The sequence below is a fragment of the Salmo salar genome, chromosome ssa28 (assembly GCF_905237065.1).
Source record: "Salmo salar chromosome ssa28, Ssal_v3.1, whole genome shotgun sequence".
NCBI lineage: Eukaryota > Metazoa > Chordata > Actinopteri > Salmoniformes > Salmonidae > Salmo > Salmo salar.
Window position 1 is genome coordinate 13,377,355 of NC_059469.1, and position 144,179 is coordinate 13,521,533.

Genomic DNA, 144,179 nt, shown 5'->3' on the forward strand with positions numbered 1-144,179 from the left:
AACTAGACTCGTTACGTATAGAGCTGGTCAGATCAAGACCCGGGCAGATCAGAGCTAACCGCAATTTTTAAAGCACGAGGGAGAGGAGGTAGAGAGGTGACTCTCTGGCAGGGGCCGTGCTGTGTGTGTAGGCTGTGTGTGAGTGTGAACGAGTGACATAGGGAGCAGGGAGGAGGGAGAGGCGTGAGACAGCAACCAACCAAGCAGTGTCTCGACACAATCCTGTCTCGGGGCTCAACGGACAATTCCTTCGACCTCATGGCTTGGTTTTTGCTCTGACATGCACTGTCGAATATAGACAGGTGTGTGCCTTTCCAAATCATGTCCAATCAATTGAATTTACCACAGGTGGACTCCAATCAAGTTGTAGAAACATCTCAAGGATGATCAATGGAAACAGGATGCACCTGAGCTCAAATTCGAGTCTCACAGCAAAGAGTCTGAATACTTACGTAAATAAGATGTAGATTGATGTGGAAAAATCCAAGGGGTCTGAATACTTTCCGAATGCACTGTAGGTGTGGTGTTAGTTGGTGCAATTCTTTCCTTTCCACCTTCTTTTTGACTTTTATATTACAAAATGTAACGTGATCGACCACACACTCCTGCACATTAGGTGGCAGCATGCACAAACAAAATGTGCCAACATCATGATACCAAAGAAGAAAAAGAAAAAGAAGAAGACGTGGTCAATCAATCCATGTAGCCTATCATGTCTGCCAGTAGCTCTCGAACTCTCTAGGTCGGCATTCTGCCTTCTCCCTTCAGCTTTCGGCCATTAGCTTAGCCCACAACTACCTCGTGTGAACTACAATCCTGACGCTGTGCTTTAAACAATCCTGACGCTGTCTTTTAAAGTTTAGAAACCTCAATAACCATCACTTGTGATACAGCTTATCTTTCATCAGTGAGAAAGAATCCTTAAAATAAAAAACATACACTTACTGTAGCAGTTTTGAACAGATCCATACAACTATGTTATGGGTGCTTCCATCTGACAAAACTACATTTACGTTACACTTCCCAAGTTACGCTTACACACAGGTGTTTGGAGCATGCTAGATAGCTAATTAGCATAGGTGGTCGCCTCTTGTAACATGGAGATATGGCCATGTGGGAATACTAAACCTATCAATGTGTGTATCAATTTTACTTTTTGTTTTTTGATTTTTGAAAAATGATTTCACGCTGATATAAAATATAAGCTCCTTATGTTTCCAAAACAGTACCGCAAGCGATGCGTGTTAATGTTCAGACCGAACTTCAAAAAGCCCCCCTTAAAAAAGATACTATCGTCAATAGGCGCTAAAGCAGTTAGCATCTATGAATGGGGTAGTCTGTCAGCAGCAATCGTGATAAAACAGTCTTTAAAAAAAAAATTGAAAAGGGGATAATGTTAGCTACAGTAACTTCACTAGGTAGGCCTACGCTGGTTGGAGAAAAAAACTACATTAGGTCTACTTACCACTATGTTTAGCCAACTGTACAAAGTTTCTATCGGCAAATGCGCCCTTCTGCTGCTTGACTGGCAGAGCCGAAAAAAGGGGGGAAGTTAACCTAAACCACTATAGTTATTTTTGTATATATACTGCTCAAAAAAATAAAGGGAACACTTAAACAACACAATGTAACTCCAAGTCAATCACACTTCTGTGAAATCAAACTGTCCACTGATTGACAATAAATTTCACATGCTGTTGTGCAAATGGAATAGACAACAGGTGGAAATTATAGGCAATTAGCAAGACACCCCCAATAAAGGAGTGGTTCTGCAGGTGGCAACCACAGACCACTTTTCAGTTCCTATGCTTCCTGGCTGATGTTTTGGTCACTTTTGAATGCTGGCGGTGCTTTCACTCTAGTGGTAGCATGAGACGGAGTCTACAACCCACACAAGTGGCTCAGGTAGTGCAGCTCATCCAGGATGGCACATCAATGCGAGCTGTGGCAAGAAGGTTTGCTGTGTCTGTCAGCGTAGTGTCCAGAGCATGGAGGCGCTACCAGGAGACAGGCCAGTACATCAGGAGACGTGGAGGAGGCCGTAGGAAGGCAACAACCCAGCAGCAGGACCGCTACCTCCGCCTTTGTGCAAGGAGGAGCAGGAGGAGCACTGCCAGAGCCCTGCAAAATGACCTCCAGCAGGCCACAAATGTGCATGTGTCTACTCAAACGGTCAGAAACAGACTCCATGAGGGTGGTATGAGGGCCCGACGTCCACAGGTGGGGGTTGTGCTTACAGCCCAACACCGTGCAGGACGTTTGGCATTTGCCAGAGAACACCAAGATTGGCAAATTCGCCACTGGCGCCCTGTACTCTTCACAGATGAAAGCAGGTTCACACTGAGCACATGTGACAGACGTGACAGAGTCTGGAGACGCCGTGGAGAACGTTCTGCTGCCTGCAACATCCTCCAGCATGACCGGTTTGGCGGTGGGTCAGTCATGGTGTGGGGTGGCATTTCTTTGGGGGGCCGCACAGCCCTCCATGTGCTCGCCAGAGGTAGCCTGACTGCCATTAGGTACCGAGATGAGATCCTCAGACCCCTTGTGAGACCATATGCTGGTGCGGTTGGCCCTGGGTTCCTCCTAATGCAAGACAATGCTAGACCTCATGTGGCTGGAGTGTGTCAGCAGTTCCTGCAAGAGGAAGGCATTGATGCTATGGACTGGCCCGCCCATTCCCCAGACCTGAATCCAATTGAGCACATCTGGGACATCATGTCTTGCTCCATCCACCAACGCCACGTTGCACCACAGACTGTCCAGGAGTTGGCGGATGCTTTAGTCCAGGTCTGGGAGGAGATACCTCAGGACACCATCCGCCACCTCATTAGGAGCATGCCCAGGCGTTGTAGGGAGGTCATACAGGCACGTTGAGGCCACACACACTACTGAGCCTCATTTTGACTTGTTTTAAGGACATTACATCAAAGTTGGATCAGCCTGTAGTGTGGTTTTCCACTTTAATTTTGAGTGTGACTCTAAATCCAGACCTCCATGGGTTGATAAATTGGATTTCCATTGATTATTTTTGTGTGATTTTGTTGTCAGCACATTCAACTATGTAAAGAAAAAAGTATTTAATAAGATTATTTCATTCATTCAGATCTAGGATGTGTTATTTTAGTATTCCCTTTATTTTTTTGAGCAGTGTATATATATATATATTTTTTTTTTTTATTTGTCAGGTATAGTTAACTTTTATTTTATTTCAAATGGTCCGAGTTGCTCGCCTCCTAAAAAAAACACTCAACCCCTCTGACGTCAGAAATTACAGACCAGTATCCCTTTTTTATTTTCTTTCCAAAACACCTGACCAACTATCTCGCTCTCTCTCTCTTGACCCTAACCAGTCCGGCTTCACAGCGGGTCACCCAACCGAGACTGCTCTTCTCTGTCACAGAGTCTCTCCGCACAGCAAAAGCTGATTCTCTCTCCTCTGCTCTCATTCTCTGAGATCTATTCGCTGCCTTCGACACCGTGAACTATCAGATTCCCCTCTCCACCCTCTCACGGCTGGGTGTCTCATGCTCTGCACATTCTTGGATTGCATCCTACCTGGCAGGCCGCTCCTACCAGGTGACGTGGAGAGGATCTGTGTCTGCATCACGTACTCTCACTACTGGTGTCCCCCAGGGCACAGTCATAGGTACTCTCCTCTTCTCCATATTCACCAAGTCACTCGGCTCCGTCATATCCTCACATGGTTTCTCCTATCATTGCTTTGCGGTTGACACTTTCTCCTTCCCCTCTTCTGACACCCAGGTGGCAACATGCATCTCTAAGTGCCTGGCAGATATCCCAGCTTGGATGTCTACCCTCAAGCTCAACGTCAACAAGATGGAGCTGTTCTTCCTCCCGGGGAGGGCCTTCCCGCTTCAAGACCTCTCCATCACGGTTGACATCTCCATGGTGTCCCTCTCCCAGAGTGCTAAGAACCTTGGTGTGACGCTGGACATCACCCCGTAGTTTTCTGCAAACAACAAAGAAGTGACTCGCTTCTGCAGGTTCATGTTCTACACAACAACCGTAAAGTACAACCCTACCCCACAAAGGAAGTGGCGCATGTCCTAATCCAGGCACTTGTCATCTCCAGTCTAGACTATTGCAACTCACTGTTGGCTGGTATCCCCGCGTGTGCAATCAAACCCCTGCAAGTTATCCAGAACGCTGCAGCCCACCTAGTGTTCAACCTTCCCAAGTTCTCCCACGTCACCCCGCTCCACTGGCTTCCAGTCAAAGCTCACATCCACTACAAGACTATGTTACATGCCTACGGTGCAGCAAGAGGAACTGTCCCTCCCTACTTTTAGGCTATGCTCAATCCTACACTTCAACCTCTGGTCTCTTAGCCCAGTCCAAGCTCTTTTCTGTCCTGGCACCCCAATGGTGGAACCAGCTTCCCCCTGAAACTAGAACAGCATAGTCCTTGCCTATGTTCTGAAAACATCTGAAAGCCTACCCTTTCAAAGAGAATCGTAAATAATCCCACAGCACCCCCCCCCCCAAAAAAAAAATTGCCTTTTGTGAACTGAACACTCATATATGACTCTTATTACCCCCTTACTAGCTCTGACTTTACTGATAGCTACTTTATTGAGGAAAATTGTACTTACTATGACATGTGATTGTTTTTATTACCTTTATTTAACTAGGCAAGTCAGTTAAGAACAAATTCTTATTTTCAATGACAGCCTAGGAACAGTGGGTTAACCTTGTTCAGGGACGCACAACAGATTTGTATCTTGTCAGCTCAGGGATTCAAACTTGCAACCTTTTGGTTGTTAGCCCAACGCTCTAACCACTAGGCTACCCTGCCTTAAGATTAATGTACTAAGTGTAAATTGCTCTGGATAAGTGTGTCTGCTAAATTACTAAATGTAAATATCACTCAAATATGCAATTAATGGTGGTTAATATTGAGCAATATCGAGAGGCTACCATCACGTATCTGAAATTATATCCTCAATTGATGTTTACCGATCATGAAAATCATGCAGTTACGTGCTGTATAACTCTGATGGTAGAGCTAAATGTGCAAAATTGTTTTTCATGGAATAATTGGGCATTTGTAGTTCTGACTATGTGTAATGGGGTGGCAGGTAGCCTAGAGGTTAGAGCATTGGGCCAGTAACCGAAAGGTTGCTTGATCGAATCCCCAATCTGAAAAGGTGAAAATCAGTTGTTCTGCCCCTGAACAAGGCAGTTAACCCACTATTCCTAGGCCGTCATTATAAATAAGAATTTGTTCTTAAGCCTAGTTAATAAAAAAATAAAAATGTATACACTGAGAAGCAGGTACAGAAGGTGAGTTTAAGAACAAGGCAGATTAACTAAACAGTAGAATGTTTTGTGTACTGAACGTGACCAAAACCAATACTGCCTGATGACTGAGGCTACTGAGGGCTAAATAAAGGGAGAGTAATAAAGGTGATGATGAAGTTGAGGTGTACGTAACGATGGGGAGCAGGTGTGTGTAATGATGGTTGCCTGGACTGGTGGTTAGTAGACCGGTGACGTTGAACGCTGGAGCGAGTGTGGGAGTAGGCATGACAATATGCTCTTCAAGAACTGATGATATCACAACCAAATATATATTTATTTAACAATCCCTTGAAAGCGGTATGCAGTTGTCAATGGTTTTAGCGGAGCTAGGGGTCTCCTTGCCCCCCAGCAGGCAAATCAAACTCTTTGCACCTTATTGTGACGTTTTATTGATAACAATCTATTGCCGTTTGATGACATTTTTTATTTGATTTATTTAACCTTTATTTAACTAGGCAAGTCAGAACAAATTCTCATTTACAATGATGACATATGATTGGCCAAAAATAAGCTACACACGCCACTCTCGTGAAAAGCAAGAGCAGAAGCATCATACTGTCGTGGTTCCTCCTGGCACAAGAGGGACGGCAATAAAAGTCCTAGAGACTTTTATTGGACTGTATGTGTCTTATTATTTCATGGTTGTGTCCCTGTTAAAAGAGGTGTGTTTTCTGTGGTCCTTTGCAGAAACTTGAATTGTTTACTGTGTGCTTCGTTTTTTCAAGTGTACTGTGGTGCTGCGGCTACCGTATCTTAGTGAAGTATTTTGTTTATTCTTAACCACTGATTCCACGTCTGGTCTCTTCTCTGAACCTGGGTCCAACCTTACCACATCACAGCAAGCTTCTGCCACAACATGGACCCAGCAGAGATCACCCAGATCCGGAATGTGGTAGCCCACCAAGGAGCAATGTTAGGATGGCAGCAACAGCAGCTCTCCCAAATCTCCGGGACCCGTCGGGCACTTACCAAGTTCCTCCAACCACGACACGCCCCAGGAGGAGCCAACGCCCAGGTCTCATCGCCCAGTGCTACAGATGTTGCCGTGGTCCCTCAAGGGAACCTGTACCGGGAACCCAAGATCCCAGCCCCCGAGCGGTATGACGGCCACCCGGGAGGATGCAAGGGGTTCCTCACTCAGTGTTCTCTGGTGTTCGAGCTACAGTCCTCCTCGTTCCACACCGATCGGCCATGATCGCCTACATCCTCTCTCTACTCTCGGGCAAGGCCCCGGCGTGGGCAATGGCAGTGTTGGAACAGCAGCCACCATCTTGCAGATCCATAGTAGCCTTCACTGACGAGCTGCGGCGAGTCTTCGACCACCCAGTCGGCGGACGAGAAGCAGCCAGCCAATTGTTCAACCTCCACCAAGGGGCCAGACCAGTGCCTGACTTAGCCATTGATTTCCGCACCCTCGCCATCCAAGAGTGGGTGGAATACGGAGGCACTGGTTACTACTTTCCACCATGGTCTGTCTAACTCCATCAAAGATGAACTGACCACACAGAAACTGGGAGAGGACCTCGAGTCCCTGATAATGCTGGCAATCAGGTTGGACAACCGCATCTGGGAACGGATGAGACAGTGCCCTTTTGACACCACTCCAGCATTCTGGTTTCCTGAGCACCCCAAGCCCACCGAGCCCAGCATGGAGGATCCCATGCAGCTGCGTTGCACACGTCTGAGCCCACAGGAGCGTGCCAGGCAAATGAGCGAAGGCTGCTGCCTCTATGGCGGAGGTCTCGGCCATCTGCTTGCTACCTGACGGGAAACGCCAGGGCTCGCCAGGACAGAAGGAGACTCTGACGAGCTGTGCAGTTACCTCCTGGCTACCCAGTCACCATCTCTTACTACCAGCAACCCTCCACTGGGACAACCGTCAGCATGAGATTCAAGCCATTGTGGACTCCGGGGCTGCAGATAATTTCATTGATCAATACTTCGCAGGAGAGTTACAGATCCCCTTGCTTGAAATGTCCCATCCCGCTACAGATTCAAGCCCTCGATGGATGCTCCATTGGCTCCGGTCAGGTGGAATATCCGACCAAGCCCATTCTACTGCAGGCTGGGCTGAACCACTCAGAGACTTAGTTTTCAGTTGATAGTTTTCTTATCCTAGGGTACCCCTGGCTAGCGCTACATAACCCACTAGTTTCCTGGTCCATGGGACACCTACTAGACTGGGGTAAGGACTGCCAGCCTAAATGTCTGAGACCCCCACCAAGAGCCTCGCCATGTCCTCCTTCATCCCTTGAAGACCAAGACTTTTCTGCTCTCCCTCCCGAAGACTTCGACCTCCGGGAGGCCTTCAGTAAGAGGCTGGAGGCAGGGTTCATTCACCCCTCTACATCCCCTGCTGGTGCAGGCTTCTTCTGTTGTGGGTAAGAAGGATGGAGGCCTGCGTCCCTGCATCGACTACAGGGATATATTGAATCGGTTCATCTTTGTTTACCTCAACGACATCTTGATCTTCTCCAAGACCCTTCTGGAACACATACTGCACATCCGCCAAGTCCTGAGATGCCTCCTGCAGAGTCAAGATAGAGAAGTGTGAGTTCCACGTATCCCAGGTTTCCTTCCTGGGTCGCATTACCTCTACCACAGGCATCCAGATGGACCCCGTAAAGATGCGATCGCTGACTGACCCCGTCCCACCTAAAGCAAGCAGGTCCAGCAGTTCCTCGGGTTTGCCCATTTTTACAGGCGTTTAATAAGCAACTTTTGTGCAGTGTCAGCACCTCTCATGGTCCTAACCTGCAAGTCCCAAACCTGTTTTTGCTGGACCCCCGAGGCTGAAAGGGCATTCATGGAGCTCAAGGGATGTTTCACTTCTGGACCCATCCTCGTTCATCCTGATCCAACTCATCCCTTTGTGAGGGAGGTGGACGCCTCGTGGATGCCTCGGACACCGGAGCAGGGGCAGTCCTTTCACAGCAGAATGAGGAGGACAAGAAACTGCGCCCGTGCGCCTTTCTCTCCAAGCGGTTCTCGCCAGCGGAATGCAACTACGATGTAGGCAACCTGGAGCTCTTGTCAGTTAAGTGGGCTGTTGAGGGGTGGAGACACTGGTTGGAGGGGGCACCTCATCCTTTCATGATCTGGGCGGCCCGTGAGAACTTGGTGGCCACTGTGATATGGAGTATTGAGACTACGACCCGACAATCACAGACCCGAGAACCTGACCCTGAGTACTACAATGAGGACACTCCTCTAAATTAACTGGGCGTCCAGGTGGAAATTCTGGTGGTCCAACATGATGGAGGATGTGAGATCCTTTGTTGTGGCCTGTTCCATCTGTGCCCAAAGCAAGTCTTCACGTCAGCGACCGGCTGGGTTGCTCCAACCTCTGCCCATCCCCAGCCGGCCCTGGTCTCATCTGTCTGTAGACTTTATCACAGGGTTAACTCCATCTTAAGGGCTTACCACTATCCTGGTGGTCGTCGATCGGTTCTCCAAGGCAGCCCATTTCATAGCCTTACCCAAGTTTTCTTCAGCGAAGGAGACCGCTGATCTAATGATTATCCATGTCTTTCGACTACACAAACTTCCCCAGGAAGTCCTTGCTCTGCTCCTCTGCCCGACACCAACATTAGGCAAACCGGCACCGAAGAGCTCTTCAACTCCTCCTACCAGGTCAATGGGTGTGGCTGTCCACCCGTGATCTTCCCTTAAAGGTGGACTCGTGGAAGCTCACTCCTCGCTACATAGGACCATTCAAGATCCTGAGTCGCATCAACCCGGTCACCTATCATCTCCAGCTTCCCAGGTCCATGAGGGTCTGTTTGTCCTTTCATGTCTCCCATCTCAAGCTGGTCCATTTTCTCCCCCCACACCTGCTCCTCCGCCCCCTCGACTTGTGGATGGTCTGTCGGAGGCTTGTCATGTCCAAGGAACCCAGCAGTACCAGGTGGACTGGGAGGGCTACAGTCCCGAGGAGCGGGTGCCTGCCCGGGACATCCTGGATCCGGGTCTTGTTAGAGACTTCAAACAACAACGTGGTGGTTGGCTGGAGCCGCTCCAAGGGGGGAGTGGCTGTCATGGTTCCTCCTGGCCCCAGAGGGCGGCAGAGACTGCCCTAGAGACTTTTTATTATTTAATGATTGTGTCCCTGTTAAAAGAGGTGTGTTTTCTGTGGTCCTTTGCAGAAGCGTGAATTGTTTATGGTGTTTACGGTGAATTGTTAGTGTTTGTTGTTTTTTCAAGTGTACTGTGATCCTGGTTTTTCGTATCTTAGTAAAGTATTATGTTTATCCTTACCCACGGATTCCTCGTCTGGTCTCTTCTCTGCACCTGGGTCCAACCTTACCACATCACACATACCATTTATATCTCTCTCTCTCTACTGCAGCAGTCATATTCAGATCTGTACAGCTCCTTTCGGACTAGTCAGTTAAAATTACACATACTCGAAACAATCCTATCAGATCCATCCCAGTCCCATGACATTATTTAGAATTCTGGATCTGGACCCGCTTGGATACAGATCAGGTCTCGGTATTCTAGTACAGATGGATCCGTGAAGAGCTTAAGTTCATTGCTCCCTCCTTGTGAATGTAAAAAAAAGTAAAATAGGGGGTGCTTATATTTGTATGTAACCTGTACAGTGTAGTGATTTTACATATCCCACTCCCCCTCAGAGAGTGGGGTTACTGCAAACGTACTGTATTTAATGGTTCTATTTCTCGTAATTTTTCACTACCTTTAATAGTTGACCTTCCCCCTTGCCCCACCCAGACCAGAAAATAAAGTGCCTGTCAGATGTCTCGCTTTCTCTACTGTCTCTGGTATTACTCCCTAAGCTGTATAATAAACATGAATAATAACACAATTCTTATTTTAGATGACAACTATTGACCGTTGTTATTTTGCAAAGGGATCTTCTATTGCAGTGTTTTTCCTATTAGTGTTTTTCAGACCTCAGTCTTTTTATAGGCAGGTGGTCTGGAGAATCCTGGCCTCAGCAGCGGTCTACTTGCTGAACCTGGTCTCTTTAACCGACAATAGACGTCTAGTGACATGATAAAAAGCTGGTGAACATCAACAAACTCAACCGATCCTGCAGGAGGCAGGAGCCCATTTTTAGCAAGCCCTGTACACAGAATCATACGAACTTAAATGATAACAATCATCACCAATGTTTGATTTTTCCGACAATTTTCCAGAGAACATTCCTTCCATCCAGAACCATTTATCGAATGGCCCAGGAACACCTTACTGTATCTCTTCAACATTTCTGTCTGAGTCAATATTTCCTCACTATTTCATCACAATTGATTGCCTGTGACATTTGAGTGAGACAAAGAACAAAGTATGCCTTTGTGTTTCTTATTTACACAACAACTGAGTATGAACCCTGAGTGAGAGTACGATTCCTTGCTGGAGAAACAGTCTGTACAGTATAGTGATGAATGCTCCAGACAATAATGAGAATATGATTGATCACTGGAAAAGTAATTGAAATGGATTAATAATTTGTGTTTGGAACTTAATCCTTTCAGTCCCTTCGAGTTATTGTGTGTGTGTGAGTTTGTGCGTGTGTGTGTGTGAGTTATAGAAGTGATAGGGAGCCCAATTGTGAGAGCGAGGTAATAACATTCTGAATATCAGCCATGCACAAGGCCCTATGATCTTGCTGTGATCAATACCACTACAAAGCTCTCCACATCCAATGATTTGATGGGAAACGTGTTGCTATCCTACCAATCCACCAACAGATACCTTCAACACATCCCAACACTAAGGAAAAATCTGAATTCACACATTGGTTGTTTTAAATTGTTGTTTGAGTGTCACTTATTTGTGTGTTTTTCCCATCATAGAAACCTGACACATTGCAGAGCATCATGCAGCAGAGTACAGGCCTACCATCCCAGAGCTCTAAGGCTTACAGTCCTTCTGTTGCTCCACTTAGCTGTTCTGATATTAGGCAGGCACACTTTTACCATAAAGATAAATACTTCCCAATTTGGCGGCAGCTGGAGAATCTCTTTAACCTTCAGCTGGTATCATATTTGCTTCAAGAGATGTACAATTCAAGGAGATAGTGGGAGAGTGTATGTGGATGTGCATGTGTGGGTCCATGTACAAGTGTTAGAGAGATAAAAAAAAGGGAGACAGACACTGGTTTACAGGATGTAATATAGAGATATCATTTCCTCTGTCAGGTTAGTGAGACACAGTGACTATGCTTTGTCATCATACATAGACCCCGACAGCATGTTTCTCTTACATGTGTCCCGCTGCCTTTTCAAACTCTGTTAACACCAGGGATGTTTTTGAGATAAATATAATGTAACATGACTCACAGAGCATAAAGCCGCTGTACTATGTGGTTTAAAATATAGTAAACATTATACCGTTTACAGCCTTCTCACCCTTGCCTGTTCTTTTGATACCCAAAAAGTATTGTACTGGTAAGCTCAGTAAGGCGTGGAATGTAGACTATCTAGGATATTGTCAGAACTAACTGTTGGTAAACAACAATGCTGTTGCCAAGGCAGTTACAGACCAATGGAGGCTGCTGAGAGGAGGACGGCTCATGATAATGGCTGGAACGGAGCGAATAGAATGGCATAAAACACATAGAAACCATGTTTTTGATGTATTTGATACAATTCCACTTATTCCACTCCCACCATTACCACAAGCCCGTTCTCCCCAATTAAGGAGCCACCAACCGACCAATCTGCTCTGTCAAATATTGATCAACAACGAGTGGAGTCAGAAATGTGACAGGACCATGTTAGGACTTTCAGAATGAGAAATGAAATGCCAACCTGTCTCTCTTTCGCTTGCTTTTTTTGCAACTTGTCCTTCAAATGCTGCTATGCTAGAAAGAACGAATGCAGTTCCAGAGATTATTTCACAAAAGACACATTGAGGATTAGATCGCAAAGATGTCGGACATATGATCCAGCCTACAGATCAGGCTGTAGATGGCGTAGTCGGCAGTGTGATGTGACTCAGTGGCCAGTGCCCCCCTGACCCAGATGTCCCCCACCTTGCTGACACTGCTTGGCTTTAGAAGTAGGTCAGAGTAATTTTGAGGCCAACAGATGATCCACCTTCAGACCCTGAACCTCCTGAATGACCCCTAACCCCGTGACATGACAGTCACCTATTGAGAAACCTCTATATGTCTGACCTACATATAAAAAAATTGTTAAACTGTCAGCTTGTGCATACATGTGTGTGTGAATGCGTGAGTTTGTTTGTTTACAAAACAACTCTGTGCTGTTAATTGAGCTGTCAGCAGCCGTTTCCAAACAAGCTCTTTCGGACAAGCAAAAATAATTTGCAATTAAGAGGCACCTTACAGCAGGGGTAGGCAAGGAGATTCAGCCGCGGGCTGATTTTTGTCGAAGCGGATGGTCGGGGGGGTCCGGTCGGGGGGGTCCGGAACATAATTATAATAATTTGTACACTGGAAATGAATCACAACTAAGGCCAAAAATAGATTGTATTTGAAAAGAACAATCATTTCAGACCTTGAATCACACGAACACATATGTCTCTAGCGAATAGATGTCCTAAATTAAACACATTCTTAGCTGAATTCCTGGTGATTTTACAGTCTTTTTTTACCCCAACAAAAAATTAAAATGTAGATTTTTTATTTAATTTGGAAGGGAAGGGGGGAGGGTGGGGTTGGGTCAAAACAAATCACTTGCGGTCCTGTTACCGATCCCTGTTGCCACCCCTGCCTTATAGGCACAAACATACCCACACCTGTATTCGTAAACACCCACATCATCAAGGAGGCATTATATGAACTATAAAAGACTTACATTATCATATGAATTGAAACCATAAGAGATTAATTAATGCACCATTGTGCTTTCAACCATTTTCCTCTTTTCTTTTCTCTTACATCCGTGAGCTGAAGGACCTCTCAATATCTCCATCTCTTTTTCTCTCTGTGTGTGAGATAAAAGGATGAAAGGATGTGGATGAAGAAAGGGAGCGACTGCTATTCCTGGTCCACTAGAGAAGTGTACGTCTCAATTAAAGACCAGAGACGTGCATCACAGGTGTGTGTGTGTGTGTGTGTGTGTGTGTGTGTGTGTGTGTGTGTGTGTGTGTGTGTGTGTGTGTGTGTGTGTGTGTGTGTGTGTGTGTGTGTGTAAATGTGAGAGATTTGACTTAGTTTTTCTTTTTTTTCTCGTCATTAGTATAACAAGTGCACTGTAATTGAACTAACCTTCCTCTAAGGAAGAAGAGAGAGAGGGAGAGAGAAGAGAGAGCAGGAGAGAAAGAGGGTGGAGAGAGAGGGACGGAGAGAAAGAGATGGTGAGAGAAAAGAGAGAGTTACAGTAGAGAAAGAGAGTGAGGAAGAGAGAAAAGAGAGAGGCAGGGGAGCGAGGTAAATGCGAACATTAATCATCTGTGAGATATACGGCCTGTAAACAGAATTATCCTCTGAATCTCACCATCAGCAACTTAGCATGGCCAGTGGTCATAGCAATACGATTATGGTGGCTGAGATACTATACTGTATTAAAATCTATCTCTGCTACTGATGACTCCTTAGATTGCCTGATGGAAAACAGAGAGAGGGAGAGGGTGGGAGAAAGAGAGAGAGAGAGAGAGAGGGCATTAGTATTGACCTCCAAGTCTGCAGTATTCTAAAAGAGAGAAAGAGGGAAGGAAGAGAGACAAGCCTGAGAGTAGGACAAGTCTGTACAGTATGGACACTGAACAAAAATATAAACGCATCATGCAACAATTTCAAACATTTGACTGAGTTACAGTTCATATAAGGAAATCAGTCAATTTAAATACATTCATTAGGCCCCAATCTATGAATTTCACGACTGGGAATACAGATATGCATCTCTCTGTCACAGACACCTTCAAAAAAAAAGTAGAGGCATGGATCAGAAAACCAATCAGTATCTGGGTCGGGTGACCACCAATTTTGCTTCAAGCAGTGCGACACATCTCCTTCACATAGATTTGATCAGGCTGTGGAATGTTGTCCTACTCTTCAATGGCTGTACGAAGTTGCTGGATATTGGAGGAAACTGGAACACGCTGTCTTACAAGTCGATCCAGAGCATCCAAAACATGCTCAATGGTCGACATGTCTGGTGAGTATGCAGGTCATGGAAGAACTGGGACATTTTCAGCATCCAGGAATTGTGTACAGATCCTTGCAACATGGGGCCGTAAATTATCATGCTGAAACATGAGGTGATGGCGACGGATGAATGGCACAACAATGGGCAGTTATGCCTGCCCATACCATAACCCCACTGCCACCACGGGGCACTGTTCACAACGTTGACATCAGCAAATCTGCCCGGTACAGTTGAAACCAGGATTCATCCATGAAGAGGACACTTCTCCAGCGTGCCAGTGGCAAGTCAAAGAGGAGCATTTGCCCACTGAAGTCAGTTACAACGCTGATCTGCAGTCAGGTCAGGACCCTAGAGAGGACAATGAGCATGCAGATGAGCAGACGTTTCTGACAGTTTGTGCAGAAATTCTTCGGTTGTGCAAACCCACAGTTTCATCAGCTGTCCGGGTGGCTGGTCTCATACGATCCCGCAGGTGAAGAAGCTGGATGTGGAGGTCCTGGTCTGGCATGGTTACACGTGGTCTGTGGTTGTGAGGTCGGTTGGACATACTGCCAAATTCTCTAAAACAACGTTGGAGGTGGCTTATGGTAGAGAAATTAACATTCAATTCTTTGGCAACAGCTCTGGTGGACATTCCTGCAGTCATCATGCCAATTGGACGCTCCCTCAAAACTTGAGACATCTGTGGCATTGTGTTGTGTGACAAAACTAGACATTTTAGAGCGGCCTTTCATTGCCCCCAGCACAAGGTGCACCTGTGTAATGATCATGCTGTTTAATCAGCTTTATATGGCACATCTGTCAGGTGGATGGATTATCTTGGCGAAGGAGAAATGCTCGCTAACAGGGACAGAAACTAATTTGTGCACACGATTTGAAAGAAATAAGCTTTTTGTGCGTATAGAACATTTCTGGGATCTTTTATTTCAGCTCATGTAACATGGAACTAACACTTTACATGTTACGTTTATATTTTTGTTCAGTGTAAGTATCCAAACTACAGGAATTAACTTGTTATGGATAGGGGGCAGTATTTTCACGGCCGGATAAAAAACGTACCCGATTAAATCTGATTATTACTCCTGCCCATAAACTAGAATATGCATATAATTATTAGCTTTGGATAGAAAACACTCCAAAGTTTCTAAAACTGTTTGAATGGTGTCTGTGAGTATAACAGAACTCATTTGGCAGGCCAAAACCTGAGAAGATTCCAAACAGGAAGCGCCCTCTCTGACTATTTCTTGGCCTTCTTGATCATCTCTATCCAAAACAGGGGATCTCTGCTGTAACGTGACATTTTCTAACGCTCCCATAGGCTCTCAGAAGGCGCCAGAACGTTGAATGATGACTTTGCAGGCCATGGCTGAAAAACAGTAGCGCATTTGGATTGTGGTCGATCTGAGAACAATGAGACTGGGGGCGCGTGCAAGAAGACTCCATGTTTTTATTTTTCGTCTTTGAACGAAAACAGGGTTTCCCGGTCGGAATATTATCGCTTTTTTACGAGAAAAATCTCATAAAAATTGATTTTAAACAGCGTTTGACATGCTTCGAAGTACGGTAATGGAATATTTTGAAATTGTTTGTCACGAAACGCGCCGGGCGCGTCACCCTTCTTTACCCTTCGGATAGTGTCTTGAACGCACGAACAAAACGCCGCTATTTGGATATAACTATGGATTATTTGGAACCAAACCAACATTTGTTATTGAAGTAGAAGTCCTGGGAGTGCATTCTGACGAAGAACAGCAAAGGTAATCCAATTTTTCTTATAGTAAATCTGAGTTTGGTGAGGGCCAAACTTGGTGGGTGTTAAAATAGCTAGCCCGTGATGCCGGGCTATCTACTCAGAATATTGCAAAATGTGCTTTCACCGAAAAGCTATTTTAAAATCAGACACCGCGATTGCATAAAGGAGTTCTGTATCTATAATTCTTAAAATAATTGTTATGTTTTTTGTGAACGTTTATCGTGAGTAATTTAGTAAATTCACCGGAAGTGTTCGGTGGGAATGCTAGTTCTAAACGTCACATGCTAATGTAAAAAGCTGGTTTTTGATATAAATATGAACTTGATTGAACAAAACATGCATGTATTGTATAACATAATGTCCTAGGAGTGTCATCTGATGAAGATCATCAAAGGTTAGTGCTGCATTTAGCTGTGGTTTTGTTTTTTGTGACATTATATGCTAGCTTGAAAAATGGGTGTCTGATTATTTCTGTCTGGGTACTCTGCTGACATAATCTAATGTTTTGCTTTCGCTGTAAAGCCTTTTTGAAATCGGACAGTGTGGTTAGATAAAGGAGAGTCTTGTCTTTAAAATGGTGTAAAATAGTCATATGTTTGAAAAATGGAAGTTTTCGGATTTTCGAGGACTTTGTATTTCGCGCCACGCCCATCATTGGATATTGGAGCAGGTGTTCCGCTAGCGGAACATCTAGATGTAAGATTAAAGTACTGCTGTTAGGGCTTGGAGCAGAGAGAGTAGTGTTATCGTAATCCTCTGGCAAGAAAACATTGCCCAAGGGTTGTGTAAGAGATATAGAAACACACAGACACACTCAGACACACACAGTCCGTCATTCAGAGGGACAGCAGGTGGACCAAAGGGCATAGAAAGGTAAGCCAAGGACAGCAAAGCTTCAACCACTCTGAAGGCCAGGATTCAATCAGATCAGCAGTAACCCGTATTGGCCAACATAATGCATAGATTTTCATTGCTTTTGTTTAGGCTGCGAGCGGCTGCTATTGTGGTTATTGTCACGAAATAACACCCCTCCTTTTATCCCACTGGGGTGAGAAGTTCAGAACAGGAAAGTCTAGGCTATATTGAAATTATGACCAATTAATTGTTTTATCATAAACAAAATAATAGTGCTTTATATCACCCTAATCGAGGTGTAAATTACATCACATTCCAGGGTTTGAACTTGTAATGCGGCTGCATGGGATATTTACTGTGACTCGACAAGAAAATGGCCTGCGAATTCTGAAACATTGTAGGGTAGGCTACAAAAAAAAGCAATTGCAATACAGTTGTTACAGTTATATTTCTTGTGTGTTTTTGTTCTACTCAACTTAAAAAATATATATATTATAGTACTACTGATATTCATTACTGCATTGTTGGGAAAGAGCAAGCAAGAAAAGCATTTCACTGTAGGCCTACTTGTGCAAGTGACAAAATCAAATTGAAACATGATACATAGACCTACTTCAACGTAAAAGATCAGCTGTTAAATTCGACTGTACACTGAGTATACAAAACATTAAGGACACCTGCTCTTTCCATGACATAGACTGACCATGTGAAAGCTATGATCCCTTATTTATGTCACTTGTTAAATCCACTTCAATCAGTGTAGATGAAGGGGAGGAGACAGGTTAAATAATGATTTTTAAGCCTTGAGACAATTGAGAGATGGATTGTGTATGTGAATGGTGAATGGGAAAGACAAATATTTAAGTGCCTTTGAACGGGGTATGGTAGTAGGTGCCAGGCGCACCGGTGTCAAGAACTGCACCGCTGCTGGGTTTTTTATGCTCAACAGGTTCGCGTGTGTATCAAGAATGGTCCACCACCCAAAGGACATCCAGCTAACTTGACACAACAGTGGGAAGCATTGGAGTCAACACGGGCCAGTATCCCTGTGGAACGCTTTTGAACCCTTGTATTTTTTGGTATTTGATTAGGATCCCCATTAACTGTTGCTAAAGCAGCAGCTACTTTTCCTGGGGTCCACACAAAACATATGACATGACATAATACAGAACATTACAAGAACAGCTCAAGGACAGAACTACATACATTTAAAAACAGCACATATAGTCAACATATCAGTACATACACACAAAATATGTAGGTCCAATAAGGGAGAGGTGTTGTGCCGTGAGACGTTGCATTATCTCTTTTTTGAAACCAGGTCTGCTGTTAATTTGAGCGTTTGCGATGGAAGTGAGTTCAATGCAATAATGGCTCTATATAATACTGTACGCATTCTTGAATTTATTCTGGATTTGGGGACTGTGAAAAGACCCCTGGTGGTATGTCTGGTGGGGTAAGTGTGTATGTCAGAGCTGTGTGTAAGTTGACCTGTAGAATCCACGATCCCGATTAATTGTGGTTGTTCTGAGGGCAAAATGGTGGGGTGCAACTCAATATTAGGAATGTGTTCCTAGTGTTTGGTATACTCAGTGTATACTGGTATTATAATCCACGTTACCTATGATATTGCAATACTTGAAATACATAGCCTGTAGGCTATCTATTTGGGCCTACTAGGCTACTAGGTCTAATTAAATGAGAGATGCGCATGGAATTTGTTGTATGGCTCCTTCGTGAATATGAACCCATAATGGCCAGAAAAGGTGAGGAATATATTCTGCAATGGTTATGAAAGTAAAACAGGAAAAATAAAATAATGTATTTAATGTATAAAATGTACCTATGTCTAATTATAAGATTCCTATGTCTAATTGTTTTAGATTTTAAAAAAATAAAACACAGATTTTCTCTCTTCTCACTAATGGCAAATCGTTTCTTTCTTGTTAATATGTTTTTCGTTTTTTTATGAATAAGCTTTTCATCACATCCCCATTTGCACAAAATACTTACTTGACAGCTTGCAATACAATATCTAGCAACTAGCAGATGTGTGTCCGCATGGTCTGAAGTTTGCTGGGAGGTGAGCACATTCTCACTTCAAGTACATTTTTTATAAATGCTAACTTTTGCATGAAAACTGGCGCTTACACATTTTGGGCTATATTTGTAAGTAAGCACAGTTTATTAATGAGGCCCCAGGAGCCGCTTGTGGATTTGGCAGCTCTAACACAGTTATACCTCTGACACAGCCTAAACAAAAGCAATGAAAAGCTCTGCGTTTTTATCGACTATCGTGTTAGCACTAATTTGATTGAATCCTGGCCTAACAGTACCTTAGACCAGGGCCAGAGAGGCTCTACCACTATATCACTAGGGTGGTAATGCGCTGAGCCTCTTACACACACACACACACAGAGACACACACAAACACACAAACAGATGAGGTGTCTTCACACTGGGAGCTAAGTCACAGATCTACCCAGAGAATGAGGGAGAGGCACGCACACACACACTCGCACGCACGCAACACACACACACTGAGAGGGGAAATGCTTACAGGTTTTCCTGAGGCAGCTGAGATTGGCAGGGGCAGGGGAGAAGAGGTGACGAAAGCGGAGGAGAGAAGAGAAGAGGAGTAGGAGAAGGTGAGGGGGGTCAGGTGGGGGCCTCCATCAAAGGGCAAAGTTTAGAGAGATGTCCCGAACTGTGCAACACCCAGCCCAACCCCCACCCTCTGACCACTCCCCCCAACAGCTGTGTGTCATAAACAAGCACACGATCTCTCCTGAACCTCTCCACTCCTCTCTCTCCAAGATCAGAGCAAAGGGTGCAGAGCCAAAAACAGGAGGTAATGTAACACATATTTATTTCAAATCTTAATTACAACTGTGTTTTTCCATGAGACTGGACTGTGGGGGTGATTGAACTATGGTAGAACATGATGCGTGTGTGTGTGTGTTTGTGTGTGTGTGTCAGCTTAGTGCCCTTGTTGTTGTGCAACCATGGTGTCACTCTGGTGTCACAGTGCCCTGTATGGACAACATTTCTCAGTGTGCAGAAAGGCACACAACACCGTGGAGGATGCGGTGACAGGGGCAGTGACCTCTCAACATGATTCCATGTTCCTCCGCTCACTTCAATCCGTGGCTGTAACATTTTATAATGATAGGACCATATGATAGGAAAAGACTACGCTCGCATGAACCTTGTCTGAGATCTGAAGACTGACTTGTGTTAGCTTCTTGAGCTAATGCCTAGGGAGTCTTGAGTTGTGCAACCCAAGTTTGAAAAAGTGATCGGTAACATCTGAGGGTGCAGGTCCTACTTTTAAAATTGGGAAATAATGTGAAGGAGAGATGGCAGTATCTGCAGGTAGAAGTCACTAGGGTTGCAACATTCTGGAAACTTTCAATAAATTCCCAGTTTTTTCCAGAAATCCTATTCTTTTTTTGCACATTTATTTAAAAAAACTACAGAAATATCACATCTCCTTAAGTATTCAGACCCTTTACTCAGTACTTTGTTGAAGCACCTTTGGCAGCGATTACAGCCTCGAGTCTTCTTGGGTATGACGCTACAAGCTTGGCACACCTGTATTTGGGGAGTTTCTCACATTATTTTCTGCAGATCCTCTCAAGCTGTGTCAGGTTGGAAGGGGAGCGTCGCTGCACAGCTATTTTCAGGTCTCTCCAGATATGTTAGATCGGACTCAAGTCCGGGCTCTGACTGGGCCACTCAAGGATATTCAGAGACTTGCCCCGAAGCCACTCCTGCGTTGTCTTGGCTGTGTGCTTAGGGTTGTTGTCCTGTTGGAAGGTGAACCTTCACCCCAGTCTGAGGTCCTAAGCACTCTGGAGCAGGTTTTCATCAAGGATAATGTAACAAAATGTGGAAAAAATGGAAGAGGTCTGAATACTTTCCGAATGCACTAATGGACAATATGGACACAGATATAACAAATGTATACAATTACCATTTGTTATATCTGTGTCCATATTGTCCATTCGTTTCTAGAGATAGTTTAAGAGAAAATAGCCAAATTAATGAAAAAAACATCTAATGTCACACCCTGATCTGTTTCACCTGTCCTTGTGCTTGTCTCCACCCCCCTCCAGGTGTTGCCCATCTTCGCCATTATCCCCTGTGTATTTATACCTGTGTTTTCTGTCTGTCTGTGCCAGTTCATCTTATTTGCCAAGTCAACCAGCGTTTTTTCTCTTAGCGCCTGTTTTTTCCAAGTGTCTGGTTTTCTCTTCCTCCTGGTTCTGACCCTTGCCTGTCCTGACTCTGAGCCCACCTGCCTGACCATTCTGCCTGCCTCTGACCTCGAACCTGCCTGCTGCCCTCTACCGTTTTGGACTCTGACCTGGTTATGAACTGAACTCTTGCCTGTCCCCGACTTGCCTTTTTCCTACTCCTTGGATTATAATAAATATCAGAGCTCAAACCACCTGCCTCCCGTGTCTGCATCTTGGTCTTGCCTTGTGTCCTTATATCTAATTAACAATGACATTCTTTTCAATTAACTCTGCAACTCTTCCAATGATTGACAAAACATTGACAAAAAAGACATATTGACAGTAAAATAAATAAAAGTATGTAAATATATATAAAGGATATTTCATGCTGCTGAAACATTCATATTAAACACCAATAGTATTCACTAAATTTCTGGTTTATATTTAAGATGTTTTACAGCTTTGGCATTCTATTTATTTTTTAAATCATCTTATTTTATTAGTTCATATATTTTACATGTGATTATGCCACACAGAGGGCCAGAGATAATTACAGACACCTGTGATCATCAGAAGTACCCAAAAGGGCCACTAAAATGCATTGTGATGTATTACATCAAATCCTTGATAATTACCAAAATTCTGGTAGTTTACTGATAAAATGTGAAAGATTCAAGTAATACAGTGAGGGAAAAAAGTATTTGATCCCCTGCTGATTTTGTACGTTTGCCCACTGACAAAGAAATGATCAGTCTACAATTTTAATGGTAGGTTTATTTGAACAGTGAGAGACAGAATAACAACAACAAAAATCCAGAAAAACGCATGTCAAAAATGTTATAAATTGATTTGCATTTTAATGAGGGAAATAAGTATTTGACCCCCTCTCAATCATTTACATTTTAGTCATTTAGCAGACACTCTTATCCAGAGTGACTTAGAGTAGTGAATGCATACATTTCATAATTATTTTTTTTCTGTACTGGTCCCCCGTGGGAATTGAACCTACAACCCTGGCGTTGCAAACGCCATGCTCTACCAATTGAGCCACACAGTACCTAATCAGAATCAGAAAGATTTCTGGCTCCCAAATGTGTTTTATACAGGTAACGAGCTAGGATTAGGAGCACACTCTTAAAGGGAGTGCTCCTAATCTCAGTTTGTTACCTGTATAAAAGACACCTGTCCACAGAAGCAATCAATCAATCAGATTACAAACTCTTCACCATGGCCAAGACCAAAGAGCTCTCCAAGGATGTCAGGGACAAGATTGTAGACCTACACAAGGCTGGAATGGGCTACAAGACCATCGCCAAGCAGCTTGGTGAGAAGGTGACAACATTTGGTGCGATTATTCGCAAATGGAAGAAACACAAAAGAACTGTCAATCTCCCTCGGCCTGGGGCTCCATGCAAGATCTCACCTCGTAGAGTTGCAATGATCATGAGAACGGTGAGGAATCAGCCCAGAACTACACGGGAGGATCTTGTCAATGATCTCAAGGTAGCTGGGACCATAGTCACCAAGAAAACAATTGGTAACACACTACGCCGTGAAGGACTGAAATCCTGCAGCGCCCGCAAGGTCCCCCTGCTCAAGAAAGCACATATACATGCCCGTCTGAAGTTTGCCAATGAACATCTGAATGATTCAGAGGACAACTGGGTGAAAGTGTTGTGGTCAGATGAGACCAAAATGGAGCTCTTTGGCATCAACTCAACTCGCCGTGTTTGGAGGAGGAGGAATGCTGCCTATGACCCCAAGAACACCATCCCAACCGTCAAACATGGAGGTGGAAACATTATTCTTTGGGGGTGTTTTTCTGCTAAGGGGACAGGACAACTTCCCCGCATCAAAGGGACGATGGACTGGGCCATGTGCCATCAAATCTTGGGTGAGAACCTCCTTCCCTCAGCCAGGGCATTGAAAATGGGTCGTGGATGAGTATTCCAGCATGACAATGACCCAAAACACACGGCCAAGGCAACAAAGGAGTGGCTCAAGAAGAAGCACATTAAGGTCCTGGAGTGGCCTAGCCAGTTTCCAGACCTTAATCACATAGAAAATCTGTGGAGGGAGCTGAAGGTTCGAGTTGCCAAACGTCAGCCTCGAAACCTTAATGACTTGGAGAAGATCTGCAAAGAGGAGTGGGACAAAATCCCTCCTGAGATGTGTGCAAACCTGGTGGCCAACTACAAGAAACGTCTGACCTCTGTGATTGCCAACTAGGGTTTTGCCACCAAGTACTAAGTCATGTTTTGCAGAGGGGTCAAATACTTATTTCCCTCATTAAAATGCAAATCATTTTATAACATTTTTGACATGCGTTTTTCTGGATTTTTTTGTTGTTATTCTGTCTCTCACTGTTCAAATAAACCTACCATTAAAATTATAGACTGATCAATTCTTTATCAGTGGGCAAACGTACAAAATCAGCAGGGGATCAAATACTTTTCCCCTCACTGTATACACTCCCTTCGCAACCCTAGTTGCTGATGAAGACCGGTATTTCTGTAAATATCGGCTGGTGAGGCTATAAATCAGTTGTGTTAATGGGTCTGATCAGCGAGAGAGAGAGCGGAAGACATACATAACATACAGTGACATAAGCTTGTTAGTGTAGAGGCTTCCCTTTCTGTATGGGAACATATGGTCCCATTGAGGATCAATGGCATATATAGGCCAGTCTTAGCACAGAGTCTAACACGGCTAATCGGCTAACTTTCTAAGATGTCCTCGCTGCAACAGGCACACACACATGCATACACAGAGAATAAATCTGCTACACACACACACACACACACACACACACACACACACACACACACACACACACACACACACACACACACACGCACACATGCACCTATATCAATGGCAGATATAGACCAGTCTTAGCCTAGTAGCTAATCTTCTTTCTAAGATGTTCTCTCTGTTACACACACACACACACACACACACACACACACACACACACACACACACACACACACACACACACACACACACACACACACACACACACACACACACACACACACACACACACACACACACACACACTAAACTGACCCCAATCCTCCTGCTCTGGGCCGATGGGTCAGTGAACACTCTAACAGTGTGTAAATTTGTGCGTGCGTCTATTTTCAGTAATGTCTGGCACATTAGTACAACTATTAATACAGCAGCCAATATTTTCCTCTTGCTGCAAATCCATATGGCCAATATACCACGGCTAAGGGCTGTTTTTATGCACGACGCGAAGCAGAGTGCCTGACTACAGCCCTTAGCCGTGGTATATTGGCCATATACCAAAAAACCCTGAGGTGTCTTATTGCATTTCTTGGAGATTGCATTTCTAAATTGCAACCTTGTCACTTAGGTTGGAGAGGCAGACAGCAAGGTTCATACGAACCTCTTGCTTTTTAAGTATTTGTCCAGTAGGTTTCCTCAGGAGTGGGTGGGTCAAACAGGAGTGGGTCAAACTCCAGGATCACGTTTCTCTAGCCCCTTCTCCCACTCCATCTCTCTCTTTTTCTCTTTCTCTCTCTCTCTCTCTCTCTCTCTCTCTCCAGTGATCTCTGCAGCATCAGAAGACTCCTCTGGATTCTTACCAACGCAGGAATGTGGCAGCACCTATAGTCAGTTCTAACCTCATCCTTCAATGACTCTCTTCTCTCTGGCCCCCTGTATTCCTATAGGCCTAATCACTTCCTCAATCTCTCCACAACCTCCCTCCCTCCTTCCTTCGATTCCTCTACCCCTCCTCTCCTACCTTCATCACTCTTTCTCTCTCTGGGAAAGGTGAAGAGCAGACAGAAGTGGCTTAGGGAGAACCTGATCAGGAGAGAGAGAGTTACTCCTCACTATTCCTTACTCTGCCTACTTGTGGGGGTCAGGACCTCAGGCCTGTTAGAGGGACTAGCAGCCTTTGACTCGGAAACAGCCATCACTGTCAGTGTTGCTCCTAACCATGCCTACCTACTCCGATGTGGTTGAATATACAGTTGTTGGTTGATGGTGGTTGGTTGATCAAAAGCATCTTATTCACACACGGGTATCATTATCAAACGGTGACCATCTGGCTACTTTTAGGGTTTCGATGGTATTTTTTGGATGGTTTGTATTCTGTTATGAACCATTACCCCCAGCAGTAAACGTAGTTTGAAATTCTACTACATATCACCATGAGTGTGCTAAATGCCTCGCTATCTGTGCTCACTGGTTCATTTTAGGAAGTAAACAACTTTCACAACACTGTCTGGGGAAATCCCATGAAGAAAGTTTCAAGGAGTCTTGGTTCACTTTCGGTAAACCTTGTTGTGTTAATAGGCTTAATATGTTGTTCTAACTCACTATGGGTTGCATGTTTCCTCACAATATTGTTTTGAACATTAGTTTTAGGACTGAGCATTCTACTCAATGCCTTCTCAATGAGCACTGATGAAGATTTCATAAAAAGTGCAACACAGTGGCTTGGACATTTCAAAAGGAGGCTAATAATTAGTAAGAAAAACCTTTTGTCATCATTTTGATGTCGCCAGATTGACATTAGATGCAGTATAACGTTAGCTAGCTGGCTAAGATTGAGAGGAGACCACTGGATTTAGCATGGTTAACTATTTTTGATTAACTTTGCTAGCTAATGTCAACATTGCCATTTGTCTAACGTAAATTTGACCACATGATAATGATGGCAAAGTTGTTTCTTACTAAATATTTGCCTACTTTAGCAATGTCATGGTTATTCCAGTCCACTATAGTGTAAATCAGACGAAACAGTCATTAGCCTGCCTTCACAGAATGACTGGGTTTATCACATAGAGATAGAGGACTCATCTTTATATCAGTGCCGTTATAGCATCTGTGACAGCACAGGCATCACCACTGAGGCTACAATCCATAGGAATCCCCACCCAGTTGACGTCTTTGATTACTTTAAAATGACAGAAGCATAGTGGGAGCCCTCAATGGTGCTGCCCATGCTAAAACTGCCAAGAGGCCTCTATCATTCAAATCAAATCAAATCCAACTTTGTCGCATGCGCCGAATACAACAAGTGTAGACCTTACCATGAAATGCTTACTTACAAGCCCTTACTTACAAACAGTGCAGTTCAAGAAAGAGTTAAGAAAATAATTATCAAATTAACGAAAGTTTAAAAAAATGATAAAAAGTGACACAATAAAGTAACATTAAAGAGGCTACATACATTCTCTGTGGTTATCACGACTTTTGGGCACCACAATGGCAGAGGGCAGCTGGAGAACGTTCATAACAACGGCATGACGCTACCGAGTGACGGAGGTGTGTTTCTCTGTAATCGTGAGGTCATTGCAAACCCTAGATTTGCTATCTAATGGTCAATGAGAGGCTTTGAAGCCACCGGCTGCCATATTGGTACTCCTCAGAAGGAGCAGTACTCCATAGTAATGAATGGAATATTACATTATTTCAATAAAATGTTTCAATGACAAAATTACATGTATTTAAGTATGTATTTGTTTTAGTGGGGCAGTAGCATTGGTACTCTACAAAAATACTTTAAGGAATATGTTTTATATATTTGTTGATGTTCAGTTCACATTATATAATTTAAAAGTAAGCATTTAGTGGTAATAGGATATACTTGTCAAAAACGAATGTAGACATTAATAAATTCAATTATATAGCTACCAAAATCTTATTTATTTATTTATTGTTTACTATGGAGGAATACCAAAATATACATATATTGGGTCATTGTGACTCAGCAGCACAAGTGGCAAAGCATTCTGAACATTTATTCTCAACTTTTGAAAGAGCTGTTCTGGAACATTTTCTCCTCAAGCGTAATTGTTTGCATGGATTAAATTACATGAAATCGAAGCAATTTATCTTCAAGCTTCCTTATCTGATCATTGAATTTATGCAGATTATGTTTTCATGCTAATTTCCCCTAGTTATATGCTACTGAAAATAGTAGCTGCACGCATGAAAAACACAAAAACAAACATACCTAAAGTTCTATTATGAATAGTATCTAGCTTCTAGTCTCATTCAATGGTCCTTGTGGTACCTAGAGATCTAAGCAAATTCTTTCCATGATACCTTTTTTACAAATCCCTTGGAACATCTTTGAAGTGATTAATCAAAGACAGCATATTTGACTGTTACAGCCTTCTGCATAGTTACAGGGTCTGAAATTACACCTCCAACCTCGTGGCTATCTTCTCAGCTACTGTATCAGGGAAAACATCTATTTTTAGAGTTTTAAACTTATTTGCTCAAGGGCAGGGCAGCGTAAAAGACCTTGAAATAAGGACATGACAGCTGAAATTGGATACTGACTTCAGATGTTAGCATTATCTCAAACCACTGTGCAGCTTTGAGTGGCTTTAGGAGCCTCTTTCACAAATATCTGAGTGTATGGAAGAGAGGGTATTCTATTTCACAAAGCCAGCAGAAGCAAATGGCAGGCAAACCAAACCTGAATTTCATCTGTCTATGGCATCCATTTTCAGGTCCAAATTTAGGAGTTGGTCAGCAATTGCTGATTCTCCACTACGGCAGAGGAAGGATGTTTTGGACAATGGATTCCATCACCTGACCTCTCCTTTCAAAATGCCCTGTGTATTCTATTCTGAAATGTCTGTGTTGTTGAATCTATTTTATTATTGTCTGTTATAAAAATCGGTTTTGTTCTCTGCCAGACTATGTCTAAGTCTGAGTGTGTGCGTGTGTCTAGGCCAAGGGCGAGCAGCCTGCATTCTGAAGCTCATTCTCCCAGACACCATCTCTAGCAGGCCCTTTGATGTGCTGTGTCAGCGTGCGCACACACACACACACACACACACACACACACACACACACACACACACACACACACACACACACACACACACACACACACACACACACTAGCAAATCCCCTTTGGTGACAGAGCTGGGGAAGGAACACTCAGACATCACAGAGGAGGAAGATAAACACAGAGAGATGGAGAGAATAAGAAAGAGAGAGAGACTGCAGCTGTGTGTTTGGGTCCAGTGACACCTATGATCTGAAAGACCCGATGATGACTGTGACACCCAGACACAAACTGCACTCAGCAGAGGGACATAGCTAATGATGAATTGATATGGGCCCTATATTATAGGGTAAGAAACCAAGTCTTTCTCTTACTCCGACCAGTGTAATGTTTATGAGAGGGTAATGTGGAGTATTTTCTGTATGATAATGACAATGAGTTATACCTTGTGGTAGAAATGCACCATTCAACAGACTCAGCACTCACCTCATTGCACCCATCTGGCCCTGCAATGAAACATATGGGCTGCCAACACAGACATGCATGCATGCACTGCAGCCAATGCAGAAGGATTGTTTCAGGCACCTGAGATTATACCCTTTCCATAAAATAGAAAGAGTGATCCCCACAGTGTTATTGGTTGGACCGTAGACAGAGAGGCCTGGGCAGCGGGTGATGGTGTGTACCGAGACATTCTAGTCATTTAGCAGACACGCTTATCCAGAGCGACTTACGGTAGTGAGTACATTCATTTTCGTACTGGTCCCCCGTGGGAATCGAACCCACAACCCTGGTGTTGCAAGCGTCATGGGGCCAAGGCCAAGCCAACCTCCCCTAGAGACACAGGGGAGCAGGGAGAGGGAGGTGTGTATGTTCTACTGATATGGGTGGTGTAAATGTGTGGGCCAGGGGGGCAGGGCAGCAGGCCAGGCATGCGTGACCATTACTATCACCCCCTCCATGTGTCCTGTCCAAAGTCACCATCCATCCTCACACCCTAATATGCACTAACAGAAATGTTATGACATCCTTATTGTCTAGCGGCAAAGTGAAACAATTGTGGCTTTTGCGATAGAGGCACCACATTTCACACATGGCTATAGTGCCATCGCAGATTTAGCACATTATTGGGATGGAATGGAACATTAAATCCATGAATAGAACAGTTAAAAGCCAATTAGAGCAAAGGGAGAGGTGTTTCTATTGGCTTCTAGCAATGCCCCCATCCAGACGCCACCAGACTGTGGGGCAACACTGACACCTGGTGGCAAGGAAGAAAAGTGAATGTGTTTTCTTCAGCGAAGGATGATCTCTTTTCAGAAGTTCAGATAGAGCCTGTGCTATTTTTTATTTATTTTACCTTTATTTAACTAGGCAAGTCAGTTAAGAACAAATTCTTATTTTCAATGACGGCCTAGGAACAGTGGGTTAACTACCTTGTTCAGGCCTCTCTGTCTACGGTCCAACCAATAACACTGTGGGGATCACTCTTTCTATTTTATGGAAAGGGTATAATCTCAGAACGACAGATTTTTACCTTGTCAGCTCAGAAATTCAATCTTGCAACCTTTTGGTTACTAGTCCAACGCTCTAACCACTAGGCTACCTGCCACCCTTCTATTGCATTAGGCTAGGCTACAGGGGTGATATTATGGTATGATGCTATATGTAAAAAGTCAATACTTAAACACTGCATTGAAATCAAGGTGTTTCATTGATTACAGGCGCTCTGTCTGGCCTTGCAAGGTTATCATCTATCCAGTTAATGTAGACACACATACAGCAGAAAGATACTATTTCAGGGCAACATGAGACAGAGTTGTGCTAAATATTGGTTTCTGCCTATCCTAAAGCAATCGATACTGTGGCAGAGCATGAGAGAAGAGAGAGCGAAATAAAGAGGGAGAGAGAGAACGAGAGGGTGTTTCCAGAGGTATTCCTTGACCTTCACCAGGCAGCGCTCCACAGCCATAAAAGAAAACCAACCCTCCATCTCCCTGTAGAGTTAACCTCTGGTCAGTCATTCTCCAGGGTCCTTGCTACTGCTGAACATGGACAATGTATACAAAACGCTTCAGTCTGGTTTTAGACCCCATCATAGCACTGAGACCGCACTTGTGAAGGTGGTAAATGACCTTTTAATGATGTCAGACCGAGGCTCTGCATCTGTCCTCGTGCTCCTAGATCTTAGTGCTGCTTTTGATACCATCGATCACCACATTCTTTTGGAGAGATTGGAAACCCAAATTGGTCTACATGGACAAGTCCTGGCCTGGTTTAGATCTTATCTGTCGGAAAGATATCAGTTTGTCTCTGTGAATGGTTTGTCCTCTGACAAATCAACTGTAAATTTCGGTGTTCCTCAAGGTTCCGTTTTAGGACCACTATTGTTTTCACTATATATTTTACCTCTTGGGGATGTCATTCGAAAACATAATGTTAAATTTCACTGCTATGCGGATGACACACAGCTGTACATTTCAATGAAACATGGTGAAGCCCCAAAATTGCCCTCGCTAGAAGCCTGTGTCTCAGACATAAGGAAGTGGATGGCTGCAAACGTTCTACTTTTAAACTCGGACAAAACAGAGATGCTTGTTCTAGGTCCCAAGAAACAAAGAGATCTTCTGTTGAATCTGACAATTAATCTGGATGGTTGTACAGTCGTCTCAAATAAAACTGTGAAGGACCTCGGCATTACTCTGGACCCTGATCTCTCTTTTGAAGAACATATCAAGACTGTTTCAAGGACAGCTTTTTTCCATCTACGTAACATTGCAAAAATCAGAAACTTCCTGTTCAAAAATTACGCGGAAAAATTTATCCATGCCTTTGTTACTTCTAGGTTGGACTACTGCAATGCTCTACTTTCCGGCTACCCGGATAAAGCACTAAATAAACTTCAGTTAGTGCTAAATACGGCTGCTAGAATCCTGATTAGAACCAATTTTTTTTATCATATTACTCCAGTGCTGGCCTCCCTACACTGGCTTCCTGTTAAGGGCTGATTTCAAGGTTTTACTGCTAACCTACAAAGCATTACATGGGCTTGCTCCTACCTATATTTCCGATTTGGTCCTGCCGTACATACCTACCCGTGCGCTACGGTCACAAGACACGGGCCTCCTAATTGTCCTTAGAATTTCTAAGCAAACAGCTGGAGGCAGGGCTTTCTCCTATAGATCTCCATTTTTATGGAATAGTCTGCCTACCCATGTGAGAGACGCAGACTCAGTCTCAACCTTTAAGTCTTTACTGAAGACCCATCTCTTCAGTAGGTCCTATGATTAAGTGTAGTCTGGCCCAGGGGCGTGAAGGTGAACGGAAAGGCTGGAGCAACGAACCGCCCTTGCTGTCTCTGCCTGGCCGGTTCCCCTCTCTCCACTGGGATTCTCTGCCTCTACCGCTGAGTCACTGGCTTACTGGTGTTCTTCCATGCCGTCCCTGGGAGGGGTGCGTTACTTGAGTGGGTTGAGTCACTGACGTGGTCTTCCTGTCTGGGTTGGCCCCCCCTGGGTTGTGCCGTGGCGGAGATCTTTGTGGGCCATACTCGGCCTTGTCTCGGGATGGTAAGTTGGTGGTTGGAGATATCCCTCCACTGGTGTGGGGGCTGTGCTTTGGCAAAGTGGGTGGGGTTATATCCTACCTGTTTGGCATGGGCCGGGGGTTTCATCGGATGGGGCCACAGTTTCTCCTGACCCCTCCTGTCTCAGCCTCCAGTATTTATGCTGCAGTAGTTTATGTGTCAGGGGGCTAGTGTCAGTATGTCACATCTGTAGTACTTCTCTTGTCTTTTCCGGTGTCCTGTGTGAATTTAAATATGCTCCCTTTCTCTCTCTCGGAGGACCTGAGCCCTAGGACCATGCCTCAGGACTACCTGGCTTGATGACTCCTTGCTGTCCCCAGTCCACCTGGCCGTGCTGCTGCTTCAGTTCCAACTGTTCTGCCTGCGGCTATGGAACCCTGACCTGTTCACCGGACGTGCTACCTGTCCCAGACCTGCTGTTTTCAACAGCAGGAGAGGTAGAGATACTCTCAAAGATCGGTTATGAAAAAGCCAACTGACACTTACTCTTGTGTTACTGACTTGTTGCACCCTCGACAACTACTATGATTATTATTATTTGACCATGCTGGTCATTTATGAACATTTGAACATCTTGGCCATGTGCTGTTATAATCTCCACCCCGCACAGCCAGAAGAGGACTGGCCACCTCTCATAGCCTGGTTCCTCTCTAGGTTTCTTCGTAGGTTTTGGCCTTTCTAGGGAGTTTTTCCTAGCCACCGTGCTTCTACACCTGCATTGCTTGCTGTTTGGGGTTTTAGGCTGGGTTTCTGTACAGCACTTTGAGATATCAGCTGATGTAAGAAGGGCTATATAAATACATTTGATTTGATGTATGCTCTTACCTTTTAAAGAGGTTAATTTTAAGCGCACCTCATGTATTGGAAAGATCCATGTCTGGTAAAGTCAAAGAGCACCTAGGAATGATTTCAATAAGTTGGAAAAAGCCAAATAACGAGAGGACACAAGAGTTTCCCCAAAAAAGTCAGTTTAATTGAACGCTAAAAGAATAAGGCTGAGACGCTGTATCAGTACAAAGGTGATGCATCACAGCAACATTTTTTTGGGGGGGGGGGGGGGCGACGACGACACACGACTGTGACCTGTTCATCAACCTCCAGGGTAGAGAAGGAAGAAGCTGATCTTAGGCGCTGATCTGTTTTACACATTTCACCTTAGCCGTAATGAAGCATTTTGTAAGGATAAGCTGTTCCTAGATCTCTGCCCAATGACAACTTCTACCCAGAGCACTCAACCTTCCCCTGTGGATGTAGTGCATAGCTCAGTAGTTTCTCTCTAATTCAACCACTCATGTATTCACCATTCCAATCATTTCAATAACAATCATCGTCAAAATAATATCCAATGTAAAAAAACACTATTTCAAATTTTGCTACCTAAGACCGAATCAAGTCGGTTGCTCACATATATTGTGATATTTCATATTGTACAAAGTTACATTCTGAACTGCAAAAGCTCTTTCATAGAAATAAATACTGAAATGGCTAAACTGCAATATGAGGGGTCTTCTCCTGGAGAGAAAAACACACACTTTCACCCCTCAGGACAGACACCAGCTGCATCTGTTGATGCGCAGACCAGAGACACATGCCGCATATGTGAATTGAAACCTTAGCCCCTTTCTAGTGCACTTCTTTTAACAAGCCTGGCCAAAATAGTGTACTAGATGGGGAATCAATGTGTCATTTTAGATGCAACCAGAGTCTAAAAGACAAAATGTACAAAAAGTTTATAAAAATAGGCTTAGACTCTGAAAACTTCAGTATCATAGCAACCTATGGGAGGAGCCTGTCTGGTCAGAGAACACAGCCACCCTGCCCTCTAGTGTACAAAAGGTAGAAGAAAGAAGTTGTTCCTAGATGCTGATCTAAGGTCAGTGTTGAGTTGTTCCCCTTAATGGTTCATGTTGGGATTTAGAGAAGATAAACTGATCCTAAATCTGTGCCTACGGGTAACATCTACTCTCAGCGTACAAAAGATTCCAGAAGCAGAGAAGCCGGCTATTATACACCAACATCGCTGCTCTCGGAGAGTGCTCTTAGTTCATTTGCAGAGATGACAGCTTAAAAATATATCTCTATTCTATACACCATGATCCTTTGAACAAAGACTATCTGGCAAAATGTTGTTGTATTTACAGAGAGACGGGGCTGAACATGCTGCTACAAGGCCACACATTACACATTTACTTTATTTGGTAACCGGCCATGTAACATTCTTTCACATAGGAATAAATAAATCTGTCACACTTAAAGTCCATAATGTAGTTTTCAATATATTTTTTCTCAACTTTCAAACATAAGGCAGCCGTTGATTTTCGTAAAGTGTCTGCAAGCTCTAGCTGGTGGGAGGGAGGGAGGGAAGGCGGGAGAGCAGCGGCCCAGAAACTAAAGACGGAGGCCCTGTTCCAACACTGTTGCAATGCAACACTGCCTTCCTTCCGTGAGGTAATAAATTATTAATCTATCCTCTTTAAATCCTGTCAATCATTACCCCTAGAAAGAAAAGGTGCATTTGGAAAGAATTGAAACAAGGCGATTCTCTGCCCCAGCAGCTACGGACATGATTGATCAGAGATCTGTTAGGTTAGCCTAAGCATAAGCCCAGTCATGAACTGTCTTCCATACAATCAAGAGCCGTGTTCTCACAAAATAAAATCTATCACGCAAGAAGAGCACACCTGTGTCATTCAGGACACACAGGATTGGCTCACTTTCTGGATTGTCCTGTAATCCCTTCTTTCATATTGGACGATGTGAGACATCAATGGGGTTGATTTGGTTTTGCATTTCAAAACACATCATAACCAATAAACCATCATTATTCTCCTGTGAGCAGGTCTCTTATACAGTATTGTCTCCTCTCTGTCTATCTGAAAGAAAGCACAGCGGAGAAAGCCAAAGACACACCCTGCCCCTGCATGGGGCGGCAGCGTAGCCTAGTGGTTAGAGTGTTGGACTAGTAACCGTAAAGGTTGCAAGATCGAATCCCCGAGCTGACAAGGTATAAATCTGTCATTCTGCCCCTGAACAAGGCAGTTAACCCACTGTTCCTAGGCCGTCATTGAAAATAAAAATGTGTTCTTAACTGACTTGCCTAGTTAAATCAAAGGTAAAAAAAAAAAAATATTCCAATCACCACACAGTATCTGGACAGAGGGGTTGGACTCTAAGCTTCCAATAGAAAACCAGGTGCAAAATATGATCTAAGAAAATTAAATTACCATTTTTTTTGGTTTTCACTAAAAATCATCATTCTTGTAATAATAATAATAATAATAATAATAATAGAATCGCGACAGGCTTGTATCAGATTTAAAATACAATACAATCAGTAAAATAAAACATTTAATACATTTTTTTTTATAAAAACAAAAAGATACAAAACCAAAATTAGAAGAAAATAAATAAACAAAAATAAACATGCAGAAGAGTGAATCTGATTGGACAGCTTGTTCCTGCTTTAAATAGGCTCCTCATCACCGTGGCATGGTCAGAGGTCAGGGGTTAAAGTTCAGTCCTGGCTGTCCATGACCTGCCAGACGATCAGGTGACTCCTCTCAGCTTTGGCCAGGAACGGCTGCAGCTTCAGAGTGGGTTCGTCCAGTGGCTCTTCAGTGTCGTCACCTACACACGCACACACACAAAGACACACACAAAGACGCGCACACAAAGACGCGCACACACACAAAGACACGCGCACACAAACACACGCGCACACAAAGACACGCACACACACAAAGACACGCGCACACAAAGACACGCGCACACAAAGACACGCGCACACAAAGACGCGCACACACACTAAGCCACTTCAACTCATACTAATATCAATGTTTTCATGCCCTGCCATATACTGACTGTACTTGTCAGTCTGATGTGATGGTCCATGCCAACTCACCCATCCTGAAGTCGATGTATCCCTCTCCTCCACTCATCACCAGAACAGACTTGCCCAACTGCTTTTGAGGGTGCTCCTCTGCCCCGTTGTCTCCCCCCGCCTCCGCTGCTCCGCCTACACCTGACGGGATCACCTGACCTGGGGGGACCTTCATCAGTTAAAAGGCAGGACGAGGAGGAGAAGAAGAAGAGAGGGAAGAGAAGTGAAGTTACCTGGGACAGCGGTGAAGAACTTGACTGCGTCTCGGTGACCATGGAAACAGAGCTGAGCGTGCGCCATGGAGCAGAAGGGTACGAAGGTTCCAGCCGTCACCTTGTCACTGTTCTCATCACCATACACACGGATCACTCCGCCAGGTTTACCTGGCCCTGCCATCACCTTATTGGCTGGAGAGAGAGATGAATAGTTAAATAGAGAGAGGGTGGATAGATGGAAGGATGGAGAGAGATTTTTCATTAAATAGAGATTGGGAGGGGAAAGAGAAGGATGGAGAGAGATGCATCATTAAATAGAGATTGGGCATAGAGAGGGGGATGGAGAGTGGGAGAGAGACATTACTTCCCCTTACTGTCAGTGAGAGGTATAGAGATGATGACTCCATTGCCAGTGCCGACCCAAAGACGGTTACAGGACACCGTGAGAGCTGTGATCCTGACAAAGGAGAAGCCCAGCTTCCCCGTACCTGAGGGAGACCAACATGACACATTAAGAAAAGAGGAATAATGAAGTATGGGTCTGTTTTTCCTGTATGCCACTTGGGCTTGCTAATGCTGTGAACCCCTGTCCCATATCAGTCAAAACTAGCTAACAACAAGGACACAAACACCACAATCAAGTTGCGTTAGAAGCATAGAACGTAGAACACACAATAACTACAACAGGTGTAAATGGCCTTGGTTCCTCACCCAGCATCTTGCTGACGTAGGGCTCTATGTCAACATCCTGCAGGTGTTGGTGTGTGTGGGAATGGAACAGTCTCAGAGTAGAGTCCAGTCGGATAGACACCCAGATACCATCTCCTTCCCCCGCCAGCTGTCTCACCTGGCTCTCCTTACGGGGGTGGGCATCAAACGACTTCTACAGTGGAGGAGAGGGATGGAAAAGGAGAGGAGGGTTACAACTATAATCTGTGGACATGAGTCCGTGTGTGTGTGGGTTCTTGTGCGTGCGTGCGTCCATGAACGGGTCAGACGTACCTCTATCTTCATGGCTTTGGGCTGGACCACATAGATCTTGTTCCTGTAGCCACACCAGACCTTGTCGTGCACCACGGTCATACAGCGGACAGAGTGGTGGGGTCTGCCCAGGTCTAACAGGTGGTAGTTAGTCAGGTCCCACTGACCATCTGGAGAGAGGGAGAGTAAGAGCGGTGTGTAAGCACCAATGTAGGAATCCTTTAAAATGGACACAGTCACATAAGAAACTAAGAAAACAAATTAAAAGTCACACAAACGTGTAAGAAAACATATGAAAACACATCAGCCTTACCCACTCCTCTGTGGAAAATAGCCAGTGTTCCATCAGCCAGAGCCACCAACACTCTACCCTTCACATGGACAATGCCCAGGATAGAGTCCTTCAGCTTTATAGAGTGTAGACACTTCCTCCACTGGGCCACTGACGAGTGCACGTACACACTGGAACACACATTTGACTGATGAGATCAATATGAGATTGATAAACTGATCTGATTGATTGATTAAATCGAACGGCGTCTCACCATCCGTTCTGTGCCCCAAGCCACATGGTGGGTAAAACACTGCTCATCTTCTGGGCTTCTTCTCTCATCAGGTCCTGTTCCTCTGGGTTAGGGTTGGAGCTAACACCATCCTTTACCAGATCAGACTCCCTGAGAACAGAAACAGGATGTTAGTGTGTGTGTGTGTGTGTGTGTGTGTGTGTGCATCCCTGTATCCCATACCTCTGTGTGTAGTTGGCTGGCGTCTCCCCAGGACTAGTGCTCTGTACTCCCAGAGGGTCAGTGAAGACATGTTCAGTGTAGACTCCCCTCTGACTTAAGTCATGCTCCGGACCTGCAGGACCCGCACTGGCCTCTGTAGCTTCAGTAGCCTCCTCTGCTGCCTTGGCGTCTACACAGAGAGGAGAGAAGGAGATACTGTAGGTGTAAGAGCAGAGTATTCAATAGATAATCACGTTTGACTTAGGGAAGGACAGGAGAAGCTAATATTATTGCTTTTTTTGCCATAAATCACTGATCTGGTGTATGAAAACACCCTTTTTGTTACACATTTAACCAGAACCATGCAAAATGCACATTCACTAATAATGACTAACTTCTGGTAGCAGGCGTTAACAATCTCTCAAGCACAGGCCCACCTGCTAGTGAGTAGCCAGCTAATCTTTATATTTAAAATCTAGCTTTACATGGATCCATTTCATTGCTAACAAGGTAGAACAGTTGAGCTGTTATGAATACACCCTCCTGTCCGTCTCCAACTGTTTGAACAACACGGCCTGTTCACTTAGTTTAGGATGTTGAAATCCAGTGGCCTACCTGGATAAGAAGATGCTTATTTCTCAGAACGAGAACGAGTTGCCAATTCCGTATTTAAATGCGTATTTTTATGCTCTTTGCACATTTATAAATACTCAGGCTAGACAGCTAGCATACAGTCTGGATAATATGCTGCTAGCTATACATGGTGCCGCGCATGACAGAAACTGAGCATTCATTTTCCACTATCACTTTAATGGATACCCCTGTCTTAGTAGGATCTGCTCTGTTCTACATTTTGGGAGTTGAGACATAAAAGGGCATCGTTAAAGGTTACGTTCTCCTCTATTACGGTAAAATAATGTCTCAATGTGTTTCCATATGAGTTGACTGCTTGTTGTAAGAGGGAGACGATCTTTCCTCATTGTTGTGGTGAGTGGCTGGGGCTTGGTGTCTGGAGCGAAGGACACGAGACCAAAAAGACAAACCCACATCAATCCATCCATCCATCCATATGTACAGTTGAAGTCAGAAGTTTACATACACTTTAGCCAAATACATTTAAACTCAGTTTCACAATTCCCGACATTTCATCCAAGTAAAAATTCCCTGTCTTAGGTCAGTTAGGATCACCACTTTATTTTAAGAATGTGAAATGTCAGAACAATAGAGAGAATGATTTATTTCAGCTTTTATTTCTTTCATCACATTCTCAATGGGTCAGAAGTTACCATACTCAATTAGTATTTGGTAGCATTGCCTTTAAATAGTTTAACTTGGGTCAATCGTTTCAGGTAGCCTTCCACAAGCTTCCCACAATAAGTTGGGTGAATTCTGGCCCATTCCTCCTGACAGAGCTGGTGTAACTGAGTCAGGTTTGTAGGCCTCCTTGCTCGCACACGCTTTTTCAGTTCTGCCCACAAATGTTCTATAGGATTGAGGTCAGGGCTTTGTGATGGCCACTCCAATACCTTGACTTTGTTGTCCTTAAGCCATTTTGCCACAACTTTGGAAGAATGCTTGGGGTCATTGTCCATTTGGAAGACCCATTTGCGTCCAAGCTTTAACTTCCTGACTGATGTCTTGAGATGTTGCTTCAATATATCCACATAATTTTCCTACCTCATGATGCAATCTATTTTGTGAAGTGCATCAGTCCCTCCTGCAGCAAAGCACCCCCACAACATGATGCTGCCACCCCCGTGCTTCACGGTTGGGATGGTGTTCTTCGGCTTGCAAGCCTCCCCCTTTTTCCTCCAAACATAACGATGGTCATTATGGACAAACAGTTCTATTTTTGTTTCATCAGACCAGAGGACATTTCTCCAAAAAGTATCATCTTTGTCCCCATGTGCAGTTGCGAAACATAGTCTGGCTTTTTTATGGCGGTTTTGGAGCAGTGGCTTCTTCCTTGCAGAGCGGCCTTTCAGGTTACGTCGATACAGGACTTGTTTTACTGTGGATTTAGATACTTTTGTACCTGTTTCCTCCAGAATCTTCACAAGGTCCTTTGCTGCTGTTCTGGGATTGATTTGCACTTTTTGCACCAAAGTACGTTCATCTCTAGGAGACAGAACGCGTCTCCTTCCTGAGCGGTATGACGGCTGCGTGGTCCCATGGTGTTTATACTTGCATACTATTGTTTGTACAGATGAACGTGGTACCTTCAGGCGTTTGGAAATTGCTCCCAAGGATGAGCCAGACTTGTGGAGGTCTACATTTGTTTTCTGAGGTCTTGGCTGATGTCTTTTGATCCCATGGATGACAAGCAAAGAGTCACTGAGTTTGAAGGTAGGCCTTGAAATACATCCACAGGTACACCTCCAACTGACTCAAACGATGTCAATTAGCCCATCAGAAGCTTCTAAAGCCATGACATCATTTTCTGGAATTTTCCAAGCTGTTTAAAAGGCACAGTCAACTTAGTGTATGTAAACTTCTGACCCACTGGAATTGTGATATAGTGAATTATAAGTGAAATAATCTGTCTATAAACAATTGTTGGAAAAATTACTTGTGTCATGCACAAAGTAGATGTCTTAACCGACTTGCCAAAACTATAGTTTGTTAACAAGAAATTTGTGGAGTGGTTGAAAAATGAGTTTTAATGACTCCAACCTAAGTGTATGTAAACTTCCGACTTCAACTGTATGCCTGCGTGCGTGTACTAATCTTACCTGTGTCGGTGTCATTCTCTGCTCCTGCTGTCTGGGGGGTAGCCACTGCCCCCTCTGTAGAGCAGCCAACCACATTGATCCCTGCCAGCACTCCAGCTTCGCCCATTGAGCAACTACTGGTTGTGCTGGCTTGCAGAGTCCCGCCCTCAGCACCCGACCCCGCGTCATGGGGCACCTCCTCCCCTGCCGGATAGTCTGTCTCTCTGGCACCTGACACACCATATATAAACATGTATAAACAAACATGGTATGATTAGCTACAATCAAAACAAAAACATATTTTGCCTCGTCTTCAGTTTATGTCACCCAAACGAACACACGCAGACCTGGCACACTGGCGATGCAGAGGACATGGGAGTTGCAGACAAAGAAGTTCTCCAGGACGTTCCCAGGCTGGTTGGCATCGATGACGATGACCTTAGTGGTGGCCTGAGTACTGGTACAGATCCACACCAGAGAGGACAGCTCCTCCTGGTGGAGCAGCTCCTTCCCTGCTCCTACACACACACAATCAACGGGAAAGGGTGGGTGAGTGTGTGTCTTTACTGTACGTAGACACGTGTGTCTTATGAGCCTCTGTCTGTCTATTGTATGAGTGCAAGCATGTGTGTGCTGTATGACCATGTGACTGTGTGTGATGTATATGTACCTTTAGGTCCTGGTCCAGTTTGTCCAGACTGCTCTGTGATCCTGTCTTCCTGAGAGGGCTCTCAGGACCAGGGCTGGTGAGGTCATTGTAGAACACACTGGCTCCTACTATAGACCCGCCGTCACGAGTCTTACCCCCCGATAGGTTCACACCCGCAGCACACCACAACTACAGGAGATAAACACACACATTTAGCAATACGTAACATATACAGTGCATTCAGAAAGTAGTCAGACCCCTTGACTTTTTCCACATTTTGTTACGTTACAACCTTATTCTAAAATTGATTACATTTGTTTTTTTCCCCTCAATCTACACACAATACCCTATAATGACAAAGCAAAAACAGGTTTAGAAATGTTGGCTAATTTATAAAAAATAAAATGAAATATCAAAATGTACATATGTATTCAGACCCTCTACTCAGTACTTTGTTGAAGCACCTTCGGCAGCGATTACAGCCTTGAACCTTCTTGGGTATGACGCTACAAGCTTGGCACACCTGTATTTGGGGAGTTTCTCCCATTATTTTCTGCAGATCCTCTCAAGCCATGTCAGGTTGGATGGGGAACGTCGCTGCACAGCTATTTTCAGGTCTCTCCAGAGATGTTAGATCTGGTTCAAGTCCGGGCTCTGGCTGGGACATTCAGAGACTTGTCCCGAAGCCACTGCTGCGTTGTCTTGGATGTGTGCTTAGGGTCGTTGTCTTGTTGGAAGGTGAACCTTCGCCCCAGTCTGAGGTTCTGGATGCTCTGGAGCAGGTTTTTAATCAAGGATCTCTCTGTACTTTGCTCCATTCATCTTTCCCTCGAACCTGACTAGTCTCCCAGTCATTGCCGCTGAAAAACATCCCCACAGCATGATGCTGCCACCACCATGCTTCACTGTAGGGATGGTGCCAGGTTTCCTCCAGACGTTACGCTTGACATTCAGGCAAAAGAGTTAAAGCTTGGTTTCATCAGACCAGAGAATCTTGTTTGTCATGGTCTGAGAGTCCTTTAGGTGCCTTTTGGCAAACTCCAAGTGGGCTGTCTTGCATTTTACTGAGGAGTGGCTTCTGTCTGGCCACTCTACCATAAAGGCCTGATTGGTGGAATGCTGCAGAATTGTTGTCCTTCTGGAAGGTCTCCCATCTCCACAGAGGAACTCTGGAGCTCTGTCAGAGTGACCATCGGGTTCTTGGTCACCTTCCTGACAAAGGCCCTTCTCCCGCCGATTGCTCAGTTTGGCCAGGCGGCCAGCTCTAGGAAGACTCTTGGTGGTTCCAAACTTCTTCCATTTAAGAATGATTTAGGCACTGTGTTCTTGGGGACCTTCAATGCTGCAGAAATGTTTTGGTACCCTTCCCCAGGTCTGTGCCTCGACACAATACTGTCTCGGAGCTCTACGGCAATTCCTTCGACCTCATGGCTTGGTTTTTGCTCTGACATGCACTGTCAACTGTGGGACCTTATATAGACAGGTGTGCCTTTCCAAATCATGTCCAATCAATTGAATTTACCACAGGTGGACTCCAATGAAGTTGTAGAAACATCAAAGATGATCAATGGAAACAGGATGCACCTGAGCTCAATTTTGAGTCTCATAGCAAAGGGTCTGAATACTTATGTAAATAAGGTATCGGTTTTATATACGTCAAGGGGTCTGAATACTTTCCGAATGAACTGTATGGAGAGAAATACAAGGTAAGGAAAGGCGCACGCACACATACACACACCTTCATGGTAGCATCTTTCTCATCCAGTGGTCGGAGGTAGACCGGTACAGGTAGATTCTTCATCTTGTTCTCTAACGTCTGACCACCGTTGGCCACCTGTAATATAACACAGTGGTCAGCATACCTGGAGTCAATGAACCTTAACGTGCAGCCCTCGTCCAGAAAAGGTCTAATATGAAGTAATGCACAGAGACACTTGTCCTACCTTGAATTTCTGCGGCAGGCTCCACCCGTAGGCCTGTACCCTGCCGTCGTCCTCCTTCTGAACGTGGGCTTTCACCTGTCTGTACTGGGCTCTCTTCTGCTCCCTGCGAGACACCATGTTGCCTGACTCAGACCTGAATTGGGAAAAAAATAAAAATCCAATCTATTCTGGACATACTATCCAGTGTAGATGGGTAAATGAAGTGAAGAATGGATGGTGGCATGGAGGTGGGGCCAAAGGATGATTGAATCCTTGATGCGTGAAAGACTGGCTGGATCATGAGTGAAATGGAGAGATGGGTAGACGGCTCCAACACTCACTCCTCATTGAGGAAGTCAAAAGCCTTGCTCTTGTCGCTGGGTAGCTGTTGCAGAGCTGCGCTCCTCTTCTTCACAGAGGGCTGGACCTGGGAGGAGGGGGCGTTGTACTTCACATTCACTGGCGCAGCCTCCGCAGGCTTCTTAGCAGCTCCTCCACTCGAACTGAACAACCGACTGAAACTGGAGGACGGAGGGAGGGATGGAGAGAGGGATGGAGGGAGAAGGAAGGAGGAGGTGGAAAGAAAGAACACACAGACACATATAGAGGGGCAGACAAAGCAGCAGCAGCAGGGTTTAAGGGATAAATAATGAAATCAAGGTTTGATTATCTCTCTCCTCCCCCCCCCCCCAAAATCGCACCCATTTGAGTTCCCAAATCACAGCCAAAATCAGAACCATACAGAGCTTGGCAAACTGTCAAAAAGGTCAGAACAATGTTTGTTGTTCCAGTGCCATGATGCAAAGAGACCTTTCTCAATCAGATTGGTTGGATCAGACTACACCGACCTAAAGCAGCGAGTGAGTGTCCACTTTGTGATTTCACAGGGGATGGGAGAGCAGGGAATGCATTGGTTAGTACTGTAATACAAACCAGGCAGTTAGTAATTCAACACACAACACAGTTACAAACTATTTCTGCTTATTCCAGCTCTAGAGACGATGCTTGTTTAGTAACAGAGTGATGAAAAGACTAGGTCCATAAATATCAGGATTCTTTCGGTTGAAGATTAAATAGCTACAGTCCATCAGGTCAAAACATAGATGACTGTATGACCCTCTCCATCTAGCAGAAAGAAGCCTCAAGCGTAAACTCAGTGAAACAGTTTAGAAATCTGTCCAACCACAGATGACATTCTGATTACAGTATCTGACTCTAGAATACAACTATCCATTCCACTACTTATACCCTCTTTCTCCATCACCCATCCCAACCACTCCCAACACACCTCCTGCATACAGATAGGACAACAACAACAACAACATCAGGCAGGATACAACAGAGAGAGGGACCAAAGGAGCAGAGGGCAACAGGAGAGACAGGGGATTTCTTCATAAATAAACATGCATTCAATACACGCAACCCCTCTCCAACAGCTAAATGCTTTACCCCCTGCCCCAAATACAAATTCACCATTAGTCAGATGCATTACACACCATAACCATTCCTGCTGAAACCCAACAGGGGAGCCTAGATCAGGAAATGGCGATTTATAAGACATTTCAGTAAAATATATGTAATATTTGTACTAAGCTGAGGCACACTGACACGCGTGTACGCTCACACACACAGTCTTCCATTTGTAGGTGAATAGTTTTAAAGCAGATGAAAAGTGTTGGTTTCCCTTGGGAGATTTTCGCTCAATTTGAACTCACTCCGACTTACAACAAAAACAAAATGACACTTCAACTAAAAAGCCATTCCCTGATCAGGCAGGCACTCCCTGGTTTGTTGATTTGTTTGTTAAGAACCAAAATCAGAAAGACCCATTAGCCTGTCAAAGGTTTACCTACACACTGGAGATCAAAACGTGAAAAGAAAGAAAAAAAGGGAAATCAGATTAAATGATCATCAACAATCTTACAGTGGTTTTAGCTACAAGTATGGTATGACAGCTCCTAGATGTGGAGTGTAAAGAGAAAAGGAGAGCACGCAAAAAAGGAGAGATTTGTGGTAAATGGGAAGGATTACATTGAAGGAGTGAAGAAAAGGAGTGATAAAAGGAGAGACGGTAGGAAAGGAGAGACGGTAGGAAAGGAGAGACGGTAGGAAAGGAGAGACGGTAGGAAAGGAGTGAAGCTTACAACTGCCAGATGCTGGATTTCTTCTTGTCTGCGGTGGCTGGATTCTCTCTCGATGCTCTGAGGGGAAGATTACAACACATTTAATGACTTATCACTATTCAGCTGAGACAAAAACGATCTTGTTACTCAACTAGCTAGAATCGCCCAGGAGAGAAAATACAAAAACACAAACTAGAAGGGGTGCATGTTTATCAGTAAGCACATTGTGTGGTTGGAATACAAAAAGACAAAAACTCTTCAATATGCATAATTTGGATTTGGACTAGCTCAGCTTGTCTTATGATTCCTCTCCTCCCTCCTCTCCCCCCCCTCCCTACCGTATCATCTCTGTCCATCGTACAGCTTCCTGTAGCTCCATCAGTCTCTCCTTGTACTGGTTCCTCTCCATCAGGACTCTGGCCATCTCTACCCTGGTGAACCTCTTCCTCTGGGCCGTGGGAACATCCGCCTGCAAGAAGTGGTATCAACAAACTCAGACACACACACCTCAGCAAAACACACACACCTACATACAGTTGAAGTCGGAAGTTCACATACACCTTAGCCATATACATTTCAACTCAGTTTCACAATTCCTGACATTTAATCCTAGTAAAAATTCCCCGTTTTAGGTCAGTTAGGATCACCACTATTTTAAGAATGTGAAATGTCAGAATAATAGTAGAGAAAATGATTTATTTCAGCACATTCCCAGTGGGTCAGAAGTTTGCATACACTCAATTAGTATTTCGTAGCATTGCCTTTAAATTGTTTAACTTGGGTCAAACATTTTGGGTAGCCTTCCACAAGCTTCCCACAATAAGTTGGGTGAATTGTGGCCCATTCCTCCTGACAGAGCTGGTGTAACTGAGTCAGGTTTGTAGGCCTCCTTGCTCACACACGCCTTTTCAGTTCTGCCCACAAATATTCTATGGGATTGAGGTCAGGGCTTTGTGATGGCCACTCCAAAACCTTGACTTTGTTGTCCTTAAGCCATTCTGCCACAACTTTGTAAGTATGCTTGGGGTCATTGTCCATTTGGAAGACCCATTTGCGACCAAGCTTTAACTTCCTGATTGATGTCTTGAGATGTTGCTTCAATATATCCACATAGTTTTCCTTCCTCATGTTGACATCTATTTTGTGAAGTGCACCAGTCCCTCCTGCAGCAAAGCACCCCCACAACATGATACTTCCACCCCCGTGCTTCACAGTTGGGATGGTGTTCTTTGGCTTGCAAGCCTCCCTCTTTTCCCTCCAAACATAACGATGGTCATTATGGCCAAACAGTTCTATTTTTGTTTCATCAGACCAGAGGACATTTCTCCAAAAAGTATGATCTTTGACCCCATGTGCAGTTGCAAACCATAGTCTGGCTTTTTTATGACGGTTTTGGAGCAGTGGCTTCTTCCTTGCTGAACGGCCTTTCAGGTTATGTCGATATAGGACTCGTTTTACTGTGGATATAGATACTTTTGTACCCGTTTCCTCCAGCATCTTCACAAGGTCCTTTGCTGTTGTTCTGGGATTGATTTGCACTTTTCGCACCAAAGTACGTTCATCTCTAGGAGACAGAACGCGTCTCCTTCCTGAGCGGTATGATGGCTGCTTGGTCCCATGGTGTTTATACTTGCATACTATTGTTTGTACAGATGAATGTGGTACCTTCAGGCGTTTGGAAATTGCTCCCAAGGATGAACCAGACTTGGAGGTCTACAATTTTTTTGCTGAGGTCTTGGATGATTTCTTTTGATTTTCCCATGATGTCAAGCAAAGAGTCACTGAGTTTGAAAGGTAAGCCAAGACATCATTTCCTGGAATTTTCCAAGCTGTTTAAAAGGCACAGTCGACTTAGTGTATGTAAACTTCTGACCCACTGGAATTGTGATACAATGAATTATAAGTGAAATAATCTGTCTGTAAACAATTGTTGGAAAAATTACTTGTGTCATGCACAAAGTAGATGTCCTAACCGACTTGCCAAAACTAGTTTGTTAACAAGAAATTTGTGGAGTGGTTGAAAAATGAGTTTATTACTCCAACCTAAGTGTATGTAAACTTCCGAATTCAACAGTATATCTCAGCAAACACATGCACACACGCACAGAACTCACATCTTCCTCATTGTTCTCACTCTTCGTCTTTGTTTTGGCCTCCTCCGCCTCAGCCCGAACCCTACGAGAGAAACACACACACACTAGAGATGAACACACACTGGAGATGCCTGGGGATCCTATATTCATCTAAACAGGGAAAGAAAACAGACAGAGAAAGGTAGGGTAGAGTAGAGACTGACTTCTTGAGTTCCTCCTCCAGTTCCTTGCTCTTCTCCTCCAGTCTGGTCTTGGCCTGAGTCACAGCCTCCAGCTCTCCCTGGAGCACCTCCTTCTCACACGACAGCTCATCCACACGCGCCATCAGGTCATTCTTCACCAGGTTCAATGCATTTCTGACAAGACGGAGGACAAAGTTTAAACGGCATTATCATTAGACCCTACACATACTTCCTCATCAGAACTCTCTGATGAAAGCTAAATCCCTCCGTGAACAACAGGTGGCAGTAGTGTGCCGTCTACTGCACAACATGGAACATTGTTGCGCTTGATTAATTCATGTTCCGTTGATTTCAGGAGCATGGACGCAGGTGATTTGAAAACAACTTACTTGGTCTCCAGCAGCTGAGTGTTCTCATGGATGAGATGCTCCACTTCACGACCCATACCTTAGGAGGTGAAAAGGAAAAAAAAGAGAAGAAATGGAAATTCCTCCCGTCTAAAATGGAATGATATAAACCGCATGACACACACACACACTCCTTCAGTCTTACCCAGGAAGTTAAGGTCTGAGACCCATGCTGGCAATGTGACGTGGAAAACAAAACAGATTATCTTGACGATCACCTAACAGCACATGATTCTACGGGGACTCCAACAGGTCAAAACGCAGCCTAAAGAACACTGAACCTACAACCTTATGAAGAGGGAGATCCCACTGTATATATTTTAGACATAATTTGGGAGTTTGGGAGCTAAAAGGGGAGAACTAGAGGGAGGGTGGGAGTGTCTTACCCAGTAAGTCGGCCCCCTCGTCCATGTCTGCTATGTCTATTTCCGTGTCGGGTCCTGCCGAGGACAGCTCCGCAAACAGAGACTCAGTGTTCCTGTCGAACGCCATGTTTTCTATACCTACTCCTTTAGTAGGAGTACTGGAGAGGGATGTGAGGAGGGAGAAAGGGATGGGGGGGAAGAGATGGATGGGGGGAGGGAGAGAGGTCATCTGAGTGACCACAGCTACAATACACTCCATCATAAAATACAATTTCTATAGATTTGTTTTATATATCCGGCTCAAAAGGACCAAGCTGGAAGGGATTTTCTGTACAGTTTGACACATAAATGGAGATTGAGTGTTCAGGACAGAGATGCAGACATTGAGATAGAAACACTACTTCCTGTTGACTCTACCTGGCGTCTCTGTAGCCGCTAAGGTCCATGTCCAGTTCAGGAGTGGACTCTATGATGGCCTGCACCTCCAATGACTCACTGTTATCATCTGCTGCGTGTGGAGAGGAAAGAGAATAACATGTTAGATTACTGTTCTTGTGGGACATACGGCACGTTGGACATGGTGAATACATTAGCGAGGTCAATGTGATGCCAAACACATTTTTTGTTAGGTTTTACAATACAACAAATCCAAGTCCCCAACATAGCCAATCTCCATGTTATCCCAGTTTATGCCCTGGAGTTGCAGTACTGACCTGTGCCCATGAGAGGTCCGGACCCTCCTCTCAGTTCTAAGTTCTGTCTTTCTGGACCCTCCTGACCCTCTGGTACTGTGGTGTTCTTACTGCTGATGTTCTCTGGCTTCCTGTTGCTTCTGTCCAGGTTCCTGTTCAGACCCTTGCCCACTTCCTCAAACTCTTCCTGGAGTGGCGTGCTCACCGATGCCATGGAAACGTCAGACTCGGAAGTAGACATGGGACTGGCCGACATAGACCCACCCCCTTGAGAAGCCAGCGGAATGACCAAATTAGAGCCCCCGTTTTGCGTGGACATTGGGGTAACCGACTTTGAGTCCCCTCCTTGAGAAGACATGGGGGTGCCTGATTTAGAGCCACCTTGTTGTGAGGACATTTTGGAACCTCCTCCTTGAGTGGGAGCCCCAAATGGGGTCCCCGAGTTGGAGCCTCCACCATGGCTAGACATGGAGGTCCCTGACTTGGAGCCCCCTTTACGAGACATGGGCGTGTTGGACTTGGAGTCTCCACTGTTCGCATTAGACATCTCATCCTACGGAAGAGAAAGAAGAGGAGGAGGAAGAGGAGGAATAAAAGGAGGAATATAAATGAGATCCTGACAGATGGTCAAGGACACAAGGGCTATATTCTAATAGTCTTAGCTTCTTTCCCTCAAAAAGGAATAAGGATGTTTGAAAAAAGGTTAGCCAATCCAACACAACCATTAAATACCCAGTCAAAATCATCCCTGAACACTCAAACATTCACAAGGAAATGGTATAAAGTGCATAAAACAAAACCAATTAAAAACACAAAGTCCCCCCAAACCCAGTAAATACAACATCTTCCACTGAAACAAAAGACAAAGTGAAAACCAACCGGAAAAACCACCTCAATTCACATCAAAGTTGTTAGAGCACACAACTAAATCAACAAATATGTTTTAGTCAATTCTACAGCTAAGGCTAGTTGATTAGGTCGAAGTAGAGGGAACGGTCTATGCATTAGTAATCCTAGCAAGCCGACTAACCCTGAAAGTCTGGGTTGCATCTGAAATGGCACCCTACTCCCTATATAGTGCACTACTTTAGGTCAGAGCCCCACAGGGCCGAAGGTAATGCACTACATAGGGAATAGGGATCATTTTAGATTCCGCCCCACAGTCAAACCATTGGCATCCAGGTGACTAAGCAGCTTGGGTGGCATACAGCTGGCAGTGAACTGTGTTCTAATGGTGGCACAAAGGCTAGATGAAGCTTTTATGGAGACGACATGGTCAACAACACAGCAACTACAGGCCATAACAACAACAACAACAACAACGCGGTAGTTTGGACCTGGTTCTGTTCAGCCTGCTGATTGGCCGAAAGCCTCTGCCCTCTGCTCTGGGAGTCTGGCGCCCCCAACTGGTTAAGAGAAAAATGACAGTGAAGGTCTGTTTTAGAGCCGTGATCACAACTGGAGAGGGGGGGAACAGCAGGTTTATGTTGAAAAAAGATTATTGCAAATCATGAATTAAGTATAAAGACAGTGGATCAAGTGAAAGGGCCGGTGGAGTCAGACGTGTTGGACTGACGGTGACAAATGGGTTAGACGTTCTGATGAGCAGCCACTTCCAGAGGTAGTCTACCCAGGCTTTCTACTGCAGTCAACCATTAAACTGACTGCGTTACATACTTCATATGGCTTTTTAGAATAGCCTCAGAAAAGACCATTGGCAAAACACTGGCTGACATCCACTACACCAGAGTTTCTCATGTTCTGTCCTTCACTCTCCCCGCCTTTATTTTCCCTTCTACCCTTGGGAGTACTCCCCCACTTTCCCTCACTGGCGTCATCCTCTCTGCCGTTGCCATAGTATCACCTGTCAGCCTATCAGAGCCTAGCTTCTCTTCTGTCCATCAGACTGATAAAGCTGATGCTTTCCATGACAAAAAACTCTAAGCTCTGCTGACACTGTGTGTCTGTGTACAAACCTGAGACAGAGAGAGATATAATTGGCGGGGGTGAGAGAAAGAGAGAGAGAGAGAAAGTGGGAGGGGGGACTGTAACCGAAAACTATAAATCTTTGGGAAATGTCGAGTCAGAGGCTGTAACACAAAGGCGTCCCTGTGAGTCTGAACTGGGGCTGTGTGTGTGTGTGTGTGTGTGTGTGTGTGTGTGTGTGTGTGTGTGTGTGTGTGTGTGTGTGTGTGTGTGTGTGTGTTAAAAAGTCAGCTTGAGAGATCCACCGTGAAAGTGAGAAAGGGATAGTTTAGTGGGATCAGGGATAGAGAAAGAAAAGAGAGGTTTGATGGAGAGGAGGATTAAGTAGAAAGATGACTTAGTAGCAGCCAGGGCTGAGCTGAAACATCGGCAGTTGAGTTTCATCTACTGGTCTCATATCTTATGTCAAATGTTGTCTTGGAACTTCTGATATGAAGCCCCCTCTTCCTGGTATCTGAATCATTTCTATCTGGCAACGAGGAGTAAAATATCAAAACAAATGAATATTTAATCATCCGAGCATTCATTAATATTCATGACGGAACCTTGCTTGCGGCAACCATGGTGAGGTTCTCGTGTGGCCCCAGCTGAAAGCGTCCCTTTGGTCTGCTCAGACACTGTCCTGTTCCTCTGTTCTCTCCTTTGTTCCCCTCTTCCCCTGCTCCCGGCCCCGAATGGTACCACTTCCATGGGCCCTCAGACACACACAGCCCCCCTGCCCTCCCTCAATGCCTTCTTAAGCATTCCATGCACACTGATCCAAGTTTACCTCTCAATCGTGCTTTGGTACCACAGACACACTGAATCAAACGTCCTTTTCAATAAGCCTTCCCGTCTGCTGACAGAGTGAACGGTTGAAAGTGTATGTTTCCACACAGACCATCTACTCCGGGCCAAATTACCCGTCTTATGTCACCCTTCAGATTCCTGAGAAACGCTAAGAGGAGGCATGGTGGGTTAGCCCTGCTCAATATGCCTTAACCAACCATGTTGTTCCACCTCCTACATATGCGATGACATCACCTGGTTTAAACGTCTCTAGAGACTATATCTCTCTCATCATTACTCAATGCCTAGGTTTACCTCCAATGTACTCACATCCTACCTTACCTTGGTCTGTACACTATGCCTTGAATCTATGCTATCGTGCCCAGAAACCTGCTCCTTTTACTCTCTGTTCCAAACGTGCTAGACGGCCAGTTCGTATAGCCTTTAGCAGTACCCTTATCCTACTTCTCCTCTGTTCCTCTGGTGATGTGGAGGTTAATCCAGGTCCTGCAGTGCCTAGCTCCACTCCCAGGTGCTCTCATTTGTTGACTTCTGTAACCGTAAAAGCCTTGGTTTCATTGCATGTTAACATTAGAAGCCTACTCCCTAAGTTTGTTTTACTCACTGCTTTAGCACACTCTGCCAACCCGGATGTCTTAGCCGTGTCTGAATCCTGGTTTAGGAAAACAACCAAAAACCCTGAAATCTCCATCGCTAACTACAACATTTTCCGCCAAGATAGAACTGCCAAAGGGGGCGCTGTTGCAATCTACTGCAAAGATAGCCTGCAGAGTTCTGTATTACTATCCAAACAATTCGAGCTTCTACTTCTAAAAATTCACCTTTCCAGAAACAAGTCTCTCACTGTTGCCGCTTGCTATAGACCTCCCTCTGCCCCCAGCTGTGCCCTCGATACCATATGTGAATTGATTGCCCCCCATCTATCTTCTGAGCTCGTGCTACTAGATGACCTAAACTGGGACATGCTTAACACCCCGGCCATCCTACAATCTAAGCTTGATGCCCTCAATCTCACACAAATTATCAATGAATCTACCAGGTACAACTCCAAATCCGTAAACACGGGCACCCTCATAGATGTCATCCTAACAAACTCGCCCTCCAAATACACCTCTGCTGTTTTCAATCAAGATCTCAGCGATCACTGCCTCATTGCCTGCATCCGTAATGGGTCTGCGACCAAACGACCACCCCTCATCACTGTCAAACACTCCCTAAAACACTTCTGCGAGCAGGCCTTTCGAATCGACCTGGCCGGGGTATCCTGGAATGACATTGACCTCATCCCATCAGTAGATGATGCCTGGCTATTCTTTAAAAGTGCCTTCCTCACAATCTTAAATAAGCATGCCCTACTCAAAAAATTTAGAACTAGGAATAGATATAGTCCTTGGTTCACTCCAGACCTGTCTGCCCTTGATCAGCACAAAAACATCCTGTGGCGTTCTGCATTAGCATCGAATAGCCCCCGTGATATGCAACTTTCAGGGAAGTTAGGAACAAATATACACAGGCAGTTAGAAAAGCTAAGGCTAGCTTTTTCAAACAGAAATGTGCATCCTGTAGTACTAACTCAAAAAAGTTCTGGGACACTGTAAAGTCCATGGAGAATAAGGGCACCTCCTCCCAGCTGCCCACTGCTCTGAGGCTAGGAAACACTTACCACCGATAAATCCACTATAATTGAGAATTTCAATAAGCATTTCTCTACCGCTGGCCATGCTTTCCACCTGGCTACCCCTACCCCGGTCAACTGCCCGGCACCCTACACAGCAACCCGCCAAAGCCCCCACCATTTCTCCGTCACCCAAATAGCTGATGTTCTGAAAGAGCTGCAAAATCTGGACCCATACAAATCAGCCGGGCTAGACAATCTGGACCCTCTCTTTCTAAAATTATCTGCTGAAATTGTTGCAACCCCTATTAATAGCCTGTTCAACCTCTCTTTCGTATCGTCTGAGATTCCCAAAGATTGGAAAGCTGCCGCAGTCATCCCCCTCTTCAAAGGGGGTGACACTCTAGACCCAAACTGCTACAGACCTATATCTATCCTACCCAGTCTTTCAAAGGTCTTCGAAAGCCAAGTTAACAAACAAATTACCGACCATTTCGAATCCCACCGTACCTTCTCTGCTATGCAATCTGGTTTCAGAGCTGGTCATGGGTGCACCTCAGCCACGCTCAAGGTCCTAAACGACATCATAACCGCCATCGATAAGAGACATTACTGTGCAGCCGTATTCATCGACCTGGCCAAGGCTTTCGACTCTGTCAATCACCACATTCTTATTGGCAGACTTGACAGCCTTGGTTTCTCAAATGATTGCCTTGCCTGGTTTACCAACTACTTCTCTGATAGAGTTCAGTGTGTCAAATCGGAGGGCCTGTTGTCCGGACCTCTGGCAGTCTCTATGGATGTGCCACAGGGCTCAATTCTCGGGCCGACTCTCTTCTCTATATACATCAATGATGTCGCTCTTGCTGCTGGTGATTCTCTGATCCACTTCTACGCAGACGACACCATTCTGTATACTTCTGGCCCCTCTTTGGACACTGTGTTAACTAACCTCCATACGAACTTCAATGCCATACAACTCTCCTTCCGCGGCCTCCAACTGCTCTTAAACGCAGATAGAACTAAATGCATGCATGCTATTCAATCGATCATTGCCCGCACCTGCTCGCCCGTCCAGCATCACTACTCTGGACGGCTCTGACTTAGAATACGTGGACCACTACAAATACCTGGGTGTCTGGTTAGACTGTAAACTCTCCTTCCAGACTCACATTAAGCATCTCCAATCCAAAATTAAATCTAGAATCGGCTTCCTATATCGCAACAAAGCATCCTTCACTCATGCTGCCAAACACACCCTCGTAAAACTGACCATCCTACCGATCCTCGACTTCAGTGATGTCATCTATAAAATAGCCTCCAACAATCTACTCAACAAACTGGATGCAGTCTATCACAGTGCTATTAGTTTTGTCACCAAAGCCCCATATACTACCCACCATTGCGACCTGTACGCTCTCGTTGGCTGGCCCTCGCTTCATACTCGTCGCCAAACCCACTGGCTACAGGTTATCTACAAGTCTCTGCTAGGTAAAGCCCCGCCTTATCTCAGCTCACTGGTCACCATAGAAGCACGCGCTCCAGCAGGTATATCTCACTGGTCACCCCCAAAGCCAATTCCTCCTTTGGTCGTCTTTCCTTCCAGTTCTCTGCTGCCAATGACTGGAACGAACTGCAAAAATCTCTGAAACTGGAGACTCATATCTCCCTCACTAGCTTTAAGTACCAGCTGTCAGAGCAGCTCACAGATCACTGCACATAGCCCATCTGTAAACAGCCCATCTATCTACCTACCTCATCCCCATACTGTATTTATTTATTTATTTATCTTGCTCCTTTGCACCCCAGTATCTCTACTTGCACATTCATCTTCTGCACATCCTACCATTCCAGTGTTTAATTGCTATATTGTAATTACTTCGCCACCATAGCCTATTTATTACCTTATCTTACCTCATTTGCACTCACTGTATATAGACTTTTTTGTTTTCTTTTGTTCTACTGTATTATTGACTGTATGTTTTGTTTATTCCATGTTGTTGTATGTGTCAAACTGCTACGCTTTATCTTGGCCAGGTCGCAGTTGTAAATGAGAACTTGTTCTCAACTAGCCTACCTGGTTAAATAAAGGTGAAAAAAATGTAATTAAAAAAAAGATCTGAGGGTACGGTTATTCATCTCAGAATGCTGGTCCAGATTCAAACCACCAAGTTCACTTTGTACTCCCACAGTGAATTCCTGAAAAGTATGTCCAAAACAGTCAGCGAATGTTAGTATAACTTCTGCATCAGTTTAAAAGTGACTGGCAGGTGAGGAGTATATTGATACCTTGAGGCTGGTGTTGGAGCGAGCGTGGCTCAAGTCCTTACATCTCCAGGCTTCAGACGGCGTTTCAACAGCTTCCCTCTGCGAGTCACTGGTCAAATCATATCCTGGTAATGGGAATAACCCCATTGAGATGGGACGCTCCTTCCTGTATTCAGAAAGATAAAAAGGAGGGTGAGGTGAAATCCACAGAGAAATGTGTGACAGTGTTGGATAGTGTAAGAGTGTGAGGTGTACCCTGTAACAAAGGATTTCATAATGGAGTCACTGAGCTGATTTATAAGCCTTACAGAGGCTGGTCAGTATGTTGTGATTAAAAACGCAAGTCAATACTCCTGCTGCAGGCATGAAAGCTAGCGAACATCATGAAGAAATTTCACACCCAAAACATGGCAACAAAAAAACAAGACATGAATCATTTGAAACTTTGCAAGGAGGCACTACAGCAGTTTCTATTTGGTGCTTTAGTACGAGGGGTGACATCACTCTGGTCTCTCAGTAACCTCTGCGTCTCTATATCAGGCCAGTGACTGAAGAACTGGTAGATTCCCACAGTGGTGGTTCTTCTTTTCCACACATTGCGTCCTTTCTCTAGCTTCCCCTCTAATGACAAAACGAATCCTTCATGCACAGCGTACACACTCACCTGCTAGCTTCCACACTTCCATGCTCTCCCTCAGCACCCACAGTTCTCTGATGACCCAATACATCACACACTTTCAAGGATTTTCAAAGTTCCATAGACCCTATAGGTCTCTGAAGTTAACAAATATTCCCTTGCTTTAAGCATCAAACATTATCAGCCTCTGAAGATCAATGGAAGTGGAGCACAATATCAACCCACCCACATCAATGAGGAGCTATCAAAAAGGTACAGTAGGCAGAAACAAAGGCTTCCATGTTGAAAAGAGCAGGATGTATGGAATGGTAGCAGTCCATAGAAAACACAGAGTTTCCCATGACAATAAAGCCCCTTAAATTGAACTGAGAGAAAGAGAGAATAACATTTGTTTATTTCACTTTTGTTTATTATCTACTTCACTTGCTTTGGCATATGTTTCCCATGCCAATAAAGCCCTTAAATTGAAATTGTGGGACAGACAGAGAGCGAGAGAGGGACAGACAGCGAGCGAGATCGAGCGGGACAGAGAACGCGAGACAGAGCGCAAGCGACAGAAACAGACCGAGAGACCAAGGGACCGAGCGACAGACAGACCAAGGGACCGAGCGACAGACAGAGGGGCGACGGACAGACAGACAGACCGAGGGACCGAGCGAGCGACGGACAGACCGAGGGACCGAGCGAGCGACGGACAGACCGAGGGACCGAGCGAGCGACGGACAGACCGAGGGACCGAGCGACGGACGGACCGAGGGACCGAGCGAGCGACGGACGGACGGACCGAAGGACCGAGCGACGGACGGTCGGACCGAGCGACGGACGGACGGAGGGACCGAGCATGCGACAGACAGACAGAGGGACCGAGCGAGCGACGGACGGACAGACCGACCGACCGAGGGACCGAGCGAGCGACGGACGGACAGACAGAAGGACAGACAGACCGAGGGACCGAGCGAGCGACAGACCGAGGGACCGAGCGAGCGATGGACAGACAGACAGACCGAGGGACCGAGCGAGCGACGGACAGAAGGACCGAGCGAGCGACGGACAGCCAGACAGACCGAGGGACCGAGCGAGCGACGGACAGACAGACAGACAGAGAGGGACCGAGCGAGCGACGGACAGACAGACGGACAGACAGACAGACCGAGGGACCGAGCGAGCGACGGACAGACAGACCGAGGGACCGAGCGACAGACGGACCGAGCGACAGACGGACCGAGCGACCGAGCGAGAGACGGACCGAGCGACCGACGGACCGAGCGACCCAGCGAGAACGGACCGGAGCGACCGACGGACCCGCGAGCGGACGCGACAGCGACCAGCGGACCGCAGCGGACGGCAGCAGACCAGCGGCGGACGGCAGCAGACGAGCGACGGACCGGCGACGAACCCAGCGACAGACCAGCGACAAGCGGGCCAGACCGGCGACAGACGACGGAAGCGACAAGCGGCGGGCGGACGCGACGAGCAAAGCGGACCGAAACAAGCGACAAACCGGACGGCAGACCGACGGGCGGCGACAAGCGGGCAGACCACGACGAAGCGGCGGAAGCGGCGGCGACAAGCGGGCCGGAAGCGGCGGCAGGAACGAGCGACAAACGGGCGCGACAAGCGGAGCGCCAGCGCGACGGAAGAGGCAGACGGCGGCGGACGGACCGCAGCGGCAAGCGGACCAGCGGCGGGCGGACCCAGCGACAAACAGACCGCGACAAACCGACGCGACAAACCGACAGCGACAAACGGACAAGCAAGCGACAAACGCGGCGGACCGAAACAACAAGCAGACGAGCAGCGACAAGCGGGCGGACAGCGACAAACGGGACCAGACAGCGGCGGCAGGCCGCAGCGACAAACGGACCGCAGCAGCGACAAACAGACAGCAGCGACAAACGGACAGCGGCGACAAACGGACGGCGAGCAGCGACAAACGGACCGAGCAAGCGACAAACGGACCAGCAGCAGCGACAAACGAACCAGCGGCAGCGACAAGCCGACAGCAGCGACAAGCGGACCAGCGGCGGCGACAAACCGACGCGCACGGCGGCGACAAACACAGCGACAAACGGACCGCAGCAGCAGCGACAAACGGACAGCGGCGGCGGACCCGCCAGCAGCAGCGACAAACCCGACCGACGGCGAAGCGGCGACAAACGCAGACAGCGAAAGCGGCGACAAACACCAGCAGCAGCGACAAACGAGACACGGCAGCGACCCGGCGACAAACCGGACAGCGGCGACAAACGGACCCGAAAGCGGCGACAACGAACCGACCCGACCGAGGACGGCGGCGGCGGACGGACGAACAGAGGACAGACGACCGAGGACCAGCGGCGACGAACCGAGGACCGAGCGCGATGGACGAACGGACGAACCGAGGACCGAAGCGGCGGCGGACAGAAGACCCAGCGGCGGCGGACAGCCAGACGAACCGAGGACCCGGCGGCGGCGGACAGACAGACGAACAGAGAGGACGAGCGGCGGCGGACGAGACAGACGGACGAACGAACGAACCGAGGACCCGAAGCGAAAGCGGCGGACGAACGAACCGAGGACGCGACAAACGGACCGCGACAAACGGACCGAGCGACAGCGAAAACGAGACCAGCGACCAGCGGACCGCGACAGCGAAAGCGGACCAGCGAAAGCGGACCCGCGGCCAGCGACCAGCAGACCAGCGACAAGCGCAGACGGCGCAGACGGCAGCGGACCAGCAGCCGACGGCGGCCGACGAGCAGCGGACCGGCGGCGGACCAGCGACGGGCAGCGACGACCGCGACCGGCGGCGACGAGCCGGCGACAAACGGGCCCGACGGCGACAAGCGGGCGGAAGCGACAAACGGCGGGCGGACCGCGACGAACAAACGGACCGAAGCCAGCGACAGACGGATGGGCGGACGAGCGGCGACAAACCGGCCGGACCCGCGACAAGCGGGCGGAAGCGGCAGCGACAAACGGGCCGACCGCGACAACAGACAGCGACCGGGCCGCGGCGAGCAGACCGCGCAGCGACAAACCGACGCGGCGACAACCGACAGCGGCGGCGACAAACCAGACAGCAGCGACAAGCCGACAGCGAGCAGCGACAGAGCAGACCCGCCGGCGACAAACGGACGCGAGCAGCGACAAACCGACGCAGCGGCGACAAACGGACGCAGCGACCGACAGCGGCAGCGACGCAGACAGCGGCACAAACGGCGCAGCAGCGACGACAGACCAGCGACGAGCGACAAACGGACCGCAGCGACAAACCCGACAGCAGCGGCGACAAACGGACGGCGACACGGACCGCAGCGGCGACAAGCGACGCGGCGACAAACGCGACAGCAGCGACAAACGGACGCGCGAACCGCGACCCGCGCAGCAGCGACAAACAGCCGCGGCGACAAACGAGACGGCAGCAGCAGCGACAAACCGACAGCAGCGGCGACAAACAGACAGCGGCGACAAGCGACACGACGGCGGCGACAAGCAGACGGACCAGCGACAAACAGACAGCAGCGAGCGACAAGCGGACAGCGACAACCGGACGCGACAGCAGACAGCGACAAACGGACGGCGACAAACCAGACCGCGACAAGCGGACAGCGACAAACGGACCAGCGACAAACGACGCGACAAGCCGGGCAGACGCGACAAACGCAGCGAGCGACAACGGCGCGACAGCAGCAGCGACAAGCAGACAGCAGCGACAAACGGACCGCGAGCGGCGACAAACGACAGCAGCGCACAGCGACCCCCAGGCGACAAACGAACAGCAGCGACAAACAGACGGCGGCGACAAGCGGACAGCGAGCGACAAGCGAGACAGCGACGGCGACAAACGGACCGCAGCGAAAACGGACCCGACCGCAGACCGCAGCGAGCGACAAACGACAGCAGCGACAAACGGACGCAGCGACAGCGGACAGCGACAAACCGAGCAGACAGCGGCAGCGGCCAGACGACAGCGACAAACGGGCGGCCAGACGGCGACAAACAGACGGCAGCGACAAGCGGACGGCGGCAGCGACAAACCGACAGCGGCGACAAACGGACGCGGCGACAAACCAGACAGCGACGACAACGGCAGCGGCGACAAACGGACGGCAGCGACAACAGACGCGCGCGGCAAACCGGACCGCAGCAGCGACAAACGCAGCGGCAGCGACAAACGACCGCGCACGCGACAAGCGGACGCAGCAGCGACAAACGGACGGCGGCGACGAACAGACGGCACGACAAGCAGACGCGACGGCGACAAACGAACCAGCGAGCGGCGACAAAGCCGACCGCGGCAGCGACAGACGACCGGCGGCAGCAGACCGCGCGACAACGACGGCAGCGGCGACAAACCGACCGGCAGCGGCGACAGGACCGCAGCAGCGACAAGCGAACCCGCGCAGCGACAAGCAGACGGCAGCGCGACAGACGAACCAGCGGCGGCGACAAACGGACGCGGCGCGACAAGCGACGGCAGCGGCGACAAGCCGGACAGCGGCGGCGACAAGCGGACAGCGGCGGCGACAAACGAACCCAGCGGCAGCGACGAACGGACCGACGACAGCGACGGCGGCGACAAGCAGCGCCGACGCGACCCGCGGCGACAAACGGACAGCAGCGACAAACGAGACCCGGCGACAAGCAGACGCAGCAGCGACAAGACAGCGAAAGCGGCGACAAGCAGACGCGACAAACGGCGACGCGACAGACGGACGGACCGAGCGACAAACGCGGACGGCAGCGCGCCGCAGCGCGCGCGGCGCGACAGCAGGCGAAGCGACAGCGAAACAGACGAGCGCGACAAGCGAAGCAGCGACACGAACAGCGGCGACAAACGGCGACAGCGGCAGCGACAAAGCGACAGCGACAGCAGACCAGCGACAAACGGACGCGACAACCGGGCCGACCCGCCAGGCGGCGCAGACGAGCGGCAGCAGCGGCAGACAGCAGCGGCAGCAGACCGGCAGCAGCGACAACAGACGGCGCGGCGACAAACAGACAGCGCGGCGACGAACCGAACCGCGGCGGCGACAGGCCGGACAGCAGCGACAAACGAGACAGCAGCGACAAAGCAGACAGCGGCGACAAGCAGACCGGCAGCGACAAACGGACAGCACGACAAACGGACCGCGCAGCGACAAGCGCGGCAGCGACAAACGGACAGCGGCGACAAACCGAACAGCGGCAGCGACAAAGCAGACGGCGGCGACAAACCGACGGCAGCAGCGACAAACGGACGCGGCGGCGACAACCGGACGCGGCGACACGAACGCGCGGCGACAAACGGACAGCAGCGGCGACAAACGACAGCAAGCAGCGACAAACCAGACAGCAGCAGCGACAAACGAGACAGCAGCGACAAACCAGACAGCGGCGACAAACCGGACAGCGAAGGCGGCGACAAGCGAACCGCGGCAGCGACAAACGAACCGCAGCGACAAACCGACGCGGCGACAAACGGACGCGACAAGCAGACGCGACAAACGACCGGCGACAAACAGACAGCGCAAACCGACAGCGACAAGCGGACCAGCGACAAACAGACGGCGACAAGCGGGCAGACGCGACAAACGCAGCGGACAGCGACAGACGGACAGGCACGCAGCGACAAACGGCAGCGACAGCGACAAACGGGCGACGGCGACAGACGCGACGGAAGCGGCAGACAGACAGCGAAGCGACAGACGACGGAAGCGACAGACGGCGAAGCAGCAGCGACAGACGAGAAGCGGCGACAAGCGAAGCGACAGACGGACCAGCGGCAGCGAGACGGACCGACGGACGCGACAAGCGAGGGAAGCGGCGCAGCGACAAGCGAGACGGAAGCGAGCGACAAGCGACGGCGGAAGCGAGCAGCGACAAGCGACAGCGGCGACAAGCGAAGCGCAGCGACAAACAGACGAGCGACGGCGGCGACGGCGCAGACGGAACGAACGCGGCGACAGACGGACGCGGCGCCGGCGGACCAGACACCGAAGCAGCAGCGACAGACGGACCCGCGAGCGAGCGACAAAGCGAACCGAGCAGCGACAGACGGACCGAGCGAAGCGACAAACGAACCAGCGAGCGAGCGACAGACCGACAGCAGCGAGCGACAAGCAGACAGCAGCAGCGACAGACGAGACCGAGCGACAAACCGACAGCGACAAACAGACAGCGACAGACGCAGACAGCGACAGACGGACCGAAGACAGCGACAGACGGGCCAGACAGCGACAGACGGGGGCAGACAGCGACAGACGGACGAGACCGGCGACAAAGCGAGGCAGACCGCGACGAAAGCGAGACGGAAGCAGCAGACGGACCGAGCGGCAGCAGGCAGACGGACGGAGCGACAAACGAGACGGAAAGCAGCAGCGACAAAGCGGACGGAAGCGAGCGACAGACGGAAGCGGCAGGCAGACAGCGGCAGCGGGCGAGACAGACGGAGGAAGCGACAGACGGACGGAAGCGAGCGAGCGACAGACGGACGGAAAGCGAGCGACAGACGGACGGAGCAGCAGCGACAGACCGACCGGAAGCGGAGCGACAAGACGGAAGCGGCAGCGACAGACGGAAGCGAGCGACAAACAGAGCAGGGCGACGACGAGCGAGCGACAGACGGACGAGAAGCGAGCAGCGACAGACGGAGCGGACGAGCAGACAGACGGAAGCGAGCGAAAAGCGACAAAGCGAGCGGAAGCGGCAGCGACAAGCAGCAGACGGAAGCGAGCGAGCGACAGACGGACGGAAGCGAGCGACAGAGCGGAAGCGGCAGCGACAAGCGAGACGGAAGCGAGCGAGCGACAAAGCGAGCGGAAAGCGGCGGCGACAAGCGAGGCAGACAGACGGAGCGAGCGAGCGACAAACGGACGGAGCGAGCGAGCGACAAACGGACGGACGACGGACGGAGCGAGCGACAGACGGACGGACCGAGCGAGCGACAGACGGACGGACCGAGCGAGCGACAGACGGACGGACCGAGCACAGACTGCACAAGAGGGACAGAGAGAGACAGGGAGAGGCCTCAGAGGTCAAACTTAGGGCAACAATGTTCACTGTCAATGCCTGCCATTTTGACATAAATTGGATGGTAGCTGAACTAAAATCAACTATTTTTTTTAAATAACCAAAAATAGCATAAAGCATTGACAGGTCCCTCTGGTATAGGATATTTTTCCCCCTCAATGGGAACAACAGCATAAATAAAGGATAAATGAAAGCAAATAAGATGTCATGTTATCATGGATATGAGTATTGCTGTGATTTACTGGCTGAGAAGGCTCTTTCTCCTAACCTGCTTTCAACCTGCAGAACCATACTGCCTGGCTGTCTGTCTCCAACACAGCAACAGCATGGTAACCACATGTTAAAAGCATGGCAACTGGGCTTTACCCCACAGCAAGTAAACAAGCAAGGGGAAGAGGGATGAGACAGAGTCAATCGGAGGGGTAAGCAACCATATAAAATAACAAGTGATTGAAGCAGAGATTGGAAAGAGTGAAGAAAGGAGGAAATGAGAGATGTAGGAGGAGAGAGAAAGAAGAGACTGGAGAAGAGGACATGTAGAAGAGAGAAAGGAGGTAAACAAACACACCCATCCCTTTCACAGAGAGTTACCTGCAGGAGTGGGGGTGACTTACAGTAGGCTGTGATTCATTCTCACACACACACACACACACTACCTGCTGGGTCGTGGCAGGGTGGGCAGGGCAGGGAGGCCAGTGGAGACAGAGTAGTGCACCAGCAGCAGGACAGACAGAGAGACCAGCACGGCAGAGTTAATAACAACGGCGCCCCCAACAAAGCCAAAGACAAACAGCAGCATACACCTCGGGCTCATGACCCCCCCTGAACATGGCCCAGCGCCTCTCACTGCCGGGGCCAGGGGAGGGGGGCGACCGCCAGGTGGTTAAAACACACGCCTCTGGGGCTTTTACAAACTGTCCCTTGGATGACGACGCGAACTAGAGTATACTCCTCCCTCTGTCGACAAAGTACTCCTCACATACACACTCTGTTGCCGTGTGTTGAAGAGAAGAATGCTCAGGTACAGGAGATCTGGAACTCAGGCTGGAGAGTAGTGTGTGGCGTGGTGTGTGTTCAGACCAGCGGACCAACGAGCGACTGCCACAGAAACAACAACAGCAGTAATCCCATGAGCAGCAGCAGAGGTGGCAGAGAGAGACAGAGCAGCAGCTGCTACTGTAGAGTGATGCCGGCTTCAGTTCAATACTGCTGTGACATCATCCAGAGAGAGAGAGAGAGGGAGAGAGAGAGAGAGGGTGGACACTGGCCTTGCAGCAGCCTTCTCCTCGCCTCACTTTGCTTGATGTATTGTATCCTCTTTCTGGCAGACGATGCTCTTTCTTTCCTAAACTGCGACACTGATGTCGCTGAGCAGTCTAGAATTGTCGCCGTCACTCTCACCCTCCCTTTCTCTCCCCTCCCCCTATCGGATGCTGAGGCAGCATCAGAGCTGGTAACATATGCCTCCCCTCAGCTCGATGCTGATTGGCTGAGCCATGGAGAGACTGGGAGGAGGAAAACCCTGTGGGAACTGACAGTGTCTGCTGCTACTGAGTGACTGTAGAGGGCTGCTGATACACACACAAAGCTAATAAATGTACCACACTTCTGTTAGGAAAAAACACAGAAATCACAAATGAGTTCCTAGTGAACACAAACGCAAATGCTGTTTAAATCTAAAAAGCTACACAAACTGCTTTGATCTGATGTACTAGTGAAACTAACAGCACTCTCTGGACTGTTCAAAATGAAGGTTTGCCTAGCAGGACCATGATCTCTTTTTACTGCTGTTTCACTCACTAATCTGATCAGTAAAACACTACAGCGCTGAATCACTCATCTCCATCACACTGTGGGATTACTGCAGCTGACCACTGACTGCTGCCAAACCTCTGATTTATATACAGCTGATCCCATGGCATAATCCCACTCAATATCTATCCCAATCTCCTCCCCCCACTTCAACTCATATCCCCTAAAAGTTCCTCCCCTCCTCCTACCACCGTCCTCTTTTTTCCATCCCTTTCGCCTCCTCTCCTCCCCCCTTTCCCTTGCCTCTGCCCAGCCCCTCATGCCTACCTCACATCTCTCATCTTCTGTCAGGTTTCTGAGCTAAAAGGAAATCGTGCCTATGGAGAGCAGAGAGCGCAGGAGTGGCGCAGAAGCACTTCAAATCAACGTACTCGCTCACAAACACACTGAGCCAGGGTGAGGAGCCAACTAAGTGGACGAATGTTAGCGTGCCATACTGTATAATAAAATACAAAAACACCTACACAGTACCCAGGATGAACTGGCCACGAGACACTATTAATACACCATTAAGGAAGCACTGTTATATGAGAGTGTTTGTGTACAACTTCAGATACTCTCCACGCAGTGATCTCCGTATGGGACTTGAATAGTTGTATGATCTTACCGGGATCTGCCTGTGCTTGTGTCTGTAGGCACCTCCTGCACCGCCGCGTGCTGCTGGTGTTTGGTACGTTCCAAGTGCTCCATGTAGCTGTGGATCATCTGCATGGGACATACCACACAGGGAGATGGGGGGGGGTTAGCGTGGACAGGGAGTGGTCCTATTCAAATAATTATTTGAACATGGCCATGATGCCTGCTGTTTCTTAGATGAGGTTTTTTGTGTCGATGTACAGCTGGAACAGACAGCCTCCCGGCCTGTGGGATATTCAGCTGTCACCGTGCGTTTGTGTGAGCTTCTAAAATCCCATTTCCGTCCATATTTAAAATGTCATGGTCTCTACGCAGGCTTGTTTGTTTTGGCGTCTGGGCCAATGTGTTAGTAATAGATTAGAGAACAGACTTTAGGCAGACTGAGTTGAGGCAACTTGACAACATACTTAATATTGGGAAAATTGCTCCAATCTCCTTAAGCTGACCCAATTCTAACTCCCTCTTTCTCCTTCCCGCATCTTGCATTCTCCATCCCTCCCTCCCTCCCTCCCTCCGTAGTAGTGTGAATTCCCTGAATGTAAGCTGGAAATAGCATCTTGTCTTGGTTCACTGTCGGTCAAACATCAATGGGATCCACTAGTCTGCCGACCTATGTCTAAAACATACATGCATACATACATACATACATGTAGCCATTTAGCAGACCCAACCCTCTTAACCGCTAGGCTACCTGCTGCCCAGGCAACCTGCCATCCAGGTGCGTGTGTGTGTGTGTGTGTGTGTGTTCTTCAAATCCCTGTTCACCCACGAATGCGTGGCAGCGCATGACTCCAACAGCATCATTCTGTTTGACAAATGTCAAACACTTACCAATACCAGAGTTTGTCTTTTTTTTACCTCCAATTTTGTGATATTCAATTGCGATCTTGTCTCATCGCTGCAACTCCCCAACGGGCTCGGGAGGCGAAGGTCGAGTCATGCATCTGAAACATGACTCGCCAAACCGAGCTTCTTAACACCCGCCCACTTAACCCAGCTGCACCAATGTATTGGAGGAAACACCGTTCAACTAACGATCAAAGTCAGCCTGCAGGCGCCCGGTCCGCCACAAGGAGCCAGTAAAGCCCCCCAGGCCAAACCCTTCCCTATCCCGGATGACGCTTGGCCAATTGTGCGCCCCCCTATGGGACTCCTGGTCACGGCCGGTTATGACACAGCCTGGGATCCAACCCGGGTCTGTAGTGACGCCTCAAGCACTGCGATGCAGTGCCTTAGACCGCTGTGCCACTCGGGAAGCCCTGAGTTTTACTTGATTTCTACTGAACAAAAATATAAATGCAACATGAAACAATTTTACTGAGTTACAGTACATTTAAAATCAGTCAATTGAAATAAATTCATTAGGGCCTAATCTATGGATTTCACATGACTGGGCAGGGGCACAGGTGCAGAAGCTGGATGTGGAGGTCCTGGGCTGGCGTTGTTACACGTGGTCTGCGGTTGTGAGGGCAGTTGGACGTACTGTCAAATTCTCTAAAACAACGTTGGAGGCGGCTTACGGTAGAGAAATTAACATTAAATTCTCTGTCAACAGCTGTGGTGGCATTGATGCAGTTAGCATGCCAATTGCACTCTCCCTCAAAACATCTGTGGCGTTGTGTTGTGTGACAACACAGCACATTTTAGAGTGGCCTTTTATTGTCCCCAGCACAAGTTACACCTGTGTAATGATCATGCTGTTTAATTAGCTTCTTGATATGCCACACCTGTCAGGTGGATGGATTATCTTTGTAAAGGAGAGATGATCACTAACAGGAATGTAAACAAATTTGTGCCCAAAATTTGATAGAAATAAGCTTTTGGAAAGTTTCTGGGATTTTCTTTTCCAGCTCATGAAACCAACACTTTACATGTTGCGTTTATATTTTTGTTTAGTATAGTTTGCCCAGTAGGCCTACAAAGGAACAGTCCCAACACGCACTTAAATACAAAAAAACACTCTCTCTCTTCCCCCCATACCTCTGTGTGTCTCTGGTGGAGGGCATTGTACTCTTTCTTCAGCTCGGCTTCTCGTTCCTCCAATCTGCCAACTGAAAGAGAAAACAGTCAGATGTGTGATCTCAGTCAAACAGAACTACATGGTTAATGAGGGGAAAGATCCCTAAAAAAAAAACGGTTATAGGGTCATTCCAAGGGTTGCAAAGCAACCGGTAATTTGCGGAAGTCACAGGAATCTTCAGTAATTTGGGTAATAAACAGAAAATCTATGGCAATCTATTGTAATTTAGGTAATTTATACTTTGAATAACTTTGAAAAAATGTATATAAAAAAATTAAAAAAAGATCTATGTGCACAAGTTTCTAGTAGATAAGACTATATGGTTCAAGAGAAAATTAATGAAAAAAAGCATCTAAATCAACAATGGCATTATTTTCAATCACCTCAACTCATCCAACTATTGAATTTTGTTTCCACAACTGCCACCCGTTTGATGCCAAAACATCGACAACAATTACATAGACATAGTAAATAAATTGTAATTTTTGGTGGGGGAAATTTGATATTTCATGCTTAAACCCTCATTAAAACACAAATTGGTATTTACTAGGGTTATGGTTTATATTTAGGATAATGTTTTACAGCTTTGTCATTCAAACGTTTCTATTTTTAAATAATCTTATTTAATGATTTCAGATATTTTAAATGTGGTAACGCCACAGAGGGCCAGAGAATTGCAGACACCTGTGATAATCTTAAGTACCCAAATTTGGGTAGTTTACTGGTAAAATTTCCAGTAATATACCCTCCTTTTGCAACCCTAGTCATTCCATTTTATTTCAACCACTTTTTGACCGCACCCCTTTTGATTTGAACAAACACTTTTCATACATACAGTGCCTTCAGAAAGTGGAGGCAGGTAGCCTAGCAGTTAAAACCCTCTATGGTCGATCTAATTAGCATCATTTTAAAAAATCTGCATACATTTTTTTTAAAAAAGTAGGTTTAAGAGTGATTTTATTTTATTTTTTCCATTGGAGGCATCTCAATCCACCGCATCCGCCTATGCAACACTTCCGCATCTGCGGTGAAAGGTAACAAAGCTAGAGCGGTGTTTGTCAGACCATGAGACATCCCGACAAGCAGTCTTCTCACAAAATCGTCTTTAGCGTCTGAACGGTTTGGCCTTCAAACTATGATGACCGCTCTATGGAAAGATGAGACTCACGAACACGCTGGTGTTCTCCGACTCCCACATGTGTATTGGGATTCGTCTGAAGTCGGTGCAGCAGATCTGCCAACTTCTGTCTGTAGCCTTCTGTGTAAAGGTGAGACTCTCACGAACATGTCGGTTGTTTTGCTCTAGGAATGCTCACAGGCCTTACAAGACTCGTCTGAAGGTCCCCAGTCAATTTGTTTTATGGAAGTATGTATATGGAGACTGTTAAGTGACAAAAATAAGGTGTTTAATACAAGTAAAACAAAAAAAATGAGTATCTCAAATATAGGATAGAAACTTCAGAACAAACAGACTATTGTTCCATGTAGTGAATGTGTTATTCAATGTGTTTGTATGGGCTAATAGCAGTAAGGCCAAATATATATTTTTTATACTTCAAGAGTCTTAAAACTCCAAATCAAATAGCAACATGATCCTTGGTATGACCTTCTTAAAACAATTACATATAGCTTAGTAGAACCCCCCCCCCCGGATGCAGAGACATCCTAACACAGGATGGCACAATTTATAGGCCAATATTTATTTACAAGTGTATTGGGGGGGGGGCAGCGTATAAACTGAGCAGTATAATAGGAGTCTGGTAGCAGCAGTTGTGGTGGGTGTAGCATGAATGTGTGTGTGTGTGTGTGTGTGTGTGTGTGTGTGTGTGTGTGTGTGTGTGTGTAAAGAATCAGAGCAGGTGGTCAGTCCAGGTCAACTGTTCAGCAGTCTGATACTATCTGCCCAACGGTAAGGGAGCGAACAGCTCATGGCTGGGGTGTGTGGGGTCCTTGATGCTGTTTCAAATAGATGTCCTGGATGGGTGGGAGCACGGTCCAATTACTGATACCAATCAGTAATATCTGTCCCAAACCAGGGCCATAGCAGGACACAACATTGGCCACCGTTCAGATAGAAATGTATGATGTAGAACCGACATACCTCTTTGGTATTTGGAATAAGGAATCACGTCAGCTCTAGTTTTAACAGTTGGAATTTCTTGCTTTGTATATTGAGGTTTCAAAGGGTCCCTCTATAACTGCGATTGGCTGTTATAGACCCCCCTCTGCTCTTGGTGATGCATTGTCTTCTCTGATGCACCTTACGTCTAAACTTATTTACAGTGCAATGATCTTGATTGGTGATCTCAACTGGTGTTGGTTAAAGCCGGTGTCTGATGATTTAAAAATGTTTTGTAATTCTATGAATCTTACCCAGTTGATTAACTCACCCACTCGCCCAAATCTCAAATGTCCAGAGAAATCTACTCCGATTTGATATTCACAAATGTCCACATAAATCATTACAAAAAAACAACATCCGTAGAATATTTAAGTGACCATTGTGTTGTTGTTGCTGTTAGAAATACTAAGACAAACCGACGCTTTACTCATAAGAGACATTTGAAGAGTTTTTATGAGCAGGCTCTCTTCCATGATTTGTTTAATTTTGACTGGAGCAAGATTGAGCTCATTCCTGATGTGGAAACTACCTGGAAATTCATTCATGATGTTTTTTTCCAAATAGTAAACAAACATGCCCCATTCTGCAGGTTCGGGGTTAAAGGGCGGGATAATCCATGGTTTTCTTCTGAGCTGTCTTGTATTATTCACAAACGTAATCTAGCCTGGGATAAAGCAAGGAAATCATGTTCTGATGCTGATTAGCTTATTTTTAGGCAGTTAGTTCTATTCTTCTCAGGAAGGCCAAGTCTGAATATTTTATGTCTGTTACCACTGATAAACTTTAATATCCTTCTAAAACATTCTAGGGTCATTCAGGTTATGTCTGGAAACCGTAATGTTAATGAATTACCGTCATCTGTATTGAAGGACTGTATATGACAAAACTGAAATGCTGAATTGTTTCAATGAGCACTTTGTATCATCTGGTAGGCTGTTTGATTCAGAGTCCTCTATCTCTGTACAATCCTGTGTGGATGAACCAGTGAGAGTTGGTCAAACGTTTAGCTTTTTGCCATTCTCAGAGAAGGAGATGCATAAAGCCCTGAAATCCTTAGATCAGAGAAAGCCTGCAGGTCCTGATTTTCTTGATCCCTGCTTTTTATATCTGGCAGCTGATTTCAGAGCTGAACCACTTACAGTGAGGGAAAAAAGTATTTGATCCCCTGCTGATTTTGTACGTTTGCCCACTTACAAAGAAATGATCAGTCCATAATTTTAATAGTAGGATTATTTGAACAGAGAGACAGAATAACAAAAAAATCCAGAAAAACACATGTCAACAATGTTAAAATGATTTGCATTTTAATGAGAGAAATAAGTATTTGACCCCTCTGCAAAACATGACTTAGTACGTGGTGGCAAAACCCTTGTTGGCAATCGCAGAGGTCAGACGTTTCTTGTAGTTGGCCACCAGGTTTGCACAAATCTCAGGAGGGATTTTGTCCCACTCCTCTTTGCAGATCTTCTCCAAGTCATTAAGGTTTCGAGGCTGATGTTTGGCAACTCGAACCTTCAGCTCCCTCCACAGATTTTCTATGGGATTAAGGTCAGGAGACTGGCTAGGCCACTCCAGGACCTTAATGTGCTTCTTCTTGAGCCACTCCTTTGTTGCCTTGGCCATGTGTTTTGGGTCATTGTCATGCTGGAATACCCATCCACGACCCATTTTCAATGCCCTGGCTGAGGGAAGGAGGTTCTCACCCAAGATTTGACGGTACATGTCCCCGTCCATCATCCCTTTGAAGCGGTGAAGTTGTCCTGTCCCCTTAGCAGAAAAACACCCCCAAAGCATAATGTTTCCACCTCCATGTTTGACGGTGGAGATGGTGTTCTTGGGGTCATAGGCAGCATTCCTCCTCCTCCAAACACGACGAGTTGAGTTGATGTCAAAGAGCTCCATTTTGGTCTCATCTGACCACAACACTTTCACCCAGTTGTCCTCTGAATCATTCAGATGTTCATTGGCAGACTTCAGACGGGCCTGTATATGTATTCTTGAGCAGGGGGACCTTGCGGGCGCTGCAGGATTTCAGTCCTTCACGGCGTAGTGTGTTACCATTTGTTTTCTTGGTGACTATGGTCCCAGCTGCCTTGAGATCATTGACAAGATCCTCCCGTGTAGTTCTGGGCTGATTCCTCACCCTTCTCATGATCATTGCAACTCCACAAGGTGAGATCTTGCATGGAGCCCCAGGCCGAGGGATATTGACAGTTCTTTTGTGTTTCTTCCATTTGCGAATAATCGCACCAACTGTTGTCACCTTCTCACCAAGCTGCTTGGCGATGGTCTTGTAGCCCATTCCAGCCTTGTGTAGGTCTACAATCTTGTCCCTGACATCCTTGGAGAGCTCTTTGGTCTTGGCCATGGTGGAGAGCTTGGAATCTGATTGATTCTCTGGACAGGTGTCTTTTTTACAGGTAACAAGCTGGGGTTAGGAGCACTCCCTTTAAGAGTGTGCTACTAAACTCAGCTCGTTACCTGTATAAAAGACACCTGGGAGCCAGAAATCTTTCTGATTGAGAGGGGGTCAAATACTTATTTCCCTCATTAAAATGCAAATCAATTTATAACATTTTGACATGCGTTTTTCTGGATATTTTTGTTGTTATTGTCTCACTGTTCAAATAAACCTACCATTAAAATTATAGACTGATCCTTTCTTTGTCAGTGGGCAAACGTACAAAATCAGCAGGGGATCAAATACTTTCCCCCCCACTGTACATATCTGTTCAATCTAACCCTGGAATGTAATGAAATTCCAAAGATCTAGAAATCAGTATTTGTCTTACCACTTTTAAAAAGGGGGAGATCCAACTCCTAAATAATTATAAGTCCATCCCAAAGCTGTCACCCCTGGTGAAAATACTTGAAACCCTTGTGAGTGAACAGCTAAAAGAGTTTTTATTTACTAACTCTATTTTATCAATGTACTAAATCGGGCTTCAGGAAGAAGCGTACCACAACTACAGCAGCCATGAAGGTTTTAAATGATATCACTGAAGCCCTTGACAAAAAACAGCACTGTGTCTCACTTTTTATTGATCTCGCTAAGGCTTTTGATACAGTTGATCATGCTATACTGGAGGCAGAGATTGTCGAGTGTAGGTCCTTCGGAGCATGCAGCTGCATGGTTTGCTAACTAACTGTCTGATAGAACTCAGAGCACTCAATTTGATGAGCTCATGTCTGTTAAATTGTCTGTCTAATGGTATACCCCAGGGCTCTGTACTTGGTCCCATCTTAATATAAAAAATGTTGACAAAAATATGCAACTTCACTTTTATGCTGATGATACTGTTATTTATTGTTGTACCTCGTCTCTCAAAAAAGCTTTCCAAAACTTGCAAACTGCTATGTTCAACATACCTTGTCAATTGAAGCTTATCCTCAACACTGACAACTAAACTAATGGTGTTTTCTAAAGCAAGAAAGACCTTTGAACCTTTCACCTATTACTACCTGTCAGGGTAATGAGATTGAGACTGTAACCTCATAAAAATCTTGGAATTTTAATTGACGACTGCGTCTTAAATTGCATACTCAAGAACTTACAAAAAAATTTAAGCTGAAGTTGGGATTTTATTTTAGGAATAAGGCCTGTTTTTCTTTTGAAGCCAGAAGGAGACTAGTATCAGCTACATTTATGCCTTTACTAGACTATGGGGATATTTTATATATGAATGCTTCCGCTCAGTATTTGAGATCAATTGACACCCTTTACCATGGCGCATTGAGATTTATTTTAAACTGCAAAACCCTCACGCACCACTGCACTTTTATATACCAGGGTTGGCTGGTCTTCTCTAGTCTCTCATAGGCTCAGTCACTGGTACACTTTTATTTACAAAGCCATTTTGGGTTTACTACCATTTAATTTGGGCATTTTTATTGTTCAGAAATGTGGTGGGTACTCTCTTCGTTCGCAGGACTTCATCCTGCTAACTGTTCCAAATGTCCGAACTGAGTTTGGTAAAAGGGCTTTTATGTACTCTGCGCCATCGGCTTGGAACGCCTTACAAAATACTTGTAAACTGGAAGAACTTGTCCCGGTTGGTGTTTTTAAATCACTGATGAAGGATTTTGAAGCTGATTCCCTGACCTGTCAATGTTTTTAATTTGCCGTTTTATGATTTTGTTATACTCTTGTGAATTCTATGGTTTTTACTAGATTACTTGTAGTTTTTCATGTTGTCTGTCTGAAATTGTGTAACAACTTGGTGCTGCCCATCTTGGCCAGGACGCTCTTAAAAAAAGAGACTTAAAATCTCAATGAGCACTTCCTGGTTAAATAAAGGTTCAAAAAAAAAAAAAAATAAAAAAAAAACTCTAGTCATGGTATTTCTATCCACAACATTCAACGTTTTCGAACTGCACATGGCCGAGGCATCAGATGAGAAACCAGGTACGGTTTTAAACTGCTGTCAGTTGTAGTAGCAACGCATGACCACCAGGTGTCATTAGCACACTAGTAAAATACACTGGCTGGCTCAAACACTCAAATATTTTGGGTCACTGAGTAACCATAATCCTATGGAAAACATTAGGAATTCTAAGCCATTTTGTCCAGTCATCACACACACACACACACACACACACACACACACACACACACACACACACACACACACACACACACACACACACACACACACACACACACGGAAGCCATGTTTAAACTTTAAGATTAAAAAGCACAAGCAGGAACCCAAACACACTAGAAACAGACTTTAGGATCCACTCTATTTGAGTAAAGGATAGGTCTTGAGCCTTGTTACTTATTCCACTTTGTTGGCAACTTGGCTGGCATGGACTGTTCCTAGTGAAAACACCCTGACAACATTCTGTATGTACGCGCAGATGATTGCCCAGCCTAACAATATCCTCTCACAAAGGCAGTGTGTGAGAGACTGAGACACTAACCCAAGCAGGCATACCATCTGCTCATTGACAATGACCCTCCCAACACAGCATCAGGAGTTAATGTCACTAACTGCCAACACAGTTATCTAATATAATCTGCTACCTCCACATATCTCCATGGTAGCCTGGCTAACAACACCAGACTGTTGTCATTGGATTTTTGGATTTGGCTTTTAGTAGAATGAGACATACGACAGGGATTTGATTCAGAACAACAGAAAAGAGACTTGTTAGGTCAGGCTTTTAACTCAGACCGTCGTAGGTGGTTTAGAGAATGCCTAGGAATTAGCTCAGCTGGCTATTTGTTACCATAACTAATGACTAATCAGTAAACAATGAGGAACCAACTAGAGAATGTACAGACTGAAATAACCCTTTAGGAAACCACCTGGTGTTTGTGTGGGCTTTTATTACTATCCTCATGGGTACTATGCTAAAAAAATAAAAAATCTCCCTCGGGGACACTTCCCCGGTCCTCATGAGGACAAATGTTATTTTTAGCTTAGGGAAAATAGGATTGTGAATGGAAATCAATTTTAGGTCCCCACAAGGATAGTAAAACGTGTGTATTGGTAAGTACTGTATGTTTACGGCTTGCAGTCTATTATAACTGTTCAGTTCATCAGCTACAGTCTACACACACCTGCTGAGCAATCTGGACTATGAGCTAGCCTAGATTTCACATCTAAATGACTCAACAAGGGCATTACTGCTCTGCCTCTCCCTATCTAGTTTAAGGAGAGAGAAGACCGAGAGTGAAAACTGTTCAAGCAGGAAAGAACTGAAAAAAAAAGATGTAGTGACAGTGGAAGAGAGAAAAACTGAATAGGAAAGAACAAGAACTGTGGACTTGGCTGTGAGCACTAGTGAATATCAAGTCAGGTGATGGATGCGTGTACTCAGTCAGGGTCGGCTGGCAGACACTCATAAAGTAGCTACTTAAACCAATCAGAGTCCTGATGGTTCACAGTCAAACACCAACTCAGCAGATCAGAATAAACTGAGTTTGAGGTGTGATGCAAGGATTGCAAAATTTTAATCTCCATTCAAGACTCCCTTAGACTGCACTTACATAGACACCTCCAAACGGTCACCTTTTGAGTTTATTCCTTATGTAATGACCTTCCCACGGTTCGTGAGGGTGTGTTTGGTAGCATCGTGTGGGTTGTTTGTTTCTATGGCCTGCAGATACCAGTATAACCCAGTAAATATATTGGTCTTCCAGCCCCAAGTGATGCGCACCTTCCTGAGCCCTTCACTTGTAATGCCTTTCTCAGTATTCCTTCCACTAGGGTTCACCCCTCCAGTCCTAGAAGCCATAATGACTGACTCACTCTGGTCCGAGTAGTTCCTGGTCTTGAGCTCCATTTGACGTGTTTGTGACTCCAGCATGACCAGTCGACTCTGAAGGTCCTTCTTCTCCGTCTCCTGACTGTCCTCAAACACCATGTACCTCTACGGAGACAGAAACAGAAAGATATTAAAACACTGAATAACACAACGGCATGTCTCTGTGTGCGTTAAAGGCCCAGTGCTGTCAAAAAACGTGATTATCCTGTGTTTCATGTACAGGTAACTGCCAAAATAAATGGAAACACTTGAGTAAATGAGGGATACAAAGTATATTGAAAGCAGGTGCTTCCACACAGGTGTGGTTCCTTAGCTAATTAAGCAAATCACATCCCATCATGCGTAGGGTCATATATAAAAATACTGGGCAGGCCATTATTTTGTCTACCATGGCCCCATGAGATGACAATGCCCCACCATCCACAGGGCACAAGTGGACACTGAATGGTTTGATGAGAATGAAAACGGTGTAAACCATATGGCATGGCCGTCTCAGTCACCAGATCTCAACCCAATTCAACACTTATGGGAGATTCTGGAACGGCTCCTGAGACAACATTTTCCACAACCATCAACAAAACCAGATGATAGTCCCACTAAGCGCAACCCAGATGGGATGGCGTGTCGCTGCAGAATGCGGTGGTAACCATGCTGGTTAAGTGTGCCTTGAATTCTAAATAAATCACTGACAGTGTCACCAGCAAAGCACCCCTACACCGTCACACCTCCTCCTCCATGCTTCACGGTGGGAACCACACATGCAGAGATCATCCGTTCACCTACTCTGCATCTCACAAAGACACGGCGGTTAGAACCAAAAAAAAAAATAAAAAAAAAAAAATATCGGAAATTTGGACTCAACAGATCAAAAGACAGATTTCCACTGGTCTAATGTCCATTGCTCGTGTTTCTTGGCCCAAGCAAGTGTCTTCTTATTGGTGTCCTTTAGTAGTGGTTTCTTTGCAGAAATTTGAACATGAAGGCCTGATTCACGCAGTCTCCTCTGAACAGTTGATGTTGAGATGTGTCTGTTACTTGAACTCTGTGAGGTACAATCTGAGGTGCAGTTAATTGCTGATTTCTGAGGCTGGTAAGTAATTAAATTATCCTCTGCAACAGTGGTAAGTCTGGGTCTTTCTTTCCTGTGGCGGTCCTCATGAGAGTTTCATCATAGCACATGATGGTTTTAGCGACTGCACTTGAAGAAACTTTCAAAGTTCTTGAAATTTTCCGTATTGACTGACCTTCATGTCTAAGTAATGATGGACTGTAGTTTCGCTCTGCTTACGCCATCCCATCTGGTTTGGGTTTAGCGGGACCACCATCTGTTTTTCAACAGGACAATGACCCAAAACACACCTCCAGGCTGTGTAAGTGCTATTTGACCAAGAAGTAGAGTGATGGAGTGCTGCATCAGATGACCTGGCCTCCACAATCACCCAACCTCAACCCAATTGAGATGGTTTGGGATGAGTTGGACGGCAGAGTGAAGGATAAGCAGCCAACAAGTGCTGAGCATATGTGGGAACTCCTTCAAGACTGTTGCAAAAGCATTCCTCATGAAGCTGGTTTAGAGAATGCCAAGAGTGTGCAAAGCTGTCAAGGCAAAAAGGTGGCTACTTTGAAGAATCAGAAATATTAAATATATTAAATATATTTGTTTAACACTTTTTTTGGATACTACATGATTCCATATGCTATTTCATAGTGTGTGTCTTAAATATTATTCTACAATGTAAAAAATTGTAAAAATAAAGAAAAACCCTGGAATGAGTAGGTGTCCAAACTTTGGACTGTGACAAACGCCGGGATGCTGGCCTTCTAGGCAGAGTTGAAAAGAAAAAGCCATATCTCAGAATGGCCAATAAAAATTAAAGAACACAGACACGAGACAGAGTAACTCTGCCTAGAAGGCCAGCATCCCGGAGTTGCCTCTTCACTGTTGATGTTGAAACTGGTGTTTTGCGGGTACTATTTAATGAAGCTGCCATTTGAGGACTTGTGAGGCATCTGTTTCTCAAACTAGACACACTAATGTACTTGTCCTCTTGCTCAGTTGTGCACCGGGGCCTCCCACTCCTCTTTCTATTCTGGTTAGAGCCAGTTTGCGCTGTTCTGTGAAGGGAGTAGTACACGGCGTTGTACGAGATCTTCAGTTTCTTGCAATTTCTCGCATGGAATAGCCTTCATTTCTCAGAACAAGAATAGACTGACGAGTTTCAGAAGAAAGGTCTTTGTTTCTGGTCATTTTGAACCTGTAATCAAACCCCCAAATGCTGATGCTCCAGATACTCAACCAGTCTAAAGAAGGCCAGTTTTATTGCTTCTTTAAATCAGAACAGTTTTCAGCTGTGTTAACATAATTGAAAAAGGGTTTTCTAATGATCAATTAGCCTTTTAAAATGATAAACTTGGATAGCTAACACAACGTGCCATTGGAACACAGGAGTGATGGTTGCTGATAATGGGCCTCTGTACGCCTATGTAGATATTCCATAAAAAAATATGCCGTTTCCAGCTACAATAGTCATTTACAACAGTATCAATGTCTACACTTTCTGATCAATTTGATGTTATTTTAATGGACGAATTTTTTTTGCTTTTCTTTCAAAAACAAGGACATTTCAAAGTAACCCCAAACTTTTTTACGTAGTACATTATGTTGCTCTTGTCTTTATTTAGGCAGTTACTTGTATATTTCCACACCATGAGGTTGGAATAATACTGTGAAATTGTAAAATTATGATAATGTCCTTTTCGTGTAAGAACTTGTTTGAAAATACCGCCTGAAATTTCAGCCTGTTTTGGTAGGATGGTGTTTCGGTCTGCCTGGTGACATCACCAGGTGGTAAATTAGTTAATAGACCAATAAGAAAGCGTTCCAAACATCTCTCCCAATACGAGCTAGTTTTCACCTCACCACTGACAGTCCTAGAAAAATTCTTGCTTGATTTTTGACCATTTTAATTGAAAATGGTCACAGTAAGGTACTTGTTACCCAGAAATGATTTGATATCGAGATTAAAAGAGCTGCATTGGACCTTTAAGTACTTGTAAGAAAGATCATTGACCTCTAGCCAACAGACAGGAGGGTGAGCTGTATGCATGATGTTCATGTGAGATTCCTCCTGTCACCACTTCCTGTGATCCTTAGTGTCACTCACTACTACACAGTGAAAGAGCGAGAGAAGAGATTAATGGGGAGAGACTCTAGGGACAGCTCTAAGGTCTTGCTAACTCATAAATATGGACTGAGATCAATGGGACAAAACCCACCCGTCTGCCTGTGTGGCTTTCTGCAGCTCCATTGAGCGTGTGTATCAGATCTGAGATCATCATGACGAGTAAGTCCGTCTTCAGTTTCATTCACTGGGTGTCAGACAACAGGTGCGGAGCGCTAACCCCTTGGCGCACATGTGCACACACCCACAGCTTTTGAGTGTGTTTATGCGTTGTACCGACATATCAGTGTCAGGCAGCGAGTCTTATTGTTGTCCGTTAGATCTCAGTAACTTCTTTCAGATCAAAACTCACAACAATTTTCCATGGGAATGAGAGAGAAACACACATCACCTAGCTTATTAGAAACATACAGTAAGAGCTGAACCAGCCGGTGACTGTTAATAGAGACCTGTTAGAGCAGTGTTGCAGGCTTTCATCCTAGCCCGGCACTAACACACCTGACACTAGACTGAGTTGAATCTTGTGTTATAACACTAGGCTGGAACTAAAGTTTGCGCTCATTAGCCCGACACACGTAAAACAGTCGTGAGTCTTGTGATCATGGCGCTCAGCCAGCCCGTCGGCTGGGATGAGCAGTCATCTGCTGGTGGAGACTATCACCCGAGACCCTTGCTCCGCCGGAGGCCTACTGGAACGAATAGGCTCTTCTCTACATGAACGCCACTTTCTGTGTGTCAAAGAGCAGATGTAAGCTAGGCCAAAGGCGCTCGGAGAATGTCTGTGTGACTTGCTTAATTGCCTACACTGATATAAAGCTAAACGTTTTGGCTGTAGGCGTAGTCAAGGCCCTGTTGAAATGGTTATGAAAGCATAAGCCTAGCGAGCGAGAGAGAGAGAGGGATAAAAAAAAACTATGAGGGAACGTGGGAAGGTATGAGAAAGGGTCTGAAAGGCAGTAAAGGCACAGACTTCACAGTAAATCTAATAAGAGCATTAAGCTACATGAAGCCTGGACTGAACAAGGGGGCTGGGAGAGGAGGAAGGGGGTATTGGGACTTCATCTGTCAACAGCACTAAACACAAGGCTGCAAATCACACACAGAAATGACTATCATAAAAGCATGCTGCCTAACATCCCTACCTAGAACCTAACTGCCTTCTATTGACACACACACACACACACACTTTCTCCGTGCTGATGATCATATGACCCATAGTTGGGTGTTCATATGATAACGCGTAGAACTCTTTCTCTGGTGTGCTATCTGCCTCTTCTCTTCCCTCTCTCCTCTCCTCCTGAACACGCATAATGCTCCCTTTGTCCCTTCACACAGACACAGTGCCCCAGTGTATGAACATTCTATTGACAGGGAGTTTTATTAAGTGCACTGCGTCTTCTTTGGGTCTCGCCTGGGTATAACTGGGCAGCTGGGATAGCAAGATGGTTCTGACAAAAAGGGTAGGAGATTGATTGGCCAAGATCAGATATCACATACTGGTCACTAAAAAGGGCCATGCATGTGTGGTAAGCAAGATTGTAAGGTTGTCAGTCAGGGTTAGATTTCAAATCAAATGTTATTTGTCACGGGCCGAATACAACAGATGTAGACTTTACCGTGAAAAGCTTACTTACAAGCCCTTAACCAACAATGCGGTTCAATAAATAAATACAACTAAAGTTTTAAAAAATGTAATCAATCAAAAAGTAACAATACATTTACGAGGCTATATACAGGGGGTACCAGTACCAAGTGAATGTGCGGGGGTACAGGTTAATCAAGGTAATTGGTAAAGTGACTATGCATAGATAAAACAGAAAGTAGCAGCAGTGTAAAAACAATGGGGGGGTATTCAACCAGAGAAAGGCAGAAAAGTTTGTGTGTCTCTTCAAATCACAAATCCCTGTTCACTCACGACTGCATGGCTGTGCACGACTCCAACACTATCATTATGTTTGCAGATGACACAAAGGTGGTAGGCCTGATCACAGACAACGATGAGACAGCCTATAGGGAGGAGGTCAGAGACCTGGGAGTGTAGTGCCAGGACAACAACCTCTCCCTTAACGTCCACAAGACAAAGGAGCTGATCCTGGACTACAGGAAATGGAGGGCCGAGCACACCCCCATCAACAGGGCTGTAGTGGAGCGGGTCGAGAGCTTCAAGTTCCTCAGTATCCACATCACTAAGGAATTATCATAGTCCACACACACAAACACAATCGTGAAGAGGGTACGACAATGCCTCTTCTCACTCAGGAGGCTGAAAAGATTTTCCAATGGCCCGCAGATCCTCAAAAAGTTCTACAGCTGCACCATTGAGAGCATGTTGACTGCCTGCATCACCGCTTGGTATGGCAAATGCTTGGCAGCCAACTGCAAGGCGCTGCAGACATTAATACGTGCAGCCCAGTACGTCACTGGGGCCGATCTCTGTGCCATCCAGGACCTCTGTGCCAGGTGGTGTCAGAGGAAGGCCCTAAAAATCGTCAAAGACTTGAGCCACCCAAATCAGACTGTTCGCTCTGCTACTGCAGGGCAAGCGGTACCAGTGCAACAAGCCTGAAGTCTGGAACCAACAGGATCCTGAACAGCTTCTACCCCCAAGCCATAAGACTGCTAAATAGTTAGTTAAACAGTTAACTACCAGCTACCCGGACTAAGTGCAAAAAGGGTCAATGCACAAAGTCTTTTGACTCATCACATACGCTGCTGTTACTGTTTATTAGGGATGCACGATATATCGGAATCAGATGATATTAGCTAAAAATATGGCCCACAATGTCTGCTGTGTGGATCTATTTTGATGTTTCAAAGGAAGATAACAAAAAAGGCCATATGCAACGTTTGTGCTGCTATTATTTCCAGAGGGGAGAAAGTGAAATCTTTCAATACCACAAACCTAATTACTCATTTGAAAGTTCATCACCCCCAGACGTTCAGCGACTAAAACTAAGCTCACACTTCCAACAACTAAACAAGTTCAAGTCGAGCAGTCATTTGAAAGAGTAAGACCATTTCAGCGAGACAACTCAAAAGGCAAAATCCATTAACGCCAAGGTAATGGAATTCATGGCCCTTGACAATCAACCATTCTCTGTCGTGGATGTTGTTGGCTTTTGCCGACTGGTCGAGCACCTCGAGCCCCGGCACACACTACCGAGTAGGTGCTATTTTTCAGATGTTGCCCTACCGGAGTTACACAGTATTGTTGAAACGCACATCCATGAGCTACTTGCGATGGGCGTCACTGCTATTAGCTTCACGACTGACATTAGGACCAGCGATGTCAGCCCCATGAGCATGCTGAGTCTGACAACACAGTGGGTCGACGAGGATTTCGTACTGAGGAAAGATGTATTGCATGCTCAAGAATGTGCTGGTTGTCATACCGCCTGCTGCCACTTCAATGGCATTTGAGAACATGTTTGAAACTTGGAAAATCCCCAAGAACAAAGTACACGCTGTGCTACGTGATAATCCACGGAACATGACAAAGGCTTTGGAAGAATGCGGAGTCGCCAGTTTGCCATGCATGGCACACACGCTGCAACTGGCTGTGAACTAAGGTGTTTTGACCCAACGCAGCATATCTGACACAGTGGCAACAGGTAGAAAGATAGTGGGTCATTTGAAACTCACAGCTAGCATACAGCCACTTTCAAGCAATACAGGAGCAGCTTGGAGTGAAAATGAAAAGGCTAGATGTTTCCACCAGATGGAACAGTACTTTTTTACATGATGGAGAGCCTGCTGGAACAAAAACGAGTGCTTGGCATGTACGCAACCGACGAGTTACCTGCAACAATCACTACAAATCAGTGGACTCTCACTGAAAACATGAGCACATATTCCTAGCTCCGTTTGAACAACTGACTGTAGAAATAAGCTCATCAACTGTGCCTGCAGCAGACGTGATACCCTCTGTCATGGCATTGAAACGCCTGATCAACAAAACTGCAGACAGACCGTGGGGTTAAAACTTGCAAAAGTACTCTACTAGAGGCTGTGAACAAGCGATTCAGCGGCATTCCCTCTGAGCCTCTTTACTGTGTCGCCACCATGCTCGATGCTAGGTACAAGGACCGCTACTTCGATGCAGACAAGAAACGGGGTTCACATGAAATGTCACAGACACAGCTGGACAAGATGGAAACGGACACTGCGACAGTGCACAGCGAGAAAGAGGACCCACGACAGAAAAGGCCAGACAGAGCCGAAACGTCACTGCTCGACATGTATGATGAAAACCTGGTTGAGAATGAAACGACTGAACAATGAAACAGCACAGCAAGTAAGTGAAAGAAACAGGTTTTGATTATGTTTTACTGGTAATGGGGACATACATAAATGCCAACAAAATAACTTTTTGGTCAGTGTGTGTGTGTCAACTATGCTTAAAAGGCCTCTAATTGTGGGGCTAACAATTGTGGGGCTAACAGGTTCGGTCTTGATTTAAAATAATGAACCAGGTTCAATAGGGGGCTGTGACTATACCAGTATCGCAATATTTTTTCCTTGGCAAAAATGAAAACACGAAGCAGACCGTACTCTTTGTTCCTTTAAAAACCTGCTGTATGTAAAATATTGTGTGCTATAACTTGTGAAATAAATCAACATCCGCTTCGCGTTTTGTTTTCTGGGACAAGAACTGGGGATGTAGCCTATTCCAGTTGACTCTTGAACCGTGCACTTTAGATAAACGCCCCCGACCTCCATTTTCCAGCCCCAATTTAATGACATGCTTTTACGCTTTTAAATTGCTCCTGATAAATGCTGTTTGATAACAGATACCTGGCACAAGAAACAGGGGCTTTTTGGTTAGAGCCTGACTGACGTTGGCAGGTATGACACGACTCTCTGACGTCGCCTTCTAAGTTCTGACATCACCCTGTGACATTATCATTCTGAACCGTGACCCTATGATGTCAGGGGTCAGGAGGAATGGGTGTGAGGAGCATCCTGGCCACAGAGAGGAACTCACTAAGTCTTGTTTTCCCAGCAACTTCCTGCCTGGCCCTGCCCTCTTCCTGTCTATAGTGTAGAGTCACAGTCCGTCTAGGAAGAGTTCCACTGGGCTCAGCTCTGGGAGAGACCAGTGTTACACTGGACTTACTAGGACTGTTTGTGTCTGGCAGTTGAGTCCCAACAGCATTTAATGGGTTATCCCAAGAAGTACTTGGGGCGCCTGTCTGCAGTGTTGTTTACAGGCTGAGAACCATCATGTCTTTCTTTATAGTCTAGTAGGCAGGTGTTTGGGTTTTTACAGCCATGAGAATGTAGATTGGATGGTTTTCTAGAGCCTAATGACCAACATGACTGATGTCATTGAGTTAGCCAGGCGTGGGTAAAGCCAATTAACCATACATTGTATTTCAACCTCAAAGTAAACACCTAGGCCTAACACTGGTGAAGAATCTAACACAGGACGACTGGTTTCTCAACTCTTTTGAACTGTAGAAAATCATTGCACAATCTAAACCGCTGTGAAATATATTTTCCATAATCAAAAATCTAGTATTTTCAGCTGTTTGAAGCTGGTGTACAAAAAAAAAGTGAACAAAAAAAAAAAACGTAATAACGGGAAGCATAGAAATAGTGCATAGAACAGATCTACCGCTTCTTAGACTTGTTTTCAATGAGAATGACAGATCTATAACACATTTCTATGTGAATTTTGTCAGGTCGTTCAAAAAGTTACATATTGCAGCTTTAACTACTTATGAAGCTTTATGACCAGACTCTGAGCTCGTCTTTCCACACTCCACTGAACGGCAGCTCTGAGGAGAAAGTCAAGCCTGAGCAGTGTAAAGCAAATTACTTCAGGGAGACACAAACCCGTTAAATCAGTCCCCACCCAGCCCCACCCTACTTTTCAAATCATGACATGTTGAATCAAAACTAGGCCTTGTACTCAATGTACTACATAAGCTCTCATTTTGGTGGCAAGGAAAGCAGTTAGCGCTAGCAATGCCCTTTGACAGGACAAAGTGAAGGATCAGTCACAGATTCGTAACATTACCACTGTGACCTTCAATTGTTGTCTAAGTGGTGTTATAATGTCCTAGTTAACACGAATACATTTTTTTTTTAAATGCACACCTCGCTGATGTGAAGGAAGTTGAAAGGGCAGAGAACCTGACACACACATACACAAGCCATAACCAACACTACAACAGAGGTCTCCTAAGCCGTGTTCATATACAGAACTCTCCGGCAGGCTGAGAGAAAGCTAAACATGGCTCAAGTACAGCTTAAAAACACAGATGCAGGACAAGCCTACAGCACTGCTGCTGCTAACAAAGGATCACTTGACCTGTTAACCCATCTTCAGGAGAGGATAGGAGCTTTCACTTTGGCAGTTATGGGAGTAACGACATGGGATGGGGGGGGGTGAATCACAACAGCACTAGAACAGTGTGATGAGACAGAGAGAGAGAGACAGACATGCAGATAACCTAGTGCAGCCAAACTGCACGGGCGGAACACGGGTCAATACAGACCGGACATCCCATTTTGTTATATAAAAAAAGTATAGAAATTATTTTTGGACAGCTTTATAAAAATAAATAAAAATATTTTTTCTTTTTAAATCAACCGGGCGCTGCGGCCTCTAACTCGGCAACCTCTCTCTCTCTCTCGAAGCAACGCCCACCTTTACTAGTGCCACGTCTAAACCAAACGTGTGGTTATATGCAAATACAAGAGGCCACGTCTTACCCAATCACATCAATCCAAATATCCTCTGTAGAAGCTTGGGAAAAGCAAGCAGAAAGAAACAAAGATTTGACTGAGTCCGCAGCCCTCATGAAAAGTGCCAATGTTAATAAGCACCATTATGACAGCAGGCATAGTCATTTGGATCAGACGTATCCCCTGAACACGGAGGTGAGAACAAACAAGAATAACCTACTCAAATTCCAATATGAGAGGTCCACCAAAGTCCTTGTCAATTCCCTGACAGCCCAACAATGTGCAATGAGTGTTCACTGAGGATAGCTTGGGTTTTGGGAAAACATTTTCAGACGCTGAGATGGTAAAAGAATTCATTTGTGAAGGTGCTGACACCTTGCTTGAAGGTAAACAAAAAGATGAGCTCTGGGAAAAGAGCAAACAGATCCCACAGCAATGAGGAGAAGTGAAATATTAGCTGAAGATTTAACTTCACAACTTTCAGGCCATTGAGAAATTCAGCATGCATTTCATTAGCTGTGGACGAACAGATAACACTGACAATAACCAGCTTCTGGTGTTTGTCAGATGTTATAACAAAACAAAGAAGGAATTCTGTGAGGAGCTGTTGGGCTTAACAAATCTAGAAGCACACACATGGGGAGAGGATATCCATGAGGCCATCAAAGGGATGCTGACAAAAAAAGGGGGATAGATCTGAAGTCAGTAGTATCCATCACCACAGATGGAGCTCCAGCCATGATAGGAAGAGGACTGGTTGCACGTTTGAAAGACGACCACCCTGACCTGACATAACAGTGTATTATCCATCAATCTGTCCTGTGTGCCAGTCTGGGAAAAAGAGTATTCTGAAGTCATAACAACGATGATGAAACTGATCAACTTTTTGAGAGCAACAGCATCCCTACCAAACTGCCTGGTACGAGGCATTCTGAGAGGCCAATGCCAGTTGATGACTTACTACTGCACAACAATGTCAAATGGCTCAGCAAAGGCAGGGTTTTGGAATGCTTTTGGGCCATTCGGGAGGGACTCAAAGCTTTCTCATCAGAGCAAAAGAGTGACAAGGCAACTCAGTTTTTGGGAGATGAGGAGAAGACGAAAACAGTTGCATTTTTGACAGACATTACATCACACCTTAATCAAATGAATGTTAAGCTGCAGGGACGGGACAACACCGTGTGTGATATGATAACAGCAGTCCGGGCTTTCCAGAAGAAGTTTGAGCTTTTCAAGAATGATCTCTAGGGAAAATTTGTTCACTTCCCAATCTTCTCGTATAAATGCAGGGAGACAAAGACGTTCCCAACCATGTTGATTTCATCCAGAAGCTGATGGCTCGCTTTGATGACATCACTGTTGGATGAGAGCTGCTGCTGCTGCTCATCCCCAGAACCCTTTATCGGTCACAAATGTGACAAAGTTGTCAGAAGAAACAAAAACAGATCTTCAGATGGGTAGATGCTGCATCACCGCAAATGGAGTTGATAAAGCTGCAAGAAAATGTGTCTTTGAAGGAGTAGGCTGGTGATTGTGACCCTGTCACTTTCTGGGAAATGATGGTGCCTGCAGCCGATATCCCTGTTCTCAAGAAACTGGCACTATACATCCTGACCATGTTTGGCTCCACATACAGCTGTGAATCAGCCTTCTCCACAATTGTTTTGATTTAACTACGCAAGTCAGTTAAGAACAAATTCTTATTTAGAATGACGGCCTAACCCGGCCAAGCCCTAACGACGCAGGGCCAATTGTGCGCTGCCCTATGGAACTCCCAATCACGGCCAGTTGTGATACAGCCTGGAATCAAACCAGGGTCTGTAGTGACACCTCTAGCACTGAGATGCAGGGCCTTAGACCGCTGTGCCTAACTTTTTTTTAAAAACAAATACCGCACCAGGCTCACCAATGAACACCTGCACCAGTGTCTCAGAGTTGCTTTCACACCATTTGTGGCAAAGTTCAAAGTATTGGCAGGAGACAAAGTGTAATTTCTCTCATTGATGCAAGGGCAAGGCCCAGAGTGACACACATGAATATTGCATGGCCCACAGTGACATTCTGTGCATTCAGATTACTATTTTCTCTCCTTTGTTCTCCAGAAAACATGCACTTTATTTAATTTATATATTTTTTTATTCAATGCCCATGTCCACTGTGAACCATTGCACTTTTTGCATAGACAATTATGCATCGACCTTTGTTCTTCAGCAATGTTGCACGTGTTTACATTCAAAATAAAGTAATTAATTCAAATACTTAGTCTCATTTATGTACATTTTATATAACAACATGTTTGCTAAGTCGTAGATGACTGTTTGTTACTACGTCGTAACACAGCGCCAATAACGGATGAAATCCATCCGGACTTTTGCCACCTAGGAAAATTATGTCACTGGACCTTCTCAAATAGTTGAGTACCCCTGGCCTAGTGGGTGAAAGGCAGGGGGATGGGGGAGCGAGAGAGAGGGAATGAAAGAGGGACAGAAAGAGAGTAGTCTCATTGTCTGGAGTGACCGCAGTGTGTGGTGGCAGAACAAACAAACAGGAGAGAGAGAAAAGAGACAAGGTGGCGCTCAAACTTCCAATGACACTCCTGTTTTGGATTTGGGGTTTGGATGGGATGGCCAAATCTCATTTGGCAACTGCTCTTATGGTCGATCTGACTCTACCAAGTCAACCAGACAAATGTTTTTAGCCAGAAAGCTGTACGGCAAAGGTTCAAACTATCTAGAGCAGTGACCTAAAAGGAGTCAGCCGCGACCCACCACTGGGTCCTGACCCATTATTTGAGAAACACTGACAGGTTTGGAATATACTGTCAGCATAATTCCCTTTGGGTGTAGCTCCATTTGTATGCTGATTAATGCATGGCTGCAGGAGTTGGCATCCAGTTTGGACAACGGGCATGAAATTAAGCAAGTTAGTCTACAACAACAAAAAAGTGCATACAAATCCACCCATGAAGCAAATTACTTTAGTGTCACCAGCCACAATATTAGCAACAGTGTCAAATGAGTAATATGTAACCTTGTCATCAGCTGTTGCAACCAGATGACATATCCTGCTAGCTTCAGAACGCTGTAGCTTTATAGCGTTCTTACCAACATTGACTTTCGGGGTTTAAAGCTAGCAAGCAATCTAGTCCATACATAACTGTTTGCAAGTTCTCACAGGCAACAGGCCCTGCTATGTGCAAATTGACCTCATGGGAATAGTAGCTACAGTATTGGGTACAGTCTGTGCTTGTTGTTGAACATTACTTGCGCTTGAACTGTCAAAGCTAGCTTGAGTGGCCTAGCAGTAGCAAGCAGTTTTTCGATCAGTTTCGTGGTCTGTCTGCGAAAGTTGTCTTTCTCTCCCCCTTTCTTTGACAGTCGAAGACTCAAACCCACCTCTTCTGCAGATTTTCTGAGCGATTTCTCCCGTTCATACTGGGTAACAAGTTGTTCGTTGTCTTCTTTTAGGAGCTCCAACTCGACTTCGTGCTCCTGGTTCTCCGCGAACACCGCGTCCAAGTTCTCCAACACCGCGACGACGAGCGGCATGAGTTCTTTCACAACGTCCTCGTCGTACTGACCGATCAACCGTTCAAACTCCCGGTAAATGGAACTCGCCAGACCCGACACCCGTTCGGACATCATCGCCGAACTACCAGAGTCGTCCTGGTAGAGAACTCCATCGTCCAACTCCATTTTCTTGCCTCCTTTTCTTCTCGCAAACTAACGTTAGCAGGTTAGCCGAGGGAAAAGCTACTTGAGAAAGCCAGCCAGCAGCAACCTGTCTTATCCTTATTTGTGAAGCGAGACCAAATAGTGTCCCTTAAATATAGCTAACTGAGCTACCGTTAGCTACTTCTTTTTAAAGAGAAAAAGAAATGACGTTAAACAAGTTGCGGTCCCTTTCTCCTATGGACGGTTGACTTATAAGGGGGCTTAATAGCAGTCTCTACTTGGCTCCGGTTTTTACAGTTCGTTCTCCTCCCGACTTCCCAACAGATGAGCTTCTGTGTTCTTGTCGATGACTGGCCAGTCACGCTGACGTCACACGCTATAAAAGGGCTGGGCGGGATCTAGGGGAGGAAATGTACCGGTAATCCGTTTTAAGTGTTTCATTCAATATCACTGTCCACATCAATATTGTTCATATCTCTAATTTGCCAACTTTATTCAATGTGCCTCATCACTGGACTGTTGCTTTAACTCAACAGGTAGTCTCTAAAAATTGCTTGGGGACTTTGCAAATGTTTAGTAAATAATGTACACTACCAATCAACATTTTTAGGACACCTACTCATTCAAGGGTTTTTCCATTTTTTTTTACCATTTTCTATATTGTAGAATAATAGTGAAGACATTTAAACTATGAAATAACATATATGGAATCATGTAGTAACCAAAAGTGTTAAACAAATCAAAATATATTTTATATTTGAGATTTTTCAAATAGCCACCCTTTGCCTTGATGACAGCTTTGCGCATTCTTAACCAGCTTCATGAGGTAGTCGCCTGGAATGCAATTCAATTAACAGGTGTGCCTTCTTAAAAGCTAATTTGTGGAATTTCTTTCCTTCTTAATGTGTTTGAGCAAATCAGTTGTATTGTGACAAGGTGGGGGGTGGGTATACAGAAGATAGGGCTATTTGGTAAAAGACCAAGTCCATATTATGGCAAGAACAACTCAAATAAGCAACAAGAAACGACAGTCCATAACTTTAAGACATGGTCAATCAATACAGAAAATTTCAAGAACTTTGAAAGTTTCTTCAAGTGCAGTCGCAAAAACCATCAACCACAATGATGAAACTGGCTCTCATGAGGACCGGCACAGGAATGGAAGACCCAGAGTTACCTCTGCTGCAGAACATAAGTTCATTAGAGTTACCAGCCTCAGAAATTGCAGCCCAAATAAATGCTTCACAGAGTTCAAGTAACAGACACATCTCAACATCAACTGTTCAGAGGAGACTGTGTGAATCAGGCCTTCATGGTCAAATTATTGCAAAGAAACCACTACTAAAAGGACACCAATAAGAAGAGACTTGCTTGGACCAAGAAACATGAGCAATGGACATTAGACCGATGGAAATTTGTCCTTTGGTCTGATGAGTCCAAATTTGAGATTTTTAGTGTGGGTGAAGATGATCTACGCATGTGTATTTCCCACTGTAAAGCATGGAGGAGGTGTTATGGTGTGGGGGTGCTTTGCTGGTGATACTGTCAGCATGGCTACCACAGCATTCTGCAGCGATACGCCATCCCATCTGGTTTGGGTTTAGTGGGACTATCATTTGTTTTTCAACAGGACAATGACCCAACACACCTCTAGGCTGTGTAAGGGCTATTTGACCAATGAGAGCGATGGTGTGCTGCATCAGATGACCTGGCCTCCACAATCCTCCAACCTCAACCAAATTGAGATGGTTTGGAATGAGTTGGACCGCAGAGTGAAGGAAAAGCACCAACAACTGCTCAGCATATGTGGGAACTCCTTCAAGACTGTTGGAAAAGCATTCCAGGTGAAGCTGGTTGAGAGAATGCCAAGAGTGTGCAAAGCTGTCATCAAGGCAAAGGGTGGCTATTTGAAGAATCTGAAATATAAAATATTTTGATTTGTTTAACACTTTTTGGTTACAACATGATTTCATGTGTTATTTCATAGTTGTCTTCACTATTATTCTACAATGTAGAAAATAGTAAAAATAAAGAAAAACCCTTGAATGAGTAGGTGTGTACAAACGTAAGTAAACCAGCCTCCAAATACAAAAATAACTGCAGTGACTAATGACAAGTTTATTTGTAGGATGAGTCTGTCATCACAAATACACGATTCAAGGTGTAAACCATTACTTTGACTTTCGTTTTTCAATGTTTAATTACCTAAAGTATGTATATGGCATGTTAACAGAACATGGAGTCATTTAGGCTACCTCATATCACCTAGAAGTTGTTTTCATGCCAGTTAACTCATTTGTTTCATACACTACTCATGTTGCATATATGGGGCAAAACAAACTGGTCAAGCATTGGGAGTATTAGTGAGACTTGTTGATCTGCGATGCATAGGCCAATAGGGCCCTGATTTTTGAGTAGGTAGAAATGTCCCCTTAACACTGATACAAGGTCAGATATTGCTCTTCACCCTTATGGTTAGGGTAAGGAGTGGGGGGAGGATCATCTGATCTTAGATCTGTGGTCCAGGACAACTTCTACCTCAAGCAATTTTCTAAGTCTTAGACATTCAACACAAGACAAAGCATAGTTACATAATCAAAAAATTCTCAAAACCAGCAGCCTAAAAAAAATAAAAAAATAAAATAAAATCTGAATGTACACTTTTGGAATTACAGTAACCCTGCAATGCTATCTAAGTATGTACACAGAGCACAATGGATGATAAGGACACAATGACAGTTCATGGAATTACTCAAAAGAAGATAGCAATAACCAATGAAATGGCAACAAATGTTTACTACATAAATAAATAATCAAATGACAACCCCCTTTCCAAAGGCCTAATGAGAAAGACAGTCCTGCACAGTCCTTTAATCGAGGAGTCCAATTGTCTTGTCCCTTTGTCTTCGCTGTTGAGTATCCTGGTCATGGAGTAGGGACAAAACAGGGACAGAAACTGGGGGGGGGGGGGGACTTGAGACGGGGCGGGAAGAGATGAAACTGGAACCAAAGGACTGGGGACAGCCTTGCAACAGACAGTCAGGCTCGCCCTGTTCAGGTGTGTGTATGTGTGTAGCAGTGTGACTCAGATGACGTTGAGGTGGCTGTTGCTAAGCGATGAGGGGCAGAGGTTAAAGGGCCTGTCCTGTGTGATACTGTGGAGAGATCGGAGTACAGCATCAGGCATGTGGTCGGCGATCATCCTAGGACTGATGAGAACACTCCGGAACGCTGTCTCACTGGACCACTCCGCCCGGTAACGCACCTGGGAAAAACAGGACCTGGAGAAGCGATGAAGGAGGGAAGGAAGGGAAAGAAAAAGTGGAAGACAAAAACTTTGGTCAATGACAAAGGCAGATATGGGTGTAATGTATTTTGTGTGTGTGGGTGTGTGTGTGTGTGTGCCATACACACCTCCGTGATGGACCATCCTCTGTAATGTGCAGTATACGTCCTGGTAAATAAAGTGGCAGGTGGGCGCAGTGTACTGGCGAGTCCTCGGAAGCCAGGCTATGATAGGATGAGGAGCCACGAATCAGCAGTGTCTCCTCCCCCAGGAGCGGCTGGCTAAGTTCCTCCTCCCGTCTGTCCATCTCAGTAGGGAAGTCATCAGGATCTCCCCCAAACAACTCATACCAACAGCCCTGGAGTAGGATACGGTACTGAGGGAGAGAAACAGAAGTCATCAGAAATCATAAGGGTCCCTCTCAAAAGTTAGGATTGTGCCCAACTTATTTGATTCATAAACTCAATTTTGGATTTGAATTAGAATTTTCTCACCTTAGGCTTATTGCAATTGGAAACCATTTTTAATATTCTCCTTTTCAAGTCCTCCATGTTGGGATAACTCAACCTGAGAGAGATGGAAGTGGAGGAGAGAGGAAAAATTTATGAAATCTGTGCTTTCAACAAAACACAGAACAAGCACTTGAACTCTAACTCAGAGAGGAGAGGGTGAGAGAAAAGATTGAGAGGGCGGGAGAGTTGCTCTCATTTTCTGTGTGCCTGTAATAAGGGGGCAGATCCTAAATATAGCGTCTCCATCGTTCAGAGTCAGGAATAGCCTCTACACCACAGCACTTTCATATTCAGACTCAGAAAGCAGGACTTTCCACTTGAGTTGACACACTGACACATGAATACAACAAGAGTTTCCGAATCCCTATCCTGGTCCACTGTGTGTACTAGTATAATAATGTGTAATACTGAGAAACATTAATAGAACACAGTTTGTTTCAGGGGAACCATTTGTCTGAGATAAACATGGGAGTACAGAGCACATGACAGGAGGGGGGCATCTCAGTCTAAAGTGGCTCCTCTCCTCACCTTGGCACCAAGTCCTTCCCCAACACCACAGACACCACAAAGTCTTTGGAATATTCCGCCAGGGCTTTACTGCAGAGGGAGCACAAAGGAAAATTAATCTGAATAATACTATGTACATTACACAAACTTAAATCCTCCTTTGATGTAATGCTAAGCATGAATTATTTGAATGTGTGTTGGTACCTCATGAGTCCCCCTGGTGGAGAGAAGGCGTAACACTGTAAGGTGGGGAAGGAGCTACGTAATAGAATGGCCAGGAGAGAGGCTGTACCCCCTCCAAGACTGTGGCCTGTGATGACTAGCTTGTACTCCTGAAAACACACACACAGTTAGCGCTTCTAAGGTTACAACGAATGTACTTTTTCAGAGAGAGGACAGGTAAGAAGACTTACAGGTGCGATGGTGAAAGCCTGGTTCAGAATGCCATCGTTGAGGAGTTTCTTATAGATGTAGCCGGCTGCCTGAGACATGCCCTGTGAAACACAGAGGTTACAGCTCCTATCTACAAATAAAGAATGTTCTGAGAAATTCATAGAAATGTAAATTCAATAGATGAAGTCATGTGACTATTCTATCCACCTTGTGAGCATAGCATGTTCCTGACACTCCCTCTACTGGGAGGTTCTCACAGTCTGCAGACAGGTCAGTCAGCAAATCCTGCACAGAAATGTACATGAACAAGTGAGTGAGAGATAGAGAGCAATAGATAGATAGGTGGAACGGAGTGATGGAGGAGTCTCACCCGGAGTGACAGTGTTCCTCTGATAGCCACCAGTACTGCCTCTCTCTTATGGTCCAGAGCCACAAAGAATGGAATTTCATAGATCTGGAACACACAGGGTTACATTTCATCAGTAGAGAATTCAGTACTGGCCAAAGGTAGCAAACTAATGGGGAATAGGATCTCACTTGCGATTTCCCCTGAGTCGAAATACCTGGTTGTGAAAGCTAACGTAGATGAAGTCTCTGTACTGTAGGCCGGTGCTGTGGAGGATGGAGGAGAAATGGCAGCCCATGTTGTCTCCTCCGACAATGTCATACTCAGCAGACTGGGTCTTACAGCTGAAACACAGTAGACGGGCATACAAGTATTTACAGTGCATATGTAGGTATGCTTGTGTTTTTGTTTATGTAGTTATTTAATACACTGGTGTCCACTCCTCTAGATATTGCTGTTAACAAAGAGAGGCCAAATTAGTTTCACATCCCGGCTCAAAAATCGAGAAGGATGAGCACGTTATATTAGAGGTGTAACAGTCTTACCAGTCCCCGCTGAGTTTGCAGGCTCCAGTGAGTGGGTTGGAGTAGACATACATGGGCCAGCCATACGCTGCTATAGCAAATTGCATACAGTGGGCTGCCTTCTCCAGCTCTGCCTCAAGATCCTCCGCCTGCAGAGCACACACACAAATTGTAATTGATTCATTTAATGGACGCACTGATTATTTTTGGACGGATTGACAGACTTTTAGACTGACTCCAGTACTTACGATAGGTGATGAGGGGCTGTGAGGCAGGACTTCGTCTGGATCTCTACACTGCTCCTTCTTATCCTGCTCCTGATGTAGCAGAGCCAGACCCACTGCGATGTCACTGGGAACCAGGTCTGTATCCTAACACACAATGAAAACATGATTAGTTAAAAAAAAAATCATTGTCTCACACTGACCGACAAGATGTACACAGACACACTCGGTTTCCCTTACTCACCGAGAAGAATCCGCTGACTAGCTGAGCTATGCTGGAGAAGGCAGCTCTGTGGCTCTCATCCTGAGGCAGGCAGCAGCAGAGGAGCCTCAGCCTGCTCTCCCACACCCTGACAGCCACGGAGCGGGCGGTGGACAGGAGCTGGGAACCCTCACTGCTCTCCAGGTCCCTTACCCCTAGCTGCTCCTGGAACGGAGGCCCAGGAAGGCGGCTGCCCAGCGGGTCGAACACAAACAGCACTCCCACCCCTGTGGACAGCAGCAGGATCCAACTGCCATGGAGGGAGATGACAATGTTTCACACAATGTAAACTGCCAATGTACTGTATATTCAGGTAGCATGTAGGCCTATATGGGCGATTCCTCACGAAACTAGAACAAAACAGGACCGTGATGTTTTGGATTTTCACTAAATGTAATCTAGAGAAGGGTCCTTTGGAGGAAGGATTGTTGACATACACAGAGTTCTTTCCATGACAAAGACTGACCAGGTGAATCCAGGTGAAAGCTATGCTTGTAGTCCATGCCTTGACGAATTGAGACTGTTCTGGAGGGCAAAAGGCCGTGCAACTAAATATTAGGAAGTGTATTAGAGCGGCGCGCAATTGGCTCAGCGTCGTCCGGTCTAGATGAACGTTTGGCCGGGGTAGGCCGTCATTCTAAAATAAGAATTTGTTCTTAACTGACTTGCCTAATTAAATAAATACAAATATTTAGAGAAGTCAAATGAATGGGCTGCTGCACAGTCACTATGGGAGCTCTTTCTAGAGCGCCAGGTTAAGTTGTGCATAAGATACTTTTTTAAATCTTTAAATGGTTAAAACTAGTAAGAAATCTGTGATTATTGAACAAATCTGTGAGTTTTCATTTGAATTATCTTGCCATATCTAATTCATGTATAGAACGTTACTTTCCATGATGTGCTACTATAGTGAACAAAAATTATAAACGCAACAATTTGAAATATTTTACTGAGTTACAGTTCATATAAGGAAATCAGTCAAGTGAAATAAAATCATTACGTCCTAATCTATGGATTGAACATGACTGGGAATACAGACATGCATCTGTTGGCCACAGTTAACTTTAAAAAAAGATAGGGGCGTGTATCAGAAAACCAGTCAGTATCTGGTGTGACCACCATTTGCCTCATGCAGCTCAACATTTCCTTCGCTTAGAGTTTATCAGGCTGTTGATTGTGGCCTGTTGTTCCACTCCTCTTCAACGGCTGAGAGAAGTTGCTGGTTATTTGTGGAAACTGGAACACGCCGTCATACGTCAATCCAGAGCATCCCACACATGCTCAATGAGTGACATGTCTGGTGAGTATGCAGGCCAGAAGAACAGACTTTTTCAGCTTCCAGGAAGTGTGTACAGATCCTTCCGACATGGGGCCCGTGCATTATCATGCTGAAACATGAGGTGATGGCGGCGGATAAATGGCACGACAATGGGTCTCGTCACGGTATCACTGTGCATTCAAATTGCCATCGATAAAATGCAATTGTGTTCGTTGTACATAGCTTATGCCTGCCCATACCATAACCCCATCGCCACCATGGGTCACTCTGTTCACATCCTTGACATCAGCAAAGTGGTCGCCCCCACACGACACAATACATGTGGTCTGCGGTTGTGAGGTCGGTTGGACGTACTGCCAAATTCTCAAAAACAACATTGGAGGCAGTTTATGGTAGAGAAACGAACATTACACTCCTGCAGTCAGCATGCCAATTGCATGATCAATCAAAACTGGAGACATTATGGCATTGTGTTGTGTGAAAAAACTGCATATTTTAAAGTGATCTTTTATTGTCCCCAGCAGTAGGTGCACCTGTGTAATGTTCATGCTGTTTAATCAACTCATTGATATGCCACACCTGTCAGGTGGATGGATTATCTTGGCAAAGGAGAAATGCTCACTAACAGGGATGTAAACAAATGTGTGCACAATATTTGAGAGAAATACACTTTTTGTTTGTATGGAAAATGTCAGGGATATTTTATTTCAGCTCATGAAACATGGGACCAACATTTTACATGATGTGTTTATATTTTTGTTCAGTGTACACAGGCTGACGTTTTGACCACATCGAATTGGAGCGAATTACACATTCCTTTTACCTCGGATTGGTGATGTTAGTGTAAAAGGTTATAGTCAACATGGTGACACAAGATCGATTGCTTAAAACAGATCAATATTTTTGGTTTTGTACTGTTGATTTTGTCATATGCACTGGGGGTCGCAGGATATAGAACGCAGATATCAATTTCTTTCTCAAATGGCACGAATAACTCAGGGCGCTCTCTTTACAAAATCTGCTGGTCACACACACCAATAAACATATTTAACAGTCCAACTATCCCTTAAAATAACAGCCAACAGTTGTCACTGTTGATATCCTATGGCGGGTCGTGATTCGTTGAAGTTAAACAGAAGTGGTTTGTTCCCTTTTCGCCCTCTGTTGGCGTTTTTTTTTTTTTTTTAAGTACTTTTTTTAAAATAATAATTTAGGGGGTGGATCAGCTTTAATATTGAGGATAGATTGTTGTATCAATGTAATTGTCTGCATCAATTCCAATCCCCCATATATTTTTTGGGTAAATATATACACTACCGTACACTTAGAAATGTCCTTGTTTTGAAAGAACAGGCATTTTTTGTCCATTAAAATAACATCAAATTAATCCGAAATACAGTGTAGACATTGTTAATGTTGTAAATGACTATTGTAACTGGAAACGGCTGATTTTTAATGGAATATCTACATGGGTACAGTGGCCCATTATCAGCAATCATCACTCCTGTGTTCCAATGGCACGTTGAGTTAGCTAATCCAAGTTTATCATTTTAAAAAAGGCTAATTGATCATTAGAAAACCCTTTTGCAATTATGTTCGCACAGCTGAAAACTGTTGTCCTGATTAAAGAAGCAATAAAACTGGCCGCCTTTAGACTAGTTGAGTAACTGGAGCGTCAGCATTTCTGGGTTCGATTACAGGCTCAAAATGGCCAGAAACAAATAACTTTCTTTTGAAACTTGTCAGTCTATTCTTGTTCTGAGAAATGATGGCTATTCCATGTGAGAAATTGCCAAGAAACTGAAGATCAAGTACAACGCTGTGTACTACTCCCTTCACAGAACAGCGCAAACTGGCTCTAACCAGAATAGAAAGAGTGGGAGGCCCCGGTGCACAACTGAGCAAGAGGACAAGTACATTAGTGTGTCTAGTTTGAGAAACAGACGCCTCACAAGTCCTCAACTGGCAGCTTCATTAAATTGTACCCACAAAATACCAGACTCCCTTTTGCTCCTGCCTTCCTATAGGCAGAAATTCAAACAGGATGTACCCGGGATAAGGACTATTCAACGCTGGTCTGACCAATCGGAATCCACGCTTCAAGATTGTTTTGATCACGCGGACTGGCACATGAGGACTAGCCTCAGAGAATAATATTGACGTATTCGCCAATTCGGTGGGTGAGTTTATAAGGAAGTGCACAGGAGATGTTGTACCCACTGACTATTACAACCTACCCTAACCAGAAATCGTGGATAGATGGCAGCGTACGCGCAAAATTGAAAGCTCGAACCACCGCATTTAACCATGGAAAGGTGACTGGGAATATGGCGAATACAAAACAGCGTAGTTATTCCCAAAACATGGTAATCAAACAAGTGAAATGTCAGTATAGGAGGCAAAGTAGAGTCGCAATTCAACGGCTCAGACACAAGACGTATGTGGCAGGGTCTACAGACAATCACGGACTACAAAAAGAAAACCACCCACGTCACGGACACCGACGTCTTGCTTCCAGACAAACTAAGCACCTTCTTTGCCCGCTTTGAGGATAATATAGTGCCACCGACGCAGCCCGCTACCAAGGACTGTGGGCTCTCCTACTCCGTGGCCGACGTGAGTAAGACATTTAAACGTGTTAACCCTCAAGGTCGCCCCCAGGTGGTGAAGGTAGGAAACATCTCCACTTCGCTGATCCTCAACACTGGGGCCCCACAAGGGTGCATGCTCAGCCCCCTCCGTGTCTCCCTGTTCACCAATGACTGCGTGGCCATGCACGCCTCCAACTCAATCATCAAGATTGCAGATGACACTACAGTGGTAGGCTTGATTGCTTCAATATATCCACATAGTTTTCCTTCCTCATGTTGACATCTATTTTGTGAAGTGACCAGTCCCCCCTGCAGCAAAGCACCCCCACAACATGATGCTGCCACCCCCGTGCTTCACGGTTGGGATGTTGTTCTTTGGCTTGCAAGCCTCCCCCTTTTTCCTCCAAACATAACGACGGTCATTACGGCCAAACAGTTCTATTTTTGTTTCATCAGACCAGAGGACATTTCTCCAAAAAGTACGATCTTTGTCCCCTGTGCATTTGCAAACCGTAGTCTGGCTTTTATATGCCGGTTTTGGAGCAGTGGCTTCTTCCTTGCAGAGCGGCCTTTCAGGTTATGTCGATATAGGACTCGTTTTACTGTGGATATAGATACTTTTGTACCCATTTCCTCCAGCATCTTCACAAGGGGCTTTGCTGTTGTTCTGGAATCGATTTGCACTTTTCGCACCAAAGTACGTTCATCTCTAGGAGACAATGTGTCTCCTTCCTGAGCGGTATGACGATTGCGTGGTCCCATGGAGTTTATACTTGCGTACTATTGTTTGTACAGATGAACGTAGTACCTTCAGGCGTTTGGAAATGGCTCCCAAGGATGTACAAGACTTGGAAGTCTACAATTTTTTTCCTGAGGTCTTGGCTGACTTCTTTTGATTTTCCCATGATATCAAGCAAAGAGGCACTGAGTTTGAAGGTAGGCCTTGAAATACATCCACAGTTACACCTCCAATTGACTCAAATTATGTCAATTAGCCTATCAGAAGCTTCTAAAGCCATGACATAATTTTCTGGAATTTTCCAAGCTGTTTAAAGGCACAGTCAACTTAGTGTATGTAAACTTCTGACCCAATGGAATTGTGATACAGTGAATTATAAGTGAAATAATGTCTGTAAACAATTGTTGGAAAAATTACTGGTGTCATTCATAAAGTAGATGTCCTAACCGACTTGCCAAAACTATAGTTTGTTAACAACAAATTTGTGGAGTGGTTGAAAAACGAGTTTTAATGACTCCAACCTAAGTGTAAGTAAACTTCCGACTTCAACTGTATCTTGCATTACTCATCTCATATGTATATACTGTATTTTATACCATCTACTGCATCTTGCCTATGCTGCTCGGTCATTGCTCATCCATACATTCATAAACTCAGCAAAAAAACTAACGTCCTCTGTCAACTGCGTTTATTTTCAGCAAACTTAACATGTTTAAATATTTGTATGAACATAACAAGATTCAACAACTGAGACAAACTGAACAAGTTCCACAGACATGTGACTAACAGAAATGGAATAATGTGTCCCTGATCAAAGGGGGGGGGGGGTCAAAATCAAAAGTAACAGTGAGTATTTGGTTTGGCCACCAGCTGCATTAAGTATTGCAGTGCATCTCCTCCTCATGGACTGCACCAGATTTGCCAGTTCTTGCTGTGAGATGTTACCCCACTCTTCCACCAACATTTCTGGGGGGAATGGCCCTAGCCCTCAATCTCCGATCCAACAGGTCCCAGACCTGAGATCCGGCTCTTTGCTGGCCATGACACAACACTGACATTCACTGAAATCACGCACAGAACGAGCAGTATGGCTGATGGCATTGTCATGCTGGAGGGTCTGGTCAGGATGAGCCTGCAGGAAGGGTACCACATGAGGGAGGATGATGTCTTCCCTGTAACGCACAGCGTTGAGATTGCCTGCAATGACAACAAGCTCAGCCCGATGATGCTGTGACACACCGCCCCAGACCATGACGGATCCTCCCCCCTTAAAAATCGATCCTGCTCCAGAGTACAGGCCTCGGTGTAATGCTCATTCCTTCGACAATAAAAGCGAATACGACGATCAACACTGGTGAGACAAAACCGCGACTCGTCAGTGAAGAGCACTTTTTGCCAGTCCTGTCTGGTCCAGTGACGGTGGGTTTGTACGCATAGGCGATGTTGTTGCCGGTGATGTCTGGTGAGGACCTGCCTTACAACAGACCTGCAAGCCCTCAGTCCAGCCTCTCTCAGCCTATTGCGGACAGTCTGAGGACTGATGAGGGATTGTGCATTCCTGGTGTAACTCAGGCAGTTGTTGTTGCCATCCTGTACCTGTCCCGCAGGTGTGATGTTTGAATGTACCGATCCTGTGCAGGTGTTGTTACACGTGGTCTGCCACTGCGAGGACGATCACCTGTCCGTCCTGTCTCCCTGTAGTGCTGTCTTAGGCGTCTCACAGTATGGACATTGAAATGTATTGCCCTGGCTATATCTGCAGTCCTCATGCCTCCTTGCAGCATGCCTAAGGCACGTTCACGCAGATGAGCAGGGACCCTGGGCATCTTTCTTTTGGTGTTTTTCCAGAGTCAGTAGAAAGGCCTCTTTAGTGTCCTAAGTTTTCATAACTGTGACCTTAATTGCCTAGCGTCTGTAAGCTGTTAGTGTCTTAACGACCGTTCCACAGGTGCATGTTCATTAATTGCTTATGGTTCATTGAACAAGCATGGGAAACAGTGTTTAAACCCTTTACAATGAAGATCTGTGAAGTTATTTGGATTTTTACTAATTATCTTTGAAAGACAGGGTCCTGAAAATGGGGCGTTTCTTTTTTTGCTAAGTTTATGTATATATTCTTATTCCATTCTTTAGATTTGTGTGTATTAGGTAGTTGTTGTGGAATTGTTAGATTACTTGTTAGATATTGCTTCACTGTTGGAACTAGAAGCACAAGCATTTCGTGACACTCGTAATAACATCTGCTAACCATGTGTTGGTGACCAATGAAAATATGATTTGATACATGTAAAAGGAGGGCTGTGATTGCCTACTATACAAATGTCTCTGTATAAAATGGGCCATAAAAACTAGCAGAAATCGCACTTTGATATGCTCGTAGAGTATATTATGTTCAACAATATGAAATATGTTCCTAATCAAAAATGGTATATTTTCAATATTTATGTTTACATTTTTCAATATCCATATATTAAATGTAAGGACATTGTTATTGAAATCAAAATATTACTCATAATACAGAGAAAGTGGTAAAGCTTCATATGACACCAACTTTCCTTTGTAGCACATACAGATGAAACATTATGGAGTCAAAAAAGGTTCCTTCTATGGATAAAATGTCATGAAAATCCCCAAAATCATACCACAGTATAAGTACAGGAAAAAACATTCTTCCCACCCACCTGGCGACCACTGCAGCAATGACAGCCCCCACCTCAGCAGGCTCACAACCCCGGCTGTCATCAGACACCCAGATGGCCCCCAGGATGGCCCAGATCAGCTCAGGGACGTACAGCGTCGCCCGCACATACACCAGCACCGGGATGGAGCGTCGCGGGCCCGGGTTAGTGATGGTCCCTGGGGAAACAAAGACCATCAGAGATGTTGACAATGTAAAACTGGTTTCATGGTGAAGAGGAGGATTATGTCATATGTTATGATAACCAGACCTGTTTATTGCACTGAATATATTACTATAAGTGGTAAACAAAAAAAATACCTAAAATATATCACACCAATTCTAAACCCAGTGAATAATACAGTAAATTAATGTAAATTCCTTTCATCATGTCATAACAGTAAAAGTGTGCAAGGTTCACCTTGAGCGCTGACGTAGACAATGGCACATAAAGACAGGATGATGAAAGCCAACAGGACCAGTAAAACCACCAGGTAGCTGTGCAGAACTCTCCCACCAGAACAGTCAAACTTCCCCTTATGGAGAGTGTACAGAGCCAGCGTCCCGATCCACCTGTAAGGCAGTGAAGAGATACAGCATGATTGATTCGATTTTTTTTAGATCATTAAAACACATCAAAGCAATACCAGGGGTGTAATCATTAGTCCAAACACTTGCAAAACAGAACAAGAGTTTATATTGGACAAATTCCGTTGAGACCCTCCCGTTTCTCTCCTTTTGCTTTTGTTTAACGTTTTGCAACATATTCGGCATAATGAATACACCCCAATAGAGGTCAGTGCAGCAACCTTTACCAGGTTGTGGGTTGGGCACAGCAGGGAGGATAACGTTGTGTTTTTCATGCTTGTATAATAAATAAAAGTGAAATACAAACAATGAGAGAATACAACAAGGTGCTTCTGAGTGGGATCGATGTAGCTACGACTACTGACAGCTACGTTTACAGCTGTCATTTACTGCACGTGGTATGACATGACAACAGTTATGCATCATCCCTCCCTTTGCTTTGAATATCGTTCCATTAAATGTTGAGCTCACTTACCATAGAACCCTGACGAACAGCTCAAAAGAGCCGGAGAAGACCAGATCGTCGCTTGCGATGCCCCATCGCCGACCAAACGCTATCATTCCAGGCATGACAAATAGCTACACTACAATCACTGTCAGTAACGAGAGAAATAACGTTACCTAGCTAGCTAACTTGACAACGTTCTGATTTGTTATCTTTCGGAGAAGCAATACTACTTTTTTAAGATGGCCATTTCGCAACACCTTCGATCGTGAAATTACTGTTATTGACGTAAAAGGGAAGGTCGTCACTTTGTTGCCATTTGCTTTCGTCGTATTTAGGCTAACGCGCTTTGCTAGCTATTAGCTTGAACCTCTTGGCTAACTAGCATGTCCCCTCAATAAGAGCCCGTGTATAGCTAAATGACCGCACACTTGTTCACAATCAAATTGTAATGTCACGGATTCGTAAAAAAAAAAAGCTCGATTATTTTGCTTCCTTGAATTCGATTAGCTACGTTAGCTAGCAAGGAGTGGGCTAACGATACCTTTGCTATTGCGCACCATCTACACCGGTCATTTAATTCCTGGAAGCCATCGTCAACAACATAGGTTTACATATTTACATATTTATCTGAGGAAAATAAAAACTCCCCAATATAATGAATATCGGTAGCAGGCTGCCAGTACAGTACAGAAGCAAACAAAGCTGCTCGAAATGTTTTGTTTTCTTCTAGTGATTGTGTCTATTTAAAAAAAAAAAAACTATCAAACGATGTGCTGTGAAAATAAAGTTCCGCTTCTCGTTCGTCATCAGTTGCTTCCACTGTTTTGTGGTCTAGGCCAAGACAATAAAAAAAAAAAAAACTTGATTGTAACATTAATATTGTTTTAATTATTAAAAAGCCATAATAATATAGAATCAGATCATTGAATATGTTGATTAATCCCATGAACATCTGTATGTGGAAAAACTCCAATCTGTTTTTTCGCCTGCACATACACCAGCACCGGGATGGAGCGCTGGGCCCGGATATTGATGGTCCCTGAGGAAACGAAGACAATCAGAGATGCGTTACATGTAGACGATGTAAAACTCTTTAAATACATTGTGGATAAGAGGGTTGTTATTATGTTATGATAACCAGACCTTTTTAATCGCACTGAATATATTACTATGAGTAGGGGTGCAACTTTCACTGGGAACATGTCCCCCCCACATAATGAAATTGCATTTTTGTTCCCCCCAGTTGTATCATTTGAATGTGAAACAAAACGAGGCCACGATGTGCTTTAGGACCATGCGGACGCCTCCAAGTGGTCAGGTAGGCTGTTTGGAGTGTTTATCTGATGGAATAAAAATATATAATAATGTATGCCCCCCCACTTCTAAAACCAAAGTTGCACCCCTGACTATGAGTGGTAAACAACAAAATGTGGTAAATGATTTTAGAGCCAATGCAGATGCCAAACAGCTCTCTGTCCTTGTACTCGTCTTTAAGTGCTGTATTCGACACCGTTGACCATGATGTCCTTCTGGACAGATTGGAGAGGTGGCCTCTCCAGTCCAGTTCTAAATTGGTTTAGGAACTACACTGCTCAAAAAAATAAAGGGAACACTAAAATAACACATCCTAGATCTGAATGAATGAAATAATCTTATTAAATACTTTTTTCTTTACATAGTTGAATGTGCTGACAACAAAATCACACAAAAATAATCAATGGAAATCCTATTTATCAACCCATGGAGGTCTGGATTTGGAGTCACACTCAAAATTAAAGTGGAAAACCACACTACAGGCTGATCCAATTTTGATGTAATGTCCTTAAAACAAGTCAAAATGAGGCTCAGTAGTGTGTGCGGCCTCCACGTGCCTGTATGACCTCCCTACAACGCCTGGGCATGCTCCTGATGAGGTGGCGGATGGTCTCCTGAGGGATCTCTTCCCAGACCTGGACTAAAGCATCCGCCAACTCCTGGACAGTCTGAGGTGCAATGTGGCGTTGGTGGATGGAGCAAGACATGATATCCCAGATGAGCTCAATTGGATTCAGGTCTGGGGAACGGGTGGGCCAGTCCATAGCATCAATGCCTTCCTCTTGCAGGAACTGCTGACACACTCCAGCCACATGAGGTCTAGCATTGTCTTGCATTAGGAGGAACCCAGGGCCAACCGCACCAGCATATGGTCTCACAGGGGGTCTGAGGATCTCATCTCGGTACCTAATGGCAGTCAGGCTATCTCTGGCGAGCACATGGAGGGCTGTGCGGCCCCCCAAAGAAATGCCACCCCACACCATGACTGACCCATCGCCAAACCGGTCATGCTGGAGGATGTTGCAGGCAGCAGAACGTTCTCCAAGGCGTCTCCAGACTCTGTCATGTCTGTCACATGTACTCAGTGTGAACCTGCTTTCATCTGTGAAGAGCACAGGGCGCCAGTGGCGAATTTGCCAATCTTGGTGATCTCTGGCAAATGCCAAACGTCCTGCACGGTGATGGGCTGTAAGCACAACCCCCACCTGTGGACGTCGGGCCCTCATACCACCCTCATGGAGTCTGTTTCTGACCGTTTGAGCAGACACATGCACATTTGTGGCCTGCTGGAGGTCCTTTTGCAGGGCTCTGGCAGTGCTCCTCCTGCTCCTCCTTGCACAAAGGCGGAGGTAGCGGTCCTGCTGCTGGGTTGTTGCCCTCCTACGGCCTCCTCCACGTCTCCTGATGCACTGGCCTGTCTCCTGGTATCGCCTCCATGCTCTGGACACTACGCTGACAGACACAGCAAACCTTCTTGCCACAGCTCGCATTGATGTGCCATCCTGGATGAGCTGCACTACCTGAGCCACTTGTGTGGGTTGTAGACTCCGTCTCATGCTACCACTAGAGTGAAAGCACCGCCAGCATTCAAAAGTGACCAAAACATCAGCCAGGAAGCATAGGAACTGAGAAGTGGTCTGTGGTCACCACCTGCACAACCACTCCTTTATTGGGGGTGTCTTACTAATTGCCTATAATTTCCACCTGTTGTCTATTCCATTTGCACAACAGCATGTGAAATTTATTGTCAATCAGTGTTGCTTCCTAAGTGGACAGTTTGATTTCACAGAAGTGTGATTGACTTGGAGTTACATTGTGTTGTAAAGTGTTCCCTTTATTTTTTTGAGCAGTATATTTAACCAGTTGAGATTTTGTAAACCTTGGTGAACACAACTCAAACAAAATGCATATCACAGGTTAGATTTTGGATCCGGTACTGTTCAGTTTATATATGTTACCCCTTGGCAGCGCTATCAGAAAACACAACATTGATTTTCACTGCTACACAGACAATACACAACTTTACATTTCTGTGTCACCAGAGGATTTTATCTCCACGTATAAATAAGACTGTATTAGTGATTTAAATACTTGGATTGCTCATAACTTCCTCCAGCTAAATCAAGACAAGATAAAAGGTACTTATTGTTGGAGCCAATGCACAGGGAGAGAATCTGTGTGACTTTGAGTGAGCAGAACTGCATTGCCACACGCAGTAAATTAATGAAAGCAGAGATTTTTGTTTGCCTAAAGAAATACTTACATGTCAAGACTCAGAAATGACTGCACATTTAAATACTCCATGTCCACACACTGATGTCTTTTCTCCCTCTCACACCAATTAACCAATTTGGTCTCCAAAATCCATTTGCTCTCGCAACCGCTTACTCTAATTTTATAATAGGGCTAAATTCTAGCCAAAGAACATTGCCTGTAGCAGTCTACTATAACACAATTGGTTAGGTTTTTGGACCAATCACAGCTTCACTGCTCTCTAACCAGATTTTTGACCAGAGAGATGAAAGAGTACGGTGAAAGGTGAACAATGGCTGACAAAGAATGGCTAACTAGCTAATGTGGTTTTGTTTTCTATACCGTCTCTGGTTTAACTAAGAACATTGTAGTGAAGTCAAGGATGCCAGGGTTTAGTAAAGGAGGAGGACTTTGAAGACCAGCATGACTGAGTGGCAGAAGAGGGTGAGAACAGACAGGAAAGGGGGGGTCAGTGATTTTCTATGACTAGGGTGGCTGGAGTCTTGACAATTTTTAGGGCCTTCCTCTGACACCGCCTGGTATAGAGGTCCTGGATGGCAGGAAGCTTGGCCCTACTGACGTACTCGGCCGTACGCACTACCCTCTGTAGTGCCTTGCGGTCGGAGGCCAAGCAGTTGCCATACCAGGCAGTGATGCATCCAGTCAGGATGCTCTCGATGGTGCAGCTGTAGAACTTTGAGGATCTGAGGGCCCATGAGGAACTTGAAGCTCTCGACCTGCTCCACTACAGCCCCACCGATGATAATGGGGGCATGCTCGGCCCTCCTTTTCCTGTAGTCCACAATCATCTCCTTTGTCTTGATCACATTGAGGGAGAGGTTGTTGTCCTGGCACCACACAGCCAGCTCTCGGTCCTCCCTATAGGCTGTTTCATCGTTGTCGATGATCAGGCTGACCACTGTTGTGTCATCGGCAAATTTAATGATGGTGTTGGAGTCATGCCTGGCCGTGCAGTCATGAGTGAACAGGGAGTACAGGAGGGGACTGAGCACGCACCCCTGAGGTGCCCTCGTGTTGAGGATTAGCATGGCGGATGTGTTACCTACTTTACCACCTCGGGGCGGCCATCAGGAAGTCCAGGATCCAGTTGCAGAGGGAGGTGTTTTGTCCCAAGGTCCTTAGCTTAGTGATGAGCTTTGGGGGGGCAATATGGTGTCGAACACTGAGTTGTAGTCAATGAATAGCATTCTCACATTAGGTGTTCCTTTTGTCCAGGTGGGAAAGGGCAGTGTGGAGTGCAATAGAGATTGTACCATCTGTGGATCTGTTGGGGCAGTATGCAAATTGGAGTGGGTCTAGGGTTTCTGGGATAATGGTGTTGCTGTGGACCATGACCAGCCTTTCAAAGCACTTCATGGCTACAGAAGTGAGTGCTACGGGTCAGTAGCCATTTAGGCAGGATACCTTAGTCCCTGTGCCCAAGAACACTATGGTGGTCTGTTTGAAACATGTTGGTATTACAGACTGGGACAAGGAGAGGTTGAAAATGTCAGTGAAGACACTTGCCAGTTGGCCAGCGCATGCTCAGAGTACACGTCCTAGTAATCCGTCTGGCCTTGTGGCCTTGTGAATGTTGACCTGTTTGAAGGTCTTACATCGGCTGCGGAGAGCGTGACCACACAGTCGTCCGGAACAGGTGATACTCATGCATTTTTCAGTGTTACTTGCCTCAAAGCAAGCATAAAAGTAATTTAGCTCGTCTGGTAGGCTCGGGTCACCAGGCAGCTCACGGCTGTGCTTCCATTTGTGGTCTATAATAGTTTGCAAGCCCTGTCACATCCAACGAGCGTCAGAGTCGGTGTAATACAATTTGATCTTAGTCCTGTATTGACGCTTTGCCTGTTTGATGGTTCGCCGGAGGGAATAGCGAGATTTCTTATAAGCCTCCAGGTTAGAGTCCCGCTCCTTGAAAGCGACAGCTCTAGCCTTTAGCTCAGTGCGGATGTTGCCTGTAATCCATGGCTTCTGGTTGAGGTATGTACGTACGGTCACTGTGGGACAATGTCATCGATGCACTTATTGATGAAGCCAGTGACTGATGTGGTGTACTCAATGCCATTGGAAGAATCCCGGAACATATTCCAGTCTGTGCTAGCAAGACAGTCCTGTAGCTTAGCATCAGCTTCATCTGACCACTTTTTTATTGACCGAGTCACTAGTGCTTCCTGCTTTAGTTTTTGCTTGTAAGCAGGAATAATGAGGATAGAATTATGGTCAGATTTGCCAAAATGGAGGGTGAGGGAGAGCTTTGTATGCGTCTCTGTGTGTAGAGTAAAGGTGGTTTCGAGTTTTTTTACCCCCTCTGGTTGCACATTTAACATGCTGGTAGAAATTAGGTAAAACGCCTCTGGATGAGCATTTTCCTGTTTGCTTACGGCCGTACACAGGTCATTGAGTGTGGTCTTAATAGCAGCATCGATTTGTGGTGGTAAATAGACAGCTACGAAGAATATAAATGAAAACTCGTGGTAAATAGTGTGGTCTACAGCTTATCATGAGATACTCTACCTCAGGCGAGCAAAACCTCAAGACTTCTTTAGATATCGTGCACCAGCTGTTGTTTACAAATATACATAGACCGACACTCCTTGTCTTATCAGAGGCTACTGTTCTATCCTTCCGATACAGTGTATAACCCGCCAGCTGTATGTTATGCATGTCATCGTTCAGCCATGACTCGGTGAAACATAAGATACAACAGTTAATGTCTCGTTGGTAGGATATACGTGCTTGTAGTTCGTCTATTTTATTATCCAATTATTGTACGTTGGCTAATAGTATAACGACGCAGAGCAAGAGACAGATGCAGACACCGGAGGCAGATGGTTCGAGCCTCTGCTATTTATTGAAAAACTAGGGGCGGGCAAGAGGCAAGTTGAGGACAGGCAGAAGTTCATAAACCAGGTCAGAGTCCAGAAGTTACAGGGTGGCAGGCAGGCTCGAGATCAGGGCAGGCTGAATAGTCAGGCAGGCGGGTACAGTGTCAGGACAGGCAAAGGGTCAGAACCAGGAGGACTAGAAAAACAGAGACTAGGGAAAACCAGGAGCACAGAAAAATACGCTGGTTGACTTGACAAAACGAACTGGCAACAGAGGACACCGGTATAAATACACAGGGAATAACAGGAACAAATGGGAGACACCTGGTGGGGGGGAAGAGACATGCACAAGACAGGTGAAACAGATCAGGGTGTGACAATTAGGACCAATGGTAAAGGCAAATTATCCACACGCTGCCAGATCCTTACAAGGCATCCTGACCTTTGTCCTTGATATCTCCATCTTTTTCTCCTGTGAATGACGGGGATGAAGGCCAGCATCTCAGAGTCGCTTCTAAACTGTTGACGTTGAGACTGGTGTTTTGCGGGTACTATTTAATGAAGCTGCCAGTTGAGGACTTGTGAAGCTTCTGTTCCTCACACTAGACACTCCTCTTTCTATTCTGGTTAGACACAGTTTGCGCTGTTCTGAAGGGAGTAGTACACAGCGTTGTACGAGATCTTCAGTTTCTTGGCAATTTCTCACATGGAATAGCCTTCATTTCTCAGAACAAGAATAGATTGATGAGTTTCAGAAGAAAGGTCTTTCTTTCTGGCCATTTTGAGCCTGTAATCGAACCCCCAAATGCTGATGCTACAGTTACTCAACTAGTCTAAAGGCCAGTTGAATTGCTTCTTTAAAATCAGTACAACAGTTTTTAGCTGTGCTAACATAATTACAAAAGGGTTTTCTAATGATCAATTAGCCTTTTAAAAATGATAAACTTGGATTAGCTAACAACACGCCATTGGAAAACAGGAGTGATGGTTGCTGATAATGGGCATCTGTACGCCTACGTAGATATTTCATTAAAAAAATTTTAAAAAATCAGCCATTTCCAGCTACAATAGTCATTTACAACATTAACAATGTCTACACTGTATTTCTGATCAATTTTATGTTATTTTAATGTACCATTTTTTAACATTTTCTTTCAAAAACAAGGACATTTCTCAGTGACCCCAAACTTTTCAACGGTAGTATACGTTTTCTCAACAACAGGTTATGGTCAATAATATTAAAGGGTGCACTGAAATCTAACAGTAGAGCTCCCACAATCTTTTTATTATACATTTTTCAACCAGTCTGTCATTTGTGTCAGTGCAGTACCTCACAGGCTACTTTGACACAGAATCTGAGCTCAATTAAAAACGACCTTGACTTGAATCCATCAATAGCCTTTGCTGTGTGGCGACACGTATTGTAGGATACAATGAGGAAATTATAATCCTAAAAATGCTTTTGTTTCACTGACTCAATGTGCAGCTCGCTCTCCGGTGATGGCCGATGCATTCGTGCCAAAAGCCTCTCCCTCTGTTGTTTTACTTTGTATCAGAGCAGAGAGAGATCATGGAAAGTATTTCTGTGAGAGATACAGGGGAGTGGGGTGGTGAGGGGGGGGGGTTGTTTGACAGATTTTAAAGAAAAAAAAATCTGAGCTTCAGCATCTGTTATCGTGGAATTGCCCTACAGCTCGGCTAAATCCAGTCCCACGTGTTATCATTTATTTGGCTAAATTATTATCCATAGTTGCCTCTTGATACAGCCATAGCAGTCTTGGACTGTTACCTTGAATGCAACATTAAGATGTTAAAACATGTCAACTCCAATTGAAGTGTCTGTGACATTTCCTGACATCTTGTTTTCATCCCGCTCACTCCAGTTGTTTTCAGGAGACCAGTCATTGTGTTGAGAGAACAATGTTTGACCAGGTGGAGTCAGGCTTCTACTTCATCGCCCTGGACCAAAACACCAATGAGGCAGAGAACACCAAGTTTGGACCAGTGAGTCACCAACTCATCTTAGGCCTTACACAACTCAGTACATACTGTATGTATTGCTCCACCTTCCTCAAACTCCAGTGCCCTCCTTTTGTTGACCTTTTGACCAATATCTATGGATTGTACAAGGACTCTTAAATTTGGATTTCAACTCCATATTAAATCTAATTCCATCTCCTGTATTGTTCTGCCCTCTATAGATTATGTGGATGCCCCACTTGAAGAACCTGGAGATCTTCACTGGATCTGAGGGATGGGGCTGGAGAAATGTAACCACTCAAATTCATAGAGAGCTATGGATACAAGGACTGACCATTGCGTTTCCTTCTAAAACCCCATTGGAGACGACCCTAGGTTCCTCGCCTCAGACCCCCTCCAAAGAGTTTTGAGGAGATGCGAGTAGTGAGGAGTTGAGCAGAGATTAATTGGGACAGTGCTCATGTCATTGTTTTAGGTGGAATTTAATTTTTTTTGTTGTTGATCTGTGACAATGTTCTGCTCGCTCAGTCACACTTGCAAGCTCTCAAGTTTAATTTGCACTCTCAGCTGGCTTGCGCACTCGCAGGACACCTCTGCTCGCTTGATCATATTTATTCTCTGTCGATGGTCAGGCAATGATGTTTCATCTTGCTCACACGCCATTTTGTGCATGTTCAACTTTTGAATTGGATTTGACACCATAAATGTGATTACTACAGACCTAGACAGGGATGTGCGCAATATGGGGCAAAACAGACAGGGTTGGCTTAGAATGTTGACATGAAATGTAGATTACATCTCCAATGTTTATTGAAAGCATTTGCACAATAAGCACTTCTCTCATATCACTACAATTGTTGATTAGCTAGCTAGCTAATTTTAGCATTGATATGAAATCAGTCAAAACAAGACATGGTATCAATAACAAGATGAAACGAGTCACTTACAATACCCCACATGGCAGTTTGTCATTCTTGCTAGGAATCTAGCCATCCAGAATCACAACACGTTGACTTCTGCCCCATGGAAGCACCCACATGGTTTAGCTAACATCGTCACAAAAACAATCTATAGCCCAAAGGCTGGCAGATAGCGATTTTTATAGCGACTTATCATCCAAAGGGAATTTATGCAACCAGTACACTCATATCCCGTGGACTGGTTTGTACATAAAACATTCTCCATTCAGGCTGCAAAGGTATGGATTTCCTCATTTACTCGATCTAATGGCGAGAAGGTGAAAAAATAGAATATAGGCCTACTTTCATTACGAAACTCAATTTCCCACCTGCTAATGCCATTTCCTGACATTGTGTAAACAGAGTGCTGCAACCTGATTGGCTGAATGTGATACACAACATCTGGGACTAGCATTTAGCCACTCTAGCATGGTCTTGGAAAATGGTGTTTAATCAAGAAAGTCTCCATATTTTCACCATTAAATCGAGTTAAGGAAATCTACACCTTTGCAGCCTGAATGGAGAATGTTTTACATACGAACCAGTCCGTGGGGATAGGTGTAGAGCCGGCTGCATAGATTCCTTTTGGACGGTAAGATGAAACAACTCAAAAATCGCCATTTGCCAGCCTTTCGGCAACAGTAGCTGATGTGAAATGGGTAACCAGGTTGAGACAAGGAGAGGGACTGAAAGAACAGTGTTATTCATACACAAAGCCATAACCAAGTATTTTATTCTACGTTTCACTTATACTTTTCTCTCATTTGTAGTTATATGAAAATGGGAAACATTTTATTGACTGGCCACAACAAAAAATTACAAAAATAAAGTGGGAAATGCACTCAGGCCACAATCTTATCACATTAAAGCACAAGAGGGATTAACATTTCAATAATGATGTACATGATCTTTTATGTACATTCAACAGAGTTTTACGTTCGAAAGCTTTTCCACAGTCCAAGCATTTATAAGGCTTCTCGTTTGAGTGTGTAGACATGTGTCTCTTCAGGGAGTCATGGTAGTTAAAGCTTTTGTCACAGAGGGAACATGAATACGGCTTTTCCCCTGTATGAGTCCGGTAGTGTGTAGTGAGATAATTGGCTTGAACAAAGCCCTTTCCACAGACGTTGCACTTGAACGGCCGCTCTCCAGTATGGTATCTCATGTGTATCCTCAGTTCAGCTCTCGACCTAAAAGCCTTATCACAACTCTTATGATTGCATTTAAAAGGTCTCTCCCCCGTGTGAATCAGATCATGCCTTTTCAATGCATTTGCACAAACAAACTGCTTGCCACAGTACGTACACGGGTAACGCACCCCGCCATGCTTAGTCTTCTCGTGGTTCGCACGGGAATTACTAAGCCTGAAGGGTTTCCCACAATGGCGACACGGGAAACGACACTCTGTGGATTTTTCACCATGGCTATTCTGCATGTGTTGTTTCAGGTCAATGTTGGTACAGAAGGCCTTGCCACACTCCCAGCAGAGACAAGGCCTGTCGTCAGAGTGCCTTTTCTCGTGTTCGACTAGGTCATAATTGTAGATGAATCTCTTTGGACACTGGGAGCACTGTAAGGGGAGGTTCCCGGTATGAACCATCTCGTGTTTGATGAGGGAATGGAACTTCTTGTAGCTTTTCGGACAGTGGGTGCAGACGAACGGTCCGCTGAACTTATGGACATCCAGATAGTGTGTTCTGAGGTTTGTGAGCATGAAGCTCTCCTCACACATGCTGCACTGAACGGGCCTGTGCCAAAGCTTGTGTCTGGTTAAAGTTTCTAAGTCAGGCAATACCTTCCTGCACCCTGTGCAGTAGAGCGGGCCGTGGATAAGTTTGTGTTTCCTCAGTTTTGATTGGATCGTGAATGTCTTCTCACATTTGTCACACTCAAAACGTATGTTGAAGCTGTCGAGCTCAGCAGCGTCAACTGTCCGAACCTTGCAATAGCGTCTGAGATGGACCCTCAAACCTCCGCTGTGTATGAACTTCATCCCACACTGAGGATGAGGGCAGGAGAAAGGGCGCTCACCTGAGTGAGTTCTCATGTGATACTCAAAGGCTCCAGCAGTCACGTATTTACCACAAATACGGCACATATGTTTTGGTTTTTGGAAGGTTTTTCGGTTTGACTTCTTTGCTGTGCTGGAGCACTTTGGTATTTTGATCTGGCTGAGTTCTGGGTCGTAAGATGGGTCCTGGGGAGTACCGGTGGAGGATGAGTCACTGTCCTCAAGTGTTGCCTCAAGAGTAACACCACTGGACGGCTCTGTGTCTTCTCCCTCAGGTGACGCTTTCTGGACTGCTTTCTCTTCTCCGAGTGAATAGTGACGATTCGCAGAGTGAATCTTCATGTGGGTACTCAAGTATCCAATGCGATGCACAATCTTGCCGCACACCTTGCACGTTCTACGGTCTATTGAGGATTGTGCGAATTCTGCCTCACACATAGTAAACGGAGCACTAGTGCCCTCTCCACAGGGAACCTCCTCTTGTTGCCCAGTTCCAAACAGACATGACTTTCTGTGAGTTTGCAAAGTGTACAAGTGCTTGAAAGTCTTCTGACAATTGCGACACTGATAGGTGCGACCGTTCTTATGGGTTTGCATGTGCTTTTTCATGTCTGAAAAGCGGGATAAGACACGTCCACACACTGTGCACATATTGGGGTTTTGGGGTGTTTTAACTCTCTTGCAGGCACGTTTTTTCTGTTCTGAAAATTCAGTTTTGGTTTGCTTCAATTCTCGTGCTAGCAATGTCTTCATCTTGCGCCCCCTGTTTCTTCTCACTGGTTTTAAGGGCAATGTCAGGTTAGCGGTGTCAATCCTTTGTAGCTCCACTGAGGGCTTGTGAAGCATGGAGGATATGATCGTATCAGATACGTCTATGCTTTTCATTTGTGGAGGGCTAGGTGTTCGGTGTTTTTCTCCATCAGGCATGCCACTGGCCTCATTACTGTCTCTTTTGAGCCCTTTGAGTTTATTGGTTTTGACTAACGGCGCCATCTTCCCATCTTCCCCTAAAACCAACACCGTTTCATACACTGGTTCTAACTCTTCAGTCTCAGCAAACTCTGAATTATCCTCTTCCTCATCATTAATAACTGAGGATGCTTTTTCCTTTCTCTTACATTCCACCCTCTCCTCTTCTATTACATCCATACTTGTCCCGGGTTCCATCTCTGTGAACTTTACCAGTGTTGCAGAGTCCACCTCCAACTCTTTGGTGAATGTATCAATAAAGACATTCAAGGATGATACGTGCGTTTCTGAATCTGTCTGTTCGGTTGCAATCACCACCCTTTCTACTGGAGGGAGACAGAGAGCTGAGAGAATGCAGTCCCCATCGGAAGAAGACAGAGTATCTAGAAAGGGAAGAGGATAAATGAAATAAACTTTGTATAGTGAAAATGTTTTTGTCCCTACAGAAGAAAAGCCAACATATACACGGGTCCTGTGAAATTGCCTACCATGGTTGTCCAGCTGGCCGAGGTCTCTGTGGTACTGAAGCAGGGTTTTCAGCTGCTGAGGGTGAGACACTGACTCAACACATTCCTCAAGAAGAGAGGGGGAGTCGCTGAGCAGCAAGGCAACCTGACACAATGAGGAATACAGAGTTTGAAGTAATACAGGTAGAATTCACAATTGCGTAAGTGTCAAGTCCATGGTTCCTCTATGTAATTGTATTTCTACTAGTACCTGTTGGAAGTTTGACACAGGAAGTAGCTTCTCCAGTCTCGAAAGGAATTGCCACATGAGTTTCTGTATGGCTGCATCATAACTGGGACCAAATTCCACAGGAAAAACATCCTAAAAAATAGTTTTTAAAAATGTGTATTATTTCACCTTTATTTAAGTTCTCATCATTTACAATTGTGACCTGGTCAAGATAAAGCAACGCAGTGCGACAAAAAACAACAGAGTTACACATGGGATAAACAAACGTACAGTCAATAACACAATAGAAAAGTATATATACAGTGTGTGCAAATGTAGTAAGATTAGGGAGGTATGGCAATAATAGGCCATAGTGGCGAAATAATTACAATTTAGCAATTAAACACGAGTGATAGATGTGCAAGTAGAGATAATGGGGTGCAAAGGAGCAAAAAATAAATAACATGGGGATGAGGTAGTTGGGTGGGCTATTTGCAGATGGGCTGTGTACAGGTGCAATGATCGGTAAGCTGCTCTGACAGCTGATGCTTAAAGTTAGTGAGGGAGATATGAGTCTCCAGCGTCAGAGATTTTTGCAATTCGTTCCAGTCATTGGCAGCAGAGAACTGGAAAGAAAGGCGGCCAAAGGAGTTGGCTTTGGGGATGACCAGTGAAATAAACCTGCTGGAGCGTGTGCTGCTATGGTGACCAGTGAGCTGAGATAAGGCAGGGCTTTACCGTGCAAAGACTTATAGATAACCTGGAGCCAGAGGGTTTGGCGACGAATATGAAGCGAGGGCCAGCCAACGAGAGCATACAAGTCGCAGTGGTGGGTAGTATATGGGGCTTTGGTGACGAAACGGATGGCACTGTGATAGAAAATTGGATAGTCTGAGTAGAGAGTTGGAGGCTATTTTGTAAATGACGTCACCAAAGTCAAGGATCGGTAGGATAGTCAGTTTTATGAGGGTATGTTTGGCAGCATGAGTGAAAGATGCTTTGTTGCGATATAGGAAGTCAATTCTAGATTTAATTTTGGATTGGAGATGCTTAATGTGTCTAGAAGGAGAGTTTGCAGTTTAACCAGACACCTAGGTATTTGTAGTTGTCCACATATTCTAAGTCAGAACCGTCCAGAGTAGTGATGCTAGACGGGCGAGTAGCGATCGGTTGAAGAGCATGCATTTAGTTTTACTTGCATTTAAAAGCAGTTGGAAGCTACAGAAGGAGCGTTGTATGGCATTCAAGCTCGTCTGGAGGTTTGTTAACACAGTGTCCAAAGAAGGGCCAGAAGTATACAGAATGGTGTCGTCTGCGTAGAGGTAGTTCAGAGAATCACCAGCAGTAAGAGCGACATCACTGATGTATACAGAGAAAAGAGTCGGCCCGAGAATTGAACCCTGTGGCACCCCCATAGAGACTGCAAGAGGTCCGGACAACAGGCCCTCCAATTTGACACACTGAACTCTGAGAAGTAGTTGGTGAACCAGGCGAGGCAGTCATTTGAGAAACCAAGGCTGTTGAGTCTGCCGATAAGAATGCAGTGATTGACAGAGTCGAAAGCCTTGGTCAGGTCGATGAATACGGCTGCACAGTATTGTCTTTTGTCGATGGCGGTTATGATATCGTTTAGGACTTGAGTGTGGTTAAGGTGCACCCATGACCAGTTCGGTAACCAGATTGCATAGCGGCGAAGGTACGGTGGGATTCGAAATGGTCAGTGATCTGTTTGTTAACTTGTCTTTCAAAGACTTAATGCAGGGCAGGATGGATATAGGTCTAACAATTTGGGTCTAGAGAGTCTCCCCCTTTGAAGAGGGGGGATGACCGCGGCAGCTTTCCAATCTTTAGGGATCTCCGATGATACAAAAGAGGTTGAACAGGCTAGTAATAGGGGTTGCAACAATTGCGGCGGATACTTTTAGAAAGAGAAGGTCCAGATTGTCTAGCCCAGCTGATTTATAGGGGTACAGATTTTGCAGCTCTTTCAGAACATCAGCTTTCTGGATTTGGGTGTAGGTGAAATGGGGGAGGCAGGGGGAAAGCATGGCCAGCCGTAGAAAAATGCTTATTGAAATTCTCGATTATCGTAGATTTATCAGTGGTGGCTGTGTTTCCTAGCCTCAGTGCAGTGGGCAGCTGGGAGGAGGTGCTCTTATTCTCAATGGACTTTACAGTGTCTGAGAACTTTTTGGAGTTTGTGCTACAGGATGCAAATTTCCATTTGAAAAAGCTAGCCTTTGCTTTCCTAACTGACTGTGTATATTGGTTCCTAACTTCCCTGAAAAGTTACATATCGCGGAGGCTATTCGAAGCTAATGCAGTACGCCACAGGATGTTTTTGTGCTGGTCAAGAGCAGTCAAGTCTGGAGTGAACCAAGGGCTATATCTGTTCTTAGTTCTACATTTTTTGAATGGGGCATGCTTATTTAAGATGGTGAGGAAAGCACTTTTAAAGAATAACCAGGCATCCTCTACTGATGGAATGAGGTCAATATCCTTCCAGGATACCCGGGCCAGGTCGATTAGAAAGGCCTTCTCGCTGAAGTGTTTTAGGGAGCGTTTGACAGTGATGAGGGAAGGTCGTTTGACTGCGGACCCTCAGTGATCGCTGAGATCCTGGTTGAAGACAGCAGAGGTGTATTTAGAGGGCAGGTTGGTCAGGATGATATCTTTACTCATGAGTAAAGGAATATGAGCTATCTATTAAATAATCTCCTGAGATTTTTCATTTGTGGAAACACAGCAGTCACATGGAAATGACCCACAACTATTCCATACCCACTGACCTGGAAGAAATGTTCCCTCTCATTTGGGTCTTTCAGAAGGGTTTGAACCAGCCCCAGGAAGTTGGATTCAGATAATCCCACCTCTGCATCAGTCGCCTTAAACACAGAATATAAAATGTTGCCTTAAAATCAGGACATCCTAAATGATAGCTTTTCATTTAGGCTGCATATGTTTTTGACATAATGGATCAGTCATATTAGAAATATTTATGACTGACAGACATTAGCAGATTCTCTGCCCGTGAGGAGCTCACTTGTGTCCCCCAGAGGGGTGTAAGGGTCTGTATCCTGTCCAGGTGTGGCTGAATGGTCTGGAGGTCTGTGAACGGCTTCGAGAGACACAACTCCAGGACCAGCTGAAAGCAGACCAAACCAGTCAGAAAATGTAGAAGGGAAGACATGACTAAAACTGTTCATCTCATCTTTCCCCACATGGGCACTAGTTCCGTCCCTCCCTCTCACCCGTGCTCGAAGACCCAGAATAAGTTGGGCCCTCTGACTGTCATTCAGAAGCTCTGGAACCACATCTGTGACCATGGTAACAAACTCCTCCAGCATCCCATAATCCATCACGCGTCTCTGCTGGATCGTTTGCCAGATGGCTGCTGAGACCAGCCGCAGTGGTGGGACCATGAGGCGCAGAGCAGGGAGAGGAAGAGGTGGAACTGAAATAGAGAATTTGGTTTTGATGAGGACAGCAATGCCTTTTGTTACAACTGATTCAGTTACGTTCAGGGTTGAACAATGCAAAAATGGGTGCTAGTGGTAAAACGAAAATATATTTGAGCCAATACTAGCCAGATCGTTCTGACCTGAGATTCAGGCAGTAAATACAAACTTTCAGGTCGGAACGCTCGGCTGCCTAAATGAGGGAAGTGTGGAGCCGGCGCGGGATATGGCTGAGAAAACGTACCTCATCCGGAGATGAAAGATGTCGCTGACCTCCTAATTATCCTATTACCCAAAATGATATATCAAGAAGATTGAAATACTGCTAGTTTTTATTTAAACAGAAGCCACGGCAGCTATTTTGGAATGACACGTTGCGTTGAGCAACAAAGGATAGTCAGACAATCAGGCTCCTTTGTTGTTCAGCACCACGTTATATGTGGCTTCTGCTACCTAGCATGAGGATGAAAAAGGCAGTTTAATTACAAACTAGCAGTATTTCAATCTTCAATTTAGGATAATTAGGAGGACAGCGACATCTTCCATCTCTGGATTGAGGTAAGTTTTCCCAGCAATATCCCACCCTGCACTGTCCACCTTAACCCTGAGACCCAACTGAGACCCAACATTGGAAAAACAAGTTTCCTAAATTGCATCCTGTATAGGTCCTAAACAAAACAACTAAAAAGTCAAACATTACATAGTGCAGCTCCTTAGACCCAGATGTATCCATTAGTAGTATTTGATGTGTCAATATATTTGTGGCATCAATAGCCTCAAACATTAGAAACATGTCCACTCGTTAGAGCTGTAACGATTCGCCAATACACATCGGTCCCCAATGCAAATGTTTGAGAGTACTGCGTCGGTCCACGGACCCCACAACCGATCCAAATTTAGCATGCATCAGTCAGAAAAATGTATTCAAGCGTTACGATTCACTAAAAGGTTTTGCTGACATAAGTTTCCCACCTACCTTACAAAAATACTACATATTTTGCGACAACTCATGCACCCTTTCCTTCAGTGTCAAACTAAACATATAACGGTGTTGATAGTCAGTGATCTACATATCATTTTGCATGCCGAACAACCCTAGGGAATATCAGTAACAGTCAAACTGCGCACTATGCCCAACAAAATGCAGACAGCCTGATCATCTGCATGGCACCTTCAGCACTCAAATGCTACAATGGCTTGCATTATATTAGGTTTTATTAGTTGACTGACCTATGTCATTTTCTAGATTTTGGGGTGCTTTCAAGACAAATGGGAACTCGGGGGAAAAATACAAGGTCAAATCATGATGTTAGTAATCTTCAGGTCAGAAAGTCTGATCTCTAGAAATATACCAGAGTTGACTTGGAATTCCGAGTCGAATGACCGGCGATTTTTCCCCAGTCGGAGCAATTTTTCCCTTCAGAGTTCCAGTTGTTTTGAACGCTGCAATTGTTATCTTGGTGCTGTTAAATTGTGTTTTACCAGAATAAAAGTCAGCTACCAGAGACCATTCTCATCTGGCTATAGCCTACCTGCTGAAAAGGAGCTTACAATAGATTTGATTTCGACTGTTCAGGTTCACCATCGACAAGTTTTGCTTTATACAAAAGTGTATACGGTCATTTTTAGTTAAACAGGGTAAAGTTGATAATTTCATGATGAGGAATCACTTTTTCAAGGTGCACTGCATGGCCAAAGCGGGAGGTGAAAAGAAACTCAACTTCCAAACGGTCAAAACCATTTGATTTCAAGATGGGGAGGTGAAATCCAAAGTTGTACTAAACAAATTTTGGGGGGTGTAGATCAACTTTAATAGCACACATAGATTGTAGCTTCCATCAATGTAATTCCATCATTTCCAATCCCCAATATATTTTGTTATAATATACACACACAATACCAGTCGTAAGTTTGGACACACCTACTCATTCTAGGGTTTTCCTTTTTTTTTATTACAATTTTCTACATTGTAGAAAAAAATAGTGAAGACATCAAAACTATGAGATAACACATAAGGAATCATGTAGTAACCAAAACAGTGTTACACAAATAAAAATCTTATATTTGAGATTCTTCAAAGTAGCCACCCTTTGCCTTGACATCTTTGCCCACTCTTGGCATTCTCTCAACCAGCTTCACCTGGAATGCTTTTCCAACAGTTTCCACATACGAGTTCCCACATATGCTGAGCACTTGCTGGCTGCTTTTCCGTCACTCTTCGGTCCAACTTATCCCAAACCATCTTAGTTGGGTTGAGGTCGGGTGATTGTGGAGGCCAGGTCATCTGATGCAGCACTCCATCACTCTACTTCTTGGTCAAATAGCCCTTACACAGCTGAAGGTGTGTTTTGGGTCATTGTCCCATTGAAAAACAAATGATAGTCCCACTAAGCCTAAACCAGATGGGATGGCGTATCGCTGCAGAATACTGTAGTAGCCATGCTGGTTAAGTGTGCCTTGAAATCTAAATAAATCACAGACAGCGTCACCGGCAAAGCGTCCCCACACCATAACACCACCTCCTCCATGCTTCACGGTGGGAACCACACATGCAGAAATCATCCGTTAACCTAGTCTGCGTCACACAAACACATGGTGGTTGGAACCAAAAATCTCAAATTTGGACTCATCAGACCAAAAGGACAAAATTCCACTGGTCCTAAGTCCATTGCTCATGTTTCTTGGCCCAAGCAAGTCTCTTCTTATTTTTGTCCTTTAGTAGTGGTTCCTTTGCAGCAATTCGACCATGAAGGCCTGATTCACACAGTCTCCTTTGAACAGTTGATGTTGAAATATGCCTGTTAATTGAACTGAAGCATTTTATTTGGGCTGCAATTTCTGAGGCTGGTAACTCTAATGAACTTATCCTCTGCAGAAGTAACTCTGGGTCTTCCTTTCCTATTTTGGAATTCATATGGCACAGCTGTCAATTTTTTGGTCCTTAAATGAAGCTGGTATACTTTATAAAATCACAATTTTTTTTAAAACCGGTTTTGGTCTTTAATGCAGGACCGACAGACAAGTTCTTTACTTCCTCCCCCTTCTACTTGCCGCTTCCATTTTTGCAGGAATGCTGCAATTAGTTGGTTGTAATTTTGGTAAACATGTCCATATATTTTTTGTTAGCTGCATGTGTGACAATGCCACCAGTCCTATTTATGATATCCCTTACAAAGATTACACTTCTTTTTGTGAAAAACCTAATATAAATTTGTATATTTGAGTTTAACCACAATATGTTGTAGTATTATTTGTTCTGTCTTTTCTGGTGGATTAAACTGAATTTGTAACCAACTTTCTATGGTTTGTTTTAAAAAGAGATATTTTGGGAGATTATTTCCTTTTCAAATAACTGAAAGTGAGAGGTTGTAATCTGAATAAAGGGAAAAAGGCCATTCTTGAACATGGGGTGAGACATTCTTACTAAATTTGCTAGAGAACCAGTTTAGATTGAAGAATAACTTTTGTATGACTGAAACCGTCAGTGAGGTCTAATGCTTTAATATTTCATCATTTCTACCCCCCGAATTCACATTAATTATATAAAAATGGCCCGTTTAATTGTCTGGCCTGCCGTTCCAAATAAGTGAATATTCTTTGCTCATAAAATAATTTTAAAAACAAGTCGCTATGTGTAGGTAAGACCATAAGCAAATAGGTAAATTGGGATATGACTATAGAGTTAATCAGGGTGATTTTTCCACAAATACAGGTATTTTCCTTTTCATCTTACCTATTTTTGTCGTAAGATCATTTATTGTAGTAAGATCATTTCTTTCGGGATATGTAGAATACCAATAAAATGGTCTGACTCATGTAGTTAACTACACAGTAATGTAAAAATGTTATTTTTTAGTGGTCCAATACATAATATCATAATTTGGTTGTAAAAAGTATCTAGATCCTCTATTAGAGAGTTGTGGAGGGATCCAAATTGTGGATTTAAAAGAAGGCAACGTTGCAGGAGCTGCGTTTACTTTGTTTTGTTCCGAGACAATGTGGACCGCGTTGACTTTCAATGTAGCAACTGCTTGCGGTGGACTACAGGAGCGAAGTAGCTACTCTTAGCAAGCAAGTAGCAAACCTACATAAGCTACTGGGGAACCCACGCCCACCTACTTTTTCTTCCACCCCAGTTTATTGAATCAGATGGCTCATTCATCACAAAGCCCAATGATATTGCAAACTACTTTAATGACTTTTTCATTGGCAAGATAAGAAAACATAGGGATGACATGCCAGCAACAAAACGCTGACACTACACATCCAAGTATATCAGACCAAATTATGAAAGACAAGAATTGTACTTTTGAATTCCGTAAAGTCAGTGTGGAAGAGGCGAAAACATTTGTTGTCTATCAAGAATGACAATCTAGATGGAAAATTACTGAGGATAATAGCAGATGATATTGCCACTCCTATTTGCCACATCTTCAATTTATGCCTACTAGAGTGTGTGTGCCCTCAGGCCTGGAGGGAAGCTAAAGTCATTCCGCTACCCAAGAATAGTAAAGCCCCCTTTACTGGCTCAAATAGCCAACCAATCAACCGGTTACCAACCCGTAGTAAACTTCTGGGGGGGGGGGGGGGGAATTGTGTTTGACCAGATACAATGCTATTTTTCAGTCAACACATTGACCACAGAATTTCAGCATGCTTATAGGGAAGGACACTCAACAAGCACAGCACTTACACAAATGACTGAGGTGACTGTGAAGCAACAAACATTGGCACGCATATAGGGAAGGATCAAATTTGTAAGAGGCCTCCAATTTTTTCAATGGACTAGATCTTTATATTTACAATTATCCTCAGTTAGTGGAGATAAGGACATACAAAAAATGTGCTTAAAAGTACTTTGCCTCTCAAAATATATTTGGTGAACCATGGGTGACTCCATTTGTAACAAGTTTCAGTAAATTCTTTCTGGTAGTATTTCTAGGTTGATGAAAAAATTATTTAATGCATTTTCCCCCACATTCCATCGAGTTTGCTTTATTTTGATTATATATATATATATATATATATATATATAAATAAATAAATATAACACGTGATCTTTCTTGAATAGGTCTCCATTTATTTTTCCTCCAACTTACTGTGCCTCTATGGTACAGTTTATTGCTATCTGTACCATGAGTCCTTCCATTTCCTTTTTAAAATATGGACTTTTTCTACCTGAATTGCTTTTGTTTTAGATAAGTACTGAATTGCATAGCCTCCAAAGACATTTAAAAAGTGTCCTATACAATAAGGTGATCTGCTGTACCCATGTCTGAAAAAGTCAGTTATAAATTATTTCCTAATGAACTTGTTTTTAATCATCCAATAGGCTTTGATGATTACATTTCCAATATCCTCGCCCACGTGGAAATTCTGTAAGAGTAATATATATGCCAATTTTTTGATGGTCTGACCACATTCTGTCCCCCATCAACACTTTTTACTTTTGGTGGCAGCGAGAATGTCAAAGTAAATCAAGATTACTAGCTTGATTGAGCCTCTACCATGCATGCATGCATGCATGTATGTATACACACACAATCTCACTAGGTCAGGATATTTAAGCCTCCATATATCTACTAGTTCCAATATATTCATGACATTCGTGATTTCCTTAAGTGCATGAGGGTGATAGTTTGTAGAGTGATTTCCTTTACGGTCCATTGAGGCATTTAAAACCGTATTATAATCTCCCACCATAATAGTCTTGTATTGATTGTAGGTTTGAGAGAGAGATACACTGCTCAAAAAAATAAAGGTAACACTTAAACAACAACGTAACTCCAAGTCAATCACACTTCTGTGAAATCAAACTGTCCACTTAGGAAGCAGCACTGATTGACAATAAATGTCACATGCTGTTGTGCAAATGGAATAGACAACAGGTGGAAATTATAGGCAATTAGCAAGACACCCCCAATAAAGGAGTGGTTCTGCAGGTGGGGACCACAGACCACTTCTCAGTTCCTATGCTTCCTGGCTGATGTTTTAGTCACTTTTGAATGCTGGCGGTGCTTTCACTCTAGTGGTAGCATGAGACGGAGTCTACAACCCACACAAGTGGCTCAGGTAGTGCAGCTCATCCAGGATGGCACATCAATGCGAGCTGTGGCAAGAAGGTTTGCTGTGTCTGTCAGCGTAGTGTCCAGAGCATGGAGGCTCTACCAGGAGACAGGCCAGTACATCAGGAGACGTGGAGGAGGCCGTAGGAGGGCAACAACCCAGCAGCAGGACCGCTACCTCCGCCTTTGTGCAAGGAGGAGCAGGAGGAGCACTGCCAGAGCCCTGCAAAATGACCTCCAGCATGCCACAAATGTGCATGTGTCTGCTCAAACGGTCAGAAACAGGACTCCATGAGGGTGGAATGAGGGCCCGACGTCCACAGGTGTGGGTTGTGCTTACAGCCCAACACCGTGCAGGACGTTTGGCATTTGCCAGAGAACACCAAGATTGGCAAATTCGCCACTGGCGCCCTGTGCTCTTCACAGATGAAAGCAGGTTCACACTGAGCACGTGACAGACGTGACAGAGTCTGGAGACGCCTTGGAGAACGTTCTGCTGCCTGCAACATCCTCCAGCATGACCGGTTTGGCAGTGGGTCAGTCATGGTGTGGGGTGGCATTTCTTTGGGGGGCCGCACAGCCCTCCATGTGCTCGCCAGAGGTAGCCTGACTGCCATTAGGTACCGAGATGAGATCCTCATACCCCTTGTGAGACAATATGCTGGTGCGGTTGGCCCTGGGTTCCTCCTAATGCAAGACGATGCTAGACCTCATGTGGCTGGAGTGTCAGCAGTTCCTGCAAGAGGAAGGCATTGATGCTATGGACTGGCCCGCCCGTTCCCCAGACCTGAATCCAATTGAGCACATCTGGGACATCATGTCTCGCTCCATCCACCAACGCCACGTTGCACCACAGACTGTCCAGGAGTTGGCGGATGCTTTAGTCCAGGTCTGGGAGGAGATCCCTCAGGAGACCATCCGCCGCCTCATCAGGAACATGCCCAGGCGTTGTTGGGAGGTCATACAGGCACGTGGAGGCCACACACACTACTGAGCCTTATTTTGACTTGTTTTAAGGACATTACATCAAAGTTGGATCAGCCTGTAGTGTGGTTTTCCACTTTAATTTTGAGTGCGACTCCAAATCCAGACCTCCATGGGTTTATAAATTGGATTTCCATTGATTATTTTTGTGTGATTTTGTTGTAAGCACATTCAACTATGTAAAGAAAAAACTATTTAATAAGATTATTTCTTTCATTCAGATCTAGGATGTGTTGAGCAGTATATATATTTTCAAAGAAGCATGGATTTCAGTTGTACAACTGACTAGGTATCCTCCTTTCCCTTTCATCATTATTTGGACCGTATAGATATATTTATTAGGGTTCCCGTTAGCTGCTGCCAAGGGGTCCAAACACACCCAAGCACCCACATTACATATAAAACAAAACACAGTGACCTGTGTTTGTCCTGAATGAGCTAAAGATAACAGTACATCATATAACATCCCTACACCACCACATATTCACACCACCACCATACAACGTGTCTCTTCACAGTCCCCGTTGTTCCATAAGGTGCATTTTTTCCTGCTTTTTAAATCTGATTCTACTGCTTGCATCAGTTATCTGATGTGGAATAGAGTTCCATGTAGTCATGGCTCTGTTGTACTGTGCGCCTCCCATAGTCTGTTCTGGACTTGGGGACTGTAAAGAGACCTCTGGTGGCATGTCTTGTGGGGTATGCATGGATGTCCGAGCTGTGTGCCAGTACTTTAAAAAAAACAGACAGCTTGGTATATTCAGCATGTCAACACCTCTTACGAAAACAAGTAATGAAGTCAATCTTTTCCACTTTGAGCCATTAAGAGATTGGCATGCATGTCATTAATGTTAGCTCTCCGTATACTTTTAAGGGCCAGCTGTGCTGCCCTGTGCTGAGCCAACTGCAACTTTCCCAAGTCCCTCTTTGTGGCACCTGACCACACGACTGAACAGTAGTCTAGGTGCAACAAAACCAGGGCCTGGAGTGTTGTTAAGAAGGCATAGCAGAGCTTTATTATGGACAGACTTCTCCCCATTTTAGCTATTGTTGTAAACTCCTGGTCAAAATATATTGACACAAACCAGGATCACTCCAAGCAGTTTAGTCACCTCAACTTGCTCAATTTCCACATTATTCATTACGAGACGTAGTTGAGGTTTAGTGAATGATTTGTCCCAAATACAATGCTATTAGTTTTGGAAATATTTAGGACTAAGTTATTCCTTGCAACAAATTCCGAAAATAACTGCAGCTCTTTGTTAAGTGTTGCAGTCATTTCAGTCGGTGTAGTAGCTGACGTGTATAGTGTTGAGTCATCCACATACATAGACACACTTGCCAGTGGCATGTCGTTAGTAAAAATTTTAAAAAAAAGCAAGGGCCTAAACAGCTACCCTGGGGAATTCCTGATTCTACCTGGATTATGTTGTAGAGGCCTCCATTAAAGAGCATCCTCTGTGTTCTGTTAGACAAGTAACTCTTTATAGCAGGGGGTGTAAAGCCATAACACATAGATTTTTTCAGCAGCAGACTATGATCAATAACGTCAAAAGCGGCACTGAAGTCTAACAAGACAGCCCCCCCCCAATCATTTTATTAATTTCTCTCAGCCAATCAGTCATTTTTGTAAGTGCTGTGCTTGTTGAGTGTCCTTCCCTATATGCGTGCCGAAAGTCTGTTAATTTGTTTACTATGAAATAGCATTGTATCTGGTCAAACACCATTTTTTCGAAAAGTTTACTAAGGGTTGGTAACAGGCTGATTGGTCAGCTATTCGAGTCAGTAAAGGGGGCTTTACTATTCTTGGGTAGCGGAATGACTTTAGCTTCCCCCCAGGCCTGAGGGCACACACTTTCTTGTAGGCGTTGATTGAACATAAGGCAAATAGGAGTGGCAATATCGTCCACTATTAATGAGCCATATCTGTTCATGGTTCAATAACATACTTAAAATCATCCATCTACCTTGCAGATCTGTTTGGACAATTTGCACACTCGGATCAAAATCGCTAATTAAGTCACTCCTTTAGAATTTTTTTGCCCATGGGAGAAGTATATTTCGCACCTCCCCCAGTCCTTTTCCCCACACAACTTCATCTAAAATTGTTGAATGAGTTTCCTGTAAACATACATATTACTTGTCTTTTAGCGAGGTAAAAACCCAAGTTAGGTTGACATTCCAGTGTCCCTCCGGATCCCAGGGCCCCCGAGAGACCGGGACACATCCTTTGAAAAGAGCACAGTGCCGCCAAAAGCATTTCCAACGCCCTCACAGCAATTTCTATTATATATTAGTGATGCACCGATAATAGATTTTTGGCCGATACTTTCCTTGCAAATAAAGCGATACTGATAAAAATTAAAAATTGCAGCTATTTAAGCATTCTAGTACAGTTAAGTAGTTCACACACACACACACACACACAACAGAGCGGTCTAAGGCACTGCATCTCAGTGCAAGAGGCATCACTGCAGTCCTTGGTTCAAATCCAGGCTGTATCACATCCGGCCGTGATTGGGAGTCCCATAGGGTGGAGCACAATTGACACAGCGTTGTCCAGGTTTGGCAATCATTGTAAATAAGAATTCGTTCTTAACGGACTTGCCAAGATACAGTTGAAGTCATAAGTTCACATACACCTTAGCCAAATACATTTAAACTCAGTCTCACAATTCCTGAAATTGAATCATTTATTTGAAGAATGTGAAATGTCAGAATAATAGTAGAGATAATGATTTATTTCAGCTTTTATTTCTTTCATCACATTCCCAGTGGGTCAGAAGTTTACATACTCAATTAGTATTTGGTAGCATTGCCTTTAAATTGTTTAACTAGGGTCAAACATTTGGGTAGCCTTCCACAAGCTTCCCACAATACGGTCGGTGAATTTTGGTCCATTCCTCCTGACAGAGCTGGTGTAACTGAGTCAGGTTTGTAGGCCTCCTTGCTCACACACGCCTTTTCAGTTCTGCCCACAAATTCATGGGATTGAGGTCAGGGCTTTGACGGCCACTCCAATACCTTGAATTTGTTGCCCTTAAGCCATTTTACCACAACTTTGGAAGAATGCTTGGGGTCATTGTCCATTTGGAAGACCCATTTGCAACCAAGCTTTAACTTCCTGACTGATGTCTTGAGATGTTGCTTCAATATATCCACAATTTTCTGCCTCATGATGCCATCTATTTTGTGAAGTGCACCAGTCCCTCCTGCAGCAAAGCACCCCCACAACATGATGCTGCCACCCCCGTGCTTCACGGTTGGGATGGTGTTCTTCGGCTTGCAAGCCTCCCCCTTTTTCCTCCAAACATAACGATGGTCATTATGGACAAACAGTTCCATCAGACCAGAGGACATTTCTCAAAAAAGTACGATCTTTGTCTCCATGTGCAGTTGCAAACTGTAGTCTGGTTTTTTATGGCGGTTTTGAATCAGTGGCTTCTTCCTTGCTGAGCGGCCTTTCAAGTTGTCGATATAAGACTTGTTTTACTGTGGATATAGATACTTTTGTACCCATTTCCTCCATCAACTTCATAAGGTCCTTTGCTGTTGTTCGGGGATTGATTTGCACTTTTCGCACCAAAGTACGTTCAACTCTAGGAGACAGAATGCATCTCCTTCCTGAGCAGCATGACGGCTGCGTGGTCCCATGGTGTTTATACTTGCGTACTATTGTTTGTACAGATGAACGCGGTACCATCAGGCATTTGGAAATTGCTCCCAAGGATGAACCAGACTTGGAGGTCAACAATTCTTTTCCTGAGGTCTTGGCTGATTTCTTTTGATTTTCCGATGATGTCAAGCAGAGGCACTGCGTTTGAAGGTAGGCCTTGAAATACATCCACAGGTACACCTCCAATTGACTCAAATTAATTAATTAATCAGAAGCTTCTAACACCATGACATCATTTTCTGGAATTTTCCAAGCTGTTTAAATGCACAGTCAATTTAGTGTATGTAAACTTCTGACCCACTGGAATTGTGATACAGTGAATTATAAGTGAAATAATCTGTCTGTAAACAATTGCTGGAAAAATGACTTGTGTCATGCACAAAGTAGATGTCCTAACCGACTTGCCAAAACTATAGTTAACAAGAAATGTGGAGTGGTTGAAAAACGAGTTTTAATGACTGCAACATAAATGTATGTAAACTTCCGACTTCAACTGTAAATAAAGGGCACACACACCAAAAAGTTTTTTTGTTATCATTTACTGTACGCATGTCCCCATTACCAGTAAAACATAATCAAAACCTATTTCTTTCACTTATTTGCTGTGCTGTTTCATTGTTCAATTGTTCAGTCGTTTCATTCTCAAATCAGGATTTCTATGGAACGCTGTTTGGGTCTTTGCATGTCAAATAAGCTTGTTTCCCAATCAGGACCTGAATGACTGCATGTCACAATTGAACGCGTTCATAAATGTACGTAGTTATTACACAATCACTCGTATTTCATATGTCACAACGATTCATTGATACGTATGCTATGATGCTGGTAAAGTGTTCTTGTGCACGCACCTACAGTGCTGGTCATAAAAAAAAAGCTAGCTAGCTCATGGATGCAAACAATGTTCTTCCCCAAAAACATAGCAAAACGACACGTTTCAGTAGCTATAGTTAGCTAGCTAACTATATAGCTAGGTGTCATCTAAAACAACCCTAATTCATAAGACAGTTCTTATTTGATTAATGGTGGTCGGACCCATCTGTGAAGCTAACCATAATGGTGGACTTTGCAGTTAGCCTTCAAAATAAGTATGTCATTGACAGTGATGCAAATTAATACAAATAGTAGAACGCCATCATTTAATAGATCATGCTAAACTAGGTTGGAATGTTACATAAAATCAACAAAAGACAAATGCTAATTTAACAAATCTGTTGAAATCACACAGGATGTATTATACTTTAGAATTGCATTGGGGTCGGGCCTCTCGAGTGGCGCAAGGCACTGCATCGTAGTGCTAGCTGTGCCACTAGAGATTCTGGGTTCGAGTCCAGGCTCTGTCGCAGCTGGTCGCGACTGGGAGACCCATGGTGCGGCGCACAAATGGCCCAGCATCATCCGGGTTTGGCCGGCAGGGATGTCCTTTAACCATCACGCACTAGCGACTCTAGTGGCGGGCCGGGCGCAGTGCATGCTGGTGTTTCTTCTGACACATTGGTGCGGCTGGCTTCCGGGTTAAGTGGGCATTGTGTCAAGAAGCAGTTTGGTTGTGTTTCAGAGGATGCATTGCTCTTGACCTTCGCCTCTCCCGAGTCCGTAAGGGAGTTTCACACCCTTTGGCTTTGTAGGCCCAACACTGCCAGGCAGACTCAATCTTGACGGGGCAGTGCTTTAGTGGGTCTCTGAATTTCTTTGTTTTGGCTTTGTATATGCTACTTACAGTAGGACCATAAAACAGATAAGGACTTCTCCTTAGTGTATGGGTTGCTCACGTGGGTGTCTAGGGTATAGGGGTTGGGGACCGTTCCATCATGATAGGACAATAACTAAACTACATTTTAAAATGTATATCCCATATCTGCACAAAATGTTAAGAGCTCTCAAAAGCCCTGCTCGCAGACACATAAGCTCTGGTATTCGCAACCATTTTCACTCACTTAAAATGCTAAAACACACCCCCTACCTTCCATCACAATTCACCTGCACATACTGTGCTTTTTATGTCCTGTTTGCAGTGTTCTTATCCCTACCATGTTGATTGAGTACTTTTGTGTTCCAGTTCCTTATACTTGATATATTACTTAATTATCCATCTAAATAATTAGTATTCAACTTATGTTACAACATTCCTTGAATGGTATAGTCTAGTTGTAGTTTATTTCTTTATCAATTGTTTAGTTTTCCCCATATTTTTTTATTACAATCCCTTCCATGGATAGTATTGGGTGTTCCATTGTTCGACTCCATGGGAACTTTAATATTTAGAATAGACATGGAGTAGTATGGGTGTCTGAACATTTGGTTATCAATATACAGTTTATCGACTATGAGAGCTAAACGTTTCCCTATTAATCTATTCTCCTTGAAGAGTGGATGCAGAACTTTACACCGTTCTGCAACTTCTTTCAGGAACTGATCATTCATGCCTCCTCATGCCAGTGAGTCTTTTACCCAGGCTTTTAACCATTTATTTTCATCTTTAAAGAATGCACATTTGGCAACGATTGGGTGCTCATATCCTGGTCCTAAACGGTGTACACGTTCAGAGTTGGATTTTGTCTATAACATCGTCTGGGATCTGCAGCACTGTAAGAAAGAATTCTTTCACCACGATTTGCCTTTTTCTTTGATACCAGTAAGTATCAGATTCTGTCTCATAGATCTTGTCTGTATGTGAAGTAAGGCTTCTCTCAGAAAGAGGTTCTCCTTTTTGAAGTTCCTTAACATGTTTCCATCTTATTGACTGTACCTTTAAGCTTGTTTGTTTCCTTCATTGTCGCAGCTTTTGTGTCACTCATCTTGAGGCTCGCCTTCAACTTCTTTATAGATTTACTGACTAATTCAACTATGCCCAGTTTATCATCAGATCGGTTTCCACCCTTAGCATTCCGGGTGGTGAAAAAGCATAAATTGTCTGTGTCCGTTGAGTCGCCACATGTTCTTTTGGGGATTGGTTCTCCATGTTTCTCGGTCATGTTTGGTTGGTTTATTTTGGAAGATACAATTCTCTAGCTTTATTTGTTATCCAGATTGAAGGTTATTACACGAGTATGTGGAGTGAAGTGCTAATATTTAGTCAGAGTTTGAATATTACGTTTTTATCTGGAAGCGATCTGCACCGCTGTGTTCAGTCCGCTCCTTCCATGGCAGACTAACCAGGTGAAAGCTATGATCCACTTCAAATCAGTGTATATGAAGGGGAGCACACAGGTTAAAGAAAGATTTTTAAGCCTCAAGACAATTGAGACATGGATTGTGCATGTGTGCCATTCAGAGGGTGAATGCGCTTGAAAGTATTTAAGTGCCTTCAAACAAAGTATGTTAGTAGGTGCCAGGTGCACCGGTTTGTGTGCGTCAAGAACTGCAATGCTGCTGGGTTTTTCCACACAACAGTTTCCTGGGTATGAAGTACGGTCCACCACCCAAAGGGCATCCAGCCAACTTGACAACTGTGGAAAGCATATAGACAACAGGTACTAGCATCCCTGTGTAACACTTGACACCTTGTAGAGTCCATGCCAACAATTTTTATTTTATTTAACTAGGCAAGTCCGTTAAGAACAAATTCTTATTTACAATGACGGCCTAGGAACAGGGGCAGAACGAGAGATTTTTACCTTGTCAGCTTGGGGATTCGTTCTAGCAACCTTTCGGTTACTGGCCCAACGCTCTAACCACTAAGCTACCTGAAGCCCCCAATTGAGGCTGTTCTGTGGGCAAAAGGGGGTGCAACTCAATATTAGGATGGTGTCTCTAATGTTTGTATATTCATTAGCTATATCATAGCTATTTTGTAAATGATAAATAGCTGCAAAAATGACAAGTTAATTAGTGGGTGATGGTGATTTCAGAATCAAAGTGAGGGGGACAAAAAAGTCTACATTGCCCCCCCTAATCTGACAGTGGTTGATGCCTAGTCTCCCTTACGGCTCTGATAAGGTGCCTACATAGTATACGCCTAGGTCATTCATTTTGCCCATTCTAACATTCCACCAAACAGTAACTGAATGCCTCTGTCTGTCTGCTTTATAAATGACTCGCTGTCTGTCGGAACTAACCATTTTCTTGAACGGGGAGGTGTACCTAGAAGGTAAAAAAAATAAAAATGTTAAAAAACTTTTGGAAACTTGCCACTGAGCGTACACCATTTACACACAGAAGTAGGGCTGGGCGATAAATCAATAGAGGGAATTATTTCCTCAATAACAATATAAAAACAATATTAATTTGATGTCGATATAGAATAATTATGTACAGCAGTCCATTTCACCTCTGACGCAGCAGGAACGTGCGGAGAAGTGACAATATGCACGTGGAGAGGTATACGACCACTTAAAAACCACTTAGCACCTCGAGTGATGGAGTCGCCACTTAAGCCCGAAAAATGTGTGATGTAGGCAAAAACAGTGGCAGTGAGCCATGGAGAAGGAGCAGCTTCCAACAAAGAAATTGATTTTAAAAAAGGGTTAAACTGTTTCAGTTATTTGGAAGCGGTTTGGCTTTTTGAAGTCCGACAAAGAGCAGAGCAATGTTCGGTGCAAATTGTGCCGTAGACAGGTGGCTACCAAGTGTGAAGCAAAATCACTCTTTGGAACATGCAGAAAGCTTGAACCACGGTATTGATAAACGTCCCTCAAGCACCAGCCAATCTAGGGATGTTTGCCCGAAGCAGTCAACACTGACAGCGTTTATGCCCTACGAGCAAACATCGAAAAGACATCACAAATGCTATTATACATTGCATTGCTAAGGACATGCTACCAATTAGCAGTCAAAGGTTTCAAGAGGCTTATCAATTTAATTGACCCCAGGTACGTGCTCCCTGGCCGCAAACATTCCTCTCACACTGCCTAAACTCTACGCCAAGTGTAGGGAAAAAGTTGAGGAACAGCACAAGACAGATTACGTATTTTGCTACTACTACCGATCTGTGGTCTAGTGGCACGTCAGAGCCTTATATTAGCCTCACTATGCGCTATATTGACAAAGAGTGGAATCTTCGAAATAAATGCCTTCAAACATCATACTTTCCCGACAACCACACGGGTGAAGCTATAGCAGAGGGGCTCATTGACGCCCTCACCTCCTGGGGACTAAGTCAAACCTGATGGTGAAACAGAGCTCACCCAAACCCATCAAAACGTTGGTGATGGACTATCTGAATGAGAAATATGATGACCTAGCCACAGATGACCTCCTGGACAAAGCCTCGTTGGTCGACCCTCGGTTTAAAACACATTACATCAAAGGTGGGCCACATTAAAGCAAATGCTGTCAGAGATGGTCAATGAGGGACATGAAAACCCAAACCCAGCAAAGGGAGACGTTGCTGCTGCTTCACCTCAACTGCCAGCTAAAAAGAGAGTCACCGGGCAGCTTTTTCAAAAAGCCATGCTCCACCACCATAGGTCTTACTGAAATCCAGCTGGTAGAAAAGGAACTCAGCTGCTACCTTCAGTCTCCTGATGCTGACAGTGAAACCAATCCACTGGACTGGTGCAAGTCTCTCCAAAAAAATCTTTTCCCTATGTCAGCCACCTGGCAAAGTGCTACCTGTGCATTCCTGCGACCAGCTCCCCCTTCAGAGCAGGTTTTAATCACAGGTGGCAACATAGTGACCTTCCATAGGGCAGCTTTAAAGCCAGAGACCATAAACAGACTTGTCTTTCAAGCTTGTACCTTGCAAGACAACTACCCCAACTTCAACTGTGATGTGCCATTAGTCTAACAGTTATAATACATATTGACTTGCACTATTATTTTTTATTTTTTTTATTATTTGTTGTTCATAACTTGTAAGGGTTTATGGCTTTAAAAAAAAAAAGTGGAGTTAATGTTATTTGTGAGTTCTACTTCTGACAATGAATAAGAAACATGAAAGCCTTCGGTTTGTTGAGGCAGGCGTCTTTAGCAGAAATTACCCTTTTAAACATTTGATTAAAATTGTGAAATTATCATTAAAGCTAGAGACAGTAGACAGACTTGTCTTTCTTGCTTGTAAGACAACAACTACCCCAACAAACTGATGTGCCATTAGGCTAACAGTTTTAATGCATATTGACTTGCACTATTTTTATTTCTTTCTCATGACTTGTAAGGGTTTACCTTTAACACATTTGATTAATATCATGATAATTATCGTTATCTAATTTAAAAAAAAATATATATATATATAAATCACCCAGCCCTACACAAAGTCAAGGTCAGACAGATCCAGCTCAGAGGACCAGCTCATGAGCTCCAGCAGTAGCAGATTGTAAAACTATAAATGGAAAATGAATGTGTTCATGCAACAAATGTTAGAGAACGACTCGATGCGGTTCGATGCACTAATCAGCTTTTTGTTAACCCGCACCCAATTGCTAAAAGCCCATCTATATAAGTAAGTGAAAAACTGAGGCCCCCACCAGACCCTAACCCACAAATATAGAAAATGCGCTGTACGCTACAGTCAGAGATGGAACGATCAGTGATTTTTCTTTTACCTAATTTAGATACATTTCTGATTATAATTTCAACAATTGAGTTATTGACAGAGACCATTGAACAAAACAAGGCTACCGCCAATTCATGTTAATACGTTGAAAAAAAATAAGACAAATTGCTGAAACCAATCAGAGTTCGGAACATGAAAGCCAATTATCTCAATCATCTTTTTGCAGATAGAACCTTTGTTCCAAGCTCTCAATGTTGGTCAACTGTCTATAATTAGATAAATGCAGCTTCGCTTCTGTCATTACAGGTTGTCCTAGAAGACTAAATGAATCCTTGCTCACCAGGAATAATGTCTTAAAAGCAATAGAACGAATGTGTCAATCTAGTTGACGTGAGAACGCAATATTTATTTTGTTTTTAAATAAAATAATTGTGCAACATTTCCAAATTGACATCTGTTTGACCCGTTGTAAGGAAATAGAAATCTGTGAAAATGACCCATCATGTTTCTGATAATATTTAAGTTGATAATATGATAAGCTGATATTTAATATTTAAGTTAAACTTCTATGACGCTGATAAAGACAGGGACCGTCGGTAGAGGTGCCGACTGCTAATTCGCATTCGCTCAAGATGCTGAAAGAACACTCCACTCCTGTTCCAGTCAAAATGTACACTGAACAAAAATATAAAAACGCATGGTACCAAGCATTGGTCCCATGTTTCATGAGCCGAAATAAAATAGCCCAGACATTTTCCATGCACAAAGGTTATTTCTCAAATGTAGTGCACACATTTGTTTACATCCCTGTTAGTAAACATTTCTCCTTTGCCAAGATAATCCATCCACCTGACAGATGTGCCATATAAAGCTGATTAAACAGCATGATCATTACACAGGTGCACCTTGTGCTGGGGGGGCAATAAAAGGCCACTAAAATGTGCCGTTTTGTCACACAACACAATGCCACAGATGTCTTATGTTTTGAGGGAGTGTGCAATTGGCATGCTGACTGCAGGAATGTCCACCAGAGATATTGCCAGAAAATGTAATGTTAAATTTCTCTACCATAAGACGCCTCTGACATTGTTTTACAGAATTTGGCAGTACAGCCAACTGAATTAACAATGAACACTTATTTTAAATTAATATAATACATCAATAAAAACAATTAATTCTCAAATAAATAATAAAACATGTTCAATTTGGTTTAAAAAATGCAAAAACAAAGTGTTGGAGAAGAAAGTGAAAGTGCAATATGTGCCATGTAAAAAAGCTAACGTTTAAGTGCCTTGCTCAGAACATGGGAACATATGAAAGCTGGTGGTTCCTTTTAACATGAGTCTTCAATATTCCCAGTTAAGAAGTTTTAGGTTGTAGTTATTATAGGACTATTTCTCTCTATACCATTTGTATTTCATATACCTTTGACTATTGGATGTTCTAATAGGTACTTTAGTATTGCCAGCCTAATCTCGGGAGTTGATAGGCTAGAAGTCATAAACAGCGCAATGCTTGAAGCATTGCGAAGAGCTGCTGGCAAACGAAGTAAAGTGCTGTTTGAATGAATGCTTACGAGCCTGCTGCTGCCTACCACCGCTCAGTCAGACTGCTCTATCAAATCATAGACTTAATTATAATATAATAACACACAGAAATACGAGCCTTAGGTCATTAATATGGTCAAATCCGGAAACTATCATTACGACAACAAAACTTTTATTCTTTCAGTGAAACACGGAACCGTTCCGCAACCTTCAATGTTATGTCATAATTACGTAAAATTCTGGCAAATTAGTTCGCAACGAGCCAGGCAGCCCAAACTGTTGCATATACCCTGACTCTGCGTGCAACGAACGCAAGAGAAGTGACACATTTTCCCTAGTTTAATATTGCCTGCTAACATGAATTTCTTTTAACTAAATATGCAGGTTTAAAAAAATATACTTCTGTGTATTAATTTTAAGAAAAGCATTGATGTTTATGGTTAGGTACATTCGTGCAACGATTGTGCTTATTTCGCAAATGCGCTTTTGTTAAATCACCCGTTTGGTGAAGTAGGCTTTGATTCAATGATAAATTAACAGGCACCGCATCGACTATATGCAACGCAGGACAAGCTAGATAAACTAGTAATATCATTAACCATGTGTAGTTAACTAGTGATTATGTTAAGATTTATTGTTTTTTATAAGATACATTTAATTCTAGCTAGCACCTTACCTTGGCTCCTTGCTGCACTCGCAAAACAGGTAGTCAGCCTGCCACGCAGTCTCCTCGTGGAGTGCAATGTAATCGGCCATGATCGGTGTCCAAAAATGCCGATTGTTATGAAAACTTGAAATCGGCCCTAATTAAATCGGCTATTCCGATTAATCGGTCAACCTCTAATCCCTACCACTCGTCTGACATCCCTGGTCCCCTATACAAGCATAGGTTGTAGAAAATCCATGCCATGTACATGTTAAATATGTTTCCTGTCTTCTTGAAGACGTAATGATTTATATAGAAAAATATAAATTGAAGAACAAACATTGAGCTAGAGGTAGTTTTGTAAGTGTTGCAAAAAGGCAACATTGGTATTAAAGGGATGTAAAACAGACAGGGCCACATTCATATATTGGATAGGCAGGTTAGATTGTTTCACTTCCAAATTCTGCAAATGTGGACAAGCAAAAACGTACAGCAACATTGATGCCCCCACTACATACACATCAAAATAACATTTGTATATATTTTTTTAAACAAAATGAGTGGCTTATGAGCTCAGAGTACTGCCATTGACAACCTAACTTCACCACTTTCATGGTGAAGTAGTAAGATTGGAGGTTCTCTCCAAATTAAGCCAGAAAAGACAACCCAAATATTACTAGATGTAAGATAGGTGTCCTCCATACATAGAAAATTCACAAAATAGTTGATCCTTTCAAAAAATGTTTTTGATTGCAAAATACACATTAGTTTCTCATTTGAAAAACATTCTTGAATACAAAAATTGGGATTGGTCAAGTTGATCAATTTGGCTATCAGACCAAATGTGACTTAATTTCAGATTTAAATACCATTAATGTTTTCCATCACATGTAAATGCTTTGGATCCATTTTCATGTTAAAATCACATGAAAATGGATCCAAAGCATTTACATGTGATGGAAAACATAGAATAGAATTTCAGGTTCTTAACACACATTATTTCTACCGTTAAAGCCCAAACATTTCCAGAAAATTGTTCTGCAAACCTAATCAGAGGCCTATTATATGCATTTCTAAAGGGAAATACATTTTAAAAAAATAAAGATTAATACTGCTGTTCATAACCAAGTGGGAAGTCCTAAATACCAGTCGGTTACAGGGCTCCCGAGTGGCGCAGCGGTCTAAGGCACTGCATCTCAGTGCGAGAGGCTTCACTACAGACCCTGGTTCAATTCCAGGCTGTATCACAACAGGCAGCGATTGGGAGTTCCATAGGGTGGCGCACAATTGGCCCAGTGTCGTCCGGGTGAGGGTTTGGCCGGGGAAGGCAGTCATTGAAAATAAGAATTTGTCCTTTACTGACTTACATAGTTAAATAAATGCAAGTGCTTGGAACTCACTGATTGGCTAATGGCCAACAAGCTGCGTCAACCATAAACTAAAAGTACAGCTATCACTCCTGTAAACAAATTAGTGTTCAAAATCCATATTAATACATAGATTTTTAAAAATAATGTTTTGTTGTTGCATTTAACTGCGGAAAATGCTGTTCAGGTAATTTCCTTAATAGGTGAAGTCAAAGGTCACCATGTGGGAGAAGTCAGAGCTCAGGAATGATAATTAGTAGTAATTACCAGCTGGAGGGGCGTTCAGGTGGATTTTTCCCTGTTTGTGTTATTAAATACCTCCTTCCCACTTCACTTGGTTATGAACGCAGGTTTAAAGTTAAATAAATACAATTAAAGGTGCGTTTCCCTGCTCAGGCATTACATGCGTCAACCAATGGTTGCATGCTACATCATCAACTGCGCAGTCAGGCAACAGATTGCTTTAACAATGGTTAGCTGACAAGTAAAATACCATTACGGGCGTTGTACGATCTGGCATGCGTCCGCAACGCCGGGCAAAGGTTCGCGGCCTAACTCTGAGGTTCAGATGTATTTGCTGCCTAAATCAGGTCGGAACAGTCTGGTTCAGCCAATAGTATAATATTGCCAATACATGACTAGGTAGCTGTATTTATTTGGTAAGAGAATAAGCTAATAAATTAAAAAAAGCTATTCCCTAAACTTAGCAAATAGAAAAGGAACTTCACTGATAACGTTAGCTACTATAGCTAGCTTGTCTGTACTAACTAGCTAGGATCAGAATGATTACAAATTGTACTGCATTTTACCATTTTTTACTGAAATGTGTCCTCTCATCGTGCGATCCAAGCTGCAGTCACGTCTATACTTAAGAACTGGGGTGACGTTGTAAGGTTTATGAAAGTTCTTGAATGTGAAGCGCCAAATATTTTCCTCTTCCTTCCTGGAAGCGGGTCATTGCTAGAAGGGATACAATTTATGTCGACGTGATGTCAAATTCCCGCGAGAGTTTGAAACTTGCCTGCAAAAATTGGGACTTCGAAATATTCAGAATAATTCCTTATCCTGAAAAAAAATACAAACGTAACATGTAAAGTGTTGGTTTCATGAGCCGAAATAGAATATCCCAGACATTTTCCATATGCACAAAAAGCTTATTTTCTCTCAAATTCTATGCACAAATGTGTTTACATCTCTGCTAGTGAGCATTTCTCCTTTGCCAAAATAATCCATCCACCTGACAGGTGTGGGAAATCAAGAAGCTGATTTCAACAGCATGATCATTACACAGGTACACCTTGCGCTTGGGACAATATAAGGCCACTATAAAAATGTGCAACACAATGCCACAGATGTCCGTGCCCAATAATGTTTGTACCCTGTTTTGTGTTGCTACCATGCTATGTTGTTGTCTTAGGTCTCTCATTATGTACTGTTGTATGTTTTGTCTATATTTTTATTTCATTTATTTGTATTTTTAATCCCAGCCCCCATCCCCGCAGGAGGCCTTTTACCTTTTGGTAGGCCATCATTGTAAATAAGAATTTGTTCTTAACTGACTTGCCTAGTGAAATAAAGGTTAAATAAAATCAATAAATAAAGATGTCTCAAGTTTTGAGGGAGTGTGCAATTGGCATGCTGACTGCAGGATTGTCCACCAGAGCTGTTGCCAGATCATTGAATGTTAATTTCTCTACGATAAGCTGCCACCAACGTCGTTTTAGAGAATTTGGCAGTACGTCCAACTGGCCTCACAACCGCAGACTGCGTATATTTCTGTCAGTAATAAAACCCTTTTGTGGGGAAAAACTCATTCTGATTGCCTGAGCCTGGCTCCACAGTGGGTAGCCTTGCTACCAGTTGATAACCATTGCTATGAATGCTAAGAAGCCAACCTTACTGAAGCATATATCACTCGTTGGCCTATCCCTCTGTGCTGACACACAATCCCCATCAACATGGACACCCCTAGAGTTGACACACACAACTTTATCCACTGAAACTACACAATCCTCTATCCCATGCATCTTCAGAAGACTTCCCACATCTTGGAATCTCCCTCCTACAAACTGCTGCCGCATGGCCATAAACGTTGCACCTGAAACAGCACAGTGGATTCGGCACAAAAGCTCTAACAGGATGATATATCCTAACATGACTGTCTGGTAAAGACTGACTCAAAAGAACTGTTAGTGACTCCTCTGTTTCACCACGCTCAACGCCTGGTCTGCGTCGCACCAAACGGCAGGCATCACAAACACCAGGAATCTTCAACTTCAATTGCTCCACCTCCACACATAACACTACCCCAGAAATCACTCAATTTAATGGCGCACTGTTACTAAGAGCAAAGCAAGAAATAGATATTAACCCAAGTTGCGTAACACAGAGCACCTGCTCCCTCTGGTCAGAAGAAACACAAAATAAATACAGTATCACAACAGGTTACCTTCACTGATTCAACTGCACCCAAGTCCTTTCCCACTCACCCTGAAACCACAAATGGATCTGCCAAAAGGCAAGGATACGCTTTGTCCAAAAATGTCACTCCTACTGGACCAAATTATTCTATATCATGGCCATTGATGCCAGGCTCAGGTTCTGAGCTCTTCACCACACCTTCACTTAACTCGCCTTCATTCACTTCCATTTCACCTCCAGAACTCGGTCTGGTGCACGGCTCACTCTGTTTGCACTTGACACCAATTTTCTTCAACAGTCCATCTCCATTTTTAGCACTATCTTCCTCAAATTCAAATCCAACCTCTGCTTTCCTCATTCTATTCGACCTCTTTTCCCTTCCATTCTTCCTCAGAAATCCACCTTTCTTTGTCCCTGTCCCAATACTCCTCTTCTCCCGACTTTGCTTGCGGCCCGGTTGCATCCTGATGTAACTTCATCTCAAAATAGTCTTGCTCACCTCGAAATCTCTCCTCTACTTTGAGCCAGAAGAGATTGACATGCATGTTACATAAATCAAATCAAAGTTTATTTGTCACATGCACCAAATAAAACAGGTGTAGACCTTACAGTGAAATGCTTACTTACAAGCCCTTAACCAACAATGCAGTTTTAAGAAAATACCTAAAAAAAAAAAAAAGTAAGAGATTAGAATAAAAAATCATTAAAGAGCAGCAGTAAATAACAATTGCGGCGCTATATACAGGAGGTACCGGTACAGAGTCATTGTCAATGTGCGGGGGAACCAGTGTCGAGGTAATTGATGTAATATGTACATGTAGGTAGAGTCTGGGTAGCCATTTGATTATCTGTTCAAGAGTCTGGGGTAGAAGCTATTTAGGAGCCTCTTGGACCTGGACTTGCCACTCCGGTACCGCTTGCCATGCGGTAGC

At 44.6% G+C, this 144,179-nt stretch overlaps 3 protein-coding genes across 3 annotated transcripts; all 3 read right to left on the bottom strand.

Annotated features, from left to right (window-relative positions):
• Nucleotides 1–32,579: 32,579 nt before the first annotated feature.
• LOC106589513 (C-Jun-amino-terminal kinase-interacting protein 4-like) lies at nt 32,580–89,610 on the bottom strand. The gene is made up of 29 exons (XM_045709941.1): nt 88,995–89,610; nt 75,709–75,829; nt 67,290–67,360; nt 65,281–65,378; nt 55,253–55,397; nt 49,911–49,979; nt 48,595–49,126; nt 48,299–48,389; nt 47,903–48,039; nt 47,499–47,556; nt 47,131–47,283; nt 46,949–47,009; nt 45,173–45,303; nt 44,856–44,912; nt 43,053–43,232; nt 42,733–42,865; nt 42,528–42,623; nt 40,806–40,978; nt 40,488–40,654; nt 40,147–40,371; nt 37,451–37,619; nt 37,250–37,378; nt 37,018–37,166; nt 36,726–36,874; nt 36,435–36,606; nt 36,098–36,211; nt 35,742–35,915; nt 35,530–35,667; nt 32,580–35,255 (listed from the first exon to the last, which is right to left on the bottom strand). Exons 1-29 carry the CDS (start codon nt 89,292–89,294, stop codon nt 35,143–35,145), a joined length of 4,305 nt encoding a protein of 1,434 aa, XP_045565897.1. The 5' UTR covers nt 89,295–89,610; the 3' UTR covers nt 32,580–35,142.
• Nucleotides 89,611–91,371: 1,761 nt separating this feature from the next.
• daglb (diacylglycerol lipase, beta) lies at nt 91,372–104,560 on the bottom strand. The gene is made up of 15 exons (XM_014179600.2): nt 103,677–104,560; nt 103,035–103,186; nt 102,618–102,792; nt 95,310–95,577; nt 95,090–95,212; nt 94,863–94,990; nt 94,535–94,661; nt 94,342–94,425; nt 94,179–94,256; nt 93,992–94,072; nt 93,783–93,910; nt 93,600–93,668; nt 93,054–93,126; nt 92,688–92,935; nt 91,372–92,554 (listed from the first exon to the last, which is right to left on the bottom strand). Exons 1-15 carry the CDS (start codon nt 103,769–103,771, stop codon nt 92,359–92,361), a joined length of 2,025 nt encoding a protein of 674 aa, XP_014035075.1. The 5' UTR covers nt 103,772–104,560; the 3' UTR covers nt 91,372–92,358.
• Nucleotides 104,561–112,798: 8,238 nt separating this feature from the next.
• On the bottom strand, nt 112,799–141,821 carry LOC106589515 (zinc finger protein 14). The gene is made up of 7 exons (XM_014179598.2): nt 141,636–141,821; nt 119,902–120,104; nt 119,694–119,795; nt 119,440–119,535; nt 116,693–116,803; nt 116,464–116,587; nt 112,799–116,358 (listed from the first exon to the last, which is right to left on the bottom strand). The coding sequence occupies exons 1-7, from the start codon at nt 141,661–141,663 to the stop codon at nt 113,876–113,878; spliced, it is 3,147 nt and encodes a 1,048-aa protein (XP_014035073.1). The 5' UTR covers nt 141,664–141,821; the 3' UTR covers nt 112,799–113,875.
• Nucleotides 141,822–144,179: the final 2,358 nt, after the last annotated feature.

Bases quoted from the DNA above. Each gene is read 5' to 3' on its own strand.
- LOC106589513 (XM_045709941.1), bottom strand. From the start codon at position 89,294: ATGGAGTTGGACGATGGAGTTCTCTACCAGGACGACTCTGGTAGTTCG. The intron at 40,979-42,527 runs GTGTGTGTATGT...TATCTCCTGTAG, and splicing joins AGAAAGATGCTACCATGAAG to TTGTGGTGTGCTGCGGGTGT. The intron at 35,916-36,097 runs GTAAGGGGAAGT...CTCTCTCTCCAG, and splicing joins CTCTATACCTCTCACTGACA to CCAATAAGGTGATGGCAGGG.
- daglb (XM_014179600.2), bottom strand. From the start codon at position 103,771: ATGCCTGGAATGATAGCGTTTGGTCGGCGATGGGGCATCGCAAGCGAC. The intron at 102,793-103,034 runs GTGAACCTTGCA...TTGTTTCCCCAG, and splicing joins TGTCTACGTCAGCGCTCAAG to GGACCATCACTAACCCGGGC. The intron at 95,213-95,309 runs GTGAGTAAGGGA...ATTGTGTGTTAG, and splicing joins TAGTCAGCGGATTCTTCTCG to GATACAGACCTGGTTCCCAG.
- LOC106589515 (XM_014179598.2), bottom strand. From the start codon at position 141,663: ATGAGAGGACACATTTCAGTAAAAAATG. The intron at 116,588-116,692 runs GTACTAGTAGAA...TCATTGTGTCAG, and splicing joins CTGTGTCAAACTTCCAACAG to GTTGCCTTGCTGCTCAGCGA. The intron at 116,359-116,463 runs GTAGGCAATTTC...TTCCCTTTCTAG, and splicing joins CGGCCAGCTGGACAACCATG to ATACTCTGTCTTCTTCCGAT.